Below are 143,415 nucleotides of genomic sequence, written 5' to 3'. Positions count from 1 at the left end.
CTCTGCCCTTAGAGCCCTGACCTAGGAGGAGCTACAGATGTGGACTTCACAGGTAAACACCTCAAGTGAACACCCAGAAGATGGGTACGATCAAGAACTGTAGGACTCAGGGAAGGAGGAGATTTTATGTACCTCGGTTGGGGACAGGCATGGAGAGAATCAAGGAAGACTTCATGGAAAATGTGGTATTAGCTCTGGCCCAGAAAGATGGATAAGATTTAGACATATGAGACAATGGAAAGAGGCAGATTCTAGGTAGGGGGGCCAGCACTGACGTGGCTGGGGAGCCTGGAATGTGTGGGCCGTGTTCAAGACACCTGAGTGATTTGGTCTGCTCAGAGCCTGGGCCACAAGGGGGAGGTGATAGGTGAGAAGACTGGAATGGCACATGGGCCATATTGTGGAGGGTCATGAATGCCAGACAGAATTCAGTGGACGGTGGACTGTAGGCATCATGAGATCGGGGCAGTATCTGCTTTATTTACCAGTGTATTCCCAGTGCTGCGCATGCGTAGTTGGGGATCAGTCTATGTTTGTTGAATGATGAATGTGAATAAACGAAGGAATGTGTGAGTTACTGAAAGGCTTGGGCAGAGAGTGGTAAAATTAGAGCCGTGTTTTGGTTAGCACTGGCAGCAGGATGGTGGATGGCCCAGGGGAGGTGGGGAAACCAGTGAGGTGGTGGTTCTAGAGCTTCAGGCAGGCAGTGATGAGGACCTGTATTAGTTGGTGGCACTGTGATGGAAAAGAGGGAATGGCTGCCAGTATATTTTGGGGATAGAGTTGATAAAACTGGTGATTGGATGTGTAAGGCAAGGAAATAGGGGCGTCATGGATTCTTGGGGACTCAGGCTTTAGTAGAGCTGGATACAGATCAAGTTGCTCCCCTCTATGGATAATACTGCCTTGTGTGTACCAGCATAACATTTGATGGGCCCAGTTTTGCTGTCACTGGTTATAAACTCAGGTATCACCACCCTTGCCAGTCCGGGAGACGAGGAACCCTAGCATAGCCCCACCCTCAAAGCCTTGCTATTAGAGTCTGAGCTCAAGGCCCAGGAGCCTGGATATAACCTTCTCTGTGTGCCCCGTCAAGGAACAGGCACTGGGGAACATGGACGCCTGACTTAACTCCTCAAGTTCTTCCTTCCGTTGAATCCAGCTCTGCCTCCCAGCCACCTCCTCACATTGGTTGTGGCTCTGCCCTATGAGGCCCACAGAGCAAATCTAATTTGTCTTGTACCACATCAGCCTCCAGAGTGTTGAAAATAGCCATCACCTTCCCTCCTATGTCTGCTGAAATCACACCTTTCTGTAACAGAGGACATCTGTGCAGTTGTTCGCTGCAGTGAAAAAGCCTCTGCCGCGTTTGATACAAAGCTGTCACTTTACACACCTCCTAGGAGCATGTCATCATGCACTACACTTCTGTTTCCTAGGAGCACGTCCCACGTCCTCAAGAACCAAGGGTACTAATGCTGCAGCAGTCCCTGAAGAAGCTGAAGGCTCATGGATGGAGAGTCTCCATACCTCTTAGGGTTTGCTGGGCAGGCTCCCTTAGCTGATTTGGGTCCTGATTTTAAAGTTACAGGGCAGTTGGTGAGCGAACTGAGAGCACTTACCCTACACTTTGAGGGCGGCACACCATGAGACAAGCAGAAACTTTCATTTGTTTTTCTGGTGATGGTGAGTAGCTATATCCAGCCATCCACAGACTGGTTCCTCCAGAGACTGTAGTCTGTGAAATCTCTAATCCAGGCTGGGACTAGTCCATGCCCAGGATATAAAGATAACCTTCCCTTCAATAACTCACAGAGTATCTGAGCTTGGAAGAAACCTCCAGGATCACCTGGGTGGACCCCTCTATGGATGAGCAAATGATGCGTAGTTACATCCATTGGCGTTCCAGTGCCCCATCTGTCCTAACCAGTTATGCAGACTAATAGCCTGTTCTCCCTTTTCAAAACAGTTACTTCCATGGAAAAGAAACTCATAACCTGGCTAAGAGCCTTCTGCCTCCAGGACCTCTGTTTCCTCATCTGTAAGACGAGGGAGATGTCCTCTAGATATCAAGGACCTGTTTCAAGTTCCAGGACAAGTGAATCTAGAGTCCAAGATGGAGCAAGGAATAGGATCCAGGTGTTCCAACTCCCAGCCCAAGGCCGAGCACACGCCCCTTGCCTCCTTGCCTGGGCTCATCCACACATACAATGAGATGGAGAGAATCCTTCCTTGCCTTTTCAGAACCTTGTAATACAATTATTCTGATTACTACAGAGAGCACTTACTACTACACGTGAGGATTCATTTTCTGTAATGCTGATATTCCATATCAGGATCCTTTCAGGCTCAGTTAGCCTCATGGAAGATAATGGAGGGCAACCGAAGTCTGTATTTTTAAATATACAAGCAATTATTTAGACACCTTTTGTTTGTTTTGCACTGCTGTTCCATGGGAGAAGCAAGCGCTGGGTAAAGGGGCTTACATAAAAACACAGTATCAATAATCAAAATGCTGCCTGATTAACTTAAGTTTTGACAGCAATAATATTGGGCAGTAATATTGTCCTGAAATCTGAGCAACATTCAGATAGGACCCAAGACCATAAACTTAAACTGATAATTGTCGATTACTATCAATAATACTGATAAACACATGAAAACACATTTTAGCTTCCCTTGTAATCAAATAAATGCAAATACATTTTTTTGTGTGTGAGGAAGATTAGCCCTGAGCTATCATCTGTTGCCAATCCTCCTCTTTTTGCTGAGGAAGATTGGCCTTGAGCCAACATCCATGCCCATCCTCCTCTACCTTATACGCGGGACACCTGCCACAGCATGGCTAGATGAGTGGCGCCTAGGTCCGCGCCCAGGATCTGAACCCTTGAACCTTGGACCGCTGAAGTGGAGCGTGTGAACCTAACCACTACACCACCAGTCCGGCCCTGCAAGTACATTTTTTGAAGTAATGAGATATCCATTTTTTTACCTGCAAAATTAGTAAATTTTTTTTGATGATACTGCCCTGTTTGGCAAAGGTGAGGTGAAATGGGTACCTGTATATGCACAGTAAATTGATACCTTCCTCCTGGAATGCAGTTAACAGTATGTGTCAAGAGCTCTTTGATTCAGGAATTCCACTTTTAGAAATTTATTCTAAACCATAATCAAGGAGGCATATGTCGATTTATGTACAAAAATGTTCATCATAACATTATTTAGGGAAAAATTGGAAACAAAATGTCTAAAAACAGGTGAATGATTGAATAAATTACCGTACATCTTCATGAAAGACCGTTTTGAAGGATTACCAATCATGCTTTTGAAAACGGTAAACATGAAAAAATGTTAGGCTATGATGTTCAGTCAAAAGAATAGAATACAAAATTGGATGTCAGACAGTCAGTTTTGTAAGAAACAAAATAAATAAAAATAGAAAAAAATGGTGGTATGTGGTAAGATTATAGGTGTTCTTTTCTAAACTTTTCTCTATTTTCTAAATTTTATACCATGGATGTATATTATTTTTATAATCAGAAAAAATAAACATTATGTTTAAAAAGGAAAGAAAGACCCAGGAAGGGCTAAGGTAACTTTGTAATGGTATCCAGAAGTGCTTGGAGAGGCCATGGAGAAACACCTTGCCTTTCCCAGAGCAGCTCCAAGACCTCCTTATCATGACGCAGAGCCAGAGTAGGTAATAAAAGTCCAGTGTGTGTGAGCACATCTTCAGCCAGCTGTGGATTCACCTTGCTCCTCCCCAGCACTGCCTGGGATGCTTTCATGAACACAGTCCCTCACCATCTAACCACATTGGCATTTCCCACATTCTTAAATGTTTCATGAATTCGTGTTTTCAAGCAAGTCACCCTGTGTTCCAAACTACCCCCTCCTCCAGTGCTCTGAATCCAGATTCTGCTGCAGATCAGAGGCAACAAGGTACAGGATGACCACTGCCCCTCCCAGGACAAAGAAAAAGCATCTCAGTAGTCTGGAGGCAGGGGCACCTCAGGGGATGATGTGTTCCTGCCATTTCCAACTGGCTTAACCCTCCCCATCCAAGGCAGAAACCCCAAAAGAGGAAGGTCATAGCAGCAAGGGAGGATGGCAGCAGCCCACTACATTCCATGAAGAGCAGTGCTCAGCTTTGGGTACTGCTCGTTCCAAGAAATCCTAGGGACCTGAGAGGGTCCAAAGTTGGAGACCAGGATGAGGGAGGACCTCGCCTAGAACAAACAATTTGGAGGTCTGAGAGAGCTTGGCTAGAGAAGTGAAGACTCAAAGTATTCAAATATCTCAAGATCATCTAGTAGGAGAGGGGTTAAACTTAACTTACAAATGACTCTACTGATAGAACCTGAATCAACAGGAGAACCCGCAGGGAGGCAAATTTCAGCTCAATACAGACAGTCCCCTATTTTTGAACATAATGTGTTTAAAATTTTTTTGTTGATTGGGTAATATTTGCACATGGTAAAACATTCAAAAGCTACAAAGGGATATACAGTGAAAAGGAAGTTGTCTTCTCATGTCTGTCCTTCAGCCATGTCAGTCCCCACCCTACCTCCAAACCCCCAGGCAACCAATATTAGCAGTTTCTTGTATATTCTTCCAGAAATAGTCTATAGTCTTGTATAGTTTATATACAAGCATACTATAAGCACACAATACAGACTATTCTATATATAGTCTTTTTTCCTTCAAAACTGTTTAAGATTATTCTATATCAGTCCATATAATGATACCTTATTCTTTTTAGTGAATGTATATACAACTCTTTGTATGACTGTACCATAATTTATTAAGCCTCCTCTATTAGTGAGCATTTAGGATGTCCCCAATCTTTTGCTGTTATATAAAACACTGCAGTGAATATCTTTTTATAAATGGAACACGTGTAAATATATCTGTAGAATTAATTCCTAGAATTGGAATTGCTGAGTTAAAAGATTTTTGTAAATATTAAAGTTTAAAACTATTTAATACCATTCTGCAGTTCAAAATCCAGAAGATATGTGAAAAATCTAACTTTCATTCCTGTCCTTAAGCCTTCTAGATCTATTCCACAAGTCAACCAGTGTTGTCAATTTCATGTGTATTCTTAAAGAACTATTTCCTTCCCTTTTTAAAAAATATAAATAGTAGCGCATTATAGTAATGATTCTGTGCCTTGTTTTAAAAAAAAATTAACAGTATATCATGAAAACTGTTTCAATCAGTAGCACCCAAAGAGCTTTCTGTTTCTTTGTCTTGTGGTTACATGGCATTCCATTAAATAAATGTGCCAGCATTTATCTGTCCTTTAATGAAGGACATTTAGGTTGTTTAAAATATTTTGCTATTGGTAAATATTTAAAAATTTTTCATAGATATTGCCAAATTGCTTTTCACAGAGATTGTACCAATCTCATACCAAAAAGTGTGAGAGTTTGTTTCTCCACATCTTCCACAACACAGTGTATTATGAAACTTTTTGATTTTTGCTATTATGATACGTAATACATGATATCTCAACGTTGCCTTTATTTGAATTTCTCTTATAAGTGATGTTGAGCATTTCTATAGGTGTTAGAGCCATTTATAATTGCTTTACCATACAGTATTTATTCCTATCTTTTGCCCATTTTTCTACTGGGTTGTTGGTATTTTAATTATTGATTTTTAGACACCTTATATATAATAAGGATATTATCCCCTTGTTTATCATATATATCATAAATATTTTTCCCAATTTTTAAATTTATCTTTTTACTATGTTTATGGTGTTTTTCTCCCATGCAGGATTTTTTATTTTTATGTAATAATATCTATTTCTTCTATTTAATCCTTATGACCTTTCCTGCTCCAAGATTAAATTATCTCATATTGTCTTCCAGTACTTTTATGGTTTCACCACTTAAATATTTGATCCATTTGGATTTTGTTTAGGAAAAAGGGTAAGATATAGGAAGTAAGATAGTGATTCAGCTCTTTCATTTTTTCAGATGCTCATATAATTTCAACTTTGGAGCCTTTTGAGGGTCAGAACCACGTCTGATTCATCTCTGTGTCCCCCACAGCACCTCTCACTGATATCCAGCACTTAATGAGCATTTCCTAGTGCCGGGATACCCGTACATCCGTGTGCTGACTGACTCAAAGACTTGGTACTCCCAGGACACCCCTCCCCTCACAGCACAGTGCCTCCCCCAGAGGGTCCCAGTCAATGTTACTTGCATGAATGAATAAATTTGCATATACTTAAATTGGGCTACATGTTGCTTCAGGAGAGCAAAGCACAGCAATTCTCAGAACTCAGGCAAGCTAAGTAGATGCCTCTACACATCCAGCCATAATGGGGCGGGCCACTGCACTGGACTAAGCACAGCTCTGCCACTTACCTCTGACCTCCAAGCAAACAGTTTAACTGTTGTGGGCTTCTGTTTTTCTCAACGTGAAATGGGATAACAAAACCTAGCTCAGAGGAGCATTGTGAGGGTCAAATGAGCATCGTCTGCCTAGGGCTTGAAGGACATCAAGGTGGTGCGCTTCAAGGGATCATGGTTCAAGTGCGGGTGGTGCAGATGGCATTAACGGCAGGCCTCTGTTGTACGTCTCTTCCTGGTAGGACTGAAGGAAGAGGGGAAGGCTGAACAGAGGACAGAGTTGTTGGGGAAGCAGGGGCTATAAGTAGCTATTTCTTTCCTCAAGTGACCATTCTCTAGGCATAGACTGAAATTCCCTCTGGAGCCACACTAATGGACACATTAGTATCAGTTGGCAAAGTCCCATATGCTCTGAAATGTTCTCCCATTAAGCTTCATGGGAAGTGGCAGGAATTTATGCTCCATTACAGGAAATCTGCCATGACTTGAGCCTCTAGATCTCCTAGGCTCTGGAAGACCAGGCTGTTCCCCTAACTATATGATGATGCACAAGGCATCACTTATTTTAAGACAGAAAGTCTGTAAAGTCAGCTTGTCCCTGTCTGTCAATACTACGGTCATAAAAGCATCTTTATTTTTTGGAAAAAAAAATGTATGTTTTAAGCATGGATTATTTTGTGAATGTTCTTCCTGTTTGGTTTCAAGCTAATCAGCATGTGTAACAGTCATTAATCAGGGTCCAGACTATGAAAATACATCATATCTTCAGTGTTATTAATAAGTACATAGTTTTTAATAATTCATCACCTTAAATTTATGATACCTTCAGCATTCCTTTGCAAAAAGTATCATCTCTTTGTATATCAATCAATTTTCATAAAAAAGGAAAAAAAGAAAAAAAAAAGGAAGACCCAAGCTCCACAAATTGAGAAACAAAAGGCAGACTTACAGGGTCAGGATCTGAGAGTTTCAAAGTGCATTAATAATAGCTGCCTTTTATCGAATGTCTACAAGACCCCCTGATCATGTGCTAGGTACTTTGTTCGTATTATTTAATTTAATCCTCACAATACCCTTCAAGGTCAGTATTATCTCTTTGTTATGATGAGAAAACTGAAAGGTTACATTAGCTGTCCAAGATCACAAAGCTAGCAAGGGCTAGAGCTGGGATTAAAGCCACATCTGACCCCACAGCACAGATCATCCCCAGAATCCCTCTGTTTCAAAGAAGAGACTGAAACACAGTGTTGCAGCACACGGTACATAGTAACAAAACATGAATAAAGCCTTGTTTTTAAGAAAATCTAGGTCATTCATCTCTCTCCCTGTCCTACACTAAAGATGGGAAAGAATGCCTCCAAGACTCTCTCCTCTGTGCCCAGAGCCCCTCCATGCACTATTTCCAGAATTTAGGGTTCTAAAGGAGCCTTTTAACTGGAGGGTCCAGGCTAGCACTGTCCCTACATCCCCCAATTCCCTTCAGTCAGGTTTTCTCTGTCTTTACCTGTGTTCTTCACTGGGCTTCTGTTTGATAGGATTTGAATTGAATAAAGGATTCCACTGTTCTCCCTTCTACCAAAGTCAGAAAAACACTGATGTAGCCTGATTCTCTGTTTTATACCTGAAGACACTCAGACCCAGAGCAGGCTTGACCAAAATCGTCCAGAAAGGTAGGACAGACCCTCTTCTCTTTAAGGTTTTAATTGCTGGGTCACTACAGGGAAACTATCGAGATGACAAAAACAATCACCATGGGAAATACATTCCAAGAGCCTTTCTAGATTGTTGACTGAATAGGGGGCGGTGGCTGACCCAGATTTAAATTCTGGCTCCACCGCCAACTAGCTGGATTATTTTGAACAAGTTATTTAAGCTTGCTGAGTCTCTTTATCTGCAAAATTGGACACCCTAATACTGCTTGTTGGAGTTTTGTGATAATTAATAGTATATTTAAAACACCTCACATATAATAGGTTTTCCTTCCCATCCTCAGAACCTTCCCATAGGCTGTTCTCTCTGCCCAGGAGCTCTATCTTCTCTCTCCTATTCAGGTAGTTAATTTGTACTCATTCTTTAGTTTCTTTCGTTAGACTCCCTAGGTTTGAATCTAAGCTCTGCCACTTAGTAATTAAATGACCTTGGGAAACTTAGCCTTAGTTTCCTCATCTATAAAATGGGGGTACTAATAATATATACCTCATAGAATTGTTAAAATGAGATAACATAAGCTGCTTAAACAGTGACTAACAAATATTAGGTCTCAATAAATTTTAACAAGGACAGTTTGTGTGGTGCACAAAAGAATTCTGGAGGGCTTCATAATAAGCTATTTCCTTCATAATAAGCCATTCACATTGTCTGGAAGCTCATGCCATTTACACTTTATTCTTGGCGTTCAGAAATTTCACCAGGACATGCTTTTAAAAATCCATTCTGCCAATCTCTGTCTTTTAATTGGTGTGTTTAGATTACTTACATTTAATGTAATTATTGAAATGTTAGGACTTAAGTCTGACATTTTATTATTTATTTTCTGTTTGTTCCCTATTTTTCATTCCTCTCTTTCCTTTTTCCTGCATCCCTCTGGATTACTTGAGCATTTTTCAGAATTCCAATTAGATTTATCTATAATGTTTTTGAGTGTATCTCTTTGTATAGTCTTTAGTTGCTGGTCAAGTATTAAACTATGCATATGTAACTCATCACAGTCTGCTGGTGCTGGCATTCCACCACTGTGAGTAAAATGTGTATTTAGGTCCTTCTACCCCCTCTCCTTTTTAATATAATTGTCTTAAATATTACCTGTATATACATTAAGAACATCTGACAGTGTTATAACTTTTGCTTTCACCACCAAAGATAAATTTAAAAACTCAAGAGGAAAATGATAATACATTATATTAACCAATATTTTCACCCTTTCTGTTATTCTTTCTTCATTGCTGATATTCCAAGTTTCTTTCTTTTATCATTTCCTTTCTGTTTGAAGAATTTCCTCTAGTTATCTTTTTAGATAGGTCTATTGGTCACAAGTTCTTTTAGTTTTTCACCTTCATTCCTGAAGGATATTTTTAATGGATGTAGAGTTCTGAGTTGATGGTGATTTTCTTTTAGCACTTGAAAAACATTGCACCTCTTCCTTCCAGCCTCTGTGAGTTCAATGAGAATTCTGCTGTCATTTGAATTGGGGTTCCCCTATAAGTCATGTGTCATTTCTCTCTGCTTTCAAGATTTTTTTTTGTCTTTAGTTTTCAGAGTATAATTATGATGCCTTGGTGTGCATTTCTTTGAGTTTATCCCCTCTGAAGTTTGTGCAGCTTCTTCAGTGTAGGCTTGTGTCTTTTGCCAAATTTGGGGAATTTTCAGCGACTATTTCTTCAACTACTTTTTCAGTCCCAGTCTCTCTCTTTCTTTTCTCCTTCTGGGACTCTGCTGATATGAATGTTAGCTCAACTTTGTTCTTTTTTTTTTTCAGTCTATTTTCTCTCTGTTGTTCAGATTGGGTAAATTCTATTAATCTGCCCTTAAGGTTCACTGATTTCATCCTCTGTTATTTCCAATCTACTATGGAACCTATCCAGTGACTTTTTAACTTCTTTTATTCTATTTTCCATCTCTATAATGTCCATTTGGTTATTTTTTATAGCTTCTGTTTCTTTGCTGATATTTTCTATGTTTTTATTTGTTTCTAGAGAATCCATAATTGCTGCTGAAGCATTTTTATGATGGCTGCTTTAAAAGCATTGTCAGATAATTCTAACATCTGTAGCTTCTCCATTCTGGCATCTGTTGATTGTCTTTTTCTCATTCAAGGTGAGATTTTTCTGGTTCTTGGTATGATGAGTGATTTTTTTTTTTCTTATTGTATCTTGGACGTTTTGGCTATTGGAGATTCTGGATCCTATTTGAATCTTCTATTTAGCATGCCTCAACTGACACTGTAGTGGTGGGGAAAGGGAACGCTGCCTCATTACCCCTGGGTGGGGATGAGAGTCCAAGTTCCCCACTCAGCCTCTGCTGACCAGGGATAGGAGAGTGGGAGTGTGGTGTGTCATTTTTTTTCTGGGGTGTTTGCCTGGAATAGCATGAGCATTGTCACAAAGGCTTCTGTCTTGTTAGGCTACCCTTTCATATTCCTTTGGCTATGGAGATCAGACTTTTCTTGAGGCTTTTTTTGTCTATGCCTATTGGCACTTCCTAGTTGTGGGCTCTTTTAGTGCCCAGTCTGGGATATATAGGAGGCAAAAAGAAAACTCAGGAACTTCATCGCCTTGTTGTTTCTTGAGTCCTGAGCTCCCTCGCTGGTCTGCCTTCTCTCTCCATCATCCATAAGAGTTTCTTATGTTTGTTTGGTACATGATGCCTAGGAGTTTTAGCTGTATTTAGCAGGAGGAATAGGGAGAAATGTATCTTCTCCATCTTGTCCAGAACTGGAAGTCCTAGGTATGTGTTTTTAAATTACTACTGTGTAGCATTCAATAAGTTTTTTCTATCTGAAAATTCAAGCTCCTTAAAGTCCATAAAGTTTTCTTCTATTACTTCTTTGGTTATTGCTTTGCTCCCTTCTTGTTTTTGCTCCATTTGGTACTCTTATTATTTGCATATCTCCTAGATATTGCATCCATTTTTAAAAATATTTTCACTCATAATTTCCATTTCTTTGTATACTTGTCTTGGTACTGTGGGATTGTTCTCCTTTTTCATCTTTCAGACCATTAAATCAATTTTCAGTGGTGTCCATTCTATTTTTCACTTCCACAAATGAAATTTTTAAATTTCTAATTTTTTTTTTACTTATTTATTTTTCCCCCAAAGCCCCAGTAGATAGTTGTATGTCATAACTGCACATCCTTCTAGTTGCTGTACGTAGGATGCAGCCTCAGCATGGCTGGAGAAGTGGCGTGTCGGTGCGCGCCTGGGATCCGAACCTGGGACGCCAGCAGTGGAGCTCACGCACTTAACCACTAAGCCACGGGGCCGGCCCGAAATTTTTAAATTTAGAAATTGTCTTTTTAACTTCCCAAAACAGTTTTTCCTCATTCTTATCATTTCCAATCTCTACTTGAATCTCCTTAAAATTCTTATATAAAATACTTACTTTTTCTTTTTTAAAATCTGTCTCAATATGAGTCCTCTCTTCTAGTTATTTAGCTTGGTCTTCAAGCTATTGAGTCCCCTTAAATGATCTCTGATCTGCTTTAGCTACTCTTATCAGCACCTGGGCAAGTCAGGCTTGTGGCCTCTTGGGTGGCAACAGTTCAGCCATCATGAAAGGAAAGAAAGATGCCTCTTCTCCAGTGGTCTAGTGGTGAGCAAGGGGGGTCAGCTGGGTCCATCAGGCTGAGGTGAAATAGGAGAGGCCTCTAGGATCTTCAGACGCTCCTAGTATGAATGGGGAAGGGTTGGGCTGCTGTGTGCCATTGTGGAGGTTGTCTACTGCACAAGGGTACTTGTTTGAGAGAGTAAGTAGGAGCTAAAATCCACTTGCCAAACTGTGTACCCTGGTGTGGAGCTACATCTGCCTGAAGGAAGGGAGCATTATTTTCTCATTTGCACAAAGGCATCTAAGGGGGGATGCCTTTTTCTAATCCACATAAAGATGCTGTATGGGCTAGTAGTGGCCCTGCAAGGGGTCGTTTGGCCCAACTGTGTCATTCCCCTCTAGGGAGGCAAACCTCAGCAGAATCAAGGGTCTTCCCTCAGGGCTATGTGCAGGAAGTGGGCAGGGGCAGTTCCTCCTTACCTGCTAAGGGGAGGCACTCAGTTGGGGCCAGCTGAACCCTTTAGGTAGCACCAGAATCAAAAGCCGTCACTATAGTGTCACTAGAGAAGCAGGTACTTCCCAGACTCCTGGTCTTGGTCCGCCCTGCAATCTTTTTTTTTTTTTTTTTTTGTGAGGAGGATTGGCCCTAAGCTAACATCCATTGCCAATCATCCTCTTTTTGCTGAGGAAGATTAGCCCTGAGCTAACGTCTGTGCCCATCTTCCTCTATTTTGTATGTGGGATACCACCACAGCATGGCTTGATGAGCAGTGTAGGTCCACACCTGGGATCTGAACCCGTAAACCCGGGCCGCTGGAGCGGAGCACACCAAACTTAACCAGTATGCCACCAGGCTGGCCCCTCTCCCTGCAATTTGAAACAGTGTGGCAGAGAGACCATCCTTCACTGTTTCAGTCTCCTGGGTACGTGTGAGATCTCCTTTAGGCTCTGCTATAGGCCCCAGCATCCTCCCCTCTCCATTTGCTGTATGTCTCACGTTGGAGTCATGTCAGCAGGCAACTGGGTGAGAGAGGGAGTCAGTTGCAGGATGCAGGCCCCCATCTTTAGAGAATCCCCCTGGACAGTCATCCTAGATGGTTTATGAAATTTTCTCTATTACGATTATGTTGCAGTCATCCTTTTTTTACCCCAAGGATAGAGCTCTGTTACCCAGATAAACTTGAATTTGAGTCTCATTTACCAGCTCTGTGACCTTATACAAATCATTTGACTTCTCTGAGCTTATCTCAGTTTCTTCATCAGTAAATGGGGATCATAATGTTTGTTCTGCATAACTAAAGTTGCTGTTGAGAGAATAAAATGAGATGATTGCTCTGTCTGGTGTTTTACCAACTGTACAGTGCTATGAAAAAGTAAAGGAGATGAAGAAAGTGGTGATGGAGAAATGGTAGCCTCTGCCCCTGGGGCCATGGGGAGCAGGGCAGTAGTGTGAAGCTGCAGTCAACCAGCAGAGTCAGAGCAGGATCAAGCTTGTGGGAACTGGAGCAGACAGTGGCAAGACCAGGGTAGGAAGACCAAGCTAGACAATGGCCACATCCTCAAGGTCATGCCTTCCTCCTAGGAGCTGATCTCCCGAAAGCTGAACCAGCAGAGAAAAAGAAATTTTTAAAAGAGATGAAAAGAGTAAAAGATGCTAACGCCACTCCTATATTTTCAAAGCTGTCCCTCAGAACACTGAAAGATTTATCTAAGGAATGAGATCTGACAGGAGGCATGAAGAGCTCAAAATTTTTAAAAATTAAAATTATCACAATTTTTTAAATTGTGATAATCGTTCCCAACTCTATGCAAATATCCCATCCTTTTCCTCTGTTTCCAACCAAGTCATTAAGTCCATTGCATTAGCAACAGATTAGAATACCAGTTTTATCAAGGAGTGAAGAATGTGATTGGGAACAGGAAAAGAAATTTCAGCAGACAAGGCTTATATGAGAGCTAAAGAATCAATCCAGACAGGAGATGTGTTTTCCACACCTCCACCCCCCACCCCTCCCCCAAAAGTAAAAATAGGTCATCTTTGGGAGAATGACTATGATCAGTGATGAAGCAAGGTTTAGAGAGTATTGGGAGACTGAGCTCTCTTCACTAATTCACAGGTAATTGACTATCTAGCCTACCTCCCTATTAGTATTTTCCAGTGAACTGGACAACTCATTTTTAAGAAGTGAGCAGTGAATTTCTGCTTCTGTGTTCTAGAATCTTGAGAGTAAGAACATGTTGTTTTTATGTCATTGTTTCTCTCTCTGGAGCAACAATTTACTTGTCCTCAAGAGGTAATGTAATCCTCATGATAAGCACCCAGTTTCTTTTGCAGACAACAGCAGAACTTCTCTTTCTGACTAGATAACTTTACCTTCCTTAATCTCAAAGGATCATTCAGTTTAGAGCTCAAGAGACCTTGGTTGTCACAGGCATCATTCGTTTCTTTTACAGAAGAGTAAACTATATCCCAGAGAGGTGATGTGCATTTCCCATAGCCACGTAGCAAGGTAGGGACAGGACTAGGTTCTAGAACTCCAGGGCACTGCTTTTCTATAAGCAGCTCACCCCAAGTGCCGGCATGGATCTCAGATAGGGCTATTCCTAGTGGTCTTCCTGCAATACTCTAACGGTCCAGGAGTCTTGTCTCACCAAAGTCTCAATGAAACTGTCTTCATTATAGTTCAGTATTAAGTAGATCTTGAATATTAAAAATAAGTAATCAGTTTATGTGGTATAATAACACTCTTTTAACCCAACCATTCCATTCCCCATCCAGTCAGGATTTATATTTAAATCACTACACTTCAAAAGGCGGCATGAGTCCATAGTAGGCATTCAACAATGTTGAATGAATGGCCACTTGGAGGCCCGTTGAGGGGTCATGTCATTTTAGATCTGAAAGGGACCTTGTAGGTCATTCTGTCCCCCTCCTTCTTCTGTGGCCTGAAGAGTGAGGAGACGTGGGCAAACGGCTGAACAGTACTAGAAATGCTGCCCCCCTTTTTTTCTGTTTCCTAGACCAGTGTCCTTTCCTTCACCTGCATTCCTTCTCCTTAATTTGATATGAAGGCATTAAAATAGCCAATTTACTTATGTTCTGGTATACAAAATAAAAGTTTCTAACATCTAATTTAAAAACACTACTCCACACGAAGAGACAGGATCAGGTGTTTTTTTGTTTGTTTGTTTGTTTGTTTGTTTTAAAAGCCAGATGGAATCTGATCATTCTGAAGAAGAGTAGAAACTTGTCCTAAAGTCACGGCAGACAGTAAAGCCGAAGCTGTAAACTATTCTGTAAACTATTCTATTTTTGGAACAAGAGATATGAAGTCAGGAAGAGTTAGGCCTTCTAAGAAGGAAATTTTATAGAAAAGCTAACTATTAAGTCAGCTCTCAGAAGTATTTGAATGCAAAGGAGATTAATATGGATAGGGGAAGGTATGGGCACTTAGCAGATGACAAATGGCACACTCATGCCAAAGAGAAAGCAAACTTTTGGCTGAAATGGTACTTATGGGAAATAAATTCAAATCTCAGATGTTTTAGTGAGGAAGTCTCATTAGGATGCAACATAGCCTCTCATTATGGGTTATTACATAGTGTCACTAAAAAAAGGAGAGACATCTGAGAGGGACAAGCCACGGCCAAATAGCAATATGAGAAATTTCAGTCTTGCTGCATCTTGCTCTGTGTTAATATTGGATCATTTGATGCTATTCTGTCACCAAAAATGACTCCAGAGTGACAAAAACAGAGATTAAAAGTGATCTATATTGAAATGACAGCTGTTAGGGTAAAACTTTTGAGAATCTTATGTATGTTTCATTCATTGATTTATTCATTCATTCAACAAATATCTATAGAGTTCTAGGAAAACAAAAATAAATAAATACTGTCTTTCTCAGGGAGGTCTCAAGAAGACAGACATGTAAATAAATCACTGTAGTACAGTGCGCTTGGTGATTTATTTGAAGAATAGACCAAGTTCAGTGCAGGCACACAGGAGGGTGGGAAGACCTCAGAAAGGAGAAGCTATTTTTGACCAGGATTTAAAGGAGAAGAAGAGTCTGTCTGGCAGGCTGTGGTAAAGGTGGGGAAATGAGGAGGCCTCCCAGAGTGAGGTGAAGTATTTATTCATGTAAGTGAAGTATTTGGCAGTATGGGATTTAGAATCCTGTATGAATCCCAGGGCAGCTCCTTTAAAGCTGTGGAATCTTAGGTAAATGACTTGACTTCTTGGATCCTCAGTTTCCTTCTCTGTAAAATGAGCAGAGTCATCCTCTGTGCATATACGGATCATAAGCATGACTGATAGTGCTGGCTAGCAGGTAATGAATGCTGTTTCAGCTCTAGTAACTCTTTAGAACATCCCTAAGTTGCAGGTATTCTTATTATGCTCCCTCTGCAGAGAAAGAAATGTAGACCTGAGAGGTTATGGAACTTTCCCAAGATTCACAGGTGAACAAGCGTCTGAGTTGGGAATTGAACCCAGGCAGTTTGTCTCGAGACTGTATTTTTTAGCACTATGCTCTCTGTCTTTCATTACATGAGATATTGTGTGCAAAGTGCTTAACACAGTGCCTGGCACAGAGTAATAAATTAATGAATTAGCGATATTTTTACTATTGTCAAATATGCTGTGCCCTAGGAGCACAAGGTATTCGGTGTGCAGGTACGGGGTGAGGTGGAGATGGGGCTGCAGCAGTAACAGGTTGGATTGCTGAGGGCTTCATGTTGTGCTCAGGATTTAGGACTTACCTTCTGTCAATGTCAAGAAGGAACAATAGAGGTGTCTTCAGCAGGAGAGTGACTTTCAGATTCGTGGTTTAAAAAGATCACTGGCAGCATGTGGCAGTCGAATTGCAAATAGGCAAGACTGGTGGCATTTACAGCCTCCCCAAGAAATGGCGAGCTCCAGCTAAGGCAAGGGCAGCAGGATGAAGAGGAGGAGATGGAGTTGACTGGACTTAGTAACCAGTAGGGTATGAGGGCCAGGAAGAGGGGAGAGTCTAGAATGTTCCCTTGGTTTCTGGTTTAAGTGCCCAGGGGAAGGTGGTGCCACTGCCAGTTGAGATATGGAAGCAATGCAGAAGGGGTAATTTAGAGGAAAGATGTTTGGTTTTGGCTCTGTTGAGATGGGGCACCTCAGGGGCATTCAGGAGATGTCCAGCGGGCAGTTATGTCCCTGGGTTTGGAGCACAGAAAAAGGTCTAGGCTGAAGCCACACAGCCGACAGAATTGCTCAGTAGGGGTGAAGAGAGAAAAGAGACCAAGAGGGGCCAAGAGGAACCTTGGCATTAAACAGCAGGCAGACAAGGAAAGCTGAGGGGAATGAGAACCCCAGGCAGAGTGGGGTCCTGGGAGCCAATGGTGAAATCGTTTACACATGAATACATAAAACACCTGAAGACACAGACACTTCTGGCTTGGGCAGCTGGGAAATGGAGAGGGACAGGACAAAAGTCCATGGGCAAAATTTGTACTCACCGGACAAGAGGGGTGAGTTTTTGTTTTCTTTTCTGACAAGTGCCCTCTTCAGTCTTTAATATGCATCTGGGAGAGTGATTTGGTTATTAATCTTTATCTACAACACATAATTTTAAAAATTAAACTTTATTTAGAAATAATTGTAGATTTGCATGCAGTTCTAAGAAACAATGAGGTACAACACTTAACTTTTTAGAAGCTTATTGTATTTCCACCATGGCTTCAGAATTTTCCGTTTTTGTCCACTTCCCCTAATGGTGCTTACCCTGGGGCAGACCTCTACACCATATGTAGAGCAGAGACAGGGAAGGCAGGCAGACCCCAAGGAGTGAAGGGCTCACTCAGCCCAGGGATCTGGGTGGCAGACGGGCTGAGGCACTGAGAGAAAAGGAAGTTTGGATGCAGGTTCCTAGGAGGCCTTTTAAAGACAGAGCCCCTCAGGAGAGGGTGTTTGGACAGAGGCCTGGATTTGGGAATGAAGGACATAGAGGAGGGGGGTGCTAGAGTGCCCTTCCTCATCTAGGCTGGCAGGGCTCCAAAGTGCTGCAAGGCTGCTTGCTTTTTTTTTTTGATGAAGGACACACTTGTTAACACATTTTTGTGCTCCGTTCCATCACCAGAATGATCTAACATGCCAATCTCAAACTCAAAACTCCTCCCACGACCCATGGTTGCCCTGAGAAGAGTGCAATTCCCTGCAGGAACTGGCCGGGGCTGCCTCTCCGCTTTAGCTCTCAGCTCCTGCGCCCCTCTCCCTGGAATCGCTCATCCCGGAGTCTCTGCTTCTGCCGGTTTTGCCTGGAAGGCTCTCTCCACACTCCTCCCTTTCATTGGCCAACTCCTCCGGCCTGCCAGGTTTCTCTTTAAAGGGCGTCCTCTCCAGGAGGCCTTCTGCCCTCACTCAGCCCATGTAGGCAGGCGCCATGGCCCTCCTGGCACCCCGGGATCACACTTTGTCACAGACCCTGCACTGTACTGACGGTGTGTAGCAGTCCGTGTGCACTGTATTAACAGTCCACAGGCAGCACATTCCACAAGGGCAGGGACTGTGCTTGATTCAAGGCTACAACTCCAGTGTCTGACACAGGGCACCGACCCAGCAGGTGTCGAGGAGATATTTCGGCGAGGGAAAGAGTTCTTGCACAGAGCATGCATTTGGGTATGATGGACAGAGAGGCGGCAGGACCGGAGCCAGAGGAGTGCCTGAGATGGGCAGGGTGTCAGGAGAGGGCTGAGTGCAGAATCCCAGGGCACCCCTGCATTTTCGGGCTTTGGGGTTTGCGGAGCCCTCAAGGAGACCAAGAAGGAGTGATTGGAGAGGCCAGAGGGAAGCGGAGAGAGCCCAGCGCCCAAGGAGTGTGCAGAGGCACGGAAGGGGTCCCTAGTGCAAACCGTGGGCCCACCTCTTCCACCTCCCCTCAGCCCGAGGGCCTGCGTCCCGGGGGTTCCGCATGGAGCTCTTCGAAGGGCCTTGGAGTATGAGAGCCGGGGAAGGCGGGAGTGCGAGGGCGGTCGTTCCTTGGGACTCTTGTTCCAGTTCTGGCCTCACCGCCGCGGTCCGGGTGACCGTGGGGAGCCCCTTCCTCTCCGGCCTCAGTCTCCTCGCGGGTGCTCGGGGGGCGCTGCGCCCAGGCGGGGAGCTGGGGCAGGCCGGCGGAGGCAGGGCCGGGTGGGAGCGGACCGCCCACTGCGGCGCCGGGACCTCCCGGCCCGCGGAGGCGGCGCGCGGCGCTCCTCCCCCGGGGCGGGGGTCGCGGCGCCGGCAGCTGGCGGCCCCGCAGCTGCAGCCTCAGCACCTGCCGCGGCCAGACGGCGCGGGCGCGGCCGGGCCCTGCGCGCCCCCTCCGGCTGCAGCCGCGGCGCGAGAGGCGGAGCCCGAGCCGAGCCCGAGCCGAGCCGCTGCCCGAGCCTTGCCCGCGTCCGTGCCCGCCGCCGGGCGGGGCCGCCTTGGCCGAGAGCGTCGGCCCGCCGGGTCCGCGTCCGCGCGGGCGGCGCCTCTTCTGCAGGTAAGGGCGAGGTCCCGGCGCCGCAAAGTTTTGGGGGGACTGCTGGTCCCTGCGCCCCGGGCCTGTGCCTCCGGGAGCTGCAGGCTGCCTGCCCCTCGGCTTCCTCCGCGCCGCCCTTCGCCATGCGCTCCCCCGGCACCACTGGCCACGGTGACCCGCGCCCGCCTCCAGTGCTCGTGTCCCCGCTCCCGGCGGGGGGCGCGTCCGCGGGCTCGCTCGGGGCCTGCAATGGTTAAATCTTTACACAGTATCAGTGTGTGCCTTAAGTTTTCGAGATCTGCGTGGTGTCGTGCAAAGGGCGGCAAACCGGGAGGCGGGAGACCTGGGTTCAGATGCTGCCACGGCCGGCGCCAACTTTCTGCGTGGCCTCGGACCAGCCTGCCCTGCCAGGTCTCGCCGGCCACACCTGGACGAGGTCGGGTTCTCCAGGGACGATCACCTGAAGCACCATCCCGTGTGGCCATTTTGTGAGTCGAGGGGCACCCCTAAGGATCTCAGCTCCGGCGCTCCTTGAGGGTGGGGAATGTTGGGATCCACAGAAGGCAGCCTCAGTCATGTCGCTCACCTGCCGCAGCTTCGGCTGAGCTTAGGAGGGCTGTTGGGCCAGCCTCTGGGACAGAGGATGCTCCCGGGGCTGGGAGTCGGTGCCCTGGCTCCTGGTGACCCCTCTGTCATCCATTAGCTGTGTGACCTTGGGCAAGTCCCCCCACTGGTTTTGCCGCCTATAAAATGGGGTGGGGGGAGTGTGCACTAGATGGCGGTTGAGGCTCTTCCGCTGTAAACTCCGGAACAGTGGAATCGCCAGGTTTCCGTATTTAGGGTCAGTTTGGTTGAGGCAGTATTTCGCCGAGAATCCACCCAGCACTTGCAAATGGGCGTGTAGAAAATAAAGGAGGCATTTGCAGTTTGCTTTGGGAGTCCCGAAATAGACATGGCAAGGATTGGTGAACGCTTGCCTTCCCTCCTTTGGTGCTCTGGACCATCATAAAATATTCAACAGCATAATGATTTGTTTTCAAAGTGGCTTATAGATCAGGAAGCGTTTCTGTTTGAGTCGGTTATTTTTGTAAAAACCTCAAAATAGTTGTTTGCGAAAAAATAATGCACTGTTCTAGGGGTCCTGACGTAGAAGCCGCCATCTACTTGTTTCTAGTCTAAAGTGATGGTTGAGATGTAGTCCAATCAAGACGATTTAAAATCACTCCAGATCAGGCGTCCTTTGGTGGGTGTTCAACACAGGTGTGGCTGGAGAGGCCTGTGGTTGGGCAAGTGGGTATTTTCCAGGACAGGTGAATTCTGGTGCAGCCACAGCAGAACAAGACGAGGTGGTTAACTGTGACATCCTAGAAGGTGAACTTTGTTCTTTTGCCCAACCTCTCATCCCCCTTGTGCTGCAGTTAGCGTCTCCCCAGTGTGTGGGTGAAATCCATTACTATGAAAGGATTCTTACGGAAGTGATCTTATTATTTTATTTCCTTCCTAGACTTCCTGGTTTTAAGTTTCAAGCTTTATGAAATCAGAGGACTAGTGAGAGTGTGCTTTGTGACTGGTGCAGGACAGCCGTAGAGTTGTCGTGCATAAGTTTGTCTTTCCCAACCATGCTCTGTAGTTGAAACTTAATTTGTCCAGAGCCTTCCATCTCTCAGATGCATTCGAATCCACCAGTCTTTCCCCCTTCATTCTTCAGTGGTTCAGCAAGCACTTTCTCACCACTCATGCAGGAGGACATAAACAAGAAAAGTACCTAGAGGCCCTGCCCTCCAGGAGCTCAGGGTCTAGAGAGGAATAAAGAAGATTATACCACAGGCACTATGGGAGTTGTCACCAGGGGCCTCTGGGAACACCGAGGAGGCGAATTCCAACTGAGGAGACTGGGGAAGCCTACACCATGGAAGCTGGAAGAAAGAAGAGGATTTCAACAGGTGGTGAGAAGTGGAAGGCCATTTTAGGTCAAGGCACTAGTATGAGCAAAGATGCAGAGGCAAGAAAGCACAGGCCCAGATGGAGACCAGCGAGTCTGGTGGAAGCACAGAGAAGGCAGAACACTTCAGAGCAGACGACAGGGGGAAGAGGTTCAGACGCTCTGACCCTCGGCTGAATCCACACTGGTTTGGGGCATATCGGGCCTCTGAGCCTGGCTTTTCTCATTTGTAAAAGGGGAATAATAGTAATTCCAAACTCACATGATGTGTAAAAGTACCTGACAGAGTGTTTGCATGCAGTAGGATCCTTTTATTAGTGTGTTCATGGGCAAGCTCCATAGATATTGCCAGACACCATTGGAGTATGTAAACGGTGCTTTTTGTGTTAGAGTGTGTTGTGACTTAGAACCTCACCACCAGGAGGTGGTGTTCCTGTGACAGTGTGATTTGTATTCAAGGTGCCTCCTGATTCAAGGGACAGGGGCTTTTTGTTATTTGGAGGGTGCTTATTGACTGACATCAACAGCAGCCAACGCCCCTAAATACTATTAGGTCGTGGGAGGCCACAGAGGGGTTACTGGGGAGATGCATTCCCAGCTTATCACTGCCTGCTCAAGGACCCGGGTCGGGGGATTTGACAGTCAGACACAGTTATATATATATCAGCAGTGTCTGTATACACTGGGAACTGGGCCCCGGCTCCCATCTGCCTTAGTGTAGGTCCCTTGGGATTTGCAGTAGCCAAGGAAGGAGAATAGGACAGGAGGGTGAAGGATGACATTGCAATGCCTTATGACTGTGTGGAGCACCATGCAGCCTCCATGATGCTGTCCTTCATTTGTTCATTTAACAGTTACTCATAGAACACCTACTCTGTGCCAGAGAATTATCCTAGGTGCCCCAGGAATACATTGGAACCAAAGGGAAGATTCCTGCCTTCCTGGAGTTTATATTCTAGCTAGGGAAACATAATAAACAAGTAAATACCTAAGTAGGATAGTTACAGGTGGTGCTGAGGACTGGGAGGACGTGAGCAGGGTAATGTGAGAGAAGGTAATGGGGGTGCTCCATCTGAGGGTGGTCGGAGAAGTCCTGAGTTATTGAGAGCTAAAGCAGAGAAGGGGCCAGTCATGACGAGAGCTGGGGGCAGCATAGCTTTGTGTATGAGATTGCAGACCTGGGGCCACACCGCCTGGATTTGAATACCAGCCCCTCTGCCAACTAAATTTATTCCATGTTGAGGTTATTTAATCTTCTGGGCTTCAGTTTCTTCATCTGTAAACTGGGGATAATGACAGTACCAACCTGATAGGGCTGTCGTAAGGTTTAATGAGCTGATATATGTAAAGTATTTAGAATAGTGCCAGGTATGTAGTAAGCACCAAAACAAGTTAAATTAAGGAGGTGGGGGATGGGGACTGTTCCAGGCAGAGGGAACAGCAAATGCAAAGGCCTGGAGGCCTAAAAGGGCTTGGTGTGCTCTAGGACCAGAGGGGCTATCTGCACAGATATTATCCCCATGGTGATTGAGGAGGCTCGGGAGCAGGTTCTCTGTCCCTTCAGTATAAAACTATATTTTACGAGTCTTGAAAAGAGGGATACCCAGCCTCAGCACTCTCACTTGCAAGATCAGGCTGATGGTGTGGTGAGCTGCCGCTGGTGCTCCTGCTTTGGGGGCATTCCACTGTAGATCCACTTCTTCAGATCTCTTTCCCTCCCTCTTGTCATCTCTCTTTCCCTTCCTCTCCTGTCCCCTCCTCCTTTCTTCTCTGTCCCTCCCCCTCCCCTCTTCCCTCTCTCCCTCCTCCCCTCTCTCTCACTGCACACCCTGAAGAGGTGCTCCTGGAGGTGCTCACTGATGTTCCGGGGGAAGCATGAGTGGGGCTGAGCCCAGGGTGCCACCTAAGCTAGCCTTGTCCACTCGCCATGGGACACCCATGGCCAGCATCCTCCTCCTGCCCTGGGCTGGGAACTCCACAGCAGGGGAGCATAGTCATCTAGGACCTTGGACCTTTTCCTCTCCCTTGCCCCCTCCTTACTGAAATCTAGTCACCCACCAAGTCCTGTTTTTTTTTTTTTTTTGTGAGGAAGATCAGCCCTGAGCTAACATCCATGCTAATCCTCCTCTTTTTGCTGAGGAAGACTGGCCCTGAGCTAACATCTATTGCCAATCCTCCTCCTTTTTTTTTTTTTTTCGCCTTTTTCTTCCCAAAGCCCCAGTAGATAGTTGTATGTCATAGCTGCACATCCTTCTAGTTGCTGTATGTGGGACGCGGCCTCAGCATGGCCAGAGAAGCGGTGCGTTGGTGCGCGCCCAGGATCCGAACCCGGGCCACCGGTAGCGGAGTGTGCGCACTTAACCGCTAAGCCATGGGGCCTGCCCCCAAGTCCTGTTGTTTTTACTTCTAAAATCTCTCTCAAACAGGTCCCCATCTTTCCATTCTCTCTCTGAAGGTCAGGCTTCTGTTTTCTCTAAAGTGTGGCCCAGAGACCTTCAGTGGATCTCTTGTGTATAGATAATGATGTCCAGAGTGCTCAGCCTGGCAGACATGATGGGCTGTCTCCATCCCTTCTCTCAGTCTGCCTCCTCCTTCACCCTGTCCTCCACATTTAATCCCTCCCACCTTCCAGGTCTCTGGGTCTTTGCTCCTCCATCTGGCCCCTCTGCCTAGAACGTGCCTCAGCCCTGGTGGTCTTGCCCATGCCTGAAGGCCCAGCTCAAATCATATTTGCCCTAAGAACTGTCTTCCGGTTCCCTTTGTCCCAGGGTTTTCATCTTCCTCTCGTCTCCCACTGCACTTAGTACCTCTTGTGGAGAAGCCATCACCATCAACCTTGAGGGATTTTGTGTGCGGTCACTTGTGTATGTGGCCACGGCGGTGAGAAGTCCCCGGGAGGGCAGGCGTGATGTCCCCCTTACCTCCACCCCGTAGCCCTTCTCACAGAGCCTAGCCCTAGTGCAAGCTTGGTATGTGTTTGCTGTACTGGACTGACAGAAGCCTGTGATTTTCCTGACCTCTGCAATGGTTTGAGTCAAGCCAGAAACACGATGCTGACGCTCAGGGATTGTGGTCCTCAGCTGGACTCTCTTGCAGCGTTCTGATGCTTTGAAATGTGGGTCCTTCATTTGATGAGGAATTGGTATAACCTCAAAGATGAGTCTGAATGTTGAATTTAGCTTTTCAATATACCCTATTTTAATAAATATACTATGTAATATTTGGTAAATAAACTTCAAGCTAGATAAACTCGACAATAATTGTTTCTATTATAAAAGGATTCTTCACCATACCAAAAGAGCTGGTATGGAAAGCTTTCAAATACCAAACACACCTGTGTACTTAACACCATTGGGTATATAAAAATTTTTATTTATGCACAGCTGTTGTAGCGGTACTTCTAATGTGGACTAAGATATACACCAAACAATATGGAAGCAGGAGAACGCTGTCGAATTTGTTTTGGTAACTACAGATTACATTATGCAGCTCTGCAAATATGAGGGTTTTTTAAAAAATTAACTATCTGCCTGAAGGACAGTGGGAAGCCCGATTTGGTGCTTGGTCGACTGATGTGAGAGCAGTAGCCATTATGTTCACTGAAGTGACACAGTATTTTCAGGGACCCAACTGATGTTTGGAAACTTTTTTGCCAGTGGTTAGGAATGGTTCAGGCTTCCAATCATTTCACAAGCTGGCTGCTAAATGATCTGTGTGCTTAACACTGGTTCTTTTGGAAAAAAAGAAAAAAAATGCTAATTACAGGCTAGAAAAGATATGGTAGTAAATCTAAAAGTATGAAAGTACTGGATGTTCTTTTGACCTCTCTTGAGGGATCATCTGAGATGCTCAGCCATTTCAGTAAAAGGGTAACATGGCACATTTTCAAAATCCTGAACGGAAAGAGCTTTAGAGGAATTCATCCGGATGCAACAGTGCTTAGTTCTCTGAGATTTTGACTTAAGAGAAGACAGATGTGCAGGCAGATGAGAAATGCTATGCTTCCTGTTCTCTGAGGGTCCAGAATGTAGGGTGTAGGCTAGAGCTGGTGACAACCAGCAATAACAATACCAGCCCCCCAAACCTCTCCAAGGCCAACATGTGAGCATCAACATAGTTAAGCTTCTAAGTTACTGCTTTGTTGTTTACTTTGTTCCAAATGTAGAATTCAGAACGATGCAAAAGGAGAAGCGATTACTAAAATAAAGATGAAGGTGCACTTATTTGTTCTTATGGAAATAACTGAGTTGGTAGCTGTAGTCTCTGCCCTCTTTGGTTGTCCCTGGAGAAGGACATGAAGCCCAGGCCGCCGAGGGCTCCCCTGGTGCTGGTGCCCGTGCTGTTGGCTCCTGGTCAGGTGAGAGGTGATGTGCGTGGGGAGATATATGCTCTTCCTCTCTTCCTCCCTGGGGTGGGGGGCATTCTGTATACAGGAGCGGGAAGGACTGGTTATTTCTTCTCTGAGCTCATTCTTGGGTAGTTAGTTGCAGTACTTAGTTCTTCACGGAAGCTGTGTAATAAAGCTTTTATTCCTCAGCGAGGGCATTCCCTGTCCATATGCCAAAAACCTAGATTCACACAGGATATTTTACAGGATATTTTAGCCAACAGTTGTAGACTTTGCAAACAGGGTCGCTGACTTCGGAGGTGAGCAAGTGTAGCCTTTGTGTGGTGCAGGAATCCCCCTAGCACACCCAGCCCTCTCTGATTGGACCTGCCAATCCTGGAGGCGCGCCTATTCCCTTGTCTGTTGGCTCTGATTATTAGAAAGTTCTTCATTGTGCTGAACCAAACTCTCCCTCCAGGCAGTGGCTGACTCATGGGCCTTGATTCTGCCCTTTGGAGCCCCACACAAAAATCCATTTCTTCTTCCACATCACAGCCATTTAAGCCATTTGGACATTCAGAGTCAGGAATCAGGTCCTGAGTCTTCACGTCTTCAGTCAGAACGCCCCAGTTTATCCAGTCCCCTGGAAAGGACAGAGCTAAGAATTGGACACAGCTATGTAGGTGGGGTTCTGACCAGCCCGAAGGGGAGCAAGACCATGGCAGCCTCACTTCAGAGTCTGTCCCTGTATTAGCACAGCCTGAGGCCCAGGTAGGCTCCCTGTGGGCCCCCCTAGAGTTTGCCATTAACTCCCTCTTCTGGGCTCTACACTGGGCCACTGGAGAACTGCATGCATGTTGGTGTCAGAGAGACCTGGTGGGCTGTGGAGGAGAGCGTCCCGGACCAGTGGCTGACATGGAGTGGCTCTGGGTGAGTTGGTCCCCTCTCTGGGACTCAGATACATCGATCCAATTACTTCTAAGGTGCTGTATTAGTTTCCTGTGGCTGCTGTACCAAATCACCACAACCTTGGCTTAAAACAACAAAAATTTATTCTCTCACAGTTCTGGAGACCAGAAGTCTGAAATCAAGATGTTGTCAGGGCCTCATTTTCCCTGGAGGCTCTAAGGAAGAATCTTTTCTTTGCTTCTTCCAGCTTCTGGTGGCTGCTGGCATTTCTTGACGTGTGGCCACATCCCTCTAGTCTCTACCTCCTTGGCCACATTGCCTCCTTCTCTTCTGTGTCAAATCTCCCTCTGCCTCACTCTTATAAGGATACTTGTCATTGGATTTAGGGCCCACCTGGGTAATCCAGGCTAAGCTCCTCGTCTGAAGATCCTTGACTTAGTTACATCTGCAAAACCCTTTTTCCAAATAAGGAAATACTTATAGGTTCCTGGGATTAGGGCATGGACATATTTTTTAGGGGGCCACCATTCAGCCTTTGGCTGTCTACTTTCTCTACTTATGTGACTGTCTTTTCTCTCAATTGTATTTGAACCCAGCTATCCAGGGTCACCAGCCTCAGGTCTTCACTCTGTATGTTTCCTGTCTCTTCCTCCTTCAGCACTGTGGCTGCTGCTCTGAGGGGGCCAGGGCTGCCTGTCATCCCTGTTCCGTAGATGTGGGTGGGGCTCAGGGATTAGGCTGTCCAGGAAGATGCAGCTCCTTCTGGTCTGCTCCCTCATTTTCACCAGCCTGCTCTGGCTAGTCCGTGGGGTTTTCATCAATGGAAGGAGAGGCTGTGGATATTAAAATATTCATTACCAGTTCTTAGACTTAGGGGAGATCCCACAGTGAACGTGCTCTGGATAGAAAAGGCACACATAGAGGAGGACTTCATGTCCTTGCATTTTCCCTCTAAGTTAGTGCCAGATTGCCTCATTGACCTTGAAGGAAATCATGTATATTCTTAGTACCCAATTATGTGTCTCTTTCTGTAAAAACTCGGGAAATGCTGCTTTGAAGCCCTGAAAGTGTGTTATAGTGTGATCTTTTTGCCCTTCAGCTAGCCTGGTTCAGAAGTTCCATGGTCCTTTAAGTGGGGGCTTCAGTCTGCTGCTGGCGAATGGGCTTTCCAAATGCAGTGCACGATAAAATATGCTTTTCTCCAAAAAGTGTGTGCACCACTTTGCTTGCAGTTGACATTCCAGAGTGCCAAAAAGGCCTAGGGCAAGCCAGAGTGTTGGGTCTGGTGGAGCCTGAGGTGGAGCTGAGGGGAAGTGGAGGGAGGGCAGGGGCCTAAGAAGGTCTGGCATGGAGCAGCTCCAGACCCTGCTCGTGGCTGTCACTGCTGCCCCAGGATTACCGGCTCACACCTGCCCAGAGCGTCCTCCTGAGCTGCTGCTCCACTCAGTTCAGTATGCTTTGCTAAGAAAGGCCTGCGCAGGGATGGGGCCAGGCGAGGCGGGGGGGTGGAGGGAGGAGACTGATGAATCAGACCGTCTCTGCCCCGCCTGCAGCTGGCAGCAGGTCAGTGTAGGGCAGGGTGCTGTGAGTTACAGAGACCCATGGGAGCCCAGCAGAGGGCTGGCCATGCCTTAGGCGAGATCCAGGAAGGCTTCCAGGAGGGACTGGCATTTGAACTGAGCCCTAATGGGTGAGTAAGAGAGAGAAAGAAGGGAAAGGCCGATAGAGGAGTCCCCCCAAAGGTGCCCTCGGTGTGTCCCCACCAGGACCCCAGGTTGCCCCCTTCCTGGTCATCCAACTGGACCTGACCCAGAGGAACCTCATGTTTGGAAGGGACCCTAAGGACCATCTGGTGAGGCAGATATTCCAGCTGCACTGCTTGGAGCCCTAAGGGCAGGGGAGGGGAGTAGGTCGGAGAGCTCTGCTGCTCATTTTGCTTTTTAGTTTACAGAACAGCGATTTCCCGTTTTGACAAGGCTTGTTTGATGTAGCTGCTTGGAAGTATCTGCTCATCAAAATGTCCTGCTCTGTCTGGGAAGTCTTTTCCAGGCTAGGGGAGGCGCCTTCCTGCCCCCTCATCCCTCTAAGATAACACTGCCCAGATTGGGTGGTCGCGGGGTGTTTCCACGTAACCTGTCCGCCTTGACTATGAGCTTCTCCTGGGCAGGGGCTCCATCCAGGGCTGAGACGAGGGCCGGTCCTGGGCCGAGGCTGGGCATACGGTGTTGCCTGGTGAAATGAAGGCCTGTGATTATGACGACTGCCTTACTCACATCTAGCTGCCACCTGCCCTCATTGCTCTTTACAGTCACCAGTGGTGTCCTGCCTAAGTCAAGGGCAAATGTGGGCCTCTGTTGCTCCGTCTTATACCTGCCGCTGCAGTGGTTCTGGCCTGTCCGCCAAGTGCTAGCGAGGGGTGGTGCCTGCTCTCTGCACTTTCAGAGAGTGGGGAGGCTGCAGACCTAACGTCCAGCCTCTGGAGCTGCTGCCTGTGGTCCTAGGACAGGGTGAAGCCCCCCTGTGAATTCGCTCACTGGGTCCAGCTGGCTCTTCCTTGGTGCCCTGTAGCCTCAGGAGAAGGGTCAGGGAGGCAGTGGGGTGCAGCAGAAAGTGCCTGGGCTTTTGACTCAGTCAGATCTAGGTATACTAGCTGCAAGACCTGAGGCACGTTATTTACTTATTTAATTGATCATCTGTGAGTGTTAAACCAACAGAAGACATGGGGAGGAGATGATCGCTGTTTTCCACCCACACATGGTTAATATCCAATAAATGTTCATTTTCTCTTTATATTTTTTATTGAGGTAAAATTGGTGTACAACATTGTATAAGTTTCAGGTGTACAACATTACAATTTGACGTCTAATTTGCTTTTCATCTTATCTGAAGGCTGGTGTGCAGAAGAGAGATGAGACCTGCTCCATGTGTAGAGGGTGTCCAAAACTAAACTTAGTTTTCCCCCAGATTGTCATCCTTTCCAGATTCCATCAAGCCCCCTGCCTTCTAATTCCTCGAGCGTTGCTGGCGTCTTGGGCTTTCTCTCCTCTGCCTCCTCGTAACTACCAGCTCTGTGTGTATGGAGAGGTCGCTTCCCCTGGCTGGGCCTTGGCTTCCTAAGGTCCTTTACACCCGACACTGCATTTAATTCCCAACAGATGGATCATCCACTATGTGGAGGGTGATGTTCTAGGCCCCAGGGCACACAGGGATGGAGAAACAGTCATCAGCCTTGTAGAGGTCACAGCCCAGTGTGGGGACAAACGGGCAAAGCAGCGGGATGAATGCTGTGGAGCGGATGAATCCAGAGCTAGGGGAACCTGCACCAGTACAGGGAGAGACTAGCCACTTCAGGAACGTATGGGCTCTTTGCCCGCAGGGAAGAATTATTTAGAAATGTTTGCCACCTGTATGAAAGCATGAGTGATGGCGACTGGTTCCTCCCAGTTGGCATTAGGGTTTTTACTTTGAATTGGAATGATCAATGTGGAAAATCCCAGCAGAGATGGCATGGAGTAGGGGCCTTATTTCCTCTCTTCTTCTCCTGCCTTCCTGCAAATCAAAAACAAATCCAAATCTCCCGACTTCATTGACCTTTGTGCACAGAAGCTCTTGGGATGTGCAGCAGAGTTTAACAAGTACCGTTTGTATGCCTAACCGAGAGATGTCCAGGTGGATGCGGAGTTACAGCCTGAAGAGAATTCATCTATCTTTTGCCATGATTGTGTTCAGAAGCTAATTTTCAAAGACAGTTTCAATTTTCCCCGCTGTCTGGGTGATAGTTAGATGCATGCAACCTGTGCACTCTCATCCCTTCTCTTGTATTTATTCTGCCCAATTTCATTTGGTTAGATCCTATAAGCTCATATTGATTGCCTATGATAAGTTAAGCCCAGTGTTGAGAGGCTAGGAGTACAAGAGAATATATTGCTATCCAGAAATTTCTTTTCTAGCTGGACTGATGAGACTTTTACCCAGGAATCAGCGAACAGAGCCGTTGATTCATTGGGGATTGCCGCGAGTGCCCGTGTTCCTGCCTCGGGCAGAGAGGTGTGGGCGGATGGGTGGTTAGGATGGTTCTCAAGCTGGCTTTGGGAGGAGTCTGCACTGGGGACAGTCCAGAGACTGCAAGCAGAGTTGCGAGGCAGGGAAGAGAGCAGTTCACAGGTGAATTCAGCATGAGCTAACTTTTCAGTCTCATCCCCAGCCTCTCCTTCTCATGCCTTAATAGTGAAAACATTCCTTCCACACACACTTTAGTGTGCCGCAGGACCTTTGCTGGTGCTGCTCCCTTTGTCTCGCCTGCTCTTTCCTCTCACCTACCAGTAAAACTCTGAGTTATCTTTCCATTTCAGTCTGCTTCTGCCGTTCGGGCCTCATTGACTCTCCCTCTCCTGGCTCTTGGTAGTGTTTCGTTTGTACTTCTCTCTCAGTGTGATGCTGGGGCATTACAGACCCCCAAGAGATACCAGGTGAATGAATGGATGAGTGAATAAATGGCGGATTATTGGGTTCTGAGCCTGACTTACCACTGGAACTGTGAAACGTTTGTTGAGAAATGGGTGGAGGTCACCAAGGTGGAAATGTGGGTGTCATGTGCTGAGCAGGGAGACCACGGGGCTGCCCGTGGACGTGGGGTGGGGGAGATGCTCTTTGGAGAGGGACTAGGATGTCAGATTTCTGATGAAGAGAAGCACACAGTAAAAGAATACTCTGAAAATTACTGTAGACACTGAACATTTGGGGAAAAATCTGTCTCTGGAGTATCAAAGGACTGCAAGTGAAAGCAGCAACACCCCCTTCATCAACCACTACTTTAGGGGTCTGTGAGCAGTTGGGGGAAGTCGCTCTCCCACTGACTGAGGGAGTGAGCCAGGGTAAGCTTTCTGGAGGGCAATTTGGCTACGTCTGAAGCCTTAAAGACTTGTGCACAGTCTTTCACCCAGCAGTGCCGTTCCTAGAAATTTATCCTAATAACCAGAGATGTATTATGCAAAGATGTTTATTTGTAATGCAGACATTGCTAAAATAAACCAAATGTCCAGCAGTAGGGGATTAGATTTAAAAATGGCACTCCTGTCTATAGAGCCTAAATGATGTTGCAGAATAATAGACAGGAAATGTTTACAGTGTGTTGTTCTAAGAGGAGAGTCCGGCTACAAACCAATATATACAGTAAGTTTCCAGTTATGTTGAAAATGTGTACTTTCACACAAAAAGGCTAGAAAGGTAATTAACAACTTGTAGATTATAGTGGATCATTTTAATTTTCTTCCTTCCAAAGAAGAAAAATTTCAAAATTTTATACCAGGCATGTGTATTGCTTTTATAATCCGAGGAGGAAAATGAATGTTATTTAAGAAGAAGAGAGAAGCTATCGGAGAGCATTGTTTGAGCTTCAGTGGGTTGAAAGCAAGACGGACACATCGTTTATCTTGCAAATTCCAGACAGGTAGTGTTTTCATAAGGAAGAGTGGTCTTAGGTCTATTTGTATGAGTGTATTTATAGAAGTGAAAGCTTTGGGGAAAGGAAATAGATTGATTTTTTTCACCTTGAACTTTTGAAATTATTTTTTCCACTCCATTTGTAATTGAGCCCAAGGAGCTATTCTTATTTCTTCCTTTCTTGGGCACTGTGTTAGACCTAAAAATGTTAACTGGCTTAGGATGTGGTTTTTGCTAAAGTGATTCCTCTTGAAGTCTTCACTGGACTCTCTCTCATGCTTAAAAAATGGGGTCCCAAGGAAGGCCACCTTTTGACATCTACTTTGCTCTTTTACCTGATGCGTTTTGCCCCCACATCATTGGATAAACCTGGATAACCAATTCGGAAACCACGCCTGCCTTGTTGTGATCATGGGCCCCATCAACCACCTGTAAGGGACTGAGGAGGACGCACCTGCGTTGGGCGCTGTCTGTTGGAAAGGTTTATTTAGAGGCCAATCTGGCATCACCTTACCCTGTGGACGTAACATTAGTCTGCAGAAAAAGAGATCAGAGCTGGGTAGAGTCTCTTTAAATATTAATTATAGTGATGCCTTTTGCCACACATCTCCAAGGAGCTCTGAACATTTCTGAGACATTACCTCATCATTAATTTTCACAGTGTTCTTGGGTGAGAAGCTGATGGCAAGTATTATGGTCTCCATTTGGGGCAGAATATAGCATATATTTTAGATAGTTAAACTTAAGAGTTGTCCTGATTATATATCAATTGATTAAAAAAATCAAGGCAATTTTTTTGGTGTCGTCTTTCACCATTTTCCTGCATTTCCCGCAAATTAAATTGCCTTCCTGCATTTTTGCTCTACCAACATTTATTGAGTGCCTATTGTGAACAAGGTACAGTGCCGAGCACTGTGGCTAGGAGTGAAATTTAATCTCCTTAGTCCCACACTTAAGGCCTTTGGTGATAGAGCTTTTACTTGCTATTCCTACCCTAAATCCCTCAACTCTGCTTCACAGACCTTGTGTCCCCCACATCCGTCTTCCTGAACTGGTCTTCAGGGTAGCCTTGTGCCATCTGCCTTCTATGCACTTTCTACGCTCTTCTCCCCACCCCTGCAGGTCTCACTCTCCTATCCTTCATAGCCTGATCACCTCCTCCACAAGGCCTGCCCTGATAGCTCCCTACTGCATCCACAGCTGGATGTGATCCCCACCATCAAACCCCCAGGCATCCTCCCAGCCTCCCTGCTGTGGTCCTTACTAGCTTTACTTTGTATTTTAGTGATTTAGGTACATGCTTTAATGATGTTTCAAGCTTCTTGACTGCAAGGATGGTCCAATTCATCTCTCTCAGTGACTTGTCCGCATCAGACGTGCGAGTACTTGTATAAATGAAATGGACATAATTTCAGGTCAGAGTTCACCAGTTTGAGCAGAGCCCTGTGGGCTGCAGAGGACAGAGGTCACTGATGGAACCCAACTTGGCCCCACCCCTCCTTTGATCCTGGTCACTGAGGCCTCTTGCTGCCCACAGACCTGCCCTGTCCTCTCGTTACATCCGCACCCACACCATCTTTCATCTAATACTTGTGTGTTAAAACTCATTCTTCTCTCATGGCGTTCTGGGGAGACACAAGAAAAGAAAGACAATTGGAGCAGTTTTAGGAAGGGTACCTATGTGCTTATTTCTTTTTCGACCTCTTTTTGCAAATCATTCACACTGCACAAGACCTTGGAACTTCAAAGATTTTTATCCAGAGCCTTCTCCGTTCAGGAGCCGGCACGAGGGCTGGGATTGTCTCGTGCTCTACCTGTAGCAACCTGTTGAGGCTGGGCAGGTTATTTAATGTTCCCATGGCGTCATTTCCCCATCTGTTAAGGGGGGATAATGTGCTTGAGGGTGACCTGCCTCCCTGAGATGCTGTGAGGCTTATCGACTTAATGCCATTGCTATTAACTGGAGCTGAAGACAGCTGGGCAGATCGGGCACAGAATGCACTCTACAACCATAAAATGGATGCCTCGTAAGATCTCGGGCGTCATCTTCTGTGCAGCCCTTGGCATGGAGGAAGCCAGTTAGCCGATCAAGGACCTCTAACCCTTCCTCTCTTGGCTCCTTCAAGGGCTGAGGTCTTGAGGGTGAGAATGGCGTCTGGAGGACTTCTGGGCCTTTTGTGCTGAGAGGAGAGAGGCCAGACTTGGGTTGAGGCCATAACTGCAGCTGCCCAGTATCAGCGATAAGTGGGCCCCAGCAACAGAGAGACTATCCAACTTTGCCCACATAGCCCAGCCATCACTTTTCCTTGGGCTCATTGATGAGCTATGGGAAGGTCATTTGATATTCACATTCTTGTGGCCACAATCTTGGGAATGTGGCCTTTTATCTTTAAAAATAGCTATGTGTTGGGAGGCCCAGGAGCAGTGTCCTGGGATGGAGGGGAGGTGCCAGCATGGGGAAGAGGGGCAGAGTTCTTTCCTTGGAGGACTCCCTTCAGCTCTGCTCGGCTGGTGAGTTGATGTTTTCTCATTCTGTAACAAGTCCTTTTTTCTCTAGACTGTTCTCGGACAGGGAGGTGTTCCTGTTTTATTTTTTTTAATGTGCTCATCTATTTTAATGTGCTTTATCTATTTAGTCTGTTTAATGTGCTTTCTCTATTTAATCTATTTAATGTGCTTTATCTATTTCCATGGTACATTTGTTATTGAGCACTTATTTGTGAAGCTTGGTTAGTAAAGTTTCAGTCTTTTTTGTGTGTGTGTGAGGAGGACTAGCCCTGAGCTAACATCTGATGCCCATCCTCCCCTTTTTTCTTGAGGAAGACTGGCGCTGAGCTAACATCCGTGCCCCTCTTCCTCCACTTTACATGGGATGCCACCACAGCATGGCTTAACAAGCGGTGCGTCGGTGCGCGCCCGGGATCCAAACCTGTGAACCCCGGACAGCCGCAGCGGAGCGCGCCACTTAACCGCTGCGCCACCGGGCCAGCCCCAAGTTTCAGTCTTCATAATTGCAATTTATTTGTTATAGGTTCTTCTTAAATTTAACTGGTAATTATGTCTCATGTTTGTTTTGTGTTTTCAAGTTGTAGTGTCTTGAATCATTTTTTATATAGATGGGATAATCATTTAGTTTGGAACTAAATCGCCAACAGGTTTCAACATTGTGAGATCCTAGCATGTAAGATCTAACACTGGAGATTTTCAAGTTGAATATCTCTGTCTCAGATGATGCAGTGAAGTCCCGAGAGGGTACCGAGTGGTCTTTGGTTACATGGCAGTTAGCTAGTTAAGTGACAGAATCAGGACTTGAGCCCAGGTCTCCTAATCCCCTTGTCCATAACTCTCTGGTCTACCCTATAGAATTTAGCTTCTGAATTACATCTGATTTAATTTTTCCATGTGCCTTAATCTAATTAAGAACGAATCCTCTAGCGGCAGAAATGCCTGTGCCGTATACCACAGCTAATCTTCCTACCTTGAATCCCTTGATTCCTTTGCCGGTCTACGTGGGTGATCCTTAAAGTGTGGTCCCTATCAGCATTCCCCAGAGCAGGTTAGAAATGCAAACTCGCAGCCCCACCGCAGACCTACAGAAACAGACACTCCGGGGGTGGGGCCCATCTGCCTTTGAACAGTCTCCCCAGGTGATCCATACCCGCTGAAGTGGGAGCATGCCACCTGACAGGGCTTCAACACGCCCTCCCTGTGTTGGGCAGCCGGGACAGGGATGCACTTGGCTCTTGTGTGGATTGTGAGTTTTCCTCACTGAAGGAGCTTCTCTGTCGTTGCTGCCAGTTTTTAATAGTAATCCTCCTCCCCTCTGCTTCCTCCCATCACCATGAACATCCACACACTCTCTCTCAACACGCACACACATGTACATGCACAAATACGTCCGGCAGGAGTGAAATAGCTGTAGGCAAATAATGAAAGTAAATAGAGGATTTCAATAGAAACACTGTCCCAACCACTGAGGGAGGTTTCCTACGTTTCAAGACTTGCTCCCTCTCTAGGCACAGTGATAATTGAGACTGCTTCTGACCTAGTGTGCTATGTTTCTATCACTTGTTGTTTTAGTCATTCATTCAACAAATATTTCAGTACCTTGTATTTGCTTGGCATATGTTAAGTGTGAGAGGGAGATCTATTCGAGTTTATGGTTTATCAGGAGATCGAGAATTTGTTCAGAAAGCACTGTAATACAAGCCAGCCAGTGATAAATACACGAGAACCATCTCCAGTAGAAGGGTGGTGGGAGCCTAAGGGTGGAAGAGAGCACGTGCTGTGGAGGAGGACATCACGGAAGACTTCATGGAGGAGGTCGAGTTTGAGTGAGTCTTAAACAGAAGTAGGATTTCGACATGGGGAGTTTGGAGGTGGGTAAAGAATATTCTAGGCAGAGGTGGAAAAAAGATAAAGGCATGGCAGGGGCTCTCAGTGCATTTTGTTTGGATTAGGGGTTATTTGAAGGTGATTAGAAGGAAATGAGGCTATATAAGTAGGTCATTGCCAAAAGGAGAAGGATCTTCCAACACCCACTTAGGAATTTATTCTTTATCCTGAAGGCAATGGGGAGCCATTGAAGGGTTTTGAATGAGGGCAAGGCGTGACCAGAGCTGTGCTTTTATAAGAGGAATCAGCCATCAGCGTGCAAAGTAGATTGAGTGTGTGAGCGGGAAGCTTTTGTTTTATTTTGTAACTGTTTGGCAGCAGTATGTTGATATATTGAAAAATCATCTTAATGTCTAATTAGGAGGTAATTGCTTTTCTTATGATGGTCACTGGATTTTGAAATAAGCTTCCAGGGCATTGATTATTGTCCGGGGGAGCACAGCTCTAATTTTATAATGAGGAATCTGCAAGAAAATAGAAATTGCTTAACAGAATGGCTTCATAGGAAACTTCCAGAACTAACTCCTTCCTTTCATCTTTGTGTTTTCTTTTCTAACATTTTGTTTTAAATAAAAGTATTTGTATTCATTTTACTCGGTAAGGACCTGGTAATGCCAGCTGACATAAAACCTACAAATACCGAAGACCTAAGATCATTCTTGCTTCTTCCTCCTCAGCCTCCGACTCACGGACTTACGTTGTTAAAGCAGCTGAATCAAATTCACCTTACAAGGATCTGCCTTATTCGAGTGGCGGCTCTAGTGGAAATAGGTGTAGGGAATTTGAATGTCATAAATTTTTAAATGTGTTGTTACTGCTCGTGTTTGTAGACTAGAGAAGACTCTGTTACTGTTGATTTTTTCAGTAGGGCCATCTTTGTAGGGCCTGGGCTTTGGCTAGTTAGTGCTATTGGTTTCAGTCGTTCAACCAGTATTTACTGATCATCTATTAAGCACTGAAGAATTTTGGTGACTCACAACCACGCGCCTGCTCACGTGGAGCTTCTGCTCTAGCAGGGGGTGTACACAAGTAAATAGAGTTCTGAGAGAGGGAAACCAGGGGTACTGTGGAAGCACCGACCCTGAGCTGGAGGTCAGAGAAAACTGAACGATAAGTAGGGTATAAACTGAGACCTAAAAATCAATTGGGGTGGACTAGTGGTTGCCTAGGGCTGGGGAGGAGTTGGGGGAAGATGGAGGGTGACTGCCAGTGGGTACGGGGTTCCTTTTGGGGGTGATGAAAATGCTTTAAAATGGATTGTGGTGGTGATTGCACAACTCCATGAATTTACCAAACCATTGACTTGTACACTTTAAGTGGGTGAATCTTAAGGTATTTGAATTATATCTCAATAAAGCTGTTTTTAAAAAAAATCAATTGGACAAGCCAGGAGTGGGAAGACTGTACTTGGCAATGAAATGGGCTGTGCAAGGGCTCAGTGGCAGGAGCAAAAATGGATGAGGTTCAGGAGGGCTGGCCCTTCCTGGGAGGCGGAGAACAATGAGATAGAGGGAAGCAGAGAGGCTGGAAAGCTGAGTGGGGCCTAAACAGGCAAGGCCTTGAAGGTGTATAAAAATTATAAATCTATGAAAACAGCAGCTGCCATTTATGAGGTCTTTACTGTATGCCAGGTACTCTTCTAAGCAGTTTACCTGCATTAACTCATGAATCCTCACAACCTTGTGAGGTAGGTACTGTTATCTGCATTTTACCAGTGGGAAAACTGAGGCACCAAGTGGTTAAGTGACCCGCCGATAGTCACAGATCTCATAAGTGACAGGGCTGTGATATGAGTCCAGGAGGTCTGGCTCCAGAGTTCACACTATAGCCCCTAATAAATTGTCCTAAAAGTTATGGAGTGACATCATAGAGTTTTATGCAGGGGAGTGACAAGGTCAGATGTGCATCTTAGAAAAAGATTGCTCTGTGGTGTGGAAAATGGGTTGGAAGGAGAGCAGGACTGAAGCTGGGAGACCAGGTGCTGCATGATCCACATCAGAGATCTGCTGGCCCAAACATGTGAGATGGTAGTAGATAGGGAAAGACCTGGAAACTTGAGAGATGATTAGGAGGTCACATTAACAGGAGGGTAATTGGATTTGGAGGGAGGGTACCAAGAGTCTCAGGTGGATGCCTACATTCCGGGCTTGGGAAGTTGGGGCTGTGGGGCGATTAATGGTGCTCATCATGTCCATGCCACAGATGTGCCCCAGTGTGGGCTGGTTAGTGTCTGTCACACGAGAGTACATTAGATCTCTGACCTCTCAGCCGGCCAGAATCTGGAATCTGAGGTGGCAGGGGCCCTAGAATTCCTCTATATCTAGAGTGGAAATGAAGGTACTGGAAGGAGAAGGGACTTTCTAAAGGTCGCACAGAGGACAGTGCCGGGGCTAAGTGAGGTGTGCGCCTGCTGAAGCTCAGGCTGGTTGCATCTGCTGGCCACATTGCCACTCCCCAGGGAACCTTTGTTCCATCCCTCAAAGCTTGATTCTCGTCTCAGAGATGATCTCTCTGGTCCTTAAAAGAGGAATCATTGCGCACAAACAATAGTAATGGGAATTAAAATAAAAATGAAAAAAATTTACTGCCTAAACCCAGCATCCATCAGGTCAAACTTGTTTTGTGTCTCCATCTGTCTCTGCCCAGCGTCACTTTTACAGTTGTACCTGGAGCACAGATATAGCTTGATCGCGTATGGTTTACACCTTACATTAAATCATCTGCTTTTCCTGGGATGTTATATGATTCCTGGTGAGCAGTTTTTAAGGATTCGAGAAAGAGGATTTGCTGTCACTTTCTTCCCCATTCTGTGTCGGTTGTGTTTTTCATCCTTAGAGATAGTGTCTCGTGAGCTTCGTGTTGCATAGCCTTTTCCTTCTGTCGTTTGGCAAAACTCCCAGCCATATAGTCTCTAGGTCCTTTTAAAGTGGGGTGACCCAAACTGGACACTTTTCTCTACTGAGAAGACAGAATGCTTAATTAGGGCTGAATTTCTGGGTTTCTGGGCCCTGTGGTTTTGAGTGATCTCTGAATCGAGTTGGCATCATTCACAGTTGTAGTCACTGCCCCTGATGGCTGCCATCTCCGAACAGCTGACCCAATTCCCTGAATGGTTCACTGTAAACTGGGCAATTCTACAGGAGGGAGAAGAGGTTTCTGGGCAGAATGCTGAATTAGGGCTTAATTGAGACAGCCAGTTTGGCTCCTTGGCTTGAACCCTTGCACAAGGTCCTGATTGGCAGGCGGCACCTGGCGTTCTTGGCTGTCTGACAGCCATCAGCCATTCCCAAGGCCCATGCAGAGAGGACAGGGCACATGCTGCCCCGTGGGTTGGCAGGAACCATCTCACAGACTCCCTGGAGCATATTAGACTTCCTTTCTGATGGCCCATGCTCTGCCTCATGTTGGTTAGGAGTTATTTACGTGTCCTATCCTCTCTATAATACAGTGAACTGTCCAAGAGCAGGGGCTGTGTCTAATTAACCTCAATCTCCTCTACCACACCTAGCATAGGGCCCAGCGGAAAGAGGGTGCTTTATATGAGTTGAATGAAAGGCATTGAGTTTTGGACCAAATCCCTTGACTTGAGATGGCTGCAGACCCTTCAGACTGGAGACTAAAGACCCAGAGACTAAACTTGAAAAAGGCAGAGATGGGGGGCCCCACAAGCCCATGGCCGGTGCCAAGTCTTCGGGAAAGATGAGGACTTTCAGAGAAGACCTCAAGATCTCTCTGGCCAGGACAGAGCCTGATGTCACAGCTCATGGGGCAAGAGCTCCGTGAAACATATCTTGGGCCCAGCTCTGGAAGCCACTCTCAGTTTCTCATGCTGCAGTTGGGGTGGCTATTGTTTCTAGCATGATAGATTTGGAATCCTGCCTTCCTTGCCCAGACACAGACACATGGAGTCAAATCTCAGTCCACCAGGGTGGCAGCTACTTCACTTAAGCAGTTCTGGGAGCATCCTAGGCCTGAATTTCCCAAGCACTGTGCTTGCAGTGGGTTTTGTTTTTGGTGCCTGTGGTATCAAACACGCCCAGAGGCTACTGAAAAGTAGTGGGCGTGTAATGACATTTGATAGTAAAAAAACAAATCCAGCTTTGAGTTTACATTCCACAATTTTGTTGAATTATGCCCAGATGGTTGTCAAGAGCATTTTTCTTAACAGGGTCAGGGCATTTGTGATAACCAGCAAGTCTATGGAGAGGAGAAGACCTTCACGTTGACAGCAGGATCTTATGATCTCTGAGCTGGAAAGGCCCTAGTGGGCTTCTAGTCCAGCCCCTGAATACTTTGTGCAGCTGTGCAGCCACTGGTGGCACCAGGGAGAAGGTGTTATGAAGGTGCCCAGTCGTCAAGTCTGTGGCCTTTTTCAGGGTGGATCTTTTGGCTGTCTTGGCTGTATTGGGCATAGTTGGTCACATATTCCGTGTGTGTGTGTGTGTGTGTGTGGTAAAATACATGTAACATAACGTTTACCTGTTTAAAACCATTTTAAAGTGTACAATTCAGTGGCATTAAGTACATTCACGGTGTTATGCAACCATTACCCCTATCTAGTTTTTGAACTTCTTCATCACCCCAAGAGGAAACTCTATACCCGTTAAACAGACACACCCTATTCTCGACGCCCCCGAGTCCCTGGCAACCACGAATCTGTTTTCTGCTCTATAGACTTGCCTATTCTGGATATTTCATATAAATGGAATCATATAACATGTGGCCTTTTGTGTCTGGCTTCTTTCACTTAGTATAATATTTTTGAGGCTTGTCCATGTTGTAGCATGTGTCAGTATTTCATTCCTTTTTAGGGGTGAGTATTTCATTGTGTGGATATACCACAATTTGTTTATCTGTTCATCCGTTGATGAACCTTTGGGTTGTTTTCATCTTTTGACTATTGTGCATAGTGTTGCTATGGACATTCATGTACAAGTTTTTGTTGGAACATTTGCTTTCAACTCTTTTGGGCGTATATCTATGAGTGGAATTGCTGGGTCAATGGTGATTATCAGTTTAACTTTTTGAAGAACCCCCAAATTGTTTATATACCCCTTTTTGAACCTTTCTTCCAGGGCCAGCCCTGTGGCGTAGCAGTTAAGTGTGCACGCTCCGCTTCTGGTGGCCCGGGTTCAGATCCCCGGCGTGCACCGATGCACCACTTGTCAGGCCACGCTGTGTTGGCGTCCCATATAAAGTAGAGGAAGATGGGCACGGATGTTAGCCCAGGGCCAATCTTCCTCAAGAAAAAAGAGGAGGATCGGTATGAACGTTAGCTCAGAGCTGATCTTTCCTGCAAAAAAAATAAATAAAAATAAAAAATAGTAATTATGAACCTTTCTTCCCGCCAGGCTCTTCTGGTTGCTCTCAGGCCTCCGTGACCATTTCTTAGTTTCTTTCAGGACTCCCTTGGGTCTTCAGCCCTTGAAATGAGAGTGCCACCCAGGGCTTCTTCCTTCCTTGCTTAGTTCTGCTCCTTCCACCCTAGTGGTGCTCAACTCTTGCTGCATATTACAAATACAGGGGCTTCTTTAACAAACTCTGCCCAGACCAGTTAAATCAGCATCCTTGGGCTAGTGGAACCTGAGCGTTCGTGTTATTTAAAGGATCTCAGTGATTTTGATATGCAGCATCTCTCAGGATAATCATGTATTCTCATGATTTCAACCTGATGACTGTCCAATTTTTATTTTCAGTTCCAACTGTCTACTGGACATATCCACGAATGTTCCTCAAGTACCTCAAATTCAACTGTTCCCAACCAAATCTTGATCTTTCTTCTCAAACCTGCCCTTCTCCCAGTATTTCCTCCTTTAATGAAAGGGACCACCATCTCCAGCCATCTAAACCAGAAACCTGAGAGTTATCTGTGCCTTTTCTCTATCTCTCATTCCAATTTCCGATTGATTTATTTACTCAATAATTCATTGCCCAGTAGTTAGGACTGAGGGCAATTAGAGAGAAATGCAGTCTAGGAATTATGTTAGGAAGACGAAAAAGACACAAGTGAAACAGTTAAGTAACAGTATAGGCAAGAGGGTAACCTGAAATTAACACCATCATTATAACCACCTGAGTGAAGACTCTTTGTGCCATGCATTCTGATGGTACTTTGTGTATATCATGTAATTTCCTGTGAGGTAGGTGAATTCAGCCCACTTCACAGATGACATACAGGTTCAGGGAGGCTAAGGTACTTGTCCAAGGATGCATGGTTAGCACATGGTTAGTGAGAGTTGCGAGTGGAACCCAGGTCATGTCAAGACCTGTGCTCTTGACATGAAAGGTTACTGGGGAAGAACCTCGAGCCCAGCAGCACTGTTAAAGCATGGAAGGAGGAGGATCAGGATGTGAACACCAAATGAGATCATCCACGCCCATGAGAGTGCTTTGAAAACTGTGGAGGGTGGTGCAAAACCTTTGCAACCTTTGCTCGTGTCTCGAGCAGATCGCTTCTTCCATTCTGCTCTGAATTACCGTCAGGTGTTTATATCTCTGATTGCCCTCGTGAATTAGACTCCTTGAGGGTGAGAACTGTGCTTGCTTGTCTCACTGTCCCCCTCAGCCCTGTACCTGCTCATTGTTGCTGATCAGTGAGCATTGCTTGAATGAATGTGTGAATGTTAGAGTTGTCTCAGAGAGGAAGAAAGGGAAACAGGACCATGGTGACATTTGTCCAGGTGTGTCACAGCTAGGCGCTTGAGCAGAGACTTGACTTAGAGAACTGGAAAGAAGGAGAGGAACTCTGTAGCCCCCTGGAGATGTGAGTGGGGGCACCCATAATGAGATCTCAAAGTGAGTGAACTTCAGCCTGACCCCTGACTTCCAGCTCCTGGCACTGACAATCTAATTCTCTCTCCTTTCTCCCCAGCGCTTAGCACTATCTAAGTTCTACCTCCCTGCAAAAGAAAATTCTTTATTGTGTGTGTTGTTTCTTGTCTTGTGAGAGCCTCCACTAGAACGTGAGCTTCGTGAGGGTGGTCAGCTTTGTCTAGTTTGTTATTATCTCTTTCTCCCCGTCCCCTAGCCTAGGCAAGCACTGATTACTTTCTGTCCCTGTGGGTGTGCCTGTTCTGGACTTGCATGTGAATGCAATCATACACTATGTGGTCTTTGGTGGCTGGCTTTTTTCACTTAGCGCAATGTTTTCAAGGCTCATCCATGCCTGACCCCTTAACTTTGCAGGTAGGAAAACTGAGACTCAGAGAGGGAAGGGGCATGAGGGGTCACATGTCCTGCTGGGAGCAGAGCGGGCACCTGGCTGCAGGTCTTCCCTCTCCCTACACAGCGCTCTGTTCCTGCCCAGGGTAGAGACAAGGGCCTCAGCAGACACAGCCAACTCGGTGATGTCATTTTGCCATCCACCTTTGAGGCTCTTATGGGGTCCCTTCAAGCACAGCTGTGGTGAGGCCTCGCACACAGTGTTGCTGTGAGTGTCAGCCCTTTCCCGCATCCTTCCCAGGGGTCTCTGTCCATCTGAGAAAGCGGATGACCTGTGGGACCAGCTTCCAGTCTTCCACTTGCAGTGGCCTGGGCTCCCGTGCCCTCAGGTCACTTGCAAGAGAAAGGCACAGCCTAGGTCACCATTCGTGCTGACTGTTCCTGCTCCCGCCCACTAGCTCCCAGCGGGCCATGCAGAGGCCATCTGTGCTGAGCTAGATAAGAGGCTGTGCCCTTCCTAAGAGCCGTCTAATCCTGTTAGGCAGATGTGAAATCTGAGTGGCATGATACCCTGAACCCGTGTTTCCAAAGGCTTGTCTTTGTACCATGTGGCACCCAAGATGGTTTTAGGTGATACGCTAATGAACATTTTTGTTAAATAGTTAAAAATATTTATTTTAATGTGAACCAGGGAAAAAATCATATCCAGCATGTTCAGACCTGTGATTTAATGAATATAATTGGTTAGGATGAAGCTAAAGTAGGAGGCACTGTCCCATAGAATCCTTTCCATGCTGACTGTGTATGTTACAGGTGTGGTAGTCTGGCAGTTGGCTGACAGGGCAGAAGTCATGAGGGCAGTTTGAGGTCAACTGTCATTTGGGGCCGGCCTCTCTGGGGTGATGATCCAGGGTACTTGCCCATGCTCCACCTCCTGTGTCTCCTTTTCACCTTGTGCAAGGCGAGATGGCAGAGGGTGCTGGTGGCCAGAGCTCCTTTACGTGACCGAGGGATTAGAAAACCAGGAGAACCAGCTGTGAGACAACGGTTTTTCCTTTGGTCCATGATATATCTCCTTTCAGGCATTCAAAGTCCTTTCCATAAAAAAGGGATTCCTGTTGGAGACAGAGGCTAAAAGAGGAAAGGGAAGATGGAGGAGGAATGGGGATGATGTGTGGTGCTACTCCAAAATAAGAAATGAAAAGAAAACAGCTTCATTTAGCTTTTGACTCTTTTTATAACCACGAGTGAAATGACTTGTGAAGTCAGAGTGTCAGAGCCCGTGTTGCAGTGAAAGACTTGACTGGGATCCCTGCGTAGGGAAGAGAGAAATGAAACTCCTTCATGGGGTCCTGGTTGTAATTATACTTTGAGGAATAATCATGTGGTATAGTAGGTAAGTCCCCCTTCCTTTCTCAGAACTGTCATTTTTCTGATAAAGCATCTTAATCTGAATTCCTTTCAGAAATGTATGCAGATGTGAGACACCAGTCCCTTATCTCTCACTCAGCTATGATCACTGTAATGTAACAAGCAACATCAAATGATTGACGTTAGAAATATGAGCTTCCCTAAAATATTTGCAAAACCTTTTTCTTTTGGCTTAGAACATACAAGAATTAAAGCTGCTTGTTGTTCTGATGTTCTGATCTTACCATAGCATCTCCGACATTCATAACCTGCTATTATTAATTAAACAAATGTCAGCTGAGCTCAAGGCATTCTGCTAGATCCTGCAGGGATTGTAAAGAAACTGGATACCTTTTTCCTACTCTCAAGAAGTGTACAATCAAGGGGGCAGAAAACAAGACCTAAATCCATATGAAGTTAGGAAACACAAGTCAGGAGCATAGCCGAGGAGGTCACAGGGTGGCTGGAGGAGTAAGACACCACACAACAGCCCCATGACTGGGGAACTGTGTGGACGTGGCAGACCGATGGGCAGGAGCCCGTCCTGGCTGTGGTGGAGCTTGAGCTGGGGTTGAAGGTCAGATAGGGTTTGAGTGCGTCTCAGAGAGTGGGGAGATCGTGAGCAAGTGCACAAGGAAGGGCCACCTAGGGCTGTTGTGAGGGACAGAGAAGCACTGGAACAGAGAATTACATAATAGGAGGAGATGGAGCCTTCGGTCCCCTCTGCCACTTCGAGGAAATTCTTTAACCTCTACGAGCCTCAGCTTCCTTGTCCTCAAAACGGAGTTATGGATTCCCACCGTGTGGGCTGTCGCGAGGAGGAAGTGACAGGCTGTGGGTTGTGTACGTGTTGGTTCCCTCCTTTTCCAGGTTGGTGGGGAGAGCAGGGGTGGGAGATTGAGAAGAGGTTAGATTTTAGGGATGGGGAGCCCTGGAGGACTTAAGGAGTGAAGTGATGAGATAATACAATGTTAGAATTGGCAGATACTTAGAGAAATTCAATGTTGAGATAAAAGAGATAACCAGAGGTTTGGTGACTTGTGCAATTCCAGGCTTAATTAGAGACAAAGCCAGGAAGAGAATCCAGGTCTGCTGACTTCTAGTTCAGCGTTCTTTCAGCATTTCCTGGGTTTTATCTAGAGGGAAGTAAGAAATGCGAATGCTGGGGCCGCACTCTGGACCTACTGAATCAGAAACTCAGGGGCCCCTGCAATCTGTGTTTTAACCAGCCCTCCATGTGTTTCTAATGCTTTTAGAGAACCAGTGTTCTGGGTTTTACTAAGAAAGGGTAGGGGGAAGGATATGAGAATAACAGGTTCCTTGCAGGAGTTGGGGTATACTTACTTACTGCCAAGGGAAGGGGGCAGAAGGCTGAAGCTGGGCACCAGAGGTAAACTTCTCTTTTAAAAATTGAGATATAATTCACTTTTTAAAAGTGTACTATTCATTGGTCTTTAGTATATTCACAAGGTTATGCAATCATCACCACTGTCTAATTCCAGAACATTTTCATCACCCCAAAAAGACACCCCTTACCTATTAGCAGTCAATTCTCATTTCCTCTTTTTCCCACAGCCTCTGGCAACCACTAATCAATTTTCTATCTGTGTGCATTTACCTATTCTGGACATTTCAAATAAAAGAAATCATACAATAAGTAGCTGGCTTCTTTCACTTGGCATAATGTTTTCAGGGTTCATCCATGCTGTAGCATGTGTCAGGACTTTGTTCCTTTTTATGGCAGATAAACTTCTTATACTTCAAACTTTTGTCTCAGACAAATTTGGTCCTACAACTGAGCTCACACTACCTCAGAAAAAGTGGTTTCTCTTGGGCACGTTTGCATAGAACTTTATAGTTTTCAAAGAATTGTCACAACATAATGGAATGTAAGCTTTAAACTAACCCTGGAACATAGCTGGGCAGAGATCATTGCAATTGTTTTTACAGACGAGAAAACAAGCCAGAGAAGGAAGTGTTCTGTGCTAGTCCAGTGTACTCCCATGCCTACTTGATGTGCGCGTAGGAATTTGGTAGGTGATAGGCAGGGGGTATGGACCAGGCAGAGGAAACAGCATCTGCAGAGGCTTGAGGGTGTGAGAAATCAGAGCCTGTTTAGGGAGTAATGGGTAATTAGTTTGGCTGGTGTGCACAGTGTGAGGGAGATGAGACAGACAAGTAGGCGGGGCCAGATCACAAAAGGCTTTGACTGCCACCCCAGGTGGGAGAGAGGCAGTGGGATGGATGGTTGAGTCCAGCCCCAGAGGCAAGCAAGCTGATCTGATTTGGAGTTCCAGTTCTGCTGCTTCCTTGCTGTGTGCTCTTGGCCAGGTTACTTCTCCATGCTTCAGTTTCCTTTTTGTAAATGAGGATTGTAATAAGTATTAAATAAGATAACGCATGTAAATTGCTTAGCCCAGGGCCTGGCACATAGTAAATGGTAGTATTGTTAATATAGTTATTAATATTATTGTAATTCTTGAGCTCAGACTTTATCCTAAAGATGAAGGAGAACCACTGAAGGATTTTGAAAATAGAAGTGACATGGTTAAGATTACGTGTTATATCACTTCAGAGGCCATAGGAGGATAGATTGATGGAGGGTACATCTAGAATCTGAGAGACTGGCTAGGAGGTATTTCAGGCAGAATCAAAGTTTGAACTATGGCAGTAGCACTCAGAAGGGAGAGAAAGTGAGAAATTAAGATAATTGGGAGCAAAGTCAGTAGAACTTGGTGACTGGTTCAATGTGGGGCATGAAACGGGGAAAGAGTCAAGAATGATTCCCAAATTTTTAACTTGGGCAATTAGAGAATTAAATGGTAGTCTCCTTCAACAAGATGTTCCATCTTGGAGGAGGGGACTTGAGGAGTGGAGCAAAAGAAGATGGTGAATTCTGTTTTAGGTATAACTGTCTCAAGTGCTTATAGGATATCTTATCAGAGATTCTATAGAGGCAGTTGGTTCTCAAAGCAGCTGAAACTGTGGGAGTAAAGGATACCGCCCATAGAGAGTGTTTAGAGCAGTGGGTCTCAAACTCTGCTATCCATTGGAATCACTGATGGGGGGTGTGTGTCTTTAAAAACTACCGGTGTCTGGCTTGCCCCACCAAACATTCTGGTTTAATTGATCTAGAGGTCTAGGGTACAATCTGGGAGTGTTAAAAGCTCCCCAGGTGATTCTAATATGCAGTGAAGTTTGGGAACCACTGGTTTAGAAATAATAGGGACCATTCATTTAGATGAGAAGGGAGATAAGAACCAAAACCTAGAATTAGATGATGGAGGGAAGAGGAGTTTGCCAGGAAGGCTGAGTAGGTGTAGTCCCAGAGGCTAGAGGAAAATGAGGAGACAGATGTCATAGGAGCCAAGGGAGGAATGTCAAGAAGTTTTAACAGTTTTGTTTATAGCAGTTTAAGAGAAAATTTATTTCTCTCATTATTCAAAATTATTCAAAAGGCTAGATATTTGCCATGCATTTTGGTTTCTTGTGTTTTTCTTGTGTCAACAGTTGGTTTATGTCCTTGGACCTTGTGTATATTGGAGATTAGGTGTTGTAAGAAGGTTTATATTTTATTATTTTTTTCTGTTTGTTACTGATGTGTAGAAGCTCCACTATCCTATTTTGTGTTCCATTCATTATTTGTCATTTATTCATTTAACAAACACTTATTGAATTTATTGAATATCTACTTATGTTTGGAGCTGGAGATCCAGAGATGACTAAATGGAAAAAACCCTGCTTTCAAGTTATTTATGATCTGGCCCAGACCAGCTCACAATGTAGATTCATCTCACCTCCTAAATCATAGACTCTCAGGCTTGGAAGGCACATATTCATCTAGTCCCCATCCTATTTTGACTGTCCCCCATGGGATCCCTGACCTGCTGATATCTTTTGTATTTCTTGTACACCTCGGTGATGAAAAGCTCTCTCTCCACCAGGGCAGCCTGGTGCCATTTTGATAGCTGTGATTATGAAAATTCTTTACAAGATAGGCAAAATGGGTAAATGTTAAAGCTAACTCCACGAATGCATGGAGATTTGTGATACTATTCTGTCTACTTTTGTGTTTGTTTTAACATTTCCTTAAGAAAAATTAAGGAGAAAAATTCTTTACATTGAGTCCAAATTTGTCTTCTTGAGCTTAGATGAGTTGTTACCATAGGGCCCTTCAGAACAAGTCCTGACTCCTTTTACACATACAGTCCATTCCAATACTTGCAATTGTTCATAAAGTCTCCTAAGTCTTCACAACTGAACAATTTTGCTCAGGTTATTTATTATCTCTGATTTTTGAAATTGAGTCCCATATGCAATCGTGCCACCTGTAGGCATTGGTGGTTTAAGTGCCTTTGCTGTATTTATCTCTCATTTCTCTTTCATGTTGCATTGCACTGGCTAGCAATGCTGTGATGAACATTGTAATTTTTTTTTCTCTTTTAAGTGGAAGGCATCTATTTTTCTTTCTAAAATAATATTGAATTGCCTGATATTTATGTTTTTTATCAGAGATTAGATTACATGTAACAAATGATTTTCCAACATCTTATAATATGATCATCTACTTTATTATTTTTTTCTAGTTATGAGATAAAATACATTAATAGTTTTCCTTAAATTGAGCTTTCCTTTCTTAGGATAAATCTAACTTGATTATGTCATATTATTCTCTGTGTTTTTTCTGTATTTTGCTGAAAGTAATTTTTTTAATTAAAAAACAAATTTATTAAGAATTTTAAATGTACACAAAAGTAGAGAGAATAGTAAGATGAACTTTACGTACCCATCTCCCAGCTTCAAGAATTAACATTTTCTGGCTAGGATCTTATTTAGGAATTTTGTGAGTATTTCATGAGTGAGATTGACCTATATGTCCCTTTTTAGTGTAAGTTTTGTCAGATTTTAAATTCAGAACTATCTTTGCATTATTAGAAGAGCTGGTAGCATGCTGTCATTTTCTCTGTTGAAGAATATTGTTTATTAATTTTTGGAAGAGTTTGATATAATTCTTGGATAAATACGACGACGCATCAAGTTCTAAGTGGGTATTTTTCCCATAGATTTTTTTTTTTTTTTTGTGAGGAAGACCAGCCCTGAGCTAACATCCGATGCCAATCCTCCTCTTTTTTGCTGAGGAAGACTGGCCCTTGGCTAACATCTATGCCCATCTTCCTCTACTTTATATGGGGCGCCGCCCATATAAAGCATGGCTTAACAAGCGGTGCATCGGTGCGCGCCCAGGATCCGAACTGGAGAACCCCAGGCCACTGCAGCAGAGCACGTGCAGTTAACCACTTGTGCCACCGGGCCGGCCTCTCATAGATTTTTTTTAAATTCACTTTCTAAATTTCTTCTGCAGGTGTAGATTTACTCAAAATTATTTCTATTTATTTATTTATTGGCTGAGAAACATTCACCCTGAGCTAACATCTGTGCCAGTCTTCCTCAATTTTGTATGTGGGTCGCCGCCATAGCATGGCTGCCAACGAGTGGTGTAGGTCCATGCCTGGGAACTGAACCCGGACTGCCAAAGTGGAGCGCGCCATACTTAACCACTAGGCCACGCAACCAGCCCCTATTTTGATTTTTCAGTTCTGGTTCTTTGTTTTTGGGGTAAAAGTGTTGTACTGCCTCAGTTTCCTGAAGTTGATCAGTCTTAGGGTAGCTGAAGACAGAAGTAATTTGTGAAAACCGTAGAATAAATGAGCTGCATACTCTGACCACCTTGCCAGGCACTTCTCACCACCAGGCAGAGAGCAGAAAGGGGGCTGACCCTTTCATGAAGTGGGGGCTGTATCTGACTCATCTCTCTCCCTTGGTCACCTGCACTGAGTATTTTTTCAGTGAATGTGTGTTTAGTGAATTGGATCTTTTTTTTTTAACAAATGGAATCTTCAGCACATCCAGGAAAGACTAACATCAACCCCTCAGTCTCTGGGGCCCCATAGGCTGCCAGGGTGTTTCATTGGTGAGAATCCTGTTTTTATCTTCCAGTATGGGTCTTAGAGTCTTCTCCTTTTAAGACCCTACATGAAAGGTATGTCTTCCACTATGCCCAAGGAACTGGTCTAGGAAAATCCCTTGATAGGTAAGAATGCACTTACATACCAAAGGATTGATTTGGAAATCTTGGGAGACACTGTTCTATGAAGCTGACCTGGTTACCCAGGAGTCTGCCCCTCAGGAAAATGAAAGGATTTACCAGGAGGACTCAAGAAAGATACTTTCCTAATATATCCTCCAAAGTCACCCATATTACTTAGCTTATCTAAATTATTTGTATATACCATGTGTAGCACTCTCTGGGATTTTTTCCCTAGTGTTTGTCTTTGCTCATTTCTCATTTTGTTAATAACAACTTGTACCAGTGGTTTATTGGTTTTGTCAATCTTTAAAAACTCACATTAACTTTGTGTTTGTTAAGTGAAACTTTATTCTAATTTTCCAGTTTATTTCTGCTTTTATTTTAATTTTGTTCAATCATTCACTCATTCAACAAACATTTATTGAGCCTATGTGACAGGTCCTGAGAGAAAATAAATAGAGATAAGACATGGTCTCTATGCTCAAGTTACTGACAGTGTAATAAGAGAGAAGAAATAGCGAAAGAAAAAAAATCCACTAAGTTGACAAAAGACCTTCACTAGTAGGTTAAAAAATCACAGAACGACTCCCAGGGATATCGTTCAAGAACAGGGTCTCAAATATCACTTGTAAAGCTTTTATGTTCCTCAGAGAGAAAAATAATGAACGTGAGTCTATACCTAAATAATATGCTGCAAAACGTATGAACCTAATCTTTTCTTTTTCAAATGATCATATTCTTTTCCGCTTTTAAAACAAGTTTTAAGGATGATTCTTTAATCTTCGAAGTATAAGAACTTGATGTGTAAGGAGCCTTCCTTGAGGGATTTATCTGAGTTGCTTTTTGTGCTCTTTATATTTGAAACAGATACTAGTCAGCTCAAGAAATTTACCTTTAACTCTTTGATTATAATTTTGTGCATTTCTTTTCTCTTTTCTCTGCTAGCCCCTCTTATTTGTAGGTTGAATATCCTCAATCTGATTCTAGGTCTGACAATTTCACTTGAATTGCTATCCAGTTTCATTTTAAAATTTTAATTGAGTGTAAGTGATTTTTGGCTCTTCAGTTTCTCTTCATTTTTGCTGACTCCATTGATGTTTTTCATTTCTCAATCGCAGGTACCAGTTTCCTGAAGTCTTATTATCACCTCTCTTATCTCTCTTGAAGGGTTTATATCCTTAACTGTCTATCTGCTTTTAAGATAGCTGTAACCCTGATGTATTTAGTCTTCTTCTTCATTTGCAAAATATTTTGAGAGAGTTTGCCTTTTCATAGTATTTTGCTCTGGACAACCAGAAGTGTGTTAGGTCTGAGGATTCATGCCCTTTAAAGGATTTTGCCAAATTGGTGTGTGCCCAGAGGAAGGTGATCTAAAGTGATCCTGCCGTATAAAGAACTGTTGAAGGAACTGAGGATGCTTAGTCTGGGGCAGAGGAGGCTTGAAGACAACAAGATTGCTATGTTCAAGTCCAGAAAGGCTTCTGTATGGAAGCAGGAGCTGATTTATTCTGCATGGTGGGGGTGGGGGCAGGGGTGGGGGGGAGTGGTCAGAGGGCAGCACTACTGCGGAGGACCGAGGCTGCAGCGAGGGAGAATTCAGCTTTGTGTAAAGAAGCTTTCTAGCAATGAGACAGGTCCAACAGTGAAGACAGCACAATTAGAGGCCGGATGACTTCTTGGCAGTGGGATTGTAGAGAAGATTCAAATGTTTGGGTGTTATCTGGGCTCTTATTTTCTTCCATTAGCCCAGCAACCCAGAGGCTGATATTAAACCATTAGCGGGTCATTTTCTTGACTTGAAACTTTCCTGGTCCAACCTCGCTGAGTCAGGGAGCACTTTTAATGGCTTGGTTGATGTAGTCATGTGTTTAGTCTTCTGGGATCCCTGGATGAAGGCACATGCCTACCCACCGTCCAGATAGATAATGCAGATCAATTCTTTTAATTAGAGCCATATATGTTTATATAAATCAACTAGCTAAATTGTATTTGGCAGCAGTTTTGTAGCAATGCCCTATAAGGAACCACTGCAGTTTGATGACCTTCAGAAGAAATGGAAAGGCTTGAGAGTCTTCAGTCCTTATGGATGTGTCTGAGGTCCCTGACAACTCTGCGGTCATTTGGAGACTGGAACAATGTAGAGGTCAGAGATCTTGTGTCTTGCAGTGCTGTGGTTACTTCAGGGTTTCCAGCTACTCCAAGGGATGTGGGTCTTTGAATTTCAAGACAGATTACAGCAAATACCATCTTGCTTGGTTCTTAGATCTGGTGGAGACCTCAAGCTGCATGGATCGGAGGAAATGCGGAAGTCATCTGGTCCCTGTACTCCATGTAGTGTCCCCTCTACATCCAGGCAGAGTTACTTATTCAGCCTCTGCTTGACTGCCTTCAGTGACCGGGGTCTTGCTAATTCTTGAGAAAATTCATTCCGTCCTCGGATCACTAGGAACACTAGAGAGGTCTAGCATTAGCCTGAGCTGGAGTCTCCCTCCCGGTGGCATTCCCCCTGGCTCTGCACCTGAGAGTCATGAGGAATATGTGTCTGCCACCTGATGCCTTTTGGCTGTGTGTGAACCACTATCATATAGTATAGGCCACCTCCAAATGTTGAATGGAGGTGGACATTTTTGTTTTTGAATAAACATTTTTTGTTGAATAAAACATTCTCTCACTTTTCAGTGTCTTCATATGACTTGGTTTTCAGTCTCCTTACCATTCTAGACCCCTGTAAGAAGGTGCTGAAACACTGATGCTCAGACATAAGACAAACCAAGTTAGTATCCATATCCTAGAATTGCCAGTTGACTCACTCCTAGTGAGGCCTGAATGAGGCAAATGATATTTGAAAGCAATATCCTGTGGGCTTTGCTGGACGTTTATTCTTCTATCCTTTGTGATTCATCTCTGTGTTGTCAGGATGCTGGAACTGACATTCTTGGCCCTCGATAGTCTCACAGAAATATGATGTGGTTTTGTGTCTCTGGCAAAAGGACATTAAATAATCCTTATTATAAAAGAGCTTTTACAATAACAAGAAGGCAAACATTCCAGTAGAAAAATAAGGGGAAACCAGAAACAGGGAAGTAACAAAAGAGAAATATAAATGGCCATAATGCATGAAAAATGTTCAGAGGTACTAGTAATCGAATAACTTCAAATTGAAACCATAATGAGCTCTGATCTGGAAAGATGTCCATGATATAGTCACAGGTTAAGAAACACAAAGTGCAGACCGCTGAGTGCAGCATGATTCCATTTTGTGGACTACATTTTTTAATATGTGTTATAGAGGTCTCTAGATTTAGGGCAGAGTTAGTGTGAATACCCACCAAACTGTCCACAGTGGTAACCCCCAAGAGACTGGGTTGGATGCTATATATATATATATAATTTATATATATAATAATATATAATTATATATATAATATAATTTTTAATTATATAAATAACGTGATGTATATAACGTGAATTATATAAAAAAATAATGTGATGGAATCACGTGTGACATTTACTTTTGTTTTCTGTATTTTTCAAAATATGTATATTTAAACCAATAATTAGTTGCTACTTTCCATCCCATTAGCCAATATTTTTAAATGATAATATTCACTCTTTGTGAGAGTATAGATGATATTTATTTTTGTCTTCTATATTTACATCAATAATTAGAGACTATTTTCCATCCTATTAGCAAATTTTTTTTAAATGATAATATTCAATGTTTACAAAGGTCTGTCCTGGCAGGAGTGCAAATTGGTACTTTCTTGGAAACAATTTGATAATACACATCCAAATTCTTAAAAATGAACATATGCTTAAATCCAATAATTTCACTTGTAGAAATTCATCCCAAGAAAATACCTGGGAAGTAGCCATTTAACATGAATAAGTATGTTCATTGTAAAGCTTTTATAATAGTGAAAAATTGGAAAGAGCACAAATATCAGATTTATTGGAATAAATTATGACATGGCCAAAGAAAATACTATATAGCAATTTAAAATGATTACGTAAATACTTAAATTATGTTAATATGGAATGATCATGAAATATTAAGTGGGAAAAGAATCTCATTCTAATAAAAATATATAGTGTGTAAAAGCATAGAAAAAGTATGAAAAATTAACAGCTGATAACTGGGAGGTAGGATTATAGGTGATTTTATTTTCATTATGTTTTTCTGTGTTTTACTATAATCATTTATTCAATTTTTAAAATTAAGTTAAAATAATTAAAAATAATTAAATAGTGGGGCCAGCCCGGTGGCATAGTGGTTAAGTTTACACACTCCACTTTGGTGGCCCGGAGTTCGCAGGTTCGGATCCCAGGTGCAGACCAACGCACCACTTGTCAAGCCACGCTGTGGTGGCATCCCATATAAAGTAGAGGAAGATAGGCGCAGATGTTAGCCCGGGGCCAATCTTCCTCAGCAAAAGGAGGAGGACTGGCAATGGATGTTAGCTCAGAGCTAATCTTCCTCACACACACACACAAAAAATAGTTAAATAGTTAAAAATAAACCACACACACACACACACAAAAAAAAAATAGTACAAAGAGCTCATAAAAGAAATCAGCAGTCCCTGCCTCCCTCCTCCCCAGCCTCTAATTTCAGCCTCTTTCAGCTCTTCTAGCTGTTTCCTCTGTTTTTTTCCTCCATATTTCTGAGAAATATGCTTGCATTACTACTTCCTAATTTATTAATTTTAGACATATTCTAATTATTACAGGAGATGAGAATTTAGCTCTTATACCACTACGCTGCTTTCTTTCACCATATCCTCCTGACGTTATTATATTACTCTTTTTGAGAAATAATTTTTCAATGTTTAATTATTATGACAAATATTGTTCATTGCTGAGCCAAGTAGTGAACTACGATTTTGTTTCCTTTCTTGTACAACTTTTTGTTTTTCTTGGATTTCATAATTTCCTGTTTTTGATTTGCTCAGTTTTCCATGTATTTATTGCTAATTCTTTCCATACGCTCCAACAGCCTCTCAGTGAAATTTTCTGCACAAACACATCAGATAATCTACCCATTCTTATTCTTTTTCCTAAGACCTGTGTCTTCATGCACCAGTCTGTACAGGTTGCTCTCTAGGTCTTACATACAGACGTTACCATAGTACATTCCTTCACAGTCATCCTGGGTGTTCCCTATGCCTCTTTTCTGTATTTCATCCCCAATTTCTGGGATCCCATTTCTTCTTTATTTATTTACTTCCTTGTTTTGCTGGAGCATATCTTCTAGTATTATCCTGGGAAAGGGTATATGAGAGGTAAGGTTTTTTTGAGACCTGAACAATTGAAAATGTCTTTACTGCTTGATTGGTAGTTTGGCTGGGTATAGAATTCTAGATGGAAAATTGTTTTCCTTCAGAAATTTGAAGGCATGGCTTCAATGTCTGCAAGCTTCCATTGTTGTTACTAAGAAGTCTAATGTCATTTTTATTCTCAATTGTTTGTGTGTGATCTGTTTTTACTCTGGAAGTTTTGAAGATATTCTCTGTTTCTAGTTTCTGAAATTTTACAATGTTATTTCTTGTTGTGGGTCTCTTTTCATTCATTATGTTTGGCAATTAGTAGATGTTCTTGATCTGGAAATTTAGGTTTTTCAGGGAAATTTTGTTGAATGATTGAACAATTTCTTTACCTCTATTTCCTTTACTTTCTCCTTTCAGAACTCATACTAGATGAATATTGGATCTCCTGGATCAATACTGTACATTTCTAATCTTTTCTGTTTTCGCTGTCTTTGGCTTTTGGTTACTCTTTCTACAATATTTCATTAGCTACATGTCTCAACTTTTTAATTGAATTTTTTTTCCAGCTATCTGATTTTTAATTTCTAAGTATTCATTCTTGTTCTCTGATCCTTTTCAAAGAAAATCATCTTCTTGCTTCATGGATGTAATAGATTATCTTTTTGAGGACCTAAATTATACAGGCATACCTCAGAGATGTTGTGGGTTCAGTTCCAGACCACCGCAATAAAGTGAATATTGCAATAAAGAGAATCACACAAATTTTTTGGTTTCCCAGTGCATATAAAAGTTATCTTTACACTATATTGTAGTCTATTAAGTGTGTAATAGCATTATGTCTAAAAAAGTAATGTACATATCTTAATTAAAAAATACTTTATTGCTTAAAAAATACTAACCATCATCAGAGCCTTCAGCAAGTTGTAATCTTTTTGCTGGTGGAGGGTCTTGTAAAAAAAAAAAAAGGCAATATCTGTGAAGCACAATAAAGCAAAGCACAATAAACAAGGTATGCCTGTAGATTAAAATATTTTCTTCTGTTTCCTTCATTGTTTCTGTTTCTTCTGAGTTCTTCTGTTTGTTTTGATCTGTTTTCCATAATGCAGGCTTTCCTCAAATGTCCATTCCTGAGTGAGAGGGAAGCACTAAAAACAAAGGATCACAGGCTGTGTTTGATGGGTGGGGCTCATTGACTAACAGATTTCAGTGCAGTATGATCTGGCAGCAAGTTGCCAGAGTATCAGTATCTGAAGGTCTTTTCTCTGGTGCTGTTCAGTCCTCCAGAAAAGGATTCTCTAGTCTCTTACTTGGGATAAAAGTCCCAGCTGCCAGTATTCTGGGACCCAGTAACTGGGTGAAGGAAGGAACTGGAGGTCTTATCATTCAGGAAGAATTTTACTTAAGCCTTCTGTTTTCATTCCTGCACCCTCTGTTGTGCCTGGGCTCCCCAAGTCTGAAGCCCCTCTTGCTTGATTTCTCTGAAGAATAAGCCTCTTGTCTCCAGTAAGGTGGGGAAGGGGTGGTTGTCTAGGTGGGCAAGGCCAGTGGGGTGGGGCCTGTGAAAGCAATTGCTGCTTATAGAGACCTGTGTCTATATTTTCAGCCCTATGCCTCATCCCTGCTTTCTCTTGCCCTTGCTGCCTCTAATTGATCTTAGGGAATCTTAGAGCCATCTTAGGGCAGATCAGATCATTTTTCATCAGAGTCGTCTTCTGAAAGCACGTGTTTCTGTTTCCATTGCTCTGCTCAGTTACCTCTCCTCCAAACAATTTCTTTCTTCCCTCATCTCTCATCTATTGTCTTCTCTCTTATTCTCTTTATTCTATGGGCTTATCCCGTTTTTATTCATTTACTGTAATTTATAGGATTTAGGAAAGAGAAGAGGTTAACACATTGTTTCAGTTCATTGTGTTTAACCAGAAATCTTCTCTCTATTACTTGTATAATTTTCAAAAAGCAAGATGCCTAGAACTGAAGGCAGTATTCAGGTCTGATACCCCATTGTAGAAAAAAACCTAGACTGACACATCCTTTGATCTAAATGGAATTTATATTTGGTCACAGCCTATGTTTTTTTGTCCATTAATTTGTATTTGGCTGCCATCGACTGAAAAGTCTTAAGTCTCCAGGCTTTCGAAGTGGTGAGCAGGGTGTCCTGCTTTCATCTGTGGATGCCCTGGTCAGCGCACTCCTGGTGGAGATCCCACTGTGACTCTGCTGATTGCTGCTAGATTCTATTTGTTAATATTTTATTGAGGATATTTACTTTGATAGTCACGAGAGGTTGTATTTTTACCTTATTGTACTATTTTTATCAGAATTTATATCAGTGTTAAACTGGCTGCCTGAAAAGAATTTGGAAGCTTTCTTTCTGTGCTCTATAAACACTTAAAATAACATTTGGGGAAAAAATAAACTAAGCTAGCTAAAAGCAATATGGTATCCTGGATTGGAACCGGGAACAGAAAAAGAACATTAATGGAAAAACTGGTAAAATCTGAATAAAGTCTATAGTTTTGTCAATACTATTGACCCAATGTTAATTTCTTAGTTTTGAGAAAGGTACAATGATTATGTAAGACGTTAACATTAGGGAAAGCTGAATGAAGAGTATGGGAACTCTCTATATTATCTTTGCAACCTTTTTTATACATCTAAAATTATTCCAAAATAAAAAGTTTATATTTAAAATAAAGCAAAAATTATCAGGGTGAGGTACATCATACAGATTTGTAAGAATTCACCTTTGAACCTGTCTGTCCCTGGGTCTCTTTTTGGGGATAGCTCTGTAACAACTTTCTTTTCTGTAGTAATTGTCTTTTAAAATTTTCTTTCTCTTCAAGGGTCATCTTAGATCATTTATATTTTCCTTGAAAACCATCCATGTCATCAAGGTTTTCAGATGTGTTTGCCTGGTGTTGAGCACATAATTTCTTATAATTCTTTTTTTTTCTTTGTATCCATGGTTATTTCCCAATGTTATACCTTTTTGTGTGTGGTTATTTATTGGGTTGTGAAATTAATTTGGTGAGTTGAGACTAGTATTTTAAAAAGTGAAATAAACTAGAATAGAAAAATATATATTGTTTTATGAAACTTTAATCACAAGCACATATATTGTTTTTCTTGGTAACCTGTCAATATCCATTGGGCACAAATATGTATAACTTTTGACCTAGCCATTCAATATTTGGGAATTTATCTAGATATATAATTGCATACATGCTAAAATGATACACGTACAACATAATTCATCTCAGTATTATTTATAATAGCAAAAGATTGGCAATATTTGAAATGTCTATCAAGAGGGGACTATTTTTTAAATTACAGTACATTCATACAATATACTCAGTAGTTGTCAAGAAGAATGAAGCAGCATTCTGTGTGTTGATGTGGAAAGATATCAAGGATAGAATATCCCGTATTCTAAGCAGAAGAAAGCATGGTGCAGAACAATGTGTATAGTGTACTATCCTTTGTGTTAAGAAGAGGACATATAAAATCTGTATTTGTATTTGCTTGTATAGGCATAAAGAAACTCTGGAAAGACAATAGAGAAGGAGAGCAGTGATTATGTATGGGCATGGGAACTGGATGGGTTGGGGCAGGTAAGGATAGAGGGGAGACCTTACGCTGTATATCTTGTTTTTTTTTTAATTGTGGTGAGAACATGTAACATGAGATCTATCCTCTTAACAAATTTTTAAGTGCTCAATACAGTAATTGTATATCTTTTTTACAGTCTAGGGTTTGAATTATAAAAATGAATTACCTATTCAAAAATTAAATATAAAATATTGAGCAAAAGAAGCAGCACTCAGAAGAACAGGCACGATGTGATTAGAATGTGTCCATGCGCACGTGGTTCCTGGTGCAGGCAAGGCTGAGCTGCGCTGTCCAGGTATGCACACAGAGTTGGGGGCGGGGGGAGTGTCATGCAGTAAGGTGTGTTTCTTACTGTGGGTCAGTCACAGTTTGAGAAACCTTATCTATTTTAGTCCCTAATCCTTATGTTTAACTGTTTAAGATATAAAGCCAATCTGTCGGGCCTGCCCGTGGCTTGGCGGTTAAGTGCGCGCGCTCCACTGCTGGCAGGGGGTTCAGATCCTGGGCGCGCACCGATGCACCGCTTCTCCGGCCATGCTGAGGCCACGTCCCACATACAGCAACTAGGAGGATGTGCAGCTATGACATACAACTGTCTACTGGGGCTTTGGGGGAAAAATAAATAAATAAATAAAATTTAAAAAATAAATAAATAAATAAAGCCAATCTGTCGACCACAAGACTGTGGACTCCTTGGGGCAGAGGGCTGCTCAAGTTGTTCACTCTGTGGACACTGAGTGCATGTTTATGTTAATTTCAGAGAGAAGGAGAGCCCTTCTTATTTGATTAGCATGTCTTAAAATGGGCAAATACAGGAAGCGTCATAGTGATTTGTCAGGATCCTCTTCAAAATATTTTGGTTAGCGTCTTAAGAAAACTCTTCTTCATTTTAGGTAAATGGAAGAGCTGGAGACCAGTTTATTTCAGACACGGAAAGCACACAGAATAGAACAAATGGTGGCAAGATGGCTTCGGCGCTCCCGGGACAGCTCGGCCCGGTAAGGCTCCTGGGCTGGCCAAGATTTGTCTGTAAAGGTTTGCTGTCCCTGGGGGAGGAGGTTGTGCCGGTCTCAGCAACGCCTTGGGATCGCCGTCTCCGCTTGCTTTGTTCTTATGCCGTCTGGTGGGAGAAGTGCAAACAGGTCAGCAATCTTGCTCGAGGCTCTTTCTGTCTGTCCCCCTTCCAGCTCTTCCCTCTGTGTCCCTAACCGTGCATCCACAGACACACTCACAGCAAACTTACAGAGACACTCCCATACTCGCACACTCGTGCACATACACTCTCTGGGACACTGCTCACACCCCGTCTCAGTACGCAACGTGAGGGTCAGGCAGTTGGCTGTTGATGCTCTTTCCCCGGCTCTGTGTCCAGCAGCTGTTCCCCCCTTGCAGTCCCTATTTCATTCCAAACAAAAGAAAATGAAATCAAATACAGATCTCATTTGACGGCTACGAGAGAACTAAAATATGTTCTGTTTCGAAGCATTCGTTTTCTGTCTCAGATTTCCCACCTGGCCTTGCCACAGAGATGAAATACCACGTCAGGTGTTTCTGAGATGCACATTCATCTGAAGGAACTGGAAACAGCTGTTGTGCTGCTGAGCCATAAACCCTGCTCAGGACTGCAGCCGAGCGCTCTGATCCTCACACACTGTGATGAGATGAGGCTGGGAGAGTGAGCCCCATTGTACAGATGAAACACCTGAGGCTCACAGAGGGACTTGTTTAGGACCATCTCCACCCCCTGCTCAGAAACCTTTGGTGGGTCCCCATTTCTTATAGGATGAGTTTAAACATTTTTTGTTTGACATTCAAGGCTCTCCACGATTGACCCACAATCCTTTACAGCTGTTTGTCTTACTCTGCTTTGTTCACATCCTACTCCAGCTAAAATGAACTACTCATTGTTCTGCAACTACAAGCACCCCTCTTCCCCTTCCACCCCTGGACTTAGCCTCTTGGGCCAGATCTCTTCCTCCCATCTCCATGTGTCCAGAACCCACCCACAGTTCAAAGTCTGGCTGGAATGCTGACTTTGTCTGGTCTTCCATGAAGCGTTCCTGCAGTCAAAATTAATCTCTCCCACGGGGCCCCATGCTATTTTATTTGCAGCATTGGCATTTGCTCCTCCTGATGTGAAAAACTTTAATTTGAGAACTTCCTTGTTCTGTCTTCTGGACTATATGCTCGATGAAGGCAGGGAAAATATCGGCCTCAGTTGATAACCCGGAGGTGACCGAGATCCAGGAGATCGCAAGTGGTCAAGTAGTGCTTGGTGAATAAACGGGAAAACTGCTAAGCACGTTGTTTCCTAAAGTGGTTTCTGCAACACCTAGTCCTCTGCGATGCTGTTCCACTAAAGATGCCATGGCCAATGTGTTTGGGAAGTGATGCAGCCCACATCCTGCTTCTACCCACCCCTCTGCTTGGTGATTCATAGTGCATTTTAGCACATTAAAGGCTCTGAGAATTCCTGCAGGAAAGAGACCTGTGTAACTTTAACTTGATGTTGTGTAAATATTTGACCTTGGAACTCTCTAATGTCCTGCTTCTCTCACAGAATGTAAATAATTGGTGACATTGACGTCTAGGAGGTTTTTTCCACATCCTTTTCGAGATATATTTCACATACCATAAAATTTACTCGAAGTATACAGTTCAGTGATTTTTAGTATATATTTAGTGTGTATATACTAAATATAGAATTGTGCAACAATCACCACACAATCTAATTTTAGAACATTTTCAATACCCCTAATCTGTACCCCTTGCCCCAGGCAACCACTCCTCTACTTTCTGTCTCTATAGATTTGCCTATTCTGGATATTTTACATAAATGGAATCACAATATGTAGTCTTTTGTGACTGGCTTCTTTCACTTAGCATAATGTGTACACAGTTCATCCATGTTATAGCATGTCTCAGTATTTTATTCTTTTTTATTGCTGAATAATATTTGGTTATGGAATATTTTCTTTGTCCATTCTTCAGTTAACGTACGCTTGGGTTGTTTCCACTTTTGGGCTATTGTGAATAATGCTACTGCGAACATTTGTGTAAAAGTTTTTGTGTGGACATATGTTTTCATTTCTCTTGGGCATATACTTAGGAGTGGAATAGCTGGGTCGTAGTGTAACCTGATGTTTAACCGTTTGAGGAATTGCCAGACTGTTTTGCAAAGTGGCTGCACCATTTTGCACTGCCACCAGCAGTGTATGGAGGTTCCAGCATCTCCACATCCTTGCCAACACTTGTTATGATCTTCTTGATTGTAGCCATCCCAGTGGGTGTGAAGTGGTGGTTTTGATCTGCATTTTCCTGACAGCTTATTGTGTTAAGCATCTAGGATATTTTTATTTCCAAGTACTTGAGAAAGAGAAGAAAAAGAAGGAAAAGTTCTGGCAGTGTCCAGAGAAGATGTCATTTCTGTGTTTCTAGGGTAAATCACATGTAGCCTTTTAAAAATTGCTTCTTATCTCTAATCTTGCAACCTTGATACAGGATGGGTTTTTGATGTCCTCAGATTACTTGAAAATGATAGAGAACTGAAAAGCTAAGTTTGGGGTAAATAACTGCAATTTACCTAGAGTACAGTAAATGGTACCACCTACCACAGTTGCTTGATCACGAAACCTGGAGTCATCCTGAATTTTTCTCTCATCCTCGAGCTGTATATCCACCCCATCCCAGCTCCTGTCAGTCCACTTTCAAGCATATCGCTGATCTGTCCACTTCTCTGTTCCTGGGGGGCACTGCCGTGGTCACTCACTCTTTCTCTGCTCCAGCCATCTCTCCACCCTGAAGCCATAGTGGACTTTTCAAAATACAAACTGCTCCAGTCCCACACGCTCGCTCCACTCCACCCCAAACCATTCAGTGGCTCACCTGCCCTTGTGCCATGGCCTGCAAGTCCCTTATGATCTAGCCCTGGTCTAACTCTCCAGCCTCATCTTGTTCCTCTGCTTCCTTGGCACACTGGGTCCCCCCATTTGTTTCCTTCAGAGTACTTACCCCCTCAGCACACTTGATAGTGATATATCCATTATTTACCTACTCATTGTCTACATCCCCCACCTGTTTATTGTATGACCTTCTCCCCTAACCCTCCTGCCACATATGAGACCAAGGACCATGATGGTCTTGTTTTACAAAGTATCTTCAGCCCTAGAAGAGTGCATAGTATGTAATAGATGTTTAATACATTTCTATTGATTAAGGGTTTTCCTAGCAAGGGACTATATTATTTATTAAAATATATTTAAATTTTACATCCTTCTTCCAAAAGGAATTTTTGATGGCTTACAGTTTTAAAACATGTAGAAAATTTTAAATAAAGACTAGAAATATTATAAATAGATTGCGAACCAATGAGACATAAGATTTAGCATTTGAGTACTAACATTGGCTCTCAGTTTCCTGATAGCCAGGGCAAGAAATGAAAGAAGTGCATTGAAATGTTTTCTATAGTCCAGAAAGGGGAAATATAGAAGTTCATCTGCAGTCATATAATTTTACATACATCTTTGAGCAATCCTGTTATTTTTTTTGGACTTAAAAGCTTCCAATCATTTCAGCCAGTTGTACTTGCTTTACTTGTAATTGCCATTTTTTCCATAAAATTTAAACTTCATCATTGACTCTAACTGAATTGTCTAGGAACAAATTAGTCAAAAATAACTATTTCCATTTCCAAATGTTATTAAACAAATTGATAACTTTTATGAACCTGGCGTAATGTTAGAGCTTTATAGTGCATCTTAAAATGGATGTTTTCAAAGTTGCTTTGATTTCTTAAATTTTAAATCAATTTTCAGTGAGTGGTTATTGTTACAATCATCAGTCAAATTCCCCTAGCGGCACTCAGCTTGAATGAGTGTGTGTGACTGGGTAGGTGCAAGCCTAGTGGTGCCTATAATGGTAGGAATGCGGAATTACTCAGATGTGATGAAATGACTATTCTCAGTACTTAATTCCACATTCCAATAGACAAATAACATTTACAGTATCAGTGCAGAGACCAAATCATCTCTGTGACATGTTTTGAATTTCTGTATAAATAATATAATATAAACTACTTAATAAAAGCTGCGACATAGTAACATTACAATATAAAATAATTTTTAATCATTTTTCTTTGAACTAAATTGTCATCTTCTTAACTGAAGTGATAAAATGAGAAAGACGTAGATTATAATATACTTTTTCACTTAATTCTACCAATGGTTTTTCTCTCCTACAAGTTTCGGTCTTTACGTTAACTGTATAAATGATATTCTCTTGGTGAATTTCTTTGATTGCTTCTATGCTTAGAAAATCCTCGCCCAATAATTAAATAAATTAGCTAATTTTCAATTTAATAGTTAAAAATATCTTATATTTAATTCTTTAATTTGGAGTTTATTTTAGTATAGGCTATGAGTAAAGATCTAACTTGATTTTTTCCAAAGTAGTAAGTAGTTGTTTGCATCACCATTAACTGTGAGTAATCCTTTCTTCACTGATTTATGGCCCCTCTTTTATCATATACAAAATTCTTGTGTCTGTGGTGGGAGATTGGATTTCTTTCTAGGCTAGCTGTTCTGTTCCATTGAGCCAACTGCCTGTTACTCAATAAAACTATTTACATTCATTACCTATTAAACTGACTAGACTTTTATTACTCTTCATTTTCAATTTTTTCTTTTACTTGCCTATTCTTCCATGTGAACTTTAGACTAATTTTGTTGTATTATTAAAACAATTCAGCATAAGATTTACTGAATTCTCTTATGCTTAATCTGGAAATGTTAGCTTTATAGAGCAAGACTTAGAGCTTAATGCAACCTGATGCCTTCTTCTTGGTGCTTGGGGTTGTCCTCAGAGCTTAAAAAGATTTATGTTAGCTTATATTGAATCTTAAAAATAATGAACACACAGCTACACGTCTGCGCACATGTGCACACCCGCACGCATACACACAGGCATACATGTGCACACGTACATGCGTCATGGCCTCTTAGAGTTGGAAGCCCCTGCTGTTGGTTTTACATGCTTTCCACCTCTACTTGTTCATTACAACCATAAATTGTCTATTTACTAATTATAAGAATGGCCTTATTTAACCTTTCAAATATTCCTAATGATGTAGAAAGACCATTTCATGTCCCAATGTTTTATTGCTTTTTGACCCATGGGCAAAAGTGGAAAGATTCAAGGAGAACAGACTGGATGGAAGGTTCCTGCACTGCATCTGCAGAATCACCGTTATCTCCTGAATCACCTTTTTAAACTGATAATGGAATACTTGTCTTCGCAGCTGTAGGCCTTTGCCCTTTAGCACCATACTCACATGTATGCATTCAGTGGTCCCCTAGACTCTCACAGCCATGGCCTAGTCCTAGGATTATGACCACGTGCTAAATTTCTTTCTGGTACAGACCGCTACCTCTATTTCTTCTTTCTTTGAATAAACTTCAGATTAAAAATCCAGCTTATACCAGACTTTAACTTTTAACATCACTCAAGCTGAACATAATACAGTGTTTAAACCAAGATTCAAAATAGTTTTTCCACATCCTGTTGGAACTCAGAGGTAAATTCTTTGTTGTTACAAGATTGAGGTAAAATAGGTTGGAACGTATATCAGCAGATAAAAAGCCAGAGAATGTTTAAAGCATTATCTATTCCCTCTGGTATTGTTCCTTTTCAGCATTATTGATCAGCTCATATGAACTTATGACCCCTAAAATATAGAATTAGTCTACATGAGACTATTTTTGTGATAAATTTAACATGTTCTCTGTAGTTCTACCTTAGGCTGGATCTGGTTATCTGACAGGAATTCCATTAGTGTAGCCGTAGGTTTTATGCTGTTCCAGTGTAAAATCATAGGAATGACCTCGGATTTATCAATGAAACCGTTACAAAGGCAGCAGACACAGGCTTTTGGATTATTAGCGCTCAGTTTGATATTTATAAGATGCTTCAGAGGAGGAAATTTTGCTACAGAGATCATTTCCTTCAGCTCCCTGTCAAATATTGAACATTCTTTGTGAGGAGAGGCCATGGTTTGGTCATGTTCTTAAGCAATCCCTTTCCAAACAAAAGCTGAAACGTGGCCTTCGGGGAAAATGTCAAATCCAGACTTTGGGCCACACCTACTGGCACTGTCCAGGGATTGGTCACACAGTGGTGCCTCATTTGTCTACCATTGTTGAGGAACCCAATTTATGCCCATTCTTCATATGTTTGTATTGTAACCTTTTTTTCTCCCAGGATCTTATTATTATTTTTTTGTGTGTGAGGAGGACTAGCCCTGAGCTAACATCGGATGCCAATCCTCCCCTTCTTTTTTTTTTTTTTTTTTTTTTTTTGTGAGGAGAACTAGCCCTGAGCTGACATCCAATGTCAGTCCTCCCCTTTTTTCCTTGAGGAAGATTGGCCCTGGGCTAACATCCGTGCCCATCTTCCTCCACTTCACATGGGACGCTGCCACAGCATGGCCTAACAAGCGGTGAGTCAGTGCGCCTCTGGGATCCGAACCTGCGAACCCCGGGCCGCCGAAGCGGAGCGCCCGCACTTAACCACTGCACCACCATGCCGGCCCCCTCCCCTTCTTTTTCTTGAGGAAGAGTGGCCCTGAGCTAACGTCTGTGCCAATCTTCCTCCACTTTATATGGGATGCCGCTGCAGCATGGCTTACCAAGTGGTGTGTTGGTGCGCGCCTGGGATCCAAACTGGCGAACCCTGGGCTGCTGCAGCGGAGCGTGTGCACTTAACTGCTTGCGCCACCGGGCCGGCCCCCTCAGGATCTTATTTTTTAAATTGATTTACTTATTTTTAGCAGTTTTATTGAGATATAATTTATATACCATACAATTCACCCACTTACAATGTACAAATCATTGCTTTTTCGTGCATTCACAGAGATGCACAACCATCACCACAGTCATTTTGGAAGATTTTTATCACCCCAAAAAGCAACTCTATACATATTAGCAATCACTCCCCAGTTCCCTCCAAAACCCTCCTGCCTCCAGCCCTAGGCAACACTCGTCTATTTTCTGTCTTGGCAGATTTGCCTGTTCTGGACATATCATAAATAGAATCATACAATATGTAGTCTTTTGTGGCTGGCTTCTTTCGCTTAGCGTAGTGTGTTCAAGGCTCATCCATGTTATGGCATGTATCAGTATTTCATTCCTTTGTATTGCTGCATAATGATCTGCTATGGAATATTTTGTCATTTCATCAGTTGTATATTTGGGTTGTTTCTACTTTGGGGTTATTATGAATAATATTGCTATGAACATTAGTGTGCAAATTTTGTGTGGACTTATGTTTTCATTTCTCTTGGGGATATACCTAGGAGTGAAATTGCTGGGTCATAGGGCATTCAATGTTTAGTCTTTTGAGGAATTGCCAGATGGTATGAGGGTTCCATTGTCTTCACATCTTTGCCAACACTTGACCTGTCTTTTTGATTATAGCCATCCTAGTGGGTATGAAGTGGCATCTCATTGTGGTTTTGATTTGCATTTCCAAAATGGCTAATGATATTGAGCATCTTTCAGGTACCTATTGGCTGTTTGTATATCTTCTCTGGATAAATGTCTGTTCAAATCCTTTGCCCACTGTTTAATTGGGTTATTTGTCTTTTTTGTTTAATTGTGTTATAAGAATTCTTTGTATATTCTAGGTGCAAGGTCCTTATCAAATATATGATTTACTAATATTTTCTCCCATTCTGTGGATTGTCTTTTCACTTTCTTATTGGTGTCCTTTGAAGCACAAAAGTTTTAATTTTGGTGAAGTTCAGTTTATATTGGCATTTGTGCTTTTGGTGTCGTATCTCAAATGACACCAAGGTCACAAAAATTTACTCCTATATTTTCTCCTAAGAGTTGTATAGTTTTAGCTCTTACATTTAGGTCTATGATCAATTTTGAGTTAATTTTTGTGTATATGAAGAAGTAGTTATAAGCTTTTATCACTTAAATTTCTCCTTAAGGGACTGGTGTGGTGGCTTAGTGGTTAAGCGTGCACGCTCTGCTGCGGTGGCCCTGGGTTTGCGGGTTCGGATCCCGGGTGTGCAGTGATGCACCGCTTGTCAAGCCATGCTGTGTGGCGGCATCCCATATAAAGTAGAGGAAGATGGGCATGGATGTTAGCCCAGGGCCAGTCTTCTTCAGCAAAAAGAGGAGGACTGGTGACAGATGTTAGCTCAGGGCTGATCTTCCTCACAAAAAAATAAAAATAAATAAAAATAAACTTCTCCTTAAGTTCTCCTATCCTGATATCCAAGTTTTATTTATTTATTAATATTTATGTATGTTATTAAAATTTCACATTCAAACCGTCCATCTCATCTCTGATGCCATTCTCTAACACTCCAATCCTTAGATATGTAGTCCTCTCCAGAGCTGGCATAAAGGAGCCATATTTATTTCTAATTTTATAATGCTCTCTTTTGACCTTTTTGAGATTTAATACTTTGTATGGTGTTCATACCACAGTGTGGTGATTTTGTCACCGTGTTGAATTATTTCTGGCTAGCCAACTGATATTTAAAAGATTTTCTAGAATTTTTAGTCGGTTTCATTGGTGAAGACCGCTCCATGCAGTTTTGACCACTGCCTCTGTCTGATAGGAGCAGATGAAGATTGTGATCTGTGGGAGAAGGAGACCACGTGTGATGCACATGCGTGTGTGCTTGCACGTCCCGTTTACCCTCACTCCCGCAGCAGTGTTTAGTCATTAAGAGCTCAGGCTCCCAAGTCAAATCATTTGGGCTCAAACATGGCTCTTTTAAGACTACTAGGCCTCAAGTTTTCTCATATTCTGGAGGCCCACTCTACATTGTATTAAACGTAATTATAAAATGTACCCAAATTTCACAATAAATATTTTATATAACTATATAAGATTTGACAAATTGACATAAAGGTACATTTTTAGGTATTTATTCCAACATCTCTTAATTACAGTTTTGAAGTTAGAAGCTTTCTTTTTGTACATGAGAGTCTCATATATTTCTCATACATTTTCATAGGCTGTAGATCGATGCTGTCTAATATGGTGGCCACTCTCCACAGATGGCTATCAAGCACTTGAAATGTGGAGAGTGCAATTGAGGGACTAAATATTTAATTTAATTTAATTAATTTAAATTTAAAGACGTAATTTGTTTATTGGAAAACTTTTAAGTATGTTTGGAACAAGTTGGGCATGAAAATTTACTTTTTAACTGTAAATTTTATGAAATTTGAGTATTTCTGGTGAAAATATACTGTCTTAATTGATATGTTCTGTGAAATATACACTGGATTTCAAAGACTTAATATGAAAAAAGTGCAAAATATCTCATCAATAATTTTTTAATATTGATTACATGTTGAAATGGTAGTATTTTGGATATATTGGGTTAAATAAAAATGTACTATAAGAATTAATTTTACTTGTTTTTTTCTTTTTTTCGTGTGGTTGTTAGACAACTTACATTTACATGTGTGGCTTGCATCATAGTCCGTTTGGACAGCACTGCTCCGGAAGCTGCGCTGCAGTGCCTATTGGGGAAAGTAGCCCTGATCTGAAACCCTCTCCCCAGTTGTGTGACCTTAGTCACGTTAGTCTCTCAAAGATTCAGTCTCCTTATCTATAAAATAGAGATTATAATCATACCCACCTCACAAGTTTGTTGTGAGGGTGAAGTGAGTGAGCAATAAAAATAAGTTAGATTACTCCTCATCACAGAGTTAGTGCTCAATAAATATTATTAGTGATTGTTGTTGTTACTGCTAGTATTACCATCATCAATTTATCAAGTTTTTTTTTAATCTGGAAGAATTTTTGATAAATATTAAAAATCTGTATTTTCATTTAAAACATTTTTTAATATTTAGTCTTCCCAACCAGGAATCCAGCATAACTTTTGCCCAATTACTTGCTTTCCTTTGTTGCATCAGCTCATGAAGAATGCCTAGCACCAAATACACATTCAACTAATCTGTTTTTAACGAGTTGTTGAATGCTTTTTGTGGCTCGTTTTGTGTTTTTATCCTGTAACTCCACTTAACTTATTTTTTTAGCACTAGCAGTTCTCTTTGTGGATCATTTTCTAGGTGTATATCATCATTTGTTTAAAAAAAACAGGTAGGACGTTTGCATTTCCTGTGCGTATTATTCCTCTTATTGTTTTCTTTCTCTGAGAACTAGTACAAGCATTTCTCCTGCTACATTAAATAGGAGTAGTGTCTAGGGTTTCCTTCCTGTTGCTTTTTCAAAGGAACACAAATCTTGACTTTTGGCTTTCAGTGTAGTATATTATTTATTTTACTTAGAAAGGCTGGGTCATATCTTGAAAGTTTTTTTTTTTAAATCAGGAATAACTATGGGTTTTATTCAGTATAAATTTTCATGGTTTTCTGTTTCTTCTCTCTCGTTAGGCCTATCTGCTAATCCTTGTCAGTATTACCCAAGTGCTTGCCTGGAAGAAATCCTCTCTTTGCTCCTAAGCTGGGCGGGTCAGGTCATCATCTATTCAGACAGCCTAAACCGGCTCTGATCCAGAGTCTGAGGAGCTCCTTGATGGATAATGTGCATGAGGCTTTGTACTTGGACTTGTCACGTGCATTTTTGCTCCATGGGGCAGTTTTTCTTGTTTCCTGATCCTTGTTGAAATTTGAGATCGTTATAAATGACAGAGAGGTGATTTTCAGATAAGTGAGGTCCTGTTGCATTAGGCAGAGTTCCTGACAGTGTTTGGTAAATGGATGAGAATAAATGATAGACCTTACCTGCAGAGCCCTGAGGGAGCTGTTACTCCTCCACATTTCTGTTGTTTATAGCGACAATAAACACCTCATCCCATCACTATTTGACCTTCCTTGGAAGGAACCACTGACTCTTGGAAAAAAATCATTTGCCACAGACAAATGAAAAATAGCTTGTGACTCACTTTGTGGTTTTGAGATAGAAAATACAACTTTCAACTTACCTGTTTTTAGGTATATAGAGAACATATGCTTTTAAAGATTAAAATAGAGGGAGACCTCGCTATCTGGGATTTCGTATTGGAGTCTTCACGGTTACAAAGTTAAAATGGAAGCAAAATTCATTATAAAGCAAAAAAGGGAAAAAAAATCAGCAGAGAAACAATCCACCTATAAAATTAGTCTTCATCAGGCATCCAAACTGAGCAACTCCTCGTTCCTGTTCCTGGTCCATGCGTTTCCTCTTTTGTACCTCTGCTGTAGCAGTACCTCTGCCTGGACGCCTGTCCATCCATCCATCCACCCACCCATACATCCATCCACTCAGCAGCAGTTATCAAATATCTTCTGTATGCCAGGATCTGGGCTGTGGAGGTATACCCTCGACATCTCTCAAATGCCTCCTCTTATAGGTAGCCAATTCTTCCCTGATTCCTTCTCCCCTACCTCCCGAAGTTAAAACTGCTCTACTCCTTCTCTGAGTGCCCACGGTGTTTCGTGACTTCTCTTTTAGAACACGGTGCTATGTTCCACTCGGTGTTTTATCTGCTGGTGTTTATGTTTTATTTCTGTCAAGAGGAAAGTTGAGGCCTGCTCAGCTCTGCATCTTCCTCCTCCAGGATCCCTAGGGCTGAGCTGGTTTGTGGCTACCCGCTGGAATCCTCTCTCTCTCTTTCACACAGTCCTTCTCTTCCAGGGCTAAAGTGGCTGCAGCTGATGGGCCCCCCGGGATCACAACCCAGACCCTTACCCCTGTGAAACACACGGTAAAAATAGAAAAAGACGCCCTCCTCCAGGACTATGGATTTCACATTTCTGAGAGCCTTCCCCTCACAGTGGTGGCCGTCACAGCAGGTAGGGGCTGACCAGAAATGAGAAAGGAGTTTGACTCTTTTGGGGGAAAGAGCCTTGTTCTCTTCCCATCTCTCTGTCCTATGACATAATGCAGAAAATGCTGCTCCAGGAAGTTAGAAAGGGCGTGCCTAATTCTGTTTGGGGCTCTGCACCTTCCTTTGGTGCTGGAAGGGAGGGAGCCCCAAGTGCACACTGCTGGCCTCAACCAGGGCTTTGCCCACCCAGGACCCCCCGTCAGGGGCAGTGACAGGATTTGAATCAGCCAGCCTTCCTCTTTGAACCCTGCGTGCTCTGAGCTGGGGAGAGTTTCTAGTCAGACAGGAATAGACGCTACTGATTTGTTTTCACTTGGGTCTTTGTGAAACATGGGCTGTATCGGGGTAAAGAGGGGCAGGCTGGGAATGTGGACTATTTGTTTTCATACTTCGGCTGTGTATTTATCTTAGATCTAGGACTAGTTAAAATCTATTATTTTAATATACACCAGAGTCCTTTAGAGATGAATGTAGTAGATTCACTGGCCAGCTCTGTTGATTGAGGGATTACTGCGAGTCTTCTTTCCCAGGACAGTCGCCTAGCATCCCTTGAAGGTGCTGGATGTAGGTACATTATCCATGATCCGTAAACAGGAAAACTGAGAGCCACATGAGCCCGAGGCTGGCCAGGGATGGGGGAGGTGGTGAGACGTGGCCTGGGGACTAGGTCAGGGCCGTTCGTTTGAGTGTGCTGCTGTGACGCATGGGCCTGGGCCCTCCTGGCGGGAGCACCAGTTACTTCTTTTCTGTCCGACAGGGGGCTCTGCTCACGGCAAGCTTTTCCCCGGTGATCAGATCCTGCAGATGAACAATGAGTTTGCTGAAGACCTTTCCTGTGCACGAGCAGTCGATATTCTGAGGTACTAAATTGTCTTCCATATCTCTTCTTAAATGTTCTTGCGGGTACAGCTTGGTTGGCATCTATGTAGTTTCGTTGATGTGGCACCTACCACCTTCTACCTGGTGTTGTGATTTGTGTAAACGCCTCACTTTCTGCCTGGCCCCTGGTTTCCTTGAGACCAGAACACAGTGGGGGCTCAGTTGAACGAGTGAATGTGGTCAGCGCTGATGGTCAGTGGCCCTGGTTTGAAGCTGGATGAATGTCCATGATAGGAGGGAAGAAGACTAACAGACGTTTCGTAAACACATGCAGGCTTTGTCTTTTAAATTTTTCACTCAACACTGTTTTAAGGACTTTAATATAAATAAAGAGAAATGAGAAATAGATGAAAGTCAACTTGAAGATACTTCAAGTTTGTACTTTGTGCCTTTTTGGGGGTGGTTGATCTGGTTTTGGGGTGGTTTTCATTTCTGAGGGCATATTGTATGCAGTACATACTGAATAATATGTAACAACAACAAAATCAGAGGAAGAGAAAAAGAAAATGCAGGATGCGGTCTTCACCCTCAGGAAGCACAGTCTCACTGCAGAGAGATACACACACACAGTTAAGATTTACAGAGAATCCACCAAAGTGTAGAAAATAGAATCCCTTCATTCAAGGCCAGTATAGCTTCAGGATTGCCAGAGAATAAGTTGGGAGGAGTGGGCAGCCAGGAAAGAATTTGGTGATTTCATTTAAAAAATGAAGTATGGTTATGGAAATCATGAAATTTGCTTTCCCAATTCTTGTGTCATTTCTCAAAGATGATCTCTTCTAGCAAATGAATTTTGGATTTTCAGTGCTACTAGTATTTCTTCCAGGCTAGATCAAACTCTGACTAATAAACAAAAGAATTTACAATTTAAAGCTGTAGACCAGATGCGGGTGTGTAGGTGACACTGAACCCCAGGCTGTACACTGAGTACCTGCGCTGGCTGAGGAAGCCTGTGGGGCAGGCAGGCTCCACTCCCCAGACACTCACAGGCTGCTGGTGCAGATGCAACTCACACACACCCCACTGAGAGTGAGGGCAGAGGCTACGCCAAGAGAAGCAGGGAAAAGGGTCTGTAAACCCCGGAGAGTCCTCCAACTTGGGAGGAAGTTGTGGTTTGACAAAACGGAAGAGTCCAAAAGTATTTCAGCTGCACCTTTAATGCTGGGTAGAATTGGGGCCACAAAGATGGAGGTGAGGGTGATCCAGGCAAAGTGATAAGCAGGAGTGACTGGGTGGGGCATAGGGGATACTGAGCAGTTCCATTTGCCTGAGGCGCTAGACGCCTGGAGAGTTCTGGGAAGTGAAGCGCAGAGGCTGGAGAGCCTTGAATGCTGACACAGCAAGTTCAAGTGTTCCTTTCCTCCTGGAGGGTGAGCCGTGAAGGCTTCTGAGCAGGGACGTGACTTGACGTGTGCTGTGCATCTGTGCTCTCTGCCATATACCGCGTCTGGGAATCCCAGGACTGCTTACTGTTTTAGCTTAGTTCCCAGGGTCGTTTTTTACTTATAAAGGGAAAAAAACACAAGAAAAATGGTATGACAACAAAACCTCTTTAATTCCTCCAAGTATCTGTGAGGTCAAAATGTCCTTTTGAAAGCACTTGGACCTTGGTTTGCTGTAAATTATCTTGGAAAAGGCCTGTTCTTGTATAAAATGCTTAGAAGCCTCCATTTGAGGATGTAACACACCAGCAGCAATTGGCCTAAATGTTCATATTGCAAGAAGTCAAGTGAAATTATTTTGCAAACTACTTCCTTGTGTAGCAATGGCAAAGAAAATGGAAAATGTGAATTGATTTTCCAGTTCTGTCCGCTAATACAAAGTGGAGGTTTGGCAGTTATCTGGCTGATTTGATCACTTTTGGAATCTAGGAGATAATGCAAGACAAAAATGTCTAGTATCTTGATTATATGATTGGGCTCATTACACTGACTTTGTGTGCCCAAACACCATAAATTGGTTGGCTTTTATCTGATCAGTGTTATCCACATTCATTCATTCTATTTAGTGAAATGTTTAGCCTAACTTTTCTGAAATAGCAACGTATTTCATGGTTATGTGTTATTGCCATGTTTTCTCTCTAAAAAAAATGTTTTGGACGTAAACGTAGCTTTGGTGCTAGCAACTAGATGAGTTCTCTATCAGATAGACTAAATTAAGGCTAAGTGACTTAATGTAGTGGCTGTTGGTTTAGACTGGATGGTGGAGGCGAGTATCTAAGATTCCCTCAAGGTAGAAGGAGCACTCGGGGACGGCTGACGTTCCCCTGCAGATCACTGCTTTCTCCAACGTCCTGCTCAATTTCACCGAGCCAAGAAGCTGAGGTGAAGGAGGCTGCTTTATAATTCTGCCAGTCTTTTTGACCCTAACACACACACACACACACACACGTATATCCCCCCGAATGACAAAATGTTTTTGTCTTTATTCTTTTTTTTTCAGGGAAGCTGAAGATTCTCTTTCAATCACAGTTGTTCGCTGCACATCGGTAAATCTCTTTCTATGTCCTGTGCGTTAGTTGCACCCTTCTCAGCTCCAAGACCTTGTACCCGCAGCGGGATATCCCTCAGAGAATAACCAGGGAAGGCAGAGGACAGAGGGGAAGCTGCCAGGCATTGGGGGGCCAGTCAGTCAACGTTGCCTGAAGATCACCTATGCGCCAGTGTTGTGGAGGAAACAGATGTGGGTCCAGGCTTCAGGAACGCATGGTCCAGCCAAGGAGACAGACCTGTGATTGTGCAGAGTGGGACGATGAAAAGGGCACCAAACTAGGAGTTTCGAGACAGGTTTGAGTGCTATGACTTTGAGCAAGTCATTTAGTTTTAGTTTTGACTTTTGAAAGACTTTTGTGATGATAACAATGACGGCCTTGTCTATCTAATGGGTTGTTATGAGGACCAAACGAGGTGTTGGATGTGCGAGTGTTTTATCAGCTCTGAGGTTCACCACAGGGCACAGTGTGGCACAGATGATGCACAGGGAGGAAATGGCAATCCTAAACCACCACAGGCCAAGGAGCCCTGCGTGTGCGATACAGGGAAAAGTATACAATCAAGTTATAGGAGAGAACTACCACGGAGGAAAAGTTGACAGGAAATTCTCATTCTGAGAGACTTTAATACGTACCTCTTAGCCTTGGCCACGAAAAGACAAAAAAATAATACGGGCATAACGCATTTAACAATCTAATCTAATTGACCACATGCCAGGCTACCAAGAAAACTCAATAAATTCCCCAAATATGCAACTGTATATTCTGTCTCTTCTCCAGAATATAATAAAATAGAAATTGATAACTATCAAAAGCTTAATTAAAACTATCCAGCCATTTAGAAATAAAAATGCAATCTCCTAAGATAGAGTCAACTAGAAAAGCAAACTACCATTAAAAACTAATGTTAATATAAAATAAATAATATAAAATATGAAAAATTAGAACTACTTCTTAAAACTTATGTGGAGTTGAAGCTATACTCAGAGTAAAATTCATAGCTTTAAGTGATTTTATTATTTAATAAAGAAATAGGTCAAGTAAATATTCAGTGCAAGAAATTGAAAGAAAAGACTAATAAACATAAAGCAGAATAAAGAAAATAATGAAAATTAAAATCTAAATGATGCTTTGGAAAACAGAAAAATTATAAAATTGATAGATAAATCCAAGAGCTAGTTCTTTAAGGGAAAAAAATAAGAACATAGGAAAATCTTGAGGAAAAGAAAAATATAGGCCCTATGTGAAGGAAACTGGAATATTACTGAAGGGTGTAAAACATTTTTCTTAATATAAAAGGAGATACATACCATGTTCCTTGGTGGGAAGACTATTAATATATCAGTGATTCTCATATTAATGTATACGCTTAATGCAAATTCAGACTCCCTATGGGACTTTTATTTGGATTTTGACAAAGTATATCAAGGTTAGACTTATCAAGAAAATGTTTTTTAAAAAAAGTAACAAGGATGGCCTTGATGTACCAGATTTTAAAACTAATAAAGCTGCAATAATTAAAACAGTAGGATGTTGATGAAATGTTGGACATATCAATGCAATCAAATAGAACATCTGAGAATAGATACTAGTATAAGAATCAGTGAGAGAAAAGATGATTATTCAAGGAATAGTACTGGGACGTTTCTTTAAGTATTTGGAAAAAATAAAGTCTCATCTCATACCATTTGATGTTAAAAAATTAAATATAGGGCCAGCCCCGGTACCCTAGTGGTTGAGTTTGGCACACTCCGCTTTGGCAGCCTGGGTTCGGTTCCCGGGCATGGACCTACACCACTCGTCAATCAGTGGCCATGCTGTAATGGCAGCTCACATGTAAAATACAGGAAAATTGGCAACAGATTGTTAGCTTGGGGCAAATCTTTCTCAGCAAAAAAAAAAAAAAAAGATTAAAAAAATATAAAAATATATATATAAAATCATAAAAATGTAGACAATATGGATGGGGGTCTATCTGGTCATAGGTTGCAGAAAGAATTCCTAGGCATAGAGGGAGTGGGAGGAAGCATAGTGGAACAAATGGCTTTTAGATTATGTGGAAAAATAAAATTTCTGTGGTCCAAAAACTCCACAACACTAAAAAGCAAAGAAGTTCTTGTCTCTCCTAATTTGACAAGTGTTATCTTTTTTTATTTTTTCGAAATAGACTAGGAAAAAAACCACCTAAATAGGATTAAGAGCTTGCCATAAATATGACAAACCAAGTGTTTCATGCACAAATAAATGGAGATTCTTCTAGTCTAAACAGAATTTGTCTATGAACTAATATGAAACCAATAAATAAAAAACAGTATACTGACAGCTAATCACTATCAATAGTCTTGCAGGTGTTAAGAGATTCTTTTTATTTAGCTGATTATCATCTTAACAGAGAACATCTTCCTCTTAATTAGGTGGTTTTATTCCTACTCTATTTCCAAGAAATGAAAGCAAAAGATAGCTCTCGTTAAGTAAGGAGAGAGGGAAACAGCATATAGCTGCATCCTTTAAAAAATGAAAAGTGTAGGGAGAGGAAAATCCACATGTTCCAGTACCACAGTCCCCAGGGCGAGGACCATGAGAATGCTGTGCTCGGGATCCTGCAGGGAAGACCGACACTAGCCCAGCTATGGCCCCAGTGCCTCGGAGGGATGCCTTGGATATCGCCTAGCCTACTTGGGCCTCTCACCCGAAGTCATGTGATCATAAGACAAATGATCGTATATGTCTTGCTTCAGCAAGGATGCTCATCTTTGTCAGAGTGGATTCTTAGAGTCCTCAAATGATTTGACATTGATTAGGAATTATAAAATCCAAAGTTGGAATATTAATTACTGCTTCTCTAGGACATAGGATTTTATGGTAAAAAATATGTTTTGGTTTAATTGTGTAGGTCTGTATTTATATTAATTATAATATATTAATTATTATAATATTAATACTAATATTTAATGTCTTATTTAATTTTCATCAAAAGAAAATCCTACAAGGTAGATACATTCATTATGCCCCTTTTACAGGTGAGGACATGGTGTCACACGCAGAAGTGGGTGGAGCTGTGTTGTTTTCCCGGTAGTTAGCCTCCAGTGCCCACGCTCATTAACGTTGTGCTACTTTACCTCCTTAAACCCTCCTGTCTTCATAAAATCACATTGGCCAATCCAGGGCAGGGGGGATGGGGGAATTGCAAAAAGATAGAGAAATGTTTTCCAACTTGTGCCTTTCAGTGCCCTTTTAAGCGTTAACTCTTAATTCAGTAAAAACATGCACAGAGCAAGTTTTTATCAGTTCAGGTCTGCCGTTCTCTGATGAATTAGTTTAGAACCCAGGAGAACTTAGAATCCTAGAATAATGAGTAGCTCATATCCTTTAAATAGTCTCTTTTTAATATTAGGTGACCCAGGTGAGGGGTTTACAATATGTTTTAGATGCCAAGGTACATGGGTAGCAGAGCTGACATTCAGGTGTAAAAGCATCAGAACCACGGTGGGGCCTGTGCCTTGGGTGTTCCCGTGAAGAGAGCGTGTTCTTGCTCAAAGCAGCTGGTGTCATTGGCTCCAAATGTAAGAGAGGCCCTTCTTCCCTGTAACTCCCACGGACTAGTCCTAGTTCAGAACAAGTCTACCTTGTATGAAATAACTCTTCAAAGCTGTGGAGGTGTGGCCCTCTCTTCACCAGGCTAAACACTGTTCCATCACCTCTTCATCCTAAGATGTGTTTCTCTGAATTCTCACTTCTCTGGTAGCTTTCTGGACAGATTCCAGTTTCATGGTGACCCTCTCAAATGGTGGCACCCAGAAATGAATACAGTTCCACCTACGGTCAACCGGTGCGAGTGTCACAGGGTGTGGAGGGTGCACTTCCAACACGCACCAAGAACGCTAGTGAAGCCCAAAACTAGGGTAACGTTTTAGCAGGCCCAGTCACGCTTTTGGCTTGCGTGAAACTTGCGGTTGACCAAAAACTGAGATGGTTTTCAAATGAATAGCTTCCAAGTGAGCTCCCCCATCCCATGCTTGTGCAATTAATTGTTTTGATCCTCAGTGCCATGCTTCACGTTAATTCCTGTCAAATCACATTGCTTTGGCCCAGTGTTCTGGCATGCTGAGATTTTACAGTCATGGAACTGTGGGCTGAGAGGCATATTTGCAGAGTTGTCAGCAGTAGTCATTCTCCCTTCCTGTCAGGGAACCTCCTCTTCCCAAGTCCCCCCACTGCCACCATTACCTGGCCAGTTGATGTTCTTTAGCCTGATCCAGCTCTGGGCCTAACTCTTGCAGAATTGCTTTCCCTAGGGTGAGAGACAGCAGTGGTTGCTTCCACACATTCCTGTTCTCTCTGCATCTCTCCTTGGTTCTGCCCCTGACTTCTCATTGTTTGAGTCTTTAGGGTGGTGGTGGTTTTACCTGTTGCTTTGACCTCTTACTTTACTCTGTTGCCTTCAGCTCAACAGCCCTGCGTCCCTACATCCCCATGTTTGTTGTCAGTGATTTCCTGGCCTCTGACTCGTAGCTGACCCTGGTCCTCAAGTTTCCCATATACCTCTTTTAGATTCCCAGTTCCTTGATCTTTCCTCCCAAATTTCTGCTGCCTGAGATCTGGTAACACCTTATAGCTCCGTGTCATTCACAGGTTTGGTGAGCCCACTTTCTCTGACTTCATCCAAGGCTTTGCTGAACGTCATTGATGAGGATTGAGCCAAAGGGAGCCTGAGTTGCTTAGTTAGAAATCAGGACAATTTTGAGTATAGGTCAGCTAGTTTGAATCCACTTAATGGCTGTGCATCTGGCCTTCTCCACAGGGGGATTATAGGAGACCTTATCAGATACTTTGCAAGAATAAAGAAATACTACTATATCCACAAGACCCTGGCCTACCAATCTGGAATCCTATCTTCAAAAGAAAAATGAACTTGGTTTGCTCTAACTTGTTCTTGGTAACTCCATATTGGTTATTAGTGATCAATGTCTAAAAGCTCTCTGACCATCTCTTATCTTGGATTTTGCCAAGAATTAATGACAAGCTTACCAATATATGTTTTCCTGAATCTTCCATGTTCGTTTTCTGGGAAACTTGATACTTAACTATCTTCAGTCTCCTAATATTTCTTCCATTCTCTGTTCTGTGAGTGATGCCAACTGTTGCATATAATAGGCCTGTCAGCCCCCTAGTTCACTGGTAAGGAGTCTTGAACTTATTCAAAGCAGTCTGATAGTCTCATCACTAATTCTGGGTTGTAACTTTCTCTTTCCCTTATTCCTTCTATCTCTTCTGGTTGGAAAACCATTCTGCTTGAAGAAGAAAGCAGATTGAGGTTAATTTCTCCAGTTAAAAGATTACCACACAGATTACCTCTTCTCTGGGCACATTGCTATTTTCCACTCTTCTTCTACTAAATGTTTTTTTTTCAAAGCAAGCTGTATATTTGAGATACTGAATCACAGTCATGAATCCTGTCACACCAAGGTTCTAGTTACCTATAAGATCACATTTATCTTCTTGCATTAAAATTTCAGGGTCACTCACTCACTTCATGTACTTCATGGCATTGGTCTGTTGATATCTGAGTCTATGAGCATTACTTCCAGCAGTTTCCCTGATTGCTGTTATATACACAGCAACTACACAGAACGTGGCTCAGAGCTCCATGTTGGGACTCTTACACATGTAAACATTCTAGAGGCTGGCCTAAAGACTATCCAGACCAAAGAAATATAGGATGCCAGGCTGGGAAATAGCATGTCAGGATTTCATCCAGGAAGATCACATCCTGTTGGTCTAGATCATGCAAGTTGCTGTTCATTAAGTGTCACAATTTAGCCTGATACAGTCTAGGCCAATGGCTTTACCAGTTACTCATACCAATCTGTGATGACCCTTTTTGCCTCTGGGGGAAGAGGGTACCACCCAAAAGATGAGAAGAGCAAAGAGGGGCCAAGGATAAATCGTGGGGGTCAGAGCTTCAGGGAGCCCTGGAGGTATTCGGGTCCAACTCCCACATTGTGCACATGAGAAGACTTAAGGCCAAAGAAGGGCAATGACTTGGCCAAAGTCACATGGTTATTTTGTTCTGTTTTACACACACACACACACACACACACACACACACACACACACACACACACACAGCTGGTTTTCTTCCATAAGAATTTGTGTGTGAGGTAGTTCTCACAACAGTTGCATAGCAGAACTTGGGTTGGAATTCAGGTCTCCTTGTTCACAGGCCGGTTCTCTTTGTCTTCATCATACCACAACCATTTTGCCACCATATTGAATCTGTGACTCTTCTCAGACACGTAAGGACATTGTCTGGGTTGGGACCCCTAGATTTTATGAAAAGAGATCTTTAATGGGATGTCGTCCTTCTCTGTGTGTTTTAATTGAATCCTCAACAGCTGTCAGTTTTTGCTTTTGTTTTTAAGAAACGAGAAGATGTACGTGGCTTTTATGAAAGTCCGATTCTAAAATGTGTCGTGTTAATGTTTTGCAGGGAGTCCCCAAGTCATCCTTCCTGACTGAGGAGAAGAGAGCCAGGCTGAAGATCAACCCTGTGAAGGTGCACTTTGCTGAGGAAGTGCTCGTCAGTGGACACAGCCAGGTGCAGCACCAGTCGGGGACTGAAATTACTCTTCATGAAGCTCATGAGCTGCCTCCTGGCACATACTCCCTGAGACTCTGGAATCCACAGCATAGAGAGGGTGCAGAGAGAGTGCAGTGGGTTTGCTAGAGGGTCTGTGCACCCTCAGTAAGGTGCCTGCAAACCATGGCCAGGGAGAGCCAGTGGGGCTGGAGAGAGAAGCACAGGGTGTAGCTCTCTGTTATTCTGGAACTCCATTCTCCTGTCCATGAAACGTCAACAGATTGCACTTGTTAATTTCTCATTTTGAGTCTTCAAACTGAATATTCCCTCTGAAGGTGATATACTGATGGTAGTGATGGTGGTGATGGGGATTGCTTCTTTTTTTTTTTTTTTTTAAGAGCCCATCATCTATTGAACCTCTATTAGGTGAATCTAAACTTTTTGGGTACATAATCCTTAGTCATCACAACACCCTGCAAGGGAGGTGTTTTAACAAAGATGAAGCAGAGGCCTAGAGAGGTGAAGAGAGTTAACCTCTGAGATCACATAGCAAGAAAATACAGGAGCACAGATCTTTGTGACTTCAGTTGTTTTGTTTTCCACTCAGACATGCTGTCTAGTCTTTTTTGATATGGGGATACCCAGGTTTGGGGGTTCAGAAGACAAATTTATAAAGGGAAAATGTTGGCTACAGTTTGATGTTTTAATGTGGACTATGGATAAAAGGCTCATTTATTCATGATTTACACATTTTCCCCCTCAATGATCTGTAACCATTGCCATTCTGAATTCAGCAATCAATATTAGATTTTGAAACTTTCAAGTCAGACCTTGTCCTTATGTGATCTTCCACCAGATAAGGTGGAAGGTGGTCCACCGTAGAGACCAGTGAATGGGGAGTCTTGGCCATTTTAACAAAGGATCCAGGTGATCTGGTATACCTCTGCAGAGCCTTTATTGTTTACTTGTCCTGCTTCTTAACAGACCATACCTCCAGTTAGACCTAAAAGTGAGAGGTGGGTTTGTTCAGGAAAGGCCAGTGGGAAGCCTAGTGCACTAATCAGAAAAGACCTCAGATCTGTCAGTCAGTGATATTTGAGTCTCTGTGTGTCCATGTTTGTAAGAATGGATTGAACCTCGTTAGCAAATTAAATTTACATTCAACATTTCTTTTTTTTTTTTTTTGCTGAGGGAGATTTGCCCTGAGCTAACATCTGCACCAATCTTCCTCTATTTTGTATGTGGGTCACTGCTACAGCATGGCCACTGACAAGTGGTGTAGGTCTGCACCTGGGAACCAAACCCAGGCCACTAAAGTGGAGCGTGCCAAACTTAACCACTAAGCCACAGGGCCAGCCCCTTAACGTGTGTTTTTAAGAGTAGTACACAGTGATGAGAAGTAGGGGCTAGACCCAGCTAACAGCACAAGTAGAGAATGAGAGCTCTGCAAATGTGAGCCAGATCACTGGATCCTGTGTTAAAATGGCTGTGACATTCCCGCCCCGCCCCCCATTTTCTGGTGTCTATGCTGCAAAGACCAGTAATACCAGCTACAAAAACTAGTTCAGAATTTTGGTGGAGGTGTGGAGTTTAGAGGAACAGGATTCTCTGGGGAGACTTGCAGGTCAGGACACCAAGTCTCTGTATCAGCCACGTAAGGCAGAGACAGCAAAACCAGTGAGAGTTCATCATTGTGACTGACCTAGTCATCCTTTTAAGTGTTTAGAAGATGATAAAATTGGTCGTTGAACTTTCCCCCTCGAAGCGTAATAAGACCCTAGAAGAATCTGAAATAGTAAACCAACATGTGAAATATGCTTAACTTTGCTAAGCATAGTTAAGAAATACGAAGAAAAATATTAAGACGGGACACTTTATGCTTAGTAAATGAGCACAGATAAAGAAAAAATGTAAGGCCTGATGCTGAGACAGTAGCTGCACTCATGTACTAATTGGTGGCTTTGTAAATTGGTTTAATTTGGGGGATGGAAAAGAACAAAACTTAATGAATGCCATAGAAAGTGGCCCAAGGGGCCCAGCCCCGTGGCCAAGTGGTTAAAGTTCCGTGTGCTTTGCTTCAGCAACCTGGGTTTGCAGATTTGGATCCCGGGCACAGACCTACTCTAGTCACCAGCCATCCTGTGGCAGTGACCCACATACAAAAAACAGAGGAAGATTGCAACAGATGTTAGCTCAGAGCTAATCTTCCTCAAGCAAAAAAAAGAGGAGGATTGGCAACGGATGTTAGCTCAGGGCAAATCTTCCTCAGCAAAGAAAAAAAAAGTGACCCAAGGATCACATTCCTATTAATTTAGTCTATAAAATAACTTAAATGCAAAAATCTACCTATTTAAAGATATCTGTAGAACTAATATTTAAACTAGCAAAAAAAAATTGAAAAAATGCTACATATCTAGGGCAGAGGAATGGTTAAATCAATTCTGATATTTCAACTCAAGAGAATATTATAAGTCCATTAAAATTATAAATGTTGGGACCAGCCCAGTGGTGTAGTGGTTAAGTTCGTGCATGCCACTTTGGCAGCCCCGGGTTCAAGGGTTTGGATCCCTGGTGTGGACCTACACACCCCTCATCAAGCCATGCTGTGGTGGCCTCCCACATAGAGGAAGATTGACACAGATGTTAGCTTAGCAGCAATCTTCCTCAAGCAAAAAGAGGAAGATTGGCAACAGACGGATGTTAGCTCAGGGACCATCTTCCTCACAAAAAAAAAACAAAAAAAAGTTTTAAACGTGAAACCCACATGAAAAAGTGTATATGAAAGATGTGTTAAGTAAAACATGAGTATAAAATCTTGTATGTTTTATTATTGCGCTCTCTAAAACCTGTTTACAGGTATAGATAAAAATAGTAAGAGCTTTGGAGAAAAGTAAATGGTAGTAGTTATGTGATGTTGCTATGGATGTATTTTTTGTAAATCGCAAATAATAAAGAACTAAGGAAAAAATTTCACACTTGGGAAATCCAAAGATTAAGATTTCTAAACACCCAAAACCAGAGAAGTGAGATGACAGCAGCTGAGCAGTCTGAAATCCTTCATCCCTGACGGAGTGTGAAATGGCACTGGGGTATGAACATATTCCTTTTTCTCCGCAAAGATACAGCAGTTTAAAAAAAAAAAAGTTATAGAGAATGATGAGTGCGAGTCTTGCTTAAAAGATACAAGTGCCCTTATATTTACTTATTTATTTTATAATTTTATTTATTTATTTTTTCCCCCAAAGCCCCAGTAGATAGTTGTATGTCATAGCTGCACGTCCTTCTAGTTGCTGTATGTGGGAGGCGGCCTCAGCATGGCCGGAGAAGCGGTGCGTCAGCGCGCGCCCGGGATCTGAACCCCAGCCGCCAGCAGCGGAGCGCGCGCACTTAACCACTAAGCCATGGGGCCGGCCCTGCCCTTATATTTAGAAGATGCAAGATTCTCATTTGAAAAAGCCTGTCAAATTTTTGAAAAAAAAAAATAATAAGCTTCTTTACCTAGGTGGGCTTTATACCGAAACTCTTTGCAGAGATTAGAGCTGGGAGCAGTTCTAGCTCAAATCTTGGGCACTCTAGAGCCTCTCACTGGTTCTGGAAGACACCAGCTCAAGGGCCCTCTTTATTTGCAGCTGAGTACTCAGAGGTCACTTTTTGTGTGTGTGTGGGTGAGGCAGATCAGCCCTGAGCTAACATCCATGCTAATCCTCCTCTTTTTGCTGAGGAACACTAACATCTATTGCCAATCCTCCTCCTTTTTTTCCCCAAAGCCCCAGTAGATAGTTGTATGTCATAGCTGCACATCCTTCTAGTTGCTGTATGTGGGACGCGGCCTCAGCATGGCCGGAGAAGCGGTGCGTCGGTGCACGCCTGGGATCTGAACCCAGGCCGCCAGTAGCGGAGCGTGCGCACTTAACCGCTAAGCCACCGGGCTGGCCCCAGAGGTCACGTTTTGTAAGAGCTGGCCCTGAGGGGATTCCCAAACCCAAAGGGAATCATTCCCCTGACCTACTTCACCCCAGGAATTCTGGCTGGCCATGGAGTCACCAAACACAGACCAGTCCTATGCCTCCTTCCTCAAAAAGCCCTCCAACTGTGGCAGTGTCCCTTAGGAGGCAGTGTCCCTTAGTGTCCAGGGTGATGGTTGGGATGAGTGGAGTGGAGAGCAGTCCTCTGCCCTTTGGTGATGCTTCACTACAGGACGCAATGGTAAAATGGGTAGGGGGCCTTAAGGAAGCTCCCAACCCCGCATTCTACCCCAACCCCACCAGGCATGGTCTGAGAATCTCAGAGAGGCCCATTTGGGACAAAGTGCATGCTTGTCATCTGACTTGCCAAATTGCATCCCATAAGGGTGGCAACCAGTGGGAAGTGTCAGCTGATGGTCATGAGATACCATACAGGGTCGTGTAGTGCTCAGTATGCTCGTAGCACGGCCTGCTCTTCTCCACCGTCTTGTGTCTGTCACTTCTGGTGGATGTCCCTTGAACAAAGAGTCCCTCGGACTCCTCATCCTTAGGACAAGTCTCCCAGTGCCATGGTGAGGAGATGAGGGGGGATCCTGCTCCCCACACCAGGCGGGGCCAGGAAAGTTGAGGATTTCCCACGCCCAGGGACAGTGAGGGCCAGTGTCAACACCGCTCTTGTGTTTTCCAGGGTAATTCTCTGCTGTGTATGCCCAACGTGCTCAAGCTATACTTGGAGAATGGACAGACCAAAGCTTTCAAGTTTGAGGCAAACACAACAGTCAAGGTATTAAGAGTAAACTTGAATCTCTTTCCCAGTGATAATTTGCTGGCGCCCAGGACCCCCAGGCGTCTCGCCCTGCAGCTGCCTTGGTGGCCTCACAGCACCATGGTCTGAGCGCCTGCAATAAGCCAAGCACTGTGTTATCTCATTTAGTTGCACCCCCACCCAGCAAGGTGGTATTTTTATCACCATCTTGCAGGGGAGGAAATCAGGGCTCAGAGAGATGTAGTAGCCAAGTTCATAGCACAACTCATAAGCCTTCACTCTTAGCCACTGGGTTCCCTGCTGCTTGTGTGGGGCTCCACCTGCTACCCCAAACACTAGAGCAGCTGAAATCCCAGGCAAGGTGTCAGGGCAGGCCCTGGCCCCTGCATATTCCATTCTGAGTTGAAGTCAGTTCAACTTATATTTAACTAGTTCCCCCATACGAGATGCCCCGGGGGCGGGGATCTATAAAGCTAGGTACAGGGTGGTCTCGGTCTTCTAGGAGCTTGCAGTCTAGTTGAGGGGATGGGCATTCAAGGAGTTCCCAGTAGTCCGGGTCAGGATGCAATAAGAGCAGTAGAGAGAGGGACAAGGAAGCACTCTGCATGCAAGGGAATGAGCAGCATCTGTTCCGTCCCATCAGGACCTCAGAGAGGCTTTGGGAAGAAGCCAGACCTGAGCTGAGCTTTGAAGGGCAACTAAGAATTCGACAAGGGCAGGTGGGGACAGGAGTGTTGGTGGTGGTGGGGGGGGTGTCTGCAGGAGTCACAGTAGCTAATGCAGAGAGCCAGTAGGACGGGCATTGCCCAGGAAGTGGTAAACCATCAGGGGACCAGAGCCCAGGCCATTTCTCATGGGAGGAGTGGGAGATGGCACAGGCTGGCTGTGGAGGGCCCTGAATGACAGGCAACAGAGTTTGGATTTTATCCCTAGACAATAAGGGTTGGCACTATAGTTCCTGAACACGGGAGTAAATAGTGTTAGAGAGAGGCTCCAGGGAAGAAGCAAACAAAGGAGTTATTCAAACATTGAAAACTGTGTAAGAGTCAACACGGGGCCCGGCTCTTCTGATACCAGGGAAGAGCAGGTTCAGACAGGCCCGTCAGCTCCAGGTAATGGCGGTGGCCAAGACACGCACACACATTTGCACATGTGCACGTGCCCTTGTGTGCACACATCCACAGACACCAGTGCACGCACACATGCATGCACACAGCCGTGTTCCTCTCTGGCACCTTCCTTTGGCAAGTCCTAGAGCTGCTCCACGTGCCCTCTCCCATCCTTACCCCAGTGTGACTCAGGAGAGAGCCTCTCTGAACCCGGGAGGAGGAAGGGGAGGGAGGAACGGATTTGCTAGGTGTTCACCACATGTCTGGCACTCTCCTGGCACTGCCTTGGGTGCTATCTCACTTAACACGCCCCTGGTAACCTTGTGACGTAATGAGTGTTACCCCACTTTGCAGATGAGAACACAGGCCCAAGGGATCCAAAACTTGTCAAGGTCAGCTAGCCGTAACTGGCTTCACAACTCCATCTGCTTCTGAACCCCGTGCTGAAGCCTGCCGTGCTGCCATTCTGCATAAAAGGGATGTTTTGCAAAGGAATTAGACAAGGTTTCTACTTCTGTCATCCTTGGTCAAAGTGCACTGGAATGGAAGAGGTGATTATTTAAAGTGAGTCCCCCTTTCGTGGCCAAAACCACTTTGAGGTGATTTACAATTAAAGTGCACGCCACGGGGGAATTAAACCCAAGATGACAGAGGGAGCTGGGGAAACGAGCAAGGACTTAGCTCAAATAATACTGGTTCATCTCACTTATCTGTAGTAGCCAAATTTTTAAAAGCAAATCTTTTAGCTCTTTATGACGGAGAGAGGGGGATATAAACAAATGCTCTGGGTAAGAAAAGGAAACATCAAGGTGAGTTCATCAGTGACTGACTGCTCCTCCCCGCTCCCCTACCAAGGGCAGGGAAGTTCTTACATTAGAAAACCCTCTTTACCTAAATCGTGGAAAATAGGATGTCATTCGACCCAGCAAACATTTACTGACATTGTGTGTGTCCCAGCAAAGCTTTTGGTGATACAGAAATAAATGAGCCAGGGTCACACCCAAAGGGAGCCTGGAGTTTTGGTGTGGGGCTGGGTGAGGAGGTGAGACCCAGGAATAACTCCCTGTGAAACTGTGAAAGCCACGTGTGTTTAGGATCCTGAAAGCGGGACGTGAACACGGTGTGGTGTGGGCTCAGGGCAGAGAGAGCTTCCAGCTGGGTGGCGAGGAAAGGCCTCCAGGGAGTGGTGGCCTGGGAGGCAGACATGGAAAGATGGACAGGCTTTTGACGGGGTGGGCCAGGAGTGGTGTGTGAAGACGGCATCCCGGGCATGGGAAATGGCGCCAACACAGAGCCGGAGACGGGGATGTTTGGTGAGGGTATGGGACTTGTGAGCAGAGTGCATTGGGAGAAGCAGCAGAAGGTAAAGCGGAAGAAGTTGATTGGCACCTGATACTTGAGAGGCTTGCCTGTTAAGCTGAGGAGTTTGGATTTTGGCTGGTGGGCCATGGGGAGCCTCTGAATGTTCTTGAGCAAGAGTGAGCATGACCCGTATAAGGCTCTAGATCAAGCGTCAGCAAACTTTTTCTGTAAGGAGCAGATGGTAATTGTTTTAGGTTTTGCAGGCCATAGGGTCTCTGTTGCAGTTACTCAACTCTGCCGTTGTGGTGAATGGGCATGGCTGTATTTCCATATAGCTTTCATTACAAAAACAAGCGGTGGGCTGGATTTGGCCCATGGGCCGTAGTTTACCAACCCCTGCTGGAGATGGAAGGTGCAAGTCAGGTGGGTGGCAGCAGGGTCCTTAGGACACCATTCTAGAAAGCCAGGAGGGAGGCGTGTGCTCAAACCAAGGTAGGTGTGGGGCAGTAGAGAGGGCAGAGTCAAGAGACAGGCTCTCTGTTGTGGCCAGTGCACAGCAGCATTGAATTGATGTCGAGTTACAAAAGCAGACAGTTCCAGACTTAGTCACTGGTTGGTTACGGAGGGTGACGGAGCGAGCGGAAAGAGGACTCAGAATTGGGCATTGTGAGGAGCAGGCAGCACCTGATGGTTTGGCACTTACTAAACCTGAGGTTCTGGCAGGACATGGGGAGTCTCTGACGATGCTTCATCAGGTGAGAGTTTATCGAGCCTCACTGAGTGTCAGGCTTCGGGAACATAATGGAGCACAAGACAGACAAGGTTCATACTCTCGAGAGCTGACCCTCTAGAGGGTGAGAAACAATAAGCAGGAAACAAGCATGAGCAGCTGGCATGTGTTGACACCCTGCCGTCTGCCAGGTGCTGTTCTAAATGCCTTATGGTGGGAATTGACTTAGTGCACGCGGCAACCCTATGGGACAGGTGCTAATATCGTTACCATTGTACAAATGAAGACACTGAGGTATAGAGAGAGTAAGCAATTTATCCAGGGATGCACAGCTAGTAAGTGGTAGTCTAGGTCTAGAACCCATTCACTTAACTTGACTATACTGTGTCTTACTAAAGAACACAGCTATTATTGGAGAAAATAATAGTAAATAGTGATGAGGGAAATAAACAGGACCCTGGGACAGAGAATGACAGGGGCAATCACATTTAGATACATTTAGACTGGAGAAGGCCTCTCTGAAGAGAAAGTAACAGCCTTGTGAAGAGTAATGGGAAAAGTGTACCAGGCAGAGGGAACAGCATGTGTGAATGCCCTGAGGCAGCGAAGGCCTTTTGATGACAAAGGGCCGCTGTGTGAACGAGGGGAATGTGGCATGGCAACTCTAATGGCACAGTATTAATTATCTTTCCATCCTATCAGCCGCTGTAAATAGGCATCGTTAGCCTCCATTTCACAGGAAGAAACCGAGGTTCAGAGATGGCAGGTCGATTCCCCACAGTCGTGTAGCGGGTTGGGCTGGGATTCTGTCTGGTGAGCAGTTGAAGATACAGACTCCAGAGACAGGATGGATCCAGAGACCTTGAAGAGAGGCATACGCCCACTGGAGGGCTTCAAGTAAAGCAGGAGAGGGTGGCTGTGTGGGTGGCGCTGGAGCCTGAGGAGAGGGGAGCAGCGGCTGCAGGGCTGTGAGGGGCCCTGCGAAGTCCCACATGCGCCCAGCAGGATTTGGCTGTGGGAGTTGCCAGTGGACCCAGCCAGCACAAGCTCTTCTCTTCCCGGCGGCACCGAGGAGCAGAGAAGATCAGGGAAGCCCTGCCTGCTCTGTGCCTGAGCCTGAGGACCGGCCAGCTCCTCAGGTGACCCTCGTGCCTCTCTCTGCCTGGCAGGACATCATCCTCACAGTGAAGGAGAAGCTGTCGATCCGAAGCATCGAGTACTTCGCGCTGGCTCTGGAAGAGCAGTACAGCATCTCCCGCCTGCGCCTGCTGCACGAGGAGGAGCTCATCCAGCAGGTACACCTGCTCCTGCTCCTGGTGAGGAGAGCTGGGCCGGGCCGGGCCCGCCGCACGCCTCGCCAGAGCCCCTGGAGACAGGGCTCACCTGTAGGCTGGCTGCACTTTCTCGTGCCCAGAAGCCTGGGGACAGCAGGGCGAGAATCAGGCCTGATTTTTGTATGAGGCCAGCAGAGCCGCCTTTCGCAGATGTGGAGACAGAGGCTTAGAGTGGTAAGGTGACTTACTCAAGGTAACACAGCGGATGGAAACCCATCTTTCGTTCCATCTCTGATGATCTTCCCCCGACCCTGCTGCCTTTGAGGTGTCAGGGAAGGATCTGAGCCCTTGTGTGAGACTCACCCCTGAGCTGGTCCCCGAGGGCAGGACAGGCACCCACAGTCAGTCCATCTGTACTCGACCTTTCAGCCGTTCAGGGGTCTGTTGTACCGACTTTTTAAAGCCAAACACAGGTCAGTTCAACACATCCTTGTTGAGTGTGTGCCATTACAGAGATGAGTAGGATGTCAGCAAGTGGAGAAGGAGACGGGGCTTTTTCAGCAGGTGAGCAGCGTGAGCCAGGCCTGGCCTCGGGGAAGCCGCTCTGAGCGTTCCTCACTGCAGCTGCATTCTTGCCCTGTCACTCACCCTCTCAGACCGCTGCCTGCAGACCTTTGTCATCTCCATTCCATCAGCATTGGAAAAGAAAGTCAAATCCCTGAGATAGTTTAAGTGAAAGAAAGTAAGGTGCAGAATGGCGTGTATACTATATTGTTACTTGTGGAAAAGAAAAGAATATACGTATATGGAAGTGTGTATATACATAGACTGTCTCTGAAAGGGCACATAAGAAATTGGAAGTAGAGGTTTTCTCTGGAAAGAGGGACTGGTTGATCGGGTCGGTATGCAACTTGGGTCTTTTGAGCCTTTTACATTTTATACCCGTGGGAAAGAAAGTCAGATTAGGAGCAAAGGTCTACAGCTGTCTTGGGAAGCACTGGAATTGAAATCTCTGGGGACTGTCTCTCACTGTCTTTTTTTTTTTTTTAAGCTGTTTTGTGGAATACCTGCAAGAACAAAGGCAGGTGGCAGATTAACCGTATCTCCCTTACCCGTGGCAGGTGGTAGAAAGAGAGGAGTCACGTGACTACCGCTGCCTCTTCAGGATGTGTTTCGTTCCCAGAGACCCCCTGGACCTCCTGAAAGAAGACCCCGTGGCCTTTGAATACCTCTATCTGCAGGTGACCGGCTCTGCACCTCCTGAAGTAACGGGGTTTGTTCTCAAAGATGGCACATGGGGTTCTTTTGAACATGAGCTCAAGGCGATTAAGCAGCTCACTGGTAGGGATTATCTTTATTTGAAGGAGAATGGTCCTGATTATCCCTCAGAATTCCTTTTTCCATCACTGAGTTGCTATGTTAGGAGATTTGTGATGTATTAATGAAATTTAGGCTTAGTCCTCAACGTGTATGATACATTTTCTAATACCATTTAGGATCTTTAGAGTTATGGTTTTCATTGCTAAAAGTGGCTTTAGTGCCTCAAAGCTTTATTTTAGAAATGATGAAACTGAGTCTTGGAAAGATCACATGATTTGCCTAGGTCACCCATTTAGTTGCAGAGTCACAAAGGGTTCTTCGGCCCCCAGCCTGGTACTCCCCGTGATCTACTTCCTTAGATGAAATTTATTATGTCATTTTTATTCTGATGATAAAGAATCATTTGGGAAGCATCACCCTTTTACAGACGAGATAACTCAAACTGGATGGGTTGTCTTGCCCAAAGTCTTACAGAAATGGTGGCAGCAAATAATGATACTACTACTTTATGTTTGTGTAATACCATGTCCCTTATACCTGCTTTCATCTGCATTATCTAATTTAAACCTCACAGAAACCATGTAAGGTAGACTTAACTATGCTCGTTTAGTAATGGGATGATGCCAATGTTCAGAGGGTCTTAGTAACTGAACCAAGGTCACACAGCCAAGAGTTGGCAGAGCCAGGTCTCAAAGCTGAGCTCCTGGTCCTGCTGTCCTCCACCTGAGGGAACTAGGAACGTAATCCGTCTGTTCTTGTTTCCTGCTTCCTCTGGCCTAATCTCCTAGAGCTGCAGTGACGTGCTCCAGGAGCGCTTTGCCGGAGAAATGAAGTGCAGCGCTGCACTCCGCCTCGCGGCCCTGCACATCCAGGAGCGGATCTACGCCTGTGCCCAGCCCCAGAAGATCTCTTTGAAGTACATAGAGTGAGTGACAGGGGATGTCTGTGTCCCGTCAACCACAGCTGTGCTGCATTTATAACTTGTCTGGCCCCTGGCCAGGATGGCCAGATTCCACAGAAAGCTGATATTCACCCACCCACCCATCTGTCTGTCGTCTTTCCTTCCATTTCCCTCTTCACCCTCTCCAACCCAGCCTGGTTCCCCCAGATGTCAGAACCTGGCTTCTCCCTCTGGAGCAGAAGCCAACTCCAGATGGAATGACACGGGATCCCCATGTAAATTCCCAGTTCCTGGTGAGATGTCTTGGGAAATAAATTGACAACTTGAGTGTAAAGCCCTTCTGAGGGCAGGAATGCCTTGAAAATTAATTTATTGGTGTGAACCAATTAATATAATTAATAAGTTGTATAAACCTATTTGTGTTGCATTATATTCCTCTTAGGGCCATTTCAAGTCCTGGGATTCCAGCACTGCCTGATTCTTAGCTTAAAATTTCACTTGGCTCTGGGCAGTGTCGCCCAGATTTGCTAACCTCCTCACCAGATCTCAGCTCGGGCCTGTCTGGGCATCAAAATCAGATGGGGAATCATGTTTAAAAAAAAAAAATCCTGGGCCGGCCCGGTGGCGCAAGCGGTTGGGTGCGCGCGCTCCGCTGCGGCGGCCCGGGGTTCGCTGGTTCGGATCCCGGGCGCGCACCGACGCACTGCTTGGTAAGCCATGCTGTGGCGGCGTCCCATATAAAGTGGAGGAAGATGGGCACCGATGTTAGCCCAGGGCCGTCTTCCTCAGCAAAAAAAAGAGGAGGATTGGCGGATGTTAGCTCAGGGCTGATCTCCTCACAAAAAAAAAAAAAAAAAATCCTTGGCCTTACCCCTGATAGAGTGGGTCAAATCTCTAGGGAGTGGGCCCTGAGAATCTTTTTTTTTAACTAATTTCTTGGGGGATTTTGAGGCTGTTAGGCTGGCACCATTCTGAGGCCTCGCCTCGGGGATCTCAGGTGCTATGTGCTGTGCCATGAGTGTGTGTTACACATGTCTGCTGAGTAAAGAGTTCCCGGAATAACCAGTGGGGTTTAGTTCCTGAACGGCTGTGGCTGGTTTTTGTGGAGAATGTGTTTGTATAAATATGTTATTTACACACACTCCACAAAAACCAGCCATATATATATCTTCTGTTGAGAAAGAGGTTTATAACTGCAGCATTACGAGAACACTAAGTGCTGAATCAAATGTGATTACACTCTTCATTAGAGCCCAGTACACGGTAAAAATGGGCCTCCTATCTCCAATGTCTGATGGCAGGAAAGACTGGGGAATAGAGAACTTTATATCTCCAACTTTACTCCGAAACATGAAAGGCAAAGACATCAAGAAAGCCATTAGCTTCCACATGAAGAGGAACCAGAATCTGCTGGAACCCCGACAGAAGGTAAGGTGGTGGGGCCCTGCTGGCCCGCACAGCTGTCTGCTGTGAAACCTCAGGGGAAGGAAAAGCGTCTTCAACGTTGCCTGGACTTTAGGCAAGTGAATAACTCTGATTTAACAGTCTTTTTTTTTTTTTTTTTTTCCTATTTAAGCAACTTATTTCTGCTGCCCAGCTACGTTTAAATTATCTACAGATCCTTGGGGAACTCAAAACGTATGGTGGGAAAATCTTTAATGCCACTTTAATGGTACGTATCAGAGAACGGGGGAATTCTGCTCTTATAAGGGACCCTAGAGGTCCTCTGAGGATCACTGCATCTTTTAGCCTAAAATTCCTGAGGACTCTGTCAAGTACTAGAATTTGTTTGGGAAACTAAATATTACGCCGTAGGAGAATGTTTATCATGCCCTTGCTCGGTGCCAGCCGTACAGCAGATACTGGGGGAGGCAGAGGTGAATAAGACGTGATTTCCACCCTCGATTGATGGAACAAGGTGCCCAGCCAGACAAGGCAAAGCCCTGAGACAGGCAGGGGGCTATTGCCGTGGACTTGGAAGACGGCAGGCACCACTGACAGCTTCAGGTTGAGTGTGGGAAGGAGAAGCGATTAGGAAAGGCAAGAAGGTTGGATTGGCCCCATTTCAGTACAGAGGAAAGGCATTCTGAGGGAAGGGTGCTGTAAGCAGTTTACTCTGGAGCTTTGGGTTGATGAAGGTGAAGAGGAAAAGCTGGAAATCATGAAGGAAAGGTAGGAAAGGGGCCCTGATGGATCAGGAGAAGGGAATAACTGAGGGGGAGGCCTCAGAAGGGAAAAGAGAAGCAGAAGAGGCCTCTGCTCTGTTGCCCGTCCCTCCTCCAGCTTTCTGCCTAGAGCCTAGGCCCAGAGCTTTGTGCTTTTCAGCAGTCAGTGACTGGGGTGTGGTTTAAGGGAACTTGCCCCGAAGTCTCCAGCACAAAGCCAGACAATTTACCAATAAGAGATTTTTTTTTATATTAACAAAGCTCCTTTCAGTAGATTTGGTGTGCTTCTCAGCCATGTACAGTGATCGGTCAGTTTAATCAGATTGCTGACCTAACAATGTGAATGGAAAAAGAGCATTGATGTTTTGAGAGAAAGGAAGAATATCAGATAGTTATGGGAAGGGAACAATAGATTGAGTCTTTGTACAAGCAGATGACCAAAAGGTAGACAGAGACTGGATCATAGACAGGGAGGCTTGAAGGCACAAGAAAAACTTCCTACCTTTCCCAAGGGCTCGTCCTGCCCTCTCCCAGCTGTCGGGTTCCTGTCTACAGTCCCTCTTACCTTTCCTGTCTGAGGGAAGGACTGCTAGCGGCGGACGAAGCCAGCCACACTGAACTGGCTCCGGGTGCCTGCTGGGCACTGCGGGTCGCACATGTAGATACACACAGACTCTGTCATCAGGGAGTTTAACGTGGACGATGAGACTTGACTACAGTAATTACCATACGAAGTCATAGCTCATGCTATCAGAGAAGTGCAGAGGATGTGGTGTGGGAACAACCCAGAGGAAAATGACTGTTTTGGCTTGAGGAGACAGATCAGGCAGATGTTTTCTATAGATGTTTGCAGTAGGTTTTGATGGACGCTTTTAGAAAAGGGTCAGGATTTCACTAGATAATGGTGACAGGGAAGGGATTCTAGGAGGAGGGCACAGCGTGATTATAGGCACCAAAGTGTGAAAGTACACATTGTGTTTATGGAACAGGTAACAGTCCTCTGCTTTGGCTCTCTATCGTGAAAGGTCTTAAGGGAGATAAATTATGCTTAATGTAGCTGTTGATGGGGCCCAGTTTAGGCTGTCACCTAACTTGGTAGTCTAGGGAGTGGTGGTGAGGACCTGAAGTTGGAATCAAGGAGTTTGCAGAGAGAAGTATCATGTCTTACATGTGCAATGTATTTTCACTAGCTTGTGAATGGAAACTAATTCCCCTTCTGCAGTTACAGGATAGAGAATCCTACATTGCCCTTCTGGTTGGAGCCAAGTACGGGATTAGCCAAATTATCAATAGCAAACTCAACATCATGTCCACGTTGGCAGAGTTTGCGAACATCAGCCGCATAGAGCTGACAGAAGAGTCTGAGAAAGTGAGCATGGTCAAACTGTATCTCCAGGACGTCAAGGTAACACACAGGGAAGGGATTCTGAATCCAGCTTCTGGAATTTGGGGCTTAATTATTCTAGGGTAGTTTATATGAGTTTGAATATTAATGAAGTCTAATGTCCATTTGCTAAAGAGGATGAAGTGTCCATCTTGTCCCATCAAAGGGAAAGTGGTAAACAGGATGCATTTTCCTGGGCAGATCCTAAAAGGTTTTTTCGTATAAACTGAGCTGGACTATGTATTTTCCTGATGGGTTCAGAAACTTAGATGAGAGCACCAGAGAATTTTATCACATGCATGGGATCAGAGTGGCTGCTCAAGGGTTTTGAGTGGCAGCAATTAAAATGAATAAATGATGCAACGTACTTCCTGAGCCTTTCTGGAACGTGGGGCTACCTTTATCCTGCTTTCTATTGATGTAATCCCAGCATGCTCAAGGATGCTTCTTCGTTCTTATCACCGTCTCTCCTTCTCCACTTGCTCTTGCTCCTTTTCCTTTTCTAGGTCAGATCTTGAAGGGGCCCCACTATATGAATGAGCAGGTAGGGTGGGGTGGTTGGGATGAGGGGCTGGGGTAGGGGATGGAGAGGCAGGAGACATTGTGGAGATTTGATAGGAGGAGCCCACGATGCATGTGTGAGCGTGTGTGTGCATGCACATGTGGTTGTGTGTGTGTGTACATACACTCATTTCAGGTCTTATAGGTGAGAGTACAGGACACCAGGAGGCCTGCCTGTGGACCATGGCTGGATTTACTTGGAATCTCTCATTGGCCTCACATGGCCTTTTTGTCAATCTTCAGACTGTCCCTTAGCACTTTATGAGCATAAGAGCTCTCTTTACCTTTAAAGGTCCTGACTTTGCTACTGGAATCCAACAGTGCAAAAGACCTAGCCTGCCTGATTGCTGGGTACTACAGGCTGTTGGTCGACCCAGTTACCTCCATTTTCCTCTGGCCAGGAAACAAACAACAGGTGCACCGGGTATCTGCTGAAGAAGGTGAGGCACTGAGGCTTGCTCCAGTGAGGACAGGCCAGTTTCACAGCCTAAAGGGAGGTGATGAATTCGCTTGAGCTGAGACTTCAACTCAAGTGGATGAGAGCTATTTCCCCATTTATTTCCTGGTAAACAGTTGATATTTCCAAAATCCTAAATAGAGAAGGTTCCTTTGTACCCGAGAGTCCCCTAAAGCCAAAGAATGCTGTTCAAGGTCTCTGATTCCCTGTAGTATTTCCTGAAATCATCTCTAAGATCCACTGTATTTTGTCTTTATTTGCCAGCAAAAAGAGATGTCCCTTATTTGTTCAGAGAGTACAGATGACCTAGCTTCTCATTCCATGCCTACACACTCTCTTGCATTCTCTCGAATTATGTAATAGAAATTCTCAACCTTACATGTTTAGCAGAAGGGGGTACCTGGAGATAGAAAGGACTCGAAATCACGCCATATAAGGAATGAAGTAGTGGAGGCCAGATGAGATGAACAGTTTCCCAGGCCACTTTCCAGTTTCTGACAAGCTCTTGCTTCAGCACTTTCATGCAGCATTTTCCCAGTGGTTTGCTGATAAATTGTTTAACAACTGTCTCTGCAGGGAAAAAACAAACAAAACTCTGATTTGAAAAATTGCCTATTTCCATGGTATGAACACTCCCACCATGGCTGACTTCAAGCTACCAACATGATGACGCTGAACGTGGACATGGGGAGAGATGCTCAGCAGCACACCATTATATAGCATTTCCTCCATGTGGATAAAATAGGCATAAATCATCTCAAGAGATTAGGTAGTAGTAAGATAAAGTAGAGTAATTAGGAAGTGATGAATTTGGGGTATTTGTTACTTTTCTTTTTAACACAATTTATGAAGGAGGGAGGATACCTCAGAGGCTAGGCAGGGAGAGGGAGCAGTTGTGGAGGTCTGGAGGCAGGAGGGACTGCTTCTTTGGGGGCAGGCGGCAGTGCTAAGAGAAGGTGCTCCAGAGGGGGAGGTATTTGAAATAGATCTTGGAGAACATGCTGGGGTGAATCAGGCAAAGAAGGGAGGCGAGACCATTTGAAGCAGAGGGGACAACATGACACAAAGGGCAAGGTCGTGATCTGTGAGAAGCTCCCTGTAGTGGTGGAGCATGGGGAGGCTGCAGCAGGTGACAAGGCTGCTGAGGAAGGGTCAGGGCTATCCTGTGAGAGGCCTTAGCTCTCGTGGGATTGCTTAGGCTCTTCCCTGTAGGCAGGAGAAGCCGTCAGAGGATTTAAGTCGAATGTGATGTGATCCGAGAGAAGTGTTTAGAAAGATCACACTGGAAGCTTATGGCAGAGGAAAGATGGGAGACCTGTCTCAGTGCCCCCAACCCATGCCTCGTTCCCGAGTACCAGCAGCTAGATGAGTTTTCCCTGCTTGAAAAGCTCCAAGGCCAGGCTTCAGAATGGTGCCAGCCTAGCAGCCTCTGAATCTCTCATAAAGTTACTAAAAATACAAATTCTCAGGCCCCACTCCCTAGATATTTGACTCAGTACATCAGGGCTGGGGCCAAGGATCTGTTTTATTTTTTAAATATGATTCCTCTCAGATTTTGATGCCCAGACAGGACAGAGCTGAGGTGTGAGAAGGAGTTTTGCAAACCTGGGTGATGCTGCCCCCACAGCAAAGTGAAATCCAATTAAATACCCACAATGTTCCCCTGAACAGATGACTGTCCTTGAAAGGAGGGAGGGAGATAATCCTGTCTCCATTAGGGGTCAGGTAGATGTGGGAAAGGAGGCCTGCTGTTGTGGGGAGAACATGGAATTTGGAGTCCCAGGGAACCTGTGTTAGTCAGTATAGCATGTTCTGGGCCTGCCACCCTTCTGGACCTCAGTTTTCTCATCTGGAAAGTGGGAGGGCAGGCAGTGTGGGGGTAGGAGAACACATAGGCATCTGCCAGTGCCCGAGTGCTGTTTTGTATCCCTTGGCGTCCCCGTGTTGCAGGCTACGAATCCAGGCCATGCAGTGACTCCGAGGAGTCCTCCGAAGTGGACTGCGGGCTGGAGCTGCTCTCTGACAGATGCCTGCCAGAGCTGGGCCCCTGCAGACCACTCGTAAAAGAGGAGCCGCCTCCTGGGGACAGCCCCACGCCTGAGGTGGCTGGGAGAGGCCCGAGCACCTGTGGGGCCAGCAGCATGACGGACAGCGCCGAGTCTGAGGCATCCGACTCGGCCAACACGGAGAGCCGGGGCTGCAGGACCAGTGGCTCCAGCGAGTCCATGGATGCCCTGGAAGAGGACGACCTGGATGCCTGCTCGTCCAGCAGGTCTGGCTTCTTCCCCTTTGACTCGCCAGGCTTCCTGGAGAGTCTCGATTCCGACAGCCAAGGGGAGAGAAGCAGGATCGAAACCAGCGGCTTCCTCTGTCTCCTGGACCTGGCCCAGAGAGCCAACCCTCTGTGCCAGAAGGCGGAGTTTCCTGAGAGCCCCGCTCCCGAGACATTCAGCTGGGGACCAGAGCTGAGTGCGGGCCGGCTGGACCCCAGGCTGTACGAGGGCAGCCTGACCGACTACTATAGCCTGTGCTCCGGCGTCTCCCCAGCCAGCCACCTGAGCGACAGCTTGGAGAGCACAGCCGCCCGTCAGGGCCGGGGCCTGTCAGCCTGGGGGCCGCAGGGCTGGACTGAGCCCCAGCCCGGCTCCACGCTGGAAGCTCTGGGCCCACACCTGCTGCTGGCCTTTGAGGATGGCAGCTCGGATGAGGAATACTATGATGCAGCTGACAAGCTCACACCCCCAGACGCACTCTCAGGTGAGCCCTCCTCAGCGAGTCTGCAGACTCGGTGGACAGCTCCTGAGGACGCACCAGGGACAGGGACCATGCTTGAGGGGGAAACACATGAGTAAAGCAGGGTCCTTGTCTTCTTTTGAGGAGGCCACCCTGGCCTCAGTGGACCAAATTACAAACATCGTGACTTCAAGTCAGGACTACAAGGGAGGTTCAGAGAACTGTGGGCAAGCAGAGATGGGAGGCACTAACTCAACAGTGAGAATCAGGGAAGGGTTCCCCGAAGAGATGGCCTACGAGCCAGGCCTCATGAGATGGACAGAATTTACATAGAAAGAGAAGGGTTTGAGAGGAGTGCCCAGCAGAGGGAAGTGGCTGTGTCATTACTGAGGCCTTGAAGCAGGAAGAACCTGACAGCCGTTGGTAGCCCCTTAAGGGACTCGGACATAAGAAGGCAGGGGATCTGTCTGTCATGTTTCTTTCAGGTTCCTCATCCCTTCCTCCACAGAATGTGGGTGTCTTTCCACACAGAGTGACTTCCCAAGCTGACCTGGGATCCTTGTAGGACACACACACTCCCACTCCCACTGCATGCTGCAGAAAAATATTGGAAAGTAGCACGCAGACATTGAGGGTGACCTGCCAGGAGCTGGGGAAGCTGCAGCCATTTTATTTCTGTTTCAGCCCTTTCCTGTTGCTCCCTGCCCTCCAGTGGTTTCCTGTTGCTTGTAGGAGAAAGGCCAGCTCCTTAGCAGCCCTGGTGAGGCCTTTTGAGGCCCTCCGTGACATGGCCTCTGCCCTTCTCTCTCCTTCCTTCTGAGCCCTCTCTGCATTCCTGCCACACAGACCTCCTTGCCATTCTTTAAAAGTGCTGAGCTCTTTCCTAACCCCAGCCTTTGCACATGCTGCCTTCTGCCTGAAACACTCCTCACCCTGACCTTCAGCTGCTGATGCCCGTCCGTATATCAAGTCCCACCTGGAAATGCACTTCCTCCAGAAACATTAACCAGACCGCCAAGACTGAGGCAGGCCCCCATCCCTGTCGCACCTCTTACAGCACCCTGGGTGCTTAGCACTGCTTGTCTTTACATGTTTATTTGTGTGATTTAGTGTTGCTGTTTCTCTCCCTCAGTAACAGAACTCCTTTGAGTGTAGGAACTGTGCGTCTCACTCATCTTTGTGTCCCCAGCACATAATGCCTGGCAGTTGTGCTAAATGAATGAATGAACTCTCTACCATCTGCCCTGAGTTCATTAATTGCCTGTGCCCCTCAGGAAAGGAGAAACCCATGGCTGGATTGTGCACTGCTCCCCGAAGAACCCAGCCAACTGCCATCTACGCCCCCAGCCTTGCCCTCCTGGGCCAGCCATTGTGCTGGGGGCAAGATGGGGGTGTGACAGACCATCAGTCAACACCCTCCTTTACAGGAGTCTAGTCAGGAGCATAGGTCCATACTGGACACTCCCTTTCTTATAGGGAGCCAGTGTGGTACTGGGAGGACAGCCCAGACCTGGGACTCCTGGTCCCGACTCACTGTGGGAGCCTCTGTCTTTTTAGGCATCAGAAACACCCTTGGTCAATGGCTGTAGGTGACTAGGGCAGTAGCTCCCACATGTGGCTGGGCATCAAAATCGTTCAAGGGGGCTGGTTTCAATATTGTACCTTCCTAGGTCCCAGCCTCAGAGATTCTAAGTTAAGAGGTCTGCGGAGCAGCCTGTGGTTGGATATAGTTTTAATAAGGTGCAGCAAGGTTGGAAACAACTGGTCTAAGAGCCTTCTGATTCTCAAGTGCTGGGCTATGATCCTAATTCCTTCTGGATGATTCCTAGGACTCCTTCACAAAAGTGCTTCTTTGCTCAGAAAGATCCATCCTGGTATGCACAAAACCACTCATGCCCACAACTGAGAGTCGTGGCCACTTTCTGTCAAAAGAAAGCTCCTTCAGAACCCTCACACGTGGAGTGACGATAGCAGCAGCAGCAGCAGCAGCTGTCTTGAGTGCACACCGTTAGGCACAGGCCTTGAGCTGGGAGCTTGACATGCACCAGTTCATTTCACCTGCGTGGCAGTGCCGGTTGGTACCATTGGTACTGACTGACTCAGGTTAACGTTAGCACAAAGGAAAAGGGTCAGAAGGATGCAAGATGCCTTATAGAATTGACAGCAAAGGTGAGAAACTGGGTCAGACCCAGGCAGCAGACCAGGAGGCTGGGTAGCAGGATACCTCAACATATTGTCAGAATGATGTGGCTGCGAGAATGGGCTCTACCTTTTTTTTTTAATTTTTACTTATTTATTTTTCCCCCAAAGCCCCAGTAGATAGTTGTATGTCATAGCTGCACATCCTTCTAGTTGCTGTATGTGGGACGCGGCCTCAGCATGGCCGGAGAAACAGTGCGTCGGTGCGCGCCTGGGATCCGAACCCGGGCCCCCAGTGGTGGAGTGCACGCACTTAACTGCTAAGCCACGGGCCGGCCCTTTTTTTTTTTTTTTTTAATCAATGTGTTTGAAATTCTGGGAAATTTCTGGCTGACTGACTGACCACTTGGCTGACGTGGACAGGGCACCTTCATAGTTAGTCACCCTCTGGTAGACTAACCACCGGAGGGATGTCATTCCCTGAGAGGAAGTTGGGGTACTGTGACCAAAAGACAATGAAATGGATCTTGGGCAACCAAGAATCAAAAATTGTCTACCACAGTTGTTATCCCAATCTCCCAGATGAGGAACTTGAGGAGGTCAAGGTTATGCAGCCCAGCCAGGACCTGAACCCAGGCAGTCCTGAGTCCTGAGCCCAAGCTCTATAAGTCTCTTTGTTTTTCTGCTTCTCATGGACTTTTCCCTTCTTGACTCTCAGGGCCCAGACCTGTTTCTCCTGAAGAACCCAGTGTCACAAGCTTGCAGAATAAGGCTAGTACCTGCAGCCTTGAGGACAGCCTGAATCCCGGGCCAGATGGAAGAGAGCCAAGCAGAAGGAGAGGGGTGAAGAAGTATGCCAAGACCCTGAGGAAAAGGAGGTCTTTCCTCCAGACCGACTACACGTGTCAGGTCTCATTTCCCCTGGTGCTGTCAGCCTCCCTGGAGAGCATGGACGATGTGTGCTACTACAACAGGGAGCCCTACCTGGCCCTCAGTGCACCCTCCCCGACTGTGTCCTCTCTGCAGGACGTGCAGGGTGAGCCTGGCCTCCTGGAGACCAAGGCCCTGGGGCTGCTGGCTTCCCTGAGGGAGACCAAGAGCAAAAACCCAGCCTCCCGAGTCATGGAGATGGAGCCCGAGACCATGGAAACCAAGTCGGTCATCGACACGCGAGTGTCTTCTATTTCTGCCATTCGCCTCCGGATTGACCCCAACCAGAAAGAGAGTTCTGGGGTTGCCCCTCTGACTGCTGCTGTTGCCAGTTCCCCAGCAAGCACCCCTCTCTGTTCCAACCCAGGTTCAGCTGGCCCAGATACTGCTCAGGCAGGGCCTTCCCAAACCTTACTTCCATTTCAAGACTTGGGTGGCAGTGCGTCCAAGGGACTTGCCATAGAGCTTGGGGACAGCACCTCCTCCCTCTCCAGTGCTGACGCGAACCCAGACAGAGTCTGCCTGACTATCAGCCCAGAGCCACGTAGTGTCTCTCGAGGAGACACACTAGAGCCAGGAGGAGTCCAGTTGGAAATGGGGTTGCGATCTTTGTTTACAAATCACATGCAAGAACCTGCCCCCAAATACACAAAGCCTTTGTTGTCTCCTCGAGACAGGCCTAGAAGTGATGCATGTGGAATAAATTCAGGAGAGAAGATGGCTGCTTCCCCTACAGAGGAGGAGCAACAAGGACAACTGTCTTTGGAACATGATGGAGAAGTTAAAAATGAAAATGGCACCAACGTATGTCATGATGAATCTGGGGAGGGTTCAGGTCACCCCAAGGGTGATGTGTCAAATGCTGTTCCACAGACTATTGGTGCCAGTGCTCCAGCTGGTGGGGTGACAGCCTCTGTCTTCTTAGAGACTCCTGTCACAGGGACTGAGCAGACTCCACCGCATTCCCCCACGGACCCCCAAGAACAAAGTGGAGAACCGCTAGGCCAAGCCTGCCAGACCCAAGAACAAAAACTTCTGGCAGAGCTGGATTTAGACCCTGATTTCTTGCTGAGGGACCAGACTATTCTGTCAGCCTTTCCTCTGGAGGAGGTCAAGGCAGAGCCACTTAACCACGTGATAGGGGAAGACACAGCCTCTGGGGACACTCCTCAGCAGGTCTCTTTTAATCCAGGGCCTTCTCTGCCAAAGCCACTATCATGTCCCCAAGAGGAGCCCCACTTAGAAAGTTTAAACCATTGTTCACTGTCAGAAAGCAAAGAAAAAAGCCCTCGCATCTGCCTTCCTGCAGAGAACTCTTTCCTGTGCTTTGCCCCAGAAAGCCGTCCTCAAGCTGCTGCCACTGTCAGGACGGCCACGTCTTTGGGTTTTGCGGGTGTGAATGAGACAGCAGCCCCCAGGATTGGGATGGAGCAGTGCGGCTGCCAGTTCTCCTATGCCACATGCTTCCGTGGCCTGCAGCCGGAGACGGAGGAAGAAGACAGGGACTTGGAAGCACACCCCACAGCCCCCCTCACCTCACCACCCTCTGCAGGAAGCCAGCTGGCCCTGCCCTGGAGGCCTGCTCGGGCCCACAGCTGCAGCAGCGGGCCACTGTTGAGGAACAGCCACTTCTGGGCGGACTACTGCTCCAAGGCTCTGAGACAGCTAAAAGCTGCCCCTACCAGCACCCCTGAGGGCTTCATCCAGCTCACGGAGAGCTTGCTGGAATTACAAGACATTTTAGAAGTTTCCTGGGGGAATGGGAACAAACACCCCCCAGAGAAGTGCACTTGGCACTTTTCTGAAAGCCGGAGCCACCTCTGCATGGGCTCCCAGAAACTCCTGTCCAGCTGTCAGCATGTGATCAGAATGGACCAGTCCCCCGAAGAGATGCAGGGTGCCGTGCGTGACACCTTCCAGCACCTGGTCCAGCTGGCCGGCCTGTGCTTCCAGTTCACAGACTGCAGCCGCTGCGCCACCCGGCACAGGGAAGCGGCGGGGAACCTAAGGGACGTGGTCTACACCTACCACCAGTTTGTGAAGGCCGCTAAGCTGACCTGCGAGAGAGGCTACCACGACCTGAGTGTGAAACTCTTGGCCCGTCAGTGCACAGCCCTCACGGCCGCCGTGTTCTGTTTGACCCAGAAGTTCCGGGCATCCGCTGCCCTGTGAGCAGGCCAGCTGCCCAGGCCCCTGCCCTGCCCTGGACACTTCCTTGAGAAGCCCCTTCCATTCCTCCACCCACCCCTCTCAATGTTTACTATTTAGAATATTCAAATAAACTGCTGCTTAATCTTGACCTGAATCATACAGAGTCATGATAAATTTGGGTCAAAACATGCACTCAGATTCATTCAACAAACATTCACCGGTTAACTCCTTTATACCAGGCCATGTACTAGAAGCTTAGGATATGAAGATGAATAAGACCAGTCCCTGCCCGTGTCAGGATGCTCACAGACCCTCTGGGGGTACAGATAAGTAGATTCCATCAGGAAAGCGTATCCTGAAGGAGCATGCCCTGGGGGTGTGGAAGCAAGAAGTCACAAACTGTCCCAGGAAGGCAGAGATGAGGGAGGAAGGGGGGGTCACTGACAAACACAATCTCAACTGCTCGTATCATACTGACGTGATGATACCTTCGCAATAGGAGTGAAGGCATGTGATGTTTGATAGATTCTACCTTCGCGAGTTCTGGTTTGCAGCCCCTACACCAGGAGGCCTGGGATCTTTGTCGGCCTCGCTACGACAAGCATGGATTGCCACTAGGTGGCAGTAAATTCCTCAGTGGCATGGCCACGCTCATCCAGGTGCGCTCAGCACTTTATCTGAAACTGACTGCACCCCTGCATCTTGCACCCTATTTCTGTTTTAAATATCTAAAAAGGCAAACATTAAAGCCCTGAATTAGATTTTCCTTTTAAAGAATCATGTTAGAGCAAAAGAAATATATCTAGTCCCTCTCTCACTAATCCCAGCTGAGCCCATTAGTCCCAGTTAATCTTGGTGGCACCTTGGACAAGCTACTCACCCTCTCAGTGCTTTGGCTTCCTCTTCTGTAAAGTGGGGGTACTAATAGTGCCCACCTTAAAGGGTAGAAATCTAGCAAATACTCAGTAACTGTTAGTAATAACCCCAGCCTTTGTGGACGCCTCTCCTAGTCAGAAACCCTTCCCTGCCTTTGTTTTCAGACTCCAGGAAAACTGACTTGAGGATACCCTGGGGATACCATTTTCCCCTGGCTTCTCTGTCCAGGCCAAAGGTGGTCTAGACACTCACCTTGGGCTCTGAGAGTTAGTTCGAGGGGTCCCTTTGCCCCTCTGGGGCTCCTGATCGGCTGTGAGCTCAGGGCTGCCCCCGTGGTCTGGCCCCTCCAGGGCTCCCTCGTTCCTCTCCTTCTTCCAGCAAGAGCAGGAGCAGGGGTGAAGGCGTTCAGTCACGGACCTAAGCGCTCTCTAGTCAGAAGGAAAACAATGCTTTGGGAGAAGAGAAAAGCTATCCTTTGCATCCCCTGTTACCAGTTACTTGTTAACTGGTAACCAGTTAACCAGTACTTGTGCCAGGAAAAGATTTGTTTTCTTATGAGGCCGGTTTCTTTTCACAGAATACTTTGAATAAAGTTTAAATAAGGGTCTTGAACACAGATTTGAAACAATTTTGTGGCAATGAAAAACAGGAACAATAGGACACTGAAATAATAAAAATTTTATGGTGTTTCCTGGGGCTTGAATACTTTTACCAGCAGAAAGCTATGAAGAGCTACATAACTTATTCATGTGAACACAATGTATATGTTCACCAGTTTAGGGAAGGAGCTCAGGACTTCAACCCAATCAGGGCTTCAATCCTTGCAGTGTTATTATAGCCGCTTCCCCGGGCCTCAGGTTCCCCATCTGACAAAGGAAGTACTAGGCTCCATTTATGAGGACCTGCAATGTGGCAGATGCCTCATTTGGATACCTTGAATACATTTTCTTATCAACATGACAACACCTCAAACTAGACATTTTTGTATAATATACATTCAGCGTTATTGTGAGGAATAATCACAGAAGGGAGGAAGAAGACTGAAGCCTCCAGCACAGGTGCTCAAATGTTTGTTTCCTTCTCGGCGTCCTTTCCCCTCAAATCCGTTAACTTTCTTGGGTTGCTGGTGTATGGAGCTGGTATTTTGCTCTGCAGATCCCACGAGGAATACTAAGTCCCAGAAGTTCTGGGAAACCCCTCATTGCTTGTTGAGACACAAAAGTGCAGGGGAGTTGCCCTGTTGAGCACTTTCTTTGAGATACACAGCCCCCTACAAGAGAGAGACAGAATGGGGCTGCCTACTCAGCAATGCAAGGGTCAGTTGGTTAATGACTAAGAAACTACTGGACATTTACATTCCTACTTTTCTCACCCACCATCATATTGGCTGATTCATTTCTTTCAACAAACATTTATGGCACATCCGTGCCAGGTGAGATTTGATACAGGATTATGGATGTAAATAATTGGGTGAGAGTCCTGTCTTCAAGAGCTCCTGGACCAAGAAATAAGATGACACATAGAGATGGAGACCCACAACATAAGGCATGGTGTGCTCAGGGCCATCAAAGAGAACAGATAAAGTGCTATGAGAGCTCAAAGGAGGGAAGTCATTTTTGGGTGAGGGGCAGAGCAGTGATCAGGGAACGCTTCCTGTAGGTGGCAGCATTAACTGGAACTAGCATGGCAAGAAGTATTTATTGAGTAGCTGCTGTGTGTCAGGTCTTGGATTTGGTAGATAGGAAGGTAAGTTTTGGATGTGTCAAGAAAGGAGAAAAATAACTTATTTGTTTATTCTGTCTGCAAATATTTACTGTGCAGTGGCACTGGAAATACAATCATCGACATGATAGATGCAGTCCCCTCAAGGAACTCATAATTAGTAGAAAAGACCCAGAAAAAAAAAGATTACTGACTGATAGGTGATATAAAGAAAATAGAGTGCCAAGATGGGGATGGGATGAGCCAGTCTTACCTAGGGCAATCAGTAAAGGCCTCGCTGAAGAGGGAATGTTTCAGCTGAAGCCTCAAGGATAAGAAGAAGCCAGCTGTGGAAAAAGTGAGAGGAAAGGGAACAGTATCTGCAAAGGGCTTTGGTCTGTTTGAAGCATTTCAAGAAGATAGGTGTGACTGGAACACAGCAAGCTGGGGGAAGAGTGATAGATGAGGTTGGAAGGGCAGCCAGGAACCAGGCTGTGCAAGGGCTTGGGAAGGCTAGATTTTACATCCAAGTGCAATGGGAAGCCACTGAAGGGTTTGGAGTAAGGGAGACACATAATCATCTGGCAAATGGATGGGGGCCAGGCAGGAAGGGCAATGAGACCAGCCAGGAGAGGAAGTGGCCATGAGCTCATTCAAAGGTGAAGAGACACAAGAGCAGTGGCAGGGAGGGGAGAGGTATTCAGTACAGCTGAGTGCAAGGTGCAGGGACTGGTAGGTGTGGTGGGAGCCACTGAAGACCATTTGAGCCACGTTGCAAGTGGGAACTGCTGAGTGGGAAGCCAGGGCCAGCTTCTGGGCACAGAAGAGACGTTAGAGCTGGATTTTAGAAAAAGCCTTCTGGGGGAAAAAGAATGTTTAGTTTTATCATTTAAAATTGCTCCAGTAGCAGATAAAGGATGGATTGAAGCATGGCTTGGCGGCAAGATGGGAGGTACTAGAGGAGCTGTGGAAAGAAAAGTCTAGAGGGGGGAATGGTGTGGTGTGAAGGAGGGATCCAACAGAGCTGTGGTTTCTTGAGTGGGAGATATTTCAGGCTCATTCATGGTGGGGTTTCTATGAAAGGGTGAGACCCCCTAGGACAGGAGGAACAAAGGGAAGAGTGGCTGATCGTTTCTATCAGACCAAGGCTTGGGCAAGTCGCTTCAGGTCTCTGAGCCTCAGTTTCCTCGCGGATCTGTGAGGCGAGAAGGAGGAGAGAGAGCGGGAGGAGGCTGGACTCGTTACCTGCCCAAGCCGGGATATCTCTGTGGTGAGCCTGGACAGCCAGGTGGTGGTGAGGGGGAATGTGTGCTCAGGGAAGGGCTGTGTCAGCTCGTGGGCCCTGCTGGTTATGGGGAAGCCCAGGTGAGGACAAGGCGCCCAGGCTGCGAGATGAGGGTGGTTCAAGTCTGGCGTCAACCCACTTTGGCAATGTTCAGCCCTTGACAGCTATCAGAGCGCCTGGTCACCTGCAGCAGCCCTGTGAGGTCGGCAAGCGGCTGGGATTGTAAACCCCATCTAACAGACAGGGAAGGTGAGGCTCAGAGAGGCGCGGCAACACTTCCAGCGGGACGCGGCTCCCTAGTCGCAGGGTGGGGCGTGGACGCTGAAGCCCGGCTCCGGCACCTGCACACCCAGCGGCCAAGCCGAAAACTACAATTCCCAGAATGCCATGCGGAGAGGAGCAGGAACCGGAAATGAGTCTGGAGGCGGGGCCTGATGTGCGCCGCTGCTGCAGCCGCCGCCACCGCTGCGTGAGGTGACGGCACCAGGTAGGGGCTGGGGGGGTCCGGTGCGGGCCTGCCGGCTCGGTCGCGGGCGGGGAGGACGCTGGGGAAGCAGCGTCTAATAGTCTGGTGGCCTGGTGTCCTACACCTTCGTGGGGCTTTCCCTTCGTGCTTCCCCTCGCGTCTCGGCCTGTGGGCGGGGCGGGCTACTGCGGGCCCGGGCTCTAGGTGTTCCAGTGCTGACGGGGCCGGAGGGGCGGAGCCCGCCTCGGCGGACTGACACTAGAGGCTGGTCCGTCACTGATAGGCTCATCCGGAGGGACTTGGGTTGAAAAGGTCTGAGGCCTCTTCAACTCAGAGATGGGGTGGGGGGGCAGGATTTATTAATTCAACAGGTGTTTATCGAGCGTGTCTTATGTACCGAGCCCTCTTCTAGGCGTAGAGGATATAGTGGTGGACAAAGCAAGCAGAACACTTGCTTACGTTATAGGAATGGGGAAGTTCCGACAAAAAATAAGATGTGGCATGTTGGATCTGAATGAAGTGAGGAAGGTAATCATGTAATTAATTATCTAGGGGAAAAGTATTGGAGGTAGAGAGAACAGCAAGTACAAAGGCCCTGAGGTGGGAATGTCCTTGGTGCGTTTCAGGAACAGCAAGTAGACCAGACAGTGCAGAGGACAATAGATGAGAGAGGTAGACCTTAATGATCAGTATAGGCCATTGTGAGGATTTTGGCTGTTTTCTGTAAGTGAAATGGAGAATTCTGCATGGTTCTGAGCAGAAGAGTGACATGATTATCAAACAGGATGCTCTTATTCTGCGAGGCTCAGTACTGGGGATGTGCACATGAAGTCTTCATTCTCTCTTCCCTGAAAGAGTTTATAATCAAGTGGGGAAACAGGCAGACCAGCTGTCATGCAAGGTCGAGTCAGAGAATTGGAGCCCCATGAAGGCAGAATGAACATCATCCTCAAATCCTCAGCATGTACTATTATGTCAGGTGCTTAGTAACTATTTGGTAAATGATTAATTAATTGAATAACTCTAGTTCCCAGCACTGGATCTGCAATGGAGGCTCAGAAAACATTTTTTAATGAAGAAATGAAATGCTAGATCTGAGCACAGATAATGTTTCACGCGGATTGAATGGATCTGTGCTTCTGTGGTGCCCAGCTTTATCTTTGCCTTCCAAGGGTCACTAGGTGGCAAGCTTCTATTGCATACTGAGCTTCCATCCTGGGCCAGGCCTTTGCTGGCCACTGAAGATACAGAGATGAAAAAGATGTGGGGCCTGTGCTCCTGCGTGCCCGGTCTGCTGTATTACAGACTCTTGTGGAAGTGATTGGAGTTAACTGCATTTGATTTTCTAGATCACTGTATCCGGAGTTCTTGGTCTGAAAAATGTAGAAATTCAGAGAGGTCTGAGATACAAGTAGGGGAATAGGAAGGAAAGGAATGGGGGTAGTGGTGGTAAAATTCAGTTCAGTACAACAAACGTTTATTCGAACATTGCTGGTTGCAAGGTTCTGTACTGTGAGCTGTTCAGTATTTAGGTAAAGGTAGGTACACAGTCCCTCCTGCAGAGGAATTCAGTTTGATGGGAGAGAAAAGATGAGCATAGACCTTCCAATTTTTTAAACAACAGTGGAAACCTCTGCAGCCCCTCCAGCTACTCCAGCACTAGCTCTCATTTCTCCTTTTCAGCCAGACTTCTCCAATGAGACATCTACATTCATTGCCTCCCAGTCATTCCCCAAAAGGGCCTGGCACAGAGGAGGAGCTCACTGAATATTTATTGACTGAATGAATGGGCAAACACAGATAATACAAAATGCTGTGGAGCTCAGAGGAGGAAGAGGTCACATGGCCATTAACAAACAAGTATTCATTTAACAAACTGGTGTTTGTTTTCTCACACACTAATAAAATGAGGTTGTGGGTATTGGACCAGTTTATCTTAAAGTTTTCTTTCGTTCTTTTTTGAACGCCTAAATCCAGAAAAATACAGATGGCTTTGATGATTGGCGTAACAAAGTTTGTTCAGTCTTCTAAAGGAACGATCATAACAGAGGTCTGGATGTCTTTTATTAAAAAAGATACAATCAACATCACTGCTCGTATATGAACAGTGCAGTGCTTCTGAAATGTTTAAGAATAACTTGGTATTTTCCTCATTTCTCTAGAAACATTATATACACTATTACATTTTATATATGCCATAAACTCATAGTGACACAGTCAGTGGTATAAATAAATATATTAAAATTTGTACTGATTATTAAAGAAAGGATTTCTAAGCAAAAGTAAACCTTAGCCTAGGCAGGAAAATGAACACAAATTTCAAATCTATAATTTTGAAAATCTAGAGTAATTTACTTGGCCATCTTCTGGAATGTATCTGGTGGTCAGATGTTGTTCACATGGTGTGTGACGAATACCCAAAACTGCTCGGAAGACTTACCTTTTTAGAAAAACTGAAAGAAAAACTGAAAGAACAACAGTGGAGGAATTTGAACGGTGGTAACAAAAGCCAGTATTTCATGAATGCTTGTTGTACATCAGATCAATGACATGTGTCTAGTTCTTGCCACAGTCCTGAGAGGTAGTGTTCTCCTATCTCATGGAGGGAATCTGTGACAAAGAGTTAAGTGCTTTGGCTTGTGTCCCACTGCTCACAGGTAGCAAGCTGGGAGGCATGGCTAAATCCTAAGACTGCTGTTTTCCACTGTGACAGCCTAGTAAGTATGTCTAAACTAAAAACAGAACTAAAATGTGGCCTGATTTTGAGTGTTTGATGGAGTACAAGAAAAAAGCAATATGAACTCAACACTAGAAATGTTCTCTAGGAACCAGGGACAGGAGTCAAAACACTGAAGAACAAAATATAACTCTTGGACACAACCCGTCTCTTCAGTGGATAATATTTATAAAGTTATAATAATATAAATGCAGTTTATTTGTTTACAAATTTTAGGAACAACCAAGGGGATAGGCAAAGCACAGAGGGCTTAATTTTGATGATACAACATAATGTAAGACCTGCCTCGACCGCATAAAAGTAAAGCCTCAGCTTACCAAAGCTGGAAAATTAAAGGAGGAAGAGAGAGAGAGGGAAAGACAAGGGTATTTATGTTCACAACCTAACATTGAGGAGTCAAAGAATACTATGGAAGGTTGTTGAACGAGAAGTAGAAGTTTAAAAATAGTTTTAAAGATAGTAAAGATGACTTCTGGTAATTGTCGTGAGAGGAATGGGTATTAGACTTACCTTCCTGTAATAAAAAAAACTATAAAACTGGACAAAATATATGAAGAAACTGTTTTCAGGCATTGGAAAATAGTCAGGACAAGACTGTTGTGCTTGAAAGAAATGAATTTGAGGTGGATTGAAGACCTAAATGTAAAAGGTAAAATTACAAAGCTTCTAGATAGAAACATAGAATATCTTTGTGATTCTAGGGTAGGCGAAGATTTCTTAGAGGACACAGAAAGCATTAACTGTAAAAGAAAAAAATTGATAAATTAGACTTGCTCCAAATTTAAAATTTCTGCTCAACAAAAAACAGTGTTAAGAAAATGAATAGGCAAATCACAGACTGGGAGAAAATATTTTCAATACACATGTCTGAAAAAGGACTTGTATCCAGAATATATAAACTTCCACAGCTCATTAATAAAAAGATAATTTAAAAATGAGCAAAAAGGGCTGGCCTAGTGGCGTAGCGGTTAAGTTTGCATGTTCTTCTTCAGTGACCGGGGTTCACCGGTTCCGATCCTGGGCGCGGATGTACTCACCACTCATCAAGCCATGCTGAGGCGGCGTCCCACATAGCAGAGCCATAACTCTACAACTGTGGTACACAACTATGTACTGGGGCTTTAGGGAGAAAAGAAAAAGGAGAATATTGGCAACAGTTATTAGCCCAGGGCCAATCTTCCTCAAAAAAAAAAAATTGAGCAAAAGACTTGAACAGATGTCTCACAAAGGTATATTATGAATGTTCAATAAATTGCGTGAAAAAGTGCTCAATATCATTAATTATCAAAGAAATGCAAATTAAAACACAACGAGCTTCCACTACACAAGAACGGCTAAGATTAAGAATCCTGACAACAGCAAATGTGGGTGATGCTGTGGAGCATCTGGAACTTGTATATGTTGCTGACAGCAGTGTAAAATGTACAGTTACTTTGGGAAACTGATGGTAGTTTCTTATGAGTTAAATCAACACCCATGACCCAGAAATTCCAGTTAGGTACTTAGCCAACACGTATGAAAACTTATGTCCACAAAAACACTTGTATTAAAATGTTCATAGTAGCTTTATTCATAGTAACCCCAAACTGGAAAAAATCTCAAATGTCTATCAAAAGGAGAATAAACAAATTGTGGTATATTCATACAATGGAATACTGCTCAGGAATAAAAAGGAACAAATTACTGATACATGAAGCAACATGTGTGAATCTCAAAAACATGTTGAGGGGGAAAATGTCAAGTTCAAAAGAGTACATGGTTTAAATCCATTTATATGACGTTTTATAATAGGCACAACTAATCTATGGTTATGGAAAAAAGAGCAATGGTTGCTTTTGGCAGGCAGTGGGAATGAGATGCAGATTGACTTGGAAAGTGCAGAAGGAAGGGAACTTTCTGGAGCAATGGCAATGTTCTATATCTTGATGGGGGCATGGGTAACACAGGCCCTGTGCATTTGTCAAAAACTCATGGAGCTGGTTGGCATATTTTACCACACACACACACACAAACTTATTATTGAGCTATATCCTTAAAATCTTTGCATTTCACTGTATGTACATTATATCTCACGAAAAAAGTAGGGCCGGCCCCGTGGCTTAGAGGTTAAGTGCGCCCGCTCCGCTACTGGCGGCCCGGGTTCGGATCCCGGGCGCACACCGACACACTGCTTCTCCGGCCATGCTGAGGCCGCGTCCCACGTACAGCAACTAGAAGGATGTGCAACTATGACATACAACTATCTGGAAATGGGGAAAAAAAATGAGGAGGATTGGCAATAGATGTTAGCTCAGAGCCGGTCTTCCTCAGCAAAAGGAGGAGGATTAATATGGATGTTAGCTCAGGGCTGATCTTCCTCACAAAAAAAAATAGAATGTTTGCTATAAAAAAAGAAAAAATTAAAGGTTAAAGTAACTAACAGAAGAATAAAAAGCAAGAGGGGTTAATTTAAGTGATTTGAATTCTAGTGTTTCATAGGGAGTTGAATCAAAAAGTAATGGTGCAAGCATCTGATTTCAGGTTAAGGAGTTAATTACCAGATCAAATCACCTGGTTGACAAGGGTTGCCACTAGAGGTGAAAGGGGTCAGAATGAGAATCATTACTTTTTGTTATAAATAGGTCTTTTTACCATATGCATCGATCATATTACCTAGATTTACTTTTTCAAAGATACACTTTTCTTAAGATGGTAGCACAGTGGACTCACTGAGAAGAATTCTTGGTTGGTTTCATGACACTCTAGCACATTTTTTGGCTAGCTCTTGATCCTCCCAAGATGTTTCTAGTACAGAACTTTGCATATAGTACGTGCTTAATAAATATTTGCTAAAGGAATGATTTTGAAAAAAAATTGAAACGTAATGGGGGAGGTGACTTTTGCCATCTCTGTCCCACCCTTGACTCATACATGCTTTTCTTTTTTTTTTAAGATTTTATTTATTTTTATTTATTTTCCCCCCAATGCCCCAGTAGATGGTTGTATGTCGTAGTTGCACATCCTTCTAGTTGCTGTATGTGGGACGCGGCCTCAGCATGGCCGAAGAAGCAGTGTGTCGGTGCGCGCCCGGGATCCGAACCCGGGCCGCCAGCAGCGGAGCGCGTGCACTTAACCGCTAAGCCACGGGGCTGGCCCCATACAAGCTTTTCAAAGAACACAGTCAATGACCTGGTGACCTGTGTCACTGCAGCAGTGAAAAATCATTGGTTGCTTGGAGGTGTCCGGAGTTGTGCTTGTCTTCTAAGAAGTGGATTTGGCTTCCTTGCTACTGAAACGTTTCTGTGCTAACTCATTTCTCTGCAAGACTCACCTGCTTGTCTTAGTTCAATAAATCTGTATTAGTATTTTATACACTTCTACTCCTTCAGTAACACAGTAACACTATTTGTCATCTGAATATAGGGAAATACCTCTGTAAGTGAAATAATGTCTCAAATAATTGTGCCTTTTTCTAATCAAGGTGGAAAGGACAGAGGACTAAACGCATGGACTGGAAATTGGAAGGGACTCAGAAAACAGAGTCATGCGTGCTGCGGGAGCAAGAAGTCACCCTGGAAGACACAGGCGAGGATGGCATCTCTGAAAGCTTCCAGCTTCTCCAGATTGATGTGGAATGTGAGCATCAGGAGGGAGAGACCCTGCCCACAGGCAGGGCAGTGTGGTGCTCGGTGAGTGCAGCGAGCTGCCTGGCCATGGGCTTTGAGATGATGGAATGTCCTAGAGACCCCTGTTCTAAGGGTGGATACTGGTAACAAAAAGACTGGGAATGAGTTTGGTGTATTCTAAGGGATAAATTTTCTGCTAACTTAAAGTTTCAGTTCCATTTGAGTCATAGGAAAAGTAAATAAAGTTCAAGAATTTTTGGTACAGTTAAGAAGGAAATGTAAACTCTGCTTTAGGCGCTGTCTCTAATAAATTTACTGTGACCTTGGGCATGTCACATCTCTTTTCTGGGGCTTTGCTTTCTCTAAACACAATCTAGTCTATTTTTGTTTTTAAGACTAATACCTTTTTCTCCTAACTTTATGTCTAAATTTAAAAAATAATAAAGTAACTATTTCTAATATTCATTTTCCTTTTTGGTGCTTATGAAGTTCTCAAACAATTTTGTTTTCTGGATAACATAAGAAAAATGTCCAAAGAAAACAGAGACACTGGGAAAAGATAGTTGCAGCAAAGAAGAGCAAAAGAAAGCAAGAAAAAGAAAGAAGAAAAGCCAATCGTGTAGAAAATTCAGGTAACAATAAATCAGATTGCTGCTGTAATCATGTTTATTTCTTAGCAAAGTGGTGTCTGCATGTTCCTAGAAGAGTGGGAATATTGTTTTTAAGTAAAAAGAAACATCTGGGAGATAAGACTTGTCCTATTTTGTTGGGAATCGAAGTTTCAAAGAAAGCAAGATTTAAGGCTGCTTTTCAAATATAAGCTGTCTGGTGCACATATGTGTTTATGAGCTCAGAAGCAGAAGGAATGGTACTAACAATAGCTAACATTTATTCAGTGCTATGTGCTAGGTTCAGTGCTAAGAATTTTACATGGATTACCCTAAGGGGTAGGTACTTTTATTATCCCTGTTCTGTAGGTGAAGAGACTGAGGCTCAGAGAAATTAAATAACATGCCCAAGATCATTCAGGTAATAAATGAAGTAACTGAACTCTGCTTTAGACCCAGCAGTGTGCTCACATTCCTCACCACTCTGCTGTACCTAAACCACCTAATGAATGAATCCCTGGCACAAGTTTCAAGTTTCTCTTCATATGCACAAAGTACTCACCTGGCTAGGGAGATTTGTTTCTTACTGAATACTATTCCTCTGTTGTCACACTTGTATTTCTTTCTGATATTTCTACTCTAGGCATCTGCCCCCAGCACAGCAAACGTTTTCTGAGATCCTTAACCAAGGAGAGACTTTTGGAAGCCAAACACTCAGGACCAAGACTCTGTATTGATTTGAGTATGACCCACCACATGTCTAAGAAGGTAGAACATCCTCTAAGCTCCATATTCCTGCTCACATGAGCAAAGTCCGGAAGGGAGCAGCTTTCACAAAGAGCATGGCCGGCTCCTGCTTCTGTGATTCCCTAGTAAACCAGCAAAAGTGTTTAATTTTCTACCCATGGCTACTAAATTCCAAGATGTCTGTTGTAAAGCATTGGAAAGAGAATAGACATCCTCTGGTTTAGTTTGCAAATTTTTACCTTATCTTTTGAGCCCAATATGTTTGCCTCTGTGTTCATGGTTTCCCCAGTCTAGATGGAGCCTTTTATGTTTAATTCTCCACAGACAAAATCTTTGGCCTTCTGCTGGGGAGAGGAATATTTGCCTGGTTGCGTGTTGTGGGGCAGTTACCTGGTGGGAGGTCTTCCTGCATTGTGTGTGTTAATCGTTTCTCATCCACCCTATTGGTGAAGGAGGGATTTCTACTCTAGGGTCTGGGGATGGCTGAACACATGACACTTGACACTGAACAGATAAGAATGATAGCAGTTTATTAGTCACACATACACTCAGCCTGGCAAGGAGGATGACATGCCATGAGGGGCCCCATGGTGTTGCGTTCAAGAACAGAATGAATACCCAGGGGCTGTGGGAGGCAGGCTTTATAGTATCAAGAGGGTGGGGTGCCCCCTGGTTCCTGCAGGAAGATGTGATTGGTTTGCTGGAATACTTCTATGGACTGGCAGGGAATTGAAACCCACTACTAAGGGATAAGCAGGAACTATGCCTGGTCCCTTTGATAAAAAGGACTGTTTAGCTAGGGGACCTTACCTGCAGGAACAGGGTTGGGAGAGGAACTTGCAGTTTAGCCACTCATGGCCCTCCCGATTTCCCCAGATGTCAGGGCAGCACCCAGTATTGGGCCTTTATTTTAGGGCTTACACCACGAAACAGATCTTTCTGTTTTCCAACATCCCTGTTGTGTGTCCTGGTGTGTGCATGTTTTTCAGAGAAATTAGAAAAACTGAAGATCTGGGGTGTTTACATGGAACCTCTAATTATAGCCTTCTGGAAAGGCCAACCAAGAATTTTCTACTGTTTATGTTAATTGAGATATCAGATTAAATCAAACCCAAAGCCTTTTTTTCTCTACTGAACCAAATCAGGCCAGATTGTGAAACTACCTTTCTGTAACGGTGATGTCTTTGAGTCAGGATGAAAGTTAAAACCTCCCATCCTATTACATCTCCTGGAGTTAGGGAGAAGGTACAGAGTTTATCTGATGGAGTATAAAAATGTCTGTATGGTAATCTAACCTCTTTTTAATAAGTAGTAGACATCACATGTAAGATTTTAGATAAAAGCTAAAAGAACAATTTCATGTATCATATTAGATATATAACAGCAGGTCCAGAAAGAGGGAGAGTTCTCAGTTTTCTCTTAACTTACTATTCTGGGCTACTATCATTACCTTAACTTTCATCTATAAGGTGTGATGCCATGGGGTGTAACACGCACACACATATGCATGTACTCCTCCTGGAGTAAAAGGGGCCGTTCTAGTTCATGAGATTTCCCAGGGGAGCATTCAATTAACTCACTGAGTAATCATTTGTTGGTAATGAATTTAGAAAGAGTGGGCGTGTTTCCACCCTAAGTTGTCCTTAATTCTTTGAAGGAATTAAGTAGACTGGCTGGACAGATTCGAAGGTTGTATGGTTCAAATAAAAAAGCTGCCAGGCCATTTTGGATCTGCCTCACCGGATTCACAACAGACAGTCCCCTGTATGAAGAGTGTTTGAGAATGAATGATGGGTTTTCTAGTTACCTGGTAAGCCTCATTTTGCCTATTATTTGAATTGTGATCTGAAAAGTAGGTTGTGGGGTAATAGTAAATTACGTTTTAAAATTTTTTGATATTTTAATGTAAAAAATATATATACATATATGAATTATATGTTTTTACTGTTGCAGTCTAAAAAAATTTGGAACCTCTCATCAGTTCTTATATTTTAAAATTTTCATCTTTCCACTGCATTGTCAAACAAATATTACCAATATCTAGACTTTTATTTTGTGCTCTGTGTATTATAAGCTAGGCTGAATACTCCAGGAATGTTTTGGGGAAATGCCATGACGCCTTTCTTGTTCTCAGTAGTGCAGAATTAGGAAAAATGAGTTTTGGGGAAAGAGAAAGAATCCTGTGGAAGAGATGTAGATTTAGATGAGTTTTAGGGAGTACTAAATAACTTTTCAACTCATTCCCTAGGATCTCATAAATGTAGTAATTGACATGCAGGGGAGAATCCAGATCAGTTCCTAAGAAATGCCACTAAAAACGCCCTTGTGTGTTGGCATTATGTAGCTGAGACTGGGTGGTGTGGCCCTCCTGGGGAGGTCCACGAGGCACTGAGTGTGCCCAGCGCCCTGTGCAGTACTGCAGTTAGTCGTGACTGCTCTTACTGTCTGAACAGTCCTTCCTGTGGTGCGGCCATTTCCAGCTGTACTCTGCGTATTTTGTGATTCCTGTACATGAGCCACACAGACCTGCTCTCAGGGCCATGTGGTCCCCTTGCTTTCCTGTCCTCGTGCTTTTCTTAGGTGATTTCCTCCACTTTGAATGCTGCTTCCTTTTGTACGTGTCAATCTCTCATCTTTTCAGAAATCCAGTTCCAGCATTCTTTTAGCGTCCCTGGTGGTGTCACTCCCTCATCTGTAGTCCCGGGGCATGCTCCCTGTGTGTCTGTTAGGGCTGCATATTGTTTTCTGCATATGGTTTTCTTTTTTTTTTTTTTTTAATTTTTATTTATTTATTTATTTATTTTTTCCCCCCAAAGCCCCAGTAGACAGTTGTATGTCATAGTTGCACAGCCTTCTAGTTGCTGTATGTGGGACGCGGCCTCAGCATGGCCGGAGAAGCGGTGCGTCGGTGCGCCCCCGGGATCCGAACCCCGGGCCGCCAGCAGCGGAGCGCGCGCACTTAACCGCTAAGCCACGGGGCCGGCCCCTGCATATTGTTTTCTGTTTCACTATGTAGGGTTGAATGTCTGTGCCTTTCTACTTCCCCTCCCCAACTGACCACTTTCTGAGAACAGGTTGTCAGACACGTGTCCCCTTGATGCACCCAGCGCCATGCCAGATAGAAACTAGATGCCCAGTAACTAGTTCATGCACTGTGTGCTGTGTCTTAACCTAGTTCACACCACGCTGGATTATTTGCATTTTTCAGCTAGACATGACAGAAGAAGACTGCTTTACTTTATTTCCGGTGGAAACCCTTGTGTACCTGACTCCTGACTCAGAACATGGTATGTACTTGACTCCTGGGATTCATGTAGCACATTGTTCTTGGCCCTTTGTTTCATTTTTCCCTGAGTCAAAATTTGTTAAAGCCACCCAAGGCATATCCAAAAATAAAGCAGTGACCATTAATTGCATACCTCTTATGGACAGATGCCTCACTGGATGTTTCGCGTATGTCTTGCCACGTGCACTCAGCTGCACAGATTTAGGGTCTTTGTCCTCAGCTGGACCTTGTGAGCTACCTTGCAATCCTTCCCAGTTTCCCTGTTCAGCTCCCCCCATTGACCCTTCTTGGGTCAATGTTAGATACATATTTTTTTTCCAGAAAATCATCTTTTGTGTAATTTTCAAATTTATTGGTATTGTTGATCTTAGTATTCTCTTCTAATTATTTCACATTCCTCTGTAATTTTAATTTTGTCTCCTTTCTGAATTCTAATGTTGATTTGAGTCTATTACCTGTTTTTCTTGATTAGATATGCCAAATGTTTGTCTATTTAATTGGTCTTTTTAGAGAATTAGCAAATGTATCTTTTTGTTTTATATTTCATTAAATTTCTACTTTTATCATTAATAATTCTTTCCTTTTACTTTCTTTGGATTTGGAAACTATAAAACAAATTTGATCTCAGAAATGATCTTCATTTTTTCATTAGCTCTTGAAGATGTTGACCTAAACAAAGTTTACATCCTTGGTGGACTTGTGGACGAAAGCATTCAGAAGGTAAGTGTACATTTTAGGCCCAACAACTGTATTTTGAAAAGTGGTGCTTACTTTTAGAGGCAGCTTCCCTGTCATAATCTTACCCAAAGACCTAACAACTCAGAGGGACTAGGAGCAAGGAGCCTGTGCTGCCCAGGTTGGCCTTCCCATTTGTGAAGTCCCTCTCTCCTCACCACAGTGTCAGCAGTCCTGAGCTGACAGCATCCCGGCAGGAGCTGGAATGGGGAGTGTCTGGTAGCTGTGTAGATAGCCACTGTTGACCTCCTTCCTTCTCTCCTCTCTGCAGTCCTGCGTGGACAACTCTGATTTTGCTTGTGAGCAGGGAAGCATTGACTCAGCATTCTCACTGCTGTTTGTTCTCTGTGAGGGAGCAGTTTGCTCCTTCTCGGGCCGTCTTCCCTGCTGATATAAGTCTTGTCCTGTAACCTTAACGTCAGTAGGGCTGTCCAGAGTTTCTCTGTTGAATTGGAATTTCGTTGGAATACTTGAAGTTTTGAAATGTGTTTCTATTATACATATATTTGTTGAGATAATTTTGTTTGTTTATAGTTACTAATTAACATATTGCATAGATAATAATGATATAATAGTTAAAATGTATAAAAAGAAGTACACTGAGAAATACGTGGCCCTCCCATCCTTGTCCCCCAGTGTTCCCTGCCTGAAGCAACTACTGCTTTCCTGAGTATCCTTCTTGATATATTCTGTGATCACACAAATATGTGTTTGTGGGTATATTATATATATAAATGTTTTTCATATATGTGAGTGTATTTTATATATTTTTTCATATATTTAACAAAGATGAAACTTAACTGAATTGCATTTTGTATATTTAACACATATTTAACTTAACCAAATTGCATTTATTCTAAAAAGGTCAGTGTTGGGGCCGGCCTGGTGGCGCAAGCAGTTAAGTGTGCGCGCTCCGCTGCGGCAGCCCAGGGTTCGCCAGTTCGGATCCCGGGCGCGCACCCACGCACTGCTTGTCAAGCCATGCTGTGGCGGCGTCCCATGTAAAGTGGAGGAAGACGGGCACGGATGTTATCCCAGGGCCAGTCTTCCTCAGCAAAAAGAGGAGGATTGGCAGATGTTAGCTCAGGGCCGATCTTCCTCACAAAAATAAGTAAGTAAGTAAGTAAATAGGTCAGGGTTCCATTACTCCATAGTGATAATTTAAAAAATGGGCAGTGGCGGGGAGAGGGCTTTTAAGAATGCCAGCTAATAAGTGAGAAATGCATAATAGAATTGAAAAATCATCATTTTCTCACTCTCAGTGCAATCATTGATTCAGGGAATTGATTGAGCGAATGGTTGTGGGGGAACTGACTGTTCATGTGGTCTCAAAGTATCACTCCACCAATTACAGGGGCAAAAATGTACCATGATGATGAAGTGATCTGGAGGTCACTTCAGGTCACTTGGAGGTTTTAACCAAATGATCAAACTTAGAATCACTAGTAGTGACATTATGTGCCTCCTGATATGATGGAATCTCACCTGTGAAGTATTCTTACTAGAATATGTTTAAACTGAATTTAATCATGAGGAAACAGATCTAGGATGTGAGACATTCTGCAAGAAAGCTGGACGGGGGTTTCAAAAAAGTCAATATAATGAAAACTAAAATAGTCAGGGGGGCTGTTTTAGATTAAAAGAGATTAAAAAGACGTAATGGCGAAATGCAGCCTCCCACAGCAGAGTGACAGCCCTTTTTTGAGGCAGAAAAGTCTAGAGGGTCAGTGAGCAGCATATGATACATAGATGTGCAATTTTAACACATTATCCTCTTGTTTCTCCACCAACATTTAAACTGAAAAGTAACTGGCACAAAGATTTGTCAGATGTAGAGAGCTTTTTGATTGTTACTGGAGAGTTTGGTTTCTTCACAGAAATATGCTAAGAACAAGGGGGAGTCATTTTATCTTTCAATGTTCAGAGAACAGAAACTAGACTGTAAGCTCCTCCAGGAGAGCATCCAAGTCTCCTCCTACCTTTGAATTCTGTATTCTAGTTCAAAGTGATTGTAAAGGAAAAGACTTTTAAAAAAAAACAATCATAGGGGCTGGCCCCGTGGCCTAGTGGTTAAGTTCACGCACTCCACTTCAGCAGCCTGGGTTTGCAGGTTTGGATCCCTGGTGCAGACCTACACCACTCGTCAGCCATGCTGTGGTGGCAACCCACATACGAAATAGAGGAAGACTGGCACAGATGTTAGCTCAGAGAAATCTTCCTCAGCAAAACAAAACAAAAAAACAATCATAGCTCATGTATACAAAGGACTGTTATCCTTCAAAGAAGTCCTTTGAGTAGCTGTGCCCTTATCCCATCTGAATCACATCACTTAAAACATGTCTGGAAGTTCTCTCTGAGAATTCTGTTTCATGTGAGTCTGAGAGGCAGGTAGTCCAGTGCCAGAACAAAGAAGGTGCTAGGCCTGCTTCACACTGTTGCAGCTGGTTAGACCACACTCATAGTGGACAGTCAACTAAGGGACCGTAAGTGAAAAGACGTTGACAAGCTAGAACAAGTTTGGAAGAGGTCGACCTGAATGATGAAGGGGCTAAAAACTCAGTCATAGTCAAGGAGAGTTGACAGAACTGAGACTATCAGTCTGGAGATGAGAAGATTCATACGGACATGATGACTGCTTTCAGGTATCTGAATGGCTGTCTTGTGGAAGGGCCATTTAATTACTTGGTGTGGCCCCTGGTGGAATAGAACTAGGACAAATGAGTGGAAGTCTCAAGGGAAACAGAAAATTTGGCTCAATATCAGAAGAATTTCCTATTAAGCGGTACTGTCAAAATTGGAATGAGTTTCCCCAGGATGCATGAACTCCCTGTCACAAGGATTGTTCATTTAAAGCCAGAGGCCACTTGAAAGAGAGATCATAGAGGACAGACAGACATTGGATGGGTGGTGGAGTGGAATAGTTAACTATTGAGGCCCCTTCCAAACCCGAGTATGTTAATTATCTCAGTAATCTAGAAACTTTAATCCTGAAATTGCAAATCGGTAGATGATCTTTCCAGAGCTTTTTACAAGGTAATGAATATAATTTAAACCAATTCATGACTCAGGAACATCTTCAAAAGAACACCAGTGGGGCCGGCCCGGTGGCATAACGGTTAAGTGCGCACCCTCCGCTTCTTCAGCCCAGGATTCGTGGGTTCGGATCCCGGGCGCGCACTGATGCGCTGCTAGTCAGGCCCTGCTGTGGCGGCGTCCCATATAAAGTAGAGGAGGATGGGCACAGATGTTAGTCCAGGGCCATTCTTCCTCAGCAAAAAGAGGAGGATTGGCAACAGATGTTAGCTCAGGGCTAATCTTCCTTTCACATACACACAAAAAAGGAACACCAGTTACTGTACTCTGACCCTAAAAGGCCTCAGATTGTTGGACTTCTGAGTCCTCTTTTTTGCAGTTTTCAGGGCCCTTCCTTTTCATTGCACTGTGTGCTCTCACACCTTAATGCTTTCTTGTAGCTAGTGGTGTACCTGGCTTGAATCCTGTCCCCCTTATCTCGAATTTGCTGCTACCAATTGGCTATGAGCTGAAAACTCCAGATACCCAGAATTGGGTCTTACTGAGTTAGGGCCAGGAGTGTTCTCCTCCAACTGATTAGACTGCTTGGACTTTTGGATGTAGATTGTGGCTGCGGATATGCCTCTTTTTACTTACTTCCTTCTGGGTTGTAAGTAGTAGTGAGTGGAAGCTAATGGATAAATGACTCCCAAAAAAGTGAGATGTTGCTTCACAAGCTATTTCTTACCTGGGACAAGTAAATACTCTTCGTTATCTGCAGTTCTCTTAATTATCTGCAGTTTCTTCCATTCTGCTGTAGGCTACTTGTTTTTAATACACTTATCATTAATTATGATTACAGATGGAAATTGGAGTGGTAGTGAATGGGGATTCTCACAGTTGCTATGCATATTACAATGAGAATATCCTTGTGTATTATTTTTATAAGAAGAATATTTATCTGTGATTTACAGAAGGTGACATTTCAAAAGGCCCAAGAACACTCCGTCAAGACAGCCCACTTGCCAATCCAGGAATACATGGTGAGATGCCAGAATGGGAAAAACTATCATTCAGAGATATTGGCCATCAATCAAGGTACTACTCACATGGCCCACACTGAACATGTGTTAATTCTGGTGCTGCTGCTGCTTTGCCTCTTAAGTATTAATGGCCCCTGAAGCAGTCTCCCCTGTGACTGATGTGCTTGGACTTTAGTGCATGCACTTTGTGATATGTATTCTGGCCTCTCAGAGGCATTTTTCATTTTATTCCTGGTTCCCAACTATGTTAAAGATAGTTGAAATTATTCCCTTGGCCTAGAATGCCCTGCCTTCAACCCATCATTGACCAGCAAATTCCTGTTTGTCCTTCAGGATTCAGTGCACAGGCATCTTGGCTGCTCCCCTCCCCTTCCCAGACCACATCAGGGCCCCTCTGTGTTCCCACTGTACTGTGTTCCTCTCTGTTGCAGGATTGTCCATTCACAGGCCTCTCTCAGTGTAGGCTGAAGTCCTTGTGGGCAAGCAGGGCCTGTGTCTTTGCCTCCATCTCCCTAGGATCTAGTACCATATGTGGTCCAGAGTAGGTTTGTTGAATGAAATGTGCCAGAACACCTTTTTCCTCTGTGTGGTCACTGTTTTCTTTTAACCCTTCTAACAGTATTTGATATCCTGTCCACTTACTTGGAGACTCAAAACTGGCCTGAAGCATTGAAGAAAGGAGTTTCTTCCAGAAAAGGCTATGTTCTTCAGAATGCAGTGGAATGATGAGCAGCCTCAGATGGCAGCTGCAGGAGGCAAAGTTGCTGGAGGGGCCTTGACCAAAGAGCAAAGCAGAGGATGGCGATGGCACACACTTACATGTGCCTTTACTCCACATCTTGGATCTTCACTAGAATATAAGTTACTAATAACAGGAAACACATTTTATGCTCTTTCGTATCTCCCATAGTGCCTGGCTCACAGGAAGTGCCCAGATTCATGTTGACTAAGTAAAAAGTTCATGTAACAACAAATTAGCCCTAAAACTACATGGCTTTGGATGTGTTAATTCATCTTTTGTACATCTATTTGTGAAAAACCTACTCTTTAGAGATAGCTCAAATAATTATTGTTATATCAAGAATTTAATTTTCACTAAACTGGCATCATAAAGTTGTATGACTTTCTCCAGCCTCCTCTAGATCATTTCCGATTTTCCCCAGCTCAGTAAAATGCTGTACACATGCTTTGCAGGATCAGCCTGTCCTAACCTAGCCCTGCTTTAGCCCCCATAGCACTTCATTCCCACCTGTGCCTCCTACTCTGTCTCCCCTGTTCTGAGTATGGGCATGGAGGGCTTCTCTTCCTAACCGTAGCCTCCTAACAGGACAATTTGTGGGAGTATCTTTGTATCCTTCTGAGCCTTGTACAATCTAGATTCTTCACATACATTTGTAATTAACAGGTTAAATTGAAAGCAACACAATATTGATAAGTCTAACTTGAAAATAGCCAGAAAATACGTTGCATCTGACCCAGGCACGTTAGATAACCTCGTTACACATTTCAGTGATCTCTTTTCTCATGTCCTACTTAGATATAGTTGCTTCAGTTACTCTGGCCAGTTCGGATTGGCAAACTTGATAGCTAAGCTGCTAGCAAATTCAGAAAATGTATTCTATATCTCAAAAGAACCGAAAGATTACTTCTCTGCTCTGTCCCCTCCCTCTCACAATTTAATCCCTCAGGAGCTATGATCACTTGCTAAATTGTATCAGTGTCTTTTTGTTACTTAAAAAAGGCTAGTCTTCAGGAAATTTTCATCTTTAGGAATATACATAATGCTACTTGGTCTTTATCACTATACTGAATGAGTTCTATAATCTCTGTCATCCAAAAGGGACCTCCTATGGATAGCCTTCAGGGGTCTGTAACTAAAAAATTTTCAGGGAGGTCTCTGACCCCAGAACCACTGAACTGGATCATCATCTGCCAGGTTTCATTTTCACCTCTAAAGGCTTTGCTTAAAATACCAACTAGCATGGAAGAATTTCCTCTCCAACTCTATCACAAACCTCTACCATTTTTTCAAAACCTAGGCAGGTAGTTTTTTGTTTTGCTTCTAGGAAATGATCTTAGCAAAATAAGATTTGGTTGGACTTTGACTCAGACATCTTCATCATAGTATTATTTATAGAACAAAAAACTGGATATATCCCAAATATCCTATAACACAAAAACGAACTATTATACAACTATTGAATTTTTAATAGCAATCATGAAAGAAATATATTAAATATTGTTTGAAGTAGACAAAGTATATTACAAAGTAAGTAGTATATAAAGTATAATCCTGTAATGCCAATTTGAAAAACACACATTCACACCTAGTGGTTGCGAATGTGGGCCAAGTTCAAGTCTGTGCCTCAGTTTCTTCAACTAGGAGGCTAAGTGTCTTCTGCAGAGTTACTAAGAATAAATGAGTTAATCCATGCAAACACTTGGAATAATACTTGCTAGGTGGTAAACACAGGACCGTTAGCTGTTACATACCCACTAAATAATGGGATTACAGGTGGGTTTTGTTTGCTGCTTTATACTTTTTTTTTTTTTTTTGTGAGGAGATCAGCCCTGAGCTAACATCCGCCAGTCCTCTTTTTTTGCTGAGGAAGACGGCCCTGGGCTAACATCTGTGCCCATCGTCCTCCACTTTATATGGGACACTGCCACAGCATGGCTTGCCAAGCAGTGCGTCGGTGCGCGCCCGGGATCCGAACCAGCGAACCCCGGGCCGCCGCAGCGGAGCGCGCGCACTTAACCGCTTGCACCACTGGGCCGGCCCCTGCTTTATACTTTTTATGTAGTCTACATTTTCTTTTGGTGAACATGTTTTACTAGTATCAGAAAATGTTATTTTAATGCTCACTTTCAGTTTATTATAGAAGCTGCCCTCTAGCAAAACTAAGGGAGTTAATACCAAATAATACATAATACTTTTAGTAAACTTTATTGTAAAGAACAAAAAAATACATCGTTATTTATTTTATGATTCACCTCACCCACAAGAACGTGGATGGCAACCAGTAACATTTTTATAAAAATATTTTAAGACTCTAATAAGACAATATGTACATTCATATCTTGCCTTCTGAAGATTTAATAGAAGTTCACCTGAAAAAAATTTTCCCCAGGAAACCCATAGTCTCTTGGCTCAACTGACCCATAAGAAAGGCCACACAGATCAACTTTCTGCCAATCTGGAGAAGATTTGTTTTCTTTGATCTGCTGTCATGTGTTCACAAGCTTCTAAAATGTTTGCCAAAATTAAGGTCTGCTGAATGGTTTTTGCCTTAACCCATATTCTTCCATTCATTCCAAATACTATCTCCAGTGGGTAGAGTTTTCCCACTTCCTGTAGGATTTCACAGTCGGGAGCTAGCAACCTGGTAAGGAAGAAGAGAGAAAGTGAAATTTAATAAAGTGGTAGTGTGTGACCTGACTTTCCCTTAGAAGATCCTTTTCCAGGCAATTCTCTATAGTTATTCAAAGCCCCGCCAACATCATTCCAAGAGCAAGGCACATGACAACATTTGCTGCCCCCTTTCTTCCAAGAAGCTTTACACTAGCAGTATACCAGAGGTCACAACAGTGGGCTATCCTCTACAAAGAAATCAAACTCCTTGTGTCACCAAACTTTACAAACAGTATAAAGTTCTTCCCCTACGTTGTTAGAGCGCCTCAATTCTAGACTTTAGAATCGTAGCTTCATTATCAATGGTGTTCAAAGAACACTTTAAACTTATTTTCCTGGGGCCAGCCCCGTGGCTTAATGGTTAAGTGCATGCGCTCCGCTACTGGCGGCCTGGGTTTGGATCCCAGGCGCGCACCGACGCACCGCTTCTCCGGCCATGCTGAGGCCGCGTCCCACATACAGCAACTAGAAGCATGTGCAGCTATGACATACAACTATCCACTGGGGCTTTGGGGGGAAAAAAATTAAAAAAATAATAATAATAAAAAAATAAACTTATTTTCCTGACCACGTAAGTTTATTCCCTAGTGTCAAATTCAGTACCTGGAGAGAAGTGTTGACTCTTTCAAACCACAAGGGTGCTGCTTGGTTAATAACATGCTTCTCTAATGTCTTGAACTAATTCTCCAAAGCTGCAGAAGCAGCAGCAAAGGGAGGCATGCAAGACAACTCTGCACCTCAGTGGTTCTAGGAGTAAAGCCCTTTAATAGGGCACAGCTTTGGGAAGGTAAAGGTCTAAACACCTAACAGAGAGAATCAGCCTCGGGGAACTAGTAAATCTGCCAGGACAGACTAGTAGGCGCCTTCTGTGAATGTCTGCATCCTGAGGATGAGGATCACATCAGCCTACCTGCATTTAGCCCCCATTATTGGAGAAATTGGGTGATTTTGTACAATTGTAAATTGTATCTGTATTGAAGTGACTTAGAAGGAGGAAAGGCCAGTTTTCACAATTGGGCTGAGTATATCAGCTATAAAGAATAGCAGACCTTCTGGGAGAGAAGCTGAGACCTCACATCAACACAGAAACTACCGTCAAACACATCTGAATTTGATGTATTCACATTAAGAGGATGGGACTAAATACCTGAGTTTGCAACTGTGCTAAAATGGATAGTGATTTTTAACTTTGAGGTGATTCAGACATTGTTACAAAGAATCCAAATCCCAAACGTTAGTCAGCTTTCCATGAAGGTATAATTACAAAAGAAGACAGGCAGGCCAGAAGGGATCAAGACTTACTTTCTAATTAAGCCTAAAGTCACTTTAAAAAGCAGACCGTCCTGTCCAATCACACCCATTCCGTTGGCTCGTCCACAGCTGTCAATACAGACCATCTCTGGTTCCATATCTTTATTAGCAACCACAAATTGGCCATAGATGAGATCTCCAACCTACAATAATTAAAAAACAGTTCATTTCCTCTCAGCAAACCATTCTGTAGGTGCTGCTACTGGTTCTTTCCCATACGCAGCAATGCCAGCCACCTACAGTTCTGTGGCTAAGAGCCTGACCTCACTCCAGGATTCCCAGTCACTCTGGAGCTGTCTTAAAAGAAGGCAACATTAACATATGTACTCTCCCTGTTTACCCAGCAGGAAATCCCCAGACTCTGAGAGCCATCTCAAAGAGAGAGAACACCCTCTAGGGTTACACTGTCCAATATGGTAGCCATTACCGACATGTAGTTATTTAATCTTATATTTAAATTAATTAAAATTAGATATTTAAAATATCAGTTCCTCAGTTGCATTAGCCACATTTCAAGCGCTCAACAGCCATGTGTGGCTAGTGGCTACCATACTAGTCAGTGCAGATGTAAAACATTAGCGTCATCACAGAAACCTCTCTCAGACAGCACTGCTCTAGGAATTACAGAAGATTGATGGATAAAAGAAGCCCCTGACATGCAAATTATTCGAAGCAAAATGGAACTGGTGGGGGCCCACCCAGTGGCGCAAGCGGTTAAGTGCGCACGCTCCGCTGCTGGCGGCCCGGGGTTCCCCGGTTCAGATCCCCAGCACGCACTGATGCACTGCTTGTTAGGCCATGCTGTGGCGGCGTCCCACATAAAGTGGAGGAAGACGCACATAGATGTTAGCTCAGGGCCAGTCTTCCTCAGCAAAAAGAGGAGGATTGGCATCAGATGTTAGTTCAGGGCTGATCTTCCTCACAAAAAAAAAAAAAAAATGGAACAATGGTAATTCACTGACAGTTCTCCATGCAAGATTTACTTAAAAACCTCAGAGTTGAACTTCAAAATGATGAAACTAAGGAAATGGAGAGTGAACTTGTTCTGTTAAGTATGTACCATTTGTTGGTGACTAAAGGAACTGGAGAGGAACAAAACATTCTCTGCCTTTCAGAAGCATTTGGTCTCAGAGCGCAGTGGGGATGTACATATAAACAACAAACTTCATTCAAGGCTGAATCCAGGAAGTGCTGGAGCAAAGTTATCAGAAAAGTGATTGAGGATTCGGGATGGTTTTACAGAGGTGGTGGTGTTTAGCCTGGGTCTCAAAAGATGAGCATGTGTTCCACAGGCTGAGAGGGGACAGAGTAGTCCAGATAGAGGGAACACCATGAGCAAAGGCACAAGGACAGGAAGTTATGAGTTCAGTAATGCTGGTAAATAGTTTGGTGTGGTTCAGGCATGGCTGCATAGAGGAAAAAATTATGGATGAGGGAAGACTTCTGGAGTATAATGCCAAAGAAATATGTAGGCTTTGAAGAAACCCTTTTTGTTTTTTTTGGAGGAAGGGGAGTGTGTGAGGCTGTCAGCTCTCAAAAGCCTGGTTGGAGGGGCAAATGTGTACAGGCAGGGATGTTAACGAGGAGGTCACTGACCGAGTCCAGTCAAGAGGTAGCTAAGGCCAGAACTTGTGAAATGGAGATACAGGGGTGGATATGCAGAAAATCAGAAACAGAAACAAAAAAGATCAGTAAGATTACGCAACTAAAGACACATGAGAGGTGAGTGAGACGGGGCAAAGAAACCACCAAGTTTCTGGCTTGGGTGGATAGGAAGAGTGTGGCTATGCTCCACGAAAAGCCCCAGTTGAAAACTTGAGGTAACAAGACTGCTCCTCTGTCAGCTCCAAGAAGGGATTGCTGGGAAACAGTGATGTGACTGACGTTGTGAGGTGCCAGACCCAGGACCTACAATCAGGATGGATGGTGGGCTGATATGGCAATTCTCACCACTTATTCCTCCTTCCTCCCTAAGCCTACGGCTTACTTCTTTGTCCCGTGGATACAGACATAACAGATAACGACGGAAAGAACAGATATAACCTTTCAACTCCGTAGAGATGAAACATCCCCCAATTTAAATAAGCAAATGTAAAATAAGTATGTGGCTCTGGTCCCAGAGCTGGAGCCTCGGAAGGAACTCCTGGAGCCTGGAGTGATTACACAGACACTGAGAGATCATACGACAAGACTGGGAAAAGAGGTCAAGCTTAGGAAACAATTCAGGTAGCCTCCTGAATATCTGAGTGTTTCTGAATATTTGGATGCTTTTCTTTTAAAACCAAATGCTCCCATCATTACCTGCACATTTGGTCTGTTTCTTTTAGTTGCACCTTCAAATGCCAAGTAAGACAAAGAAGCAGGCTCACTCCCTCCAACATCAACTTTGAATGTATCTCCAGATTTAGCTGTCACTATGCCAATCACATGGTCTCCTTTCACTGGGACATACTACAAAAGAAAACAGAACAAGAGAACAACCATAATGACAATCATTTCCAAGAGATCTTGGAAGATGTCTTCAGCAAGTCCTTAGTGATTATTTTATTATGTTTGTCATTAGAGATATTCCAAAAATATTTTGAAATCCAAGTTCATAAATTAATACAAATCTTACAACAAACTTGATCATACGCCATTTTCAACAAAAGAAAAACAATCACGTCATAAGCGCTCAGCTTTACAGCTTCAAACGGTCCGTATCCCATACCTCTTCAGTAACCTTATCAGGAAGGGCCCAGCCGCCACTTGCACATTAAGTCCAGTGACACAAGGCGTCCTCACAACCAAGGAAGGCCACTTCATTGTTACACAATTTTTCCTATATGAAAGTTCTCACTTATTTTAAGAGAAATTTAACTCCCTGTGACATCCACTCAGTGAGACTGGTTCTGCCCTCCGAGACCCCAAAAGATAAGCCAGGTGCCCCGACCTGTGGGATTTTGCAGACAATGACCATGTCTCACAGTCCTTATCCCGTTATACGCCAAGATTCCCAAACTCCTCTCTCTCCGGGTTGCCCTTCTCGGGCCACGTTCCCGCTGTTCACGGTCCCTCCACAGGAGATGCAGAGGTGGGCACAAGACGACGGGGCTCTAGGCCAGCCTTAACAGAGGTGGGCTCCAGGGCCGCCTCGCTGTCTCTTCCGAGAAGTCTTCCCAGAGCGGGGAGACCACCCGCACGGCCGTACCACCCCTCCGGAGCCCCAACTCACCCGTTTCTGCTGCGAGTCCACCCAGTACACGCCGCTGCCGCCGCCGCCGCCGCCGCCACCGGGCTCCTTGTGACGGAGGCGGCCGCACTTGGTGACCAGCAGGCGGTCGCCACAGCGCCGCAAGCCCGGGCCGCACACGACGCGCACCCGGGCGCGCGCCCCGGCATTCAGGCGCAGCGGCCGCTCCCCGGCGCTTCCCGGGCCGTCCGCGTCCTCCTGCTCCGGCAGCAGCAGCTCCTCACCCGGGAGCACCACCTGATCCAGCACGGCGCGCGCCGCCCGCGCCCGGCCACCCGCAGGGCACTCGGCCGCCACGGCCGCCGCCTCCGCCATACCGGACGCCACCACACACTTTCCGGCTTCCGCTTCCGCTCCGCGTCCAATCGCCAGCCCGCCCCAGCCCTTCCGTTTCCGGCAGTTGCGGTCTGTTGGACTTGAACCAACTACGTCTAAGAAGCCTGGCCGCGGCGGGCCGGTGGGCCCGCCGAGGAGGCCATGATTGTGTCTCAGCCGGCCGCCTGTCCTGCAGTCTGTCCGCGGGTCGCTCCGAGAAACACGCAGCTGGAGTCGATCGCAGAGCCTGCACTTGCCGTGCTCGGTCGCACAGTGGGATACCAGACGCTCTCACCTGTGGGTCCGTGGGAACCTTGGGAACTGAGCGGAGGGGGCCCTTCCTTCCGACTCCGCCCTCAAGGAAACGTATTTCTCTTCTTCAAAATAAAACCTTTTTGGTTGTTGCTAGAGAAGATATCTATTCACATTGTGGAAAACAGAATAATAAAAGAAAATAAAACGCATTAGTCTTCTCCCGTTTGTCTCCCTTGCTAGGCTGTCAGCGAGTTATTCTATGTAGCCCAGGGTCTGGCACCAAACAGGTAATTCCTGAAGGATGAGTGGATGTTAACATTTTGGTATGCATTTCTCCCTAGACTTTTTTTTCCCTGCAAACACACACATCACATGCGCATTTCCGCATAACTGAGCTACCCTACATGGCCCGGGAAAACTGAGTGCAGTTCAGTCCTTGCTGCTGCCTGCCCTGGAGCACACTTTAGTTGCCCGGGTGAGAAGCTGCCGAATTCCAGGTCCCCAGCACACAGCCAATCCTTGACTTTCAGGGCTCTTACTTGAAATCAGTTTCCTCTGTCAACTGGCACCTCCAACTGGCGTTTGGTCAGATCCCCCAGAGGGGTGAGAGCTCCTGGGGACTGGAGGGCCTGGCTCTGCCCATCTCTTTGAGGCATCTGCTCCCAACGTGAATTTTTAGATTTTTAGGATGTTTAAGACAGACCATCTCTAACATACCGTCCAAATTTGGAAAGATGCTGGCGAGCCAACTGAATGAGAGAATATTAAGAGGCCAACTGAAATGTAGCTTTTGTTTTGCAGTCAGATGGTTGTAGGAACTGCTCTTTGTCGGTTATCCTGGCAGGCGGAACTGTGTACATTCTTTGTCTCTCCTCCCCACTCCAACCCAGCTGTAGAAGGCCTGGAACCAGTAGGTATCGGGTGATCGCGGCTGGCCCAAGGCCATGCCCAGGGCGCTCAGTGACCTGGAGTGTGACCAGGCAGAGAGGGAGGTCGAGAAATGATCCCTGGGTTGTCCCTCACGCACCCCACGTCGGCAGAGGAGTCTGGAAAAAGAGACTTTCGGTCCAAATCTGGCTGAGGAGGCCTATCAAGTCCACCTCCCGGTGGGGGCGGCACGTGGGCATCGTGCGCCTCATTCCCAAGTCAACAGAAGGAACTAGAAGCCGAGAGTAGGGCAGTCGCTGGAGACCGGAAGCTCGGCGGGAGGGGCGGGTCGTCAGCCCCGCGCGGGGTCGCCGTCCCCGACACGCCTGGAGAGGCGGTCGGGCCTCCGCGCCGCGTGCCTTCGCGTGGGTGCGTCGCCGCCCCGGCGCCCCGCGGCCGCTGGTGAGCGGGAGCGCGCGGCCCGGCTGAGGCCGGCGGGCGGGCCGGGAGACGCGGAGGGCCCCCCGCGTGCCGGCCGGGGGAAGCCCGGCTCCGAGCCGCGGCCGGCCTTAGGGTCCGGTTGGGGCGCGGTTACGAAGTTCGCGTCCGAACGCGGACGGGCTGGAGCGCCGCGGGTGTGAAAGGGCCGGTGGAGATGGGCGCGCGGAGGCGGCCGTGCCGGGGTTCGGCGGCGCGCCTTCCTCGCGGCCGCGCGGGGGCTCCCGGCGGGGCGGCCGGGGGCTGAGGCCCACTCCTGATCCGGGCCGACTCTACCCTAGCGTAAGACAGTCTGGGGGCTTGCCGGGTGGGAGCCCGCGCAGGAGGCGCGGCGCTGCCCTCGACCGCCTCTGGCGCACACCTCCCGTTTCTCAGTATTTCCCTCGGGGGAAGGACCAGCTTTCCCTTCGGAAAGGTTGGACCGGACCCCGGCCTTCGGACTCTCTCCCCAAACTTCCTCTTTAGAAACCTTTGCTACTTGAGAAGGTGGAAAAGTGGCATCTCACGGTTGCTTTTCTTTATTGAGTAATGAAGTTGGACGGGTTTGTTTCCTTTCAATCGACGACACTAGTTGAGCATTTGCTCCGAGCCAGGAATTGAGCTGGGCAATCAGTTGAATCATGGTCCCTGCCCTACTGTCTCCGCATGAAGATACCAAGTGTTACGGTGGGTGCACCAATCTGATGAGGGTGTCAGCCCCGACTACAGAGGATGAAATGGTTCACTGTATGTGGGAGGAAGGTTGGAGTCAAGATAGGTGTCCCAAAGGAGGTAATATTTGAGTGAACCTTTAAAATTTTTTAGTTCACTGGTTTCTAACAGTTACAAATGAACTACATGCTGATTTGTATACAGAAATTAATAGTAAAAGAGTCCATAGAAGTGTTAATATCTTTATTCAAGTAAAGAATTTAAACGCAAATGCTCACAGTTACCACTGCACAAGTGAGAGTCTACTTGCTACAGATATTTTTAGTCACAAGTAATCATGGCTAATAAGAATTAGAGCTCGCACCCGAGGAAGAGCACCCTGCTGGCCAGGACCGATTGAGACCTTGTTGGAGAGGACAGGGCCACGGCTTGTTAAAGGGTGGGAGTCACTGGGAATCTGTGCCAGTGGAACTTGCTGGCACTTCTAGGGCGCTGGGGAAAGCTATTCCTGGGGAGGTGTCTCCTGGAAGGCTCTATTACAAAACTGCCTGATAGGGTGCTGGGGAAAACTGCTGGCTGCTGGGTGTTTCTGGGCACCAAGCAAAGCCTGAGAAGCTGCCATGCTGCAGGCGCATACCAGAGAGCACAATGGAGCCAGGAAGCAAAACCCATTCCTCCTGCAATGCCTCTGCAGGGCCTTCTACCTACAAAGATTGTCTTCATGAGAGACAGCAAAGGAAAGATATCTTAAAGGACCAGATCCATTTTCTCAGAGCAGGCAGTAAAGGGTGAGTTTAGAGCTGAGCAGCAATACATTGATAACTGGTCCAAGGTCTCATGAGGTTGTAAAGTCAACAAACTCATCAGTAACAGCAGTAAAGTGGAGTCTACTCAGGCCCAGATGGCTTCACTGATGAATTCTACCAAACATTTAAAGAATTAATACCCATTCTTCACAAACTCTTCCAAAAAAACAGAAGAGGAGGGTACACATCCCAACTCATTCTATGAGGTCATTATTGCCCTGATATCAAAACCAAAGATATCACAGGAAAAGGAAACTACAGATCAATATCTCTCATGCATATAAGACACAAAAATCCGCAACAAAATACTAGCAAGCTAAATCGCAACATATAAAAAGGATTATACAGTATGACCAAATGGGATTTTAATGCATCTGAAATCAATTAATATAATACACCATATCAATAGAATAAAGGACAAAAACCACATTATTATCTCAATAGATGCAGAAAAAGCATTTGAAAACGTCCAACACTGTGTCATGATAAAAACACTCAATAAACTAGCATTAGAAAGGAACCTCCTTAACCTAATAAAGGGCATCTATGAAAAACCCACAGCTAACATCATACTTAATGGTGAAAGACTGAAAGCTTTTTCCCTAAGATGAGGAACAAGACAAGGAAGTCTGCCCTCTCCACTTTATTCAACATTGTACTGGAGGGTCTATCACAGGCAGTTGGGATAGAAATGAAAAAGAAATGAAAGGTATCCAGATTGGAAAGGAAAAAGTAAAACTATCTCTAGTTGCAGGTGAAATGGTCTGGTATATAGAAAATCCTAAAGAATCCATAAAAAAAAAAAAAACTTTAGTTTAGAACTAACAAACAAGTTCAGCAAGGATGCCAGATTCAAGAACAATATACAGAAATCAATTGCATTTCTATACACTTGAAATGAACAACCAAAAAATGAAATTAAGACAACAGTTCCATTTACAATAGCATCAAAGAGAGTAAAACTTTTGGAAATAAATTTAACAAAAGAGATGCCAAACTTAAACTCTGGAAACTACAAAACATTGAAAGAAATTGAAGATCTAAATAATGGAAAAGGTACCTCATATTCATGGATCAGAAGATTTACTATGTTAAGATAATAATACTGCCTAAATTGATATACAGATTCAGTCAAAATCCCTACTGTCTTCATTGCAAAAATTGACAAATTTATCGTAAAATTCACATGGAAATTCAAAGGACCCAAAAGAGCCAAAAAAAATCCTGAAAAGGAACAAAGTTGGAGGACTTACACTTCTGATTTCAAATCTTACTTCCTACTTACAGTAATCAAGATAGTGTAGTACTGGCATAAGGATAGACATAGATCAATGGAATAGAATTGAGAATATAGAAGTAAACCATCACATTTGTGGTCAACTGATTTTTGACAGGGGTGCCAAGACAATTCAATGGGGAAGGAAAAATCGTTCAACAAATGTTGTTGGGACAACTGAATATCTACATGCAAACGAATGATGTTGGACCCCTCTCTGTCAAATATATACAAAAATTAACTCAAAAGTGGATTGAAGACCTAAATGCCAGAACTAAAGTTATAAAACTCTTAGAAGAAAGCATAGAGATAAATCTTTGTGACCTTGGATTTGGCAGTGGTTTCTTAGATATGACACCACCAAAGCACAAACACCCAAAGAAAAAAATAGAAAAACAGGACTTCATCAAAATTAGAAACTTTTGTGCTTCAAAGTCACCGTCAAGAAAGTGAACAGACAACCCAGTGAATGGGAGAAAATATTTGAAAATCAATATCTGATAAGGGACATTATCTAGAATGCATAAAGAACATTTACAACTCAATAATAGAAAGACAAATGACCCAATTTAAAAATGGGAAAAGGGGGGTCCGGCCCAGTGGTGCAGTGGTTAAGTGTATGTGCTCCACTTTAGGTAGCCCAGGGTTCGCAGGTTCAGAGCCCAGGCGTACACCAATGCACCACTTGTCAAGCCATGCTGTGGCAGCATCCCACATAAAGTAGAGGAAGATGGGCACGACATTAGCTCAGAGCCAATCTTCCTCAGCAAAAAGAGGAGGATTGGCATCGGATGTTAGCTCAGGACTAATCTTCCTCACAAAAAAAAAAAAAGGCAAAGGATCCAAATAGACATTTCTTCAAAGAAAATATATGCATGGCCAATAAGCACATGAAAAGATGCTCCATGTCATTAGTCCAGGAAATGCAAAGTAAAACCACAATGAGATATACCACTTCACCCCCAGTAGGATGGCTATAATTAAAAAGATAAGTGTTACAGATCAATGGAACAGAATTGAAAGCCCAGAAATAAAACCACACATATACGGACAGCTAATTTTCGACAAAGGTGCTAAGGACATGCAATGGAGAAAGGAAAGTCTCTTCAATAAATGGTGTTGGGAAAACTGGACATCCACATGCAAAAGAATGAAAGTGGACCATGTGCTATCGCCATACACAAAAATTAACTCAAAATGGATCAAAGACCTGAAGGTGAGACCTGAAACTATAAAACTCATAGAAGAAAATATAGGCAACACACTATTTGACATTGGGTTTAAAGGAATCTTTTCGGATGACATGCCTACCCAGACTAGGGAAACTAAAGAAAAAATAAACAAGTGGGACTTTATCAGACTAAAGAGCTTTTATAAGACAAATGAAATCAGAATCAAGATGAACAAACAACCAACCAGCTGGGAGAGAATATTTGCAAAACATACATCTGACAAGGGGTTGATCTCCATAATATATAAAGAACTCACACAATTGAACAACAAAAAAACAAACAACCCGATCAAAAAATGGGCAGAGGAAATGAACAGACACTTCTCCAAGGAAGATATACAGATGGCCAATAGGCACATGAAAAGATGCTCAACATCACTAATCATCAGGGAAATGCAAATCAAAACAACACTAAGATACCACCTCACGCCCGTTAGAATGGCTATAATCACCAAGACAAAAAACAACAAATGTTGGAGAGGATGTGGAGAAACAGGAACCCTCATACACAGCTGGTGGGAATGCAAATTGGTGCAGCCTCTATGGAAAACGGTATGGAGATTCCTCAAAGAATTAAAAATAGAGATGCCCTATGATCCAGCCATCCCACTACTGGGAATCTATCCAACGCACCTGAAATCAACAATCCAAAGAGGCTTATGCACCCCTATGTTCATTGCAGCATTATTCACCATAGCCAAGAAGTGGAAGCAACCTAAGTGTCCCTCGACTGACGATTGGATTAAGAAAATGTGGTATATATATACAATGGAATACTACTCAGCCATAAAAAAAGACAAAATCGTCCCATTTGCAACAACATGGATGGGCCTGGAGCGTATTATGTTAAGTGAAATAAGCCAGAAAGAGAAAGACAAACACTGTATGATCTCACTCATATGTGGAATATAAACAAACACATGGACAGAGAAAACTGGACTGTGGTTACCCGGGAAGTGGGGGTGGGGGGTGGGCACAAGGGGTGAAGGGAGTCATATATGGGGTGAAGGACAAACAAAAATGTACAACCCAAAATCTCACAATGTTAGAAACCATTAAAATATCAATAAAAATGTTAAAAAAAAAAAAAAAAAAAAAAAAAAAGATAAGTGTTGGCAAGGTTGTGGAGAAATTGGAACTCTCACGTGTTGCTGGTGGGAGTGTAAAATGTGCAAGCAGCTTGGAAAACAGTTTGACAGTTTCTCAAAAAGTTAAACACAGAGTTACCATATCACATGGCAGTTGCACTCCTAGGATATACCCAAGAGATCTGAATGCCTATGTCTACACAAACACTGTGCTTGAATGTTCATAGCAGACTTACTCATAATAGGGGCTGGCCCCGTGGCATAGTGGTTAAGTCCTCGAGTTCCACTTTGGTGGTCCAGGGTTTGCTGGTTTGGATCCTGGGCGCAGACTTACTCACTGCTCATCAAGCCATGCTGAGGCGGCGTCCCACATAGAAGAGCTACAACTCTACAACTGTGATACACAACTATGTACTGGGGCTTTGAGGAGAAAAAAGAAAAAGAGGAAGATCAGCACAGATGTTAGCGCAGGGCTAATCTTCCTCACACACACACACAAAATTATTCATAATAGCCCTGAAAGTGCAAACAACCTAAATGTCCATCAACTGATGAATGGGTACACAAAATGTGTATCCATACAATGGATATTATTCAAGCCTAAAAAGGAACAAAAAGGATTGGTAAATGCTGCAACATGGATGAACCTAGAAAACAATACGCTGCGTGAAAGAAACCAGATACAAAAGGCCACATATTTTATGATTCTGTTTATATGAAATGTCCAGAATAGACCAGTCTATAGAGATAGTCAGTTAGTGGTTGCCAGAGGCTGGGAGAGGGGAGAATGGAAGTTACTGGTTAATGGGCACAGAGTGTCAGTTTGGGAAGATAAAAAACGTTCTGGAGATGGATGGTGGTGATGGTTGCACAACAATATGAATGTACTTAATGCCACTGAACTGTACACCTAAAAATGGTTAAAATGGTAAATTGGTCATGTTTATTTTACAAGAAAAGAAATATTTCTGCAGAAAAAGGAGAGGGATAGATGAAGCAAGTGTGGAAAAATTCTAATAGTTGTTGAAACCAGATGATGGGCACAGGGTTGGTTTTTTAATTCAATTCTCTTTAATTTTGTTTGAAAATTTTCATAATTAAGTAGTGTGGAGATAGGCAAAATAGATACCTTCTGTATGACAGTTCACTCTGATGGAGCAAATAATGGAAAAAGTTATTGCAAAACAAATAAAAAATACAGTTTTGACTATGCCTTTCTCCTGCCTGAAAACCCACCAGGGGCATCTTATTACCTCTAGGAAAAAACCAAGACTCTCTGTGACCCTGGCCTCTGCTTGTCTTGCCACCCTCATCCTGCTCCTCCTTGACTTGCATTTCTTTTGAGTAATACCACATTACTTGTAAATTTCCCACATATGTGCCCTGATCTGTGCCATTCTTCATGCCATGTATGCCCTCTGCTTAAAATTCTTTTTAATTATCACCTTACACCTGTTAGAATGGCTATAATCACCAAGACAAAAAATAACAAATGTTGGAGAGGTTGTGGAGAAAAGGGAACCCTCATACACGCCTGGTGGGGTTGCAAACTGGTGCAGCCACTATGGAAAACAGTATGGAGATTGCTCAAAAAATTAAAAATAGAAATACCGTACCACCCAGCTATCCCACTGCTGGGTATTTATCCAAAGAACTTGAAATCAACAATTCAAAGAGACTTGTGCACCCCTATGTTCATTGCAGCATTATTAACAATAGCCAAGATGTGGAAGCAACCCAAATGCCCATCAACGGATGAATGCATAAAGAAGATGTGGTGTATATATACAATGGAATACTACTCAGCCATAAAAAAAGACAAAATCATCCCATTTGCAACAACATGGATGGACCTCGAGGCTATTATGTTAAGTGAAATAAGCCAGACAGAGAAAGACAAACACCACATGATTTCACTCATATGTGGAAGATAAACACATGGACAAAGAGAACAGATTAGTGGTTACCAGAGGGGAAGGAGGTTGGGGGGTGGGCATAAGGGGTAAAGGGGCACATATAT

General features: G+C 44.4%; 3 protein-coding genes across 5 annotated transcripts; 2 read left to right on the top strand and 1 right to left on the bottom strand.

Annotated features, from left to right (window-relative positions):
* The first annotated feature begins 59,796 nt into the window (after window positions 1-59,796).
* FRMPD1 (FERM and PDZ domain containing 1) lies at window positions 59,797-106,484 on the top strand. The gene is made up of 16 exons (XM_058523562.1): window positions 59,797-59,951; window positions 60,550-60,654; window positions 72,323-72,480; window positions 73,273-73,375; window positions 75,837-75,882; window positions 82,376-82,483; window positions 87,119-87,214; window positions 91,507-91,632; window positions 92,733-92,852; window positions 93,720-93,856; window positions 95,134-95,260; window positions 95,409-95,504; window positions 97,220-97,402; window positions 98,235-98,382; window positions 100,350-101,156; window positions 103,990-106,484. The coding sequence occupies exons 2-16, from the start codon at window positions 60,554-60,556 to the stop codon at window positions 106,371-106,373; spliced, it is 4,740 nt and encodes a 1,579-aa protein (XP_058379545.1). The 5' UTR covers window positions 59,797-59,951; window positions 60,550-60,553; the 3' UTR covers window positions 106,374-106,484.
* A 4,155-nt stretch (window positions 106,485-110,639) lies between these two features.
* On the top strand, window positions 110,640-127,584 carry TRMT10B (tRNA methyltransferase 10B). 3 transcript variants are annotated; one of them, XM_058523559.1, is made up of 9 exons: window positions 110,640-110,701; window positions 116,878-117,085; window positions 117,546-117,654; window positions 118,274-118,398; window positions 120,035-120,187; window positions 121,586-121,664; window positions 122,316-122,383; window positions 126,385-126,508; window positions 127,073-127,584. In XM_058523559.1, exons 2-9 carry the CDS (start codon window positions 116,903-116,905, stop codon window positions 127,177-127,179), a joined length of 948 nt encoding a protein of 315 aa, XP_058379542.1. In that variant the 5' UTR covers window positions 110,640-110,701; window positions 116,878-116,902; the 3' UTR covers window positions 127,180-127,584. The 3 variants fall into 3 exon arrangements, with proteins under 3 accessions (XP_058379542.1, XP_058379543.1, XP_058379544.1); XM_058523560.1 differs by lacking the exon at window positions 120,035-120,187; XM_058523561.1 differs by lacking the exons at window positions 110,640-110,701; window positions 117,546-117,654; window positions 118,274-118,398 and having other exon boundaries at window positions 116,988-117,085; window positions 120,046-120,187.
* A 1,800-nt stretch (window positions 127,585-129,384) lies between these two features.
* On the bottom strand, window positions 129,385-134,738 carry EXOSC3 (exosome component 3). Its single transcript, XM_058523558.1, has 4 exons — window positions 134,391-134,738; window positions 133,478-133,627; window positions 131,168-131,319; window positions 129,385-129,836 (listed from the first exon to the last, which is right to left on the bottom strand). Exons 1-4 carry the CDS (start codon window positions 134,721-134,723, stop codon window positions 129,635-129,637), a joined length of 837 nt encoding a protein of 278 aa, XP_058379541.1. The 5' UTR covers window positions 134,724-134,738; the 3' UTR covers window positions 129,385-129,634.
* Window positions 134,739-143,415: the final 8,677 nt, after the last annotated feature.

The sequence above is a fragment of the Diceros bicornis genome, chromosome 28 (assembly GCF_020826845.1).
Source record: "Diceros bicornis minor isolate mBicDic1 chromosome 28, mDicBic1.mat.cur, whole genome shotgun sequence".
Classification (NCBI taxonomy): domain Eukaryota; kingdom Metazoa; phylum Chordata; class Mammalia; order Perissodactyla; family Rhinocerotidae; genus Diceros; species Diceros bicornis.
The sequence above is the reverse complement of the archived record's forward strand: the minus strand, read 5'-3'. Positions and strand labels throughout refer to the sequence as shown.

Excerpts from the sequence above, each read along its gene's own strand:
- FRMPD1 (XM_058523562.1), top strand. The coding sequence starts at position 60,554 with ATGGAAGAGCTGGAGACCAGTTTATTTCAGACACGGAAAGCACACAGA. Across the intron at positions 95,505-97,219 it reads TCTTTAATGCCACTTTAATG|TTACAGGATAGAGAATCCTA; the intron begins GTACGTATCAGA and ends CCCCTTCTGCAG. Across the intron at positions 97,403-98,234 it reads TGTATCTCCAGGACGTCAAG|GTCCTGACTTTGCTACTGGA; the intron begins GTAACACACAGG and ends TTACCTTTAAAG.
- TRMT10B (XM_058523559.1), top strand. The coding sequence starts at position 116,903 with ATGGACTGGAAATTGGAAGGGACTCAGAAAACAGAGTCATGCGTGCTG. Across the intron at positions 117,086-117,545 it reads GCAGGGCAGTGTGGTGCTCG|AAAAATGTCCAAAGAAAACA; the intron begins GTGAGTGCAGCG and ends GGATAACATAAG. Across the intron at positions 126,509-127,072 it reads GATATTGGCCATCAATCAAG|TATTTGATATCCTGTCCACT; the intron begins GTACTACTCACA and ends CCCTTCTAACAG.
- EXOSC3 (XM_058523558.1), bottom strand. The coding sequence starts at position 134,723 with ATGGCGGAGGCGGCGGCCGTGGCGGCCGAGTGCCCTGCGGGTGGCCGG. Across the intron at positions 133,628-134,390 it reads TGGACTCGCAGCAGAAACGG|TATGTCCCAGTGAAAGGAGA; the intron begins GTGAGTTGGGGC and ends TTTCTTTTGTAG. Across the intron at positions 131,320-133,477 it reads GAAACAGACCAAATGTGCAG|GTTGGAGATCTCATCTATGG; the intron begins GTAATGATGGGA and ends TAATTATTGTAG.